The 144,179-nt window shown below is 41.1% G+C and overlaps 3 protein-coding genes across 4 annotated transcripts; all 3 read right to left on the bottom strand.

The window, feature by feature from the left end:
- Nucleotides 1–26,361: 26,361 nt before the first annotated feature.
- Nucleotides 26,362–61,040, bottom strand: MRPS6 (mitochondrial ribosomal protein S6; the record flags this gene model as incomplete). Its single annotated transcript, XM_079705293.1, has 3 exons — nt 26,362–26,925; nt 42,791–42,930; nt 60,981–61,040. The coding sequence occupies 3 exons, from the start codon at nt 61,038–61,040 to the stop codon at nt 26,736–26,738; spliced, it is 390 nt and encodes a 129-aa protein (XP_079561419.1). The 3' UTR covers nt 26,362–26,735.
- A 6,074-nt stretch (nt 61,041–67,114) lies between these two features.
- Nucleotides 67,115–69,702, bottom strand: SLC5A3 (solute carrier family 5 member 3; the record flags this gene model as incomplete). The annotated part of the gene is made up of 1 exon (XM_079704706.1): nt 67,115–69,702. One exon carries the CDS (start codon nt 69,700–69,702, stop codon nt 67,546–67,548), a length of 2,157 nt encoding a protein of 718 aa, XP_079560832.1. The 3' UTR covers nt 67,115–67,545.
- Nucleotides 69,703–69,748: 46 nt separating this feature from the next.
- LOC307053104 (uncharacterized protein) lies at nt 69,749–93,000 on the bottom strand. Of its 2 annotated transcripts, XR_013810898.1 has the most exons (3): nt 92,132–93,000; nt 71,139–71,221; nt 69,749–70,041 (listed from the first exon to the last, which is right to left on the bottom strand). XR_013810898.1 is itself a non-coding variant. In XM_079704408.1 (2 exons), exon 1 carries the CDS (start codon nt 92,629–92,631, stop codon nt 92,152–92,154), a length of 480 nt encoding a protein of 159 aa, XP_079560534.1. In that variant the 5' UTR covers nt 92,632–93,000; the 3' UTR covers nt 69,749–70,041; nt 92,132–92,151. The 2 variants fall into 2 exon arrangements, 1 of the variants encoding a protein (XP_079560534.1); XM_079704408.1 differs by lacking the exon at nt 71,139–71,221.
- Nucleotides 93,001–144,179: the final 51,179 nt, after the last annotated feature.

Here is a 144,179-nt window from a genome sequence, read left to right as displayed (position 1 = left end):
ACTGTGTAGGCACCATTACCTTCCCTCCTTTACGTTGCCATTGTCGTATTTGTTACCTTAACATACACTGAAATCCTACTAGACAATGTTATAATTTTGGTTTTTAACCATCAAACACATTTAAACAACTCAAGAGGAGAAGAATAGTCTGTCATACTTACCCAGGTATGTGCCACTTCTGTTGTTCTTCCTTCATTTTTGATGTTCCAGCTTCCATCTGGTGTCATTTCTCATCCTGAAGCAATAGAGCTGGTGACAATGAAATCTCTCTTGTTTGTCTTTCACCTAAGAATGTCTTTATTTCATCTTCATTTCTGAAGGATATTTTTACCTCATATAGAATTATTGGTTGACAGTTCTTTTAAAATATTCTTTAAAAATGTTCCATTTCCTTCTGGAGAAATCTATAGCTATTTGAATCATGTTATTCTATAAGTGAAGTGTTGTTTTTTTCTGGTTGCTTTACATGTTGTTTTTTCTTCTTTAGTTTTCAACAGTTTGATAATGATATATCTGGGCATGGATTTCTTTAGGTTTATCTTCTTTGGGGTTTCTTAGACTTCTTGAGTCTGTAGATTTATGCCTTTCTACAAGTTTGGCAAGTTTTTAGCCATTGTTTCTTCATACATTTTCTATGCACCATATCCTTTCTTCCTAGGACTCCTAGGATAAGATCATTAGAATATTTGATACTTTCCCACCAGTTGATGATACTCTGTTCTTTTTTACTTTTAATCTTTTTTCTCTGTATTGTTCAGATTTTATAATTTCTATTGATTTACATTAAAGTTCACTGACTCTTTCTTCTGTCATCTCCATTCTGCTATTGAGCCCTATCCAGTGAGGTTTTTATATTGGTTATAGTATTTTTCCATCCTAAAGTTTCCTTTTGGTTCTTCTTTATATCTTTTTTTCTTTTCTGAGACTTTTAATCTCCTCATTCGCTTTAAGAGTGTTTGCTCTTACATGATGTAGTGTTTTTACAATAGTTGCTTTAAATTCTGTGTCATCTAAGTATTGGCTTCTGTTGACTGTCTTTTCCCATACAAATTGAGATTTTCCCAATTCTTCGTATGTGCTGAGTAATTTTTAATTGTTTCCTGGACATTTGGATGATTATGTTACAAGACTCTAGATTTTATCTAAATCCTATGGAGAATGTTGATTTTTTTTTTTTTTTCATCAGAGTCTACCAGGTTGAGTTCCAATCAATCTTCCATGGGTTATAATTCTAATATAAGTCCTGTTTTACAAGATTTCAGATCTGGGCCTGTGTACACTATTCAGTAGCCAGTCTGAAACCTAGGCAGTGGTCTATTTTGTAGTTCAATTCTCAAAATTTATGGTGTGCTATTTGAGGTCAGGTCTATTCTTGTGCATCTCAGGGGTGAGCCCAGAAGTTCATAAAAAACTTTCTGGGGTTGCTTTCCCTAGCTCTTCCTTCCCTCTGGTACTTTCCAATTCCCAGGGGCTCAACTTTTTGGTCCCCTGGCCAAAAAGCTGGGGCTTTACTTAGCCTGCTCTTCTATGCATTTTCCACAACTGCATCTGTGTCCAGGGATAGTAGTCGTAGCAGAAAGGGGAAAAAAAAAAAGCATTGGGAGTTTGCCCTATGCTCTTGGGACCACAGCTCTTCTGATCAGAGGGATGATTCTCCTCCCTCAGTTTTAGGATCCTATGAGCTCTCATGCACCTGACACCACAGGATGGCTTGGAGTCTGGGGCACAAGAGAATGGAGAAAAGGAAAACAAAACAGGGGATTTCTCCACCACTTCTCAGTATTAGGAGACCTCCTTCCTGCTCCCTAGGGCAGGACCTGAGTGGGACTCTCTCTATAGGCACCAGTGTGCATTTCTGGGTTTAGAGCTGTACTGACTTTAGGCTGGGGGGTTCTGGAGGGGAAAAAAATCGTAACTCACCACAAGTTTGGGGATTCTTCAGATTCTGTCTTCTTCACCAGTTTGCAAACTACCATTTGCTTTTCAGACAGGTTGGAATGTGCTTACTCCATCTTGCCCTGAATCAGAACCCAATGTGTTTTATTTCATGCATTTAAAACATAATTTTGAGGTAAGATCCATAGGCCACATCAGCTTGCAAAGAGGTGCCTGGCATAGTAAGCATTTTTAGTCAAAATGGAGAGACAGACATGTCAGCAACGACTTTCAAATAAGCATTATATATGCTCAGGAGGAGCGGCTAGGAGAGCTGCTTGCAGGGCACGTAGGCTAGTTTGGGATCAGGAAAGGCTGCCCAGTGAGCAGGGGAGGAAGAGTGTTCTCAGCAAATGGAAAGTCATGCTCATGAGCCAGAAAAGAACCAGAGTGTGGAAAGTGTGGGTCATAGCGAGTAGTTTAGAATGGCCAGGACATGAACTCTTCTTGGCTTTTGAGACCATGGCAGAAGAAAACCATATTGTTTCATTAGACAGCATTGGTAGACTATTAAATTCAATGAAATTCTAAGCCCATTGGAAGCTGTCATCCTGATGATACCCATGGTAGAATCCAATTCCAAATCTCCATCTCAGTTCTATACATAGACTCTGCTGTGTAGGCATTTCACATTTCAATAAGGAATCCATTCATTTTGTATGCTTGGCAACAACCTCTGTTGTGGATACATATACCATTGGATGGCTATTTTAAATTGCTCTTTCAGAGATCAAAAATTCAGTGAGGAGACTGAAAGCAAAATACAAAAATTAAGAATGCAAAAGAATAAAATAGCCAAAGGAAAAAATTTAAATTCCATCTTTTCATTATTATAAACTTGAAGAACAACCACAAATAACTGACACAATCAGTATAATACATTTCTCTGTGCTTTTTGAAAAATTCAGATTTGTCAGAGCTGGGGGCAGAGAATGGAAATAAATATGATGAAACAGAGAAAGTGTGCCAAGAAATAAAAAAGGAACTAAATTCCCAAGGCAGGTAAATCCAGCATGCAATAACACAGATGCAAACCCCCAGAGACAAACACAGGCCTTGTTGTGAGAAATTTAGTGGCTTTGCCACAGAGACTATGGGCTGAATCTGACCTCAGGCATAGAGCTCATTTCATTACCATGCAACAGCAGGATATTTTGGGGAAAAGGAAAAAAAAAAAAAGGACTGTATGTTCACGCCACTATAGAGTTTTTTTTTACATAAAATATGACTGCCTAAGGATAAAATAGACAATAAAGAGGTAGTTCGTTTAATTTATCTTAAGAAAGCATTTGCCATCTCATGCATAACAACCTGCTTGAAAATCAAAATAGGGAAAGAGGGCACACTGGGAGACTTTCATTTAAGTAATAAACAAAACTTTACTGAGCATCTACTACAGACCGAGCCTGCACTAAGGTCCAGGGGTGTGTTAAGGACTGAATTGTGTCCCCCAAACTTATATGTTGTAGCCTTAATATTTAATACCTCAGAATGGGACTGTGTTTGGGCCTTTAAAGAGGTAAATAAGGTGAAATGAGGTCATTAGGGTGGGCCCTAATCCAATCTGACTGGTTCCTTAAAAGAAGAGGAAATTTGGAAACAAAAAGAGACACCAGGAACATGCACACATAGAGGAAAGACCATGTGAGGAGGAAAGACCCTGTGAGGACACAAGAAGAAGATAGCCATCTGCAAGCCAAGGAGAGAGGCCCACCAAACCCCAACCCTGCCAACACCTGACCTTGGACTTCCAGGCTCCAGAACTGTGAGATATAAATTTCTGTTGTTTAAGCCACCCAGTTTGTGGTACTTTGTCGTGGCAGCTTGAGCTGACTAATACAGGTGGGAGGTGAACAGAGGGCATAGGCTCAGGAGGAAGCTGACCCAGGAACAAAGGGTAACAATACTCAGAACCCAGGGTGGGGTGATAAGCAAGCTTGTGGGCCCATAAACAGAGCACAGAGGGAGAAATGACTTGATTCCAGGAAATAATTAAGAGGATCAAAGGATAAACTCAACTTCAAAACTGTCAACACTGATACTTCCTCTAGAAACTGGATTCATCCTGGGTTTGGTCCGACTGAAAACAACATCTGAATCTGAAGCTGCCCCCTTGCTGATGTAGTCTCCCCATCAAGGGGTTTTGGATCCTCCTGCCTTCCAGGTATAAACCATCCCCAAGCAATTAGTATAAAAAGTGCTAACAGGGCTTCCCTGGTGGCGCAGTGGTTGAGAGTCTGCCTGCCGATGCAGGGGATGCGGGTTCATGCCCTGGTCCGGGAAGATCCCACATGTCGCAGAGCAGCTGGGCCCGTGAGCCATGGCCGCTGAGCCTGCGCGTCCGGAGCCTGTGCTCCGCAATGGGAGAGGCCACAACAGTGAGAGGCCCACATACCGCAAAAAAAAAAAAAAAAAGGGCTAACAGTTTCTATCCATCCCTCAGCCTTCCACTTTCTCATGATGGTGCCAGTAAACAACTTGATCTGAATGATCAATGATATGATTGACCCCAGAACATAGAGTACAAATTCAATAAAATGAAAATCATGAATAAAATATGAGAGCTGGCGAGTACATCTTCAATAATATTGCACACTGGGAGAATATTGGCTATTGAATATTGGGAGTTTCAGAAAAGGAGAGAAAAACGATATGAAGAAGCAAACTTGAAAAGTAAATAGAAGAAAACACCCCTTAACTGAATAAAGACCAATTTTTTGACCGAATGTAAATACACTCTAAGCACCAAGCAAGATAAATAAGAATAATTTGAAAAGAAAAAAAAAAAAAATCACACCCGGACAAAATCTGGTGAATTCCCAAACTCCAGCTGCTAGAGAACAAAAGCAAATATTTACATAGGGAAGGAAATTTGAATGGCACCAGATCCTCACGGGAAGTAGCTAGAGCCCCCAAGCAGTGGAGCCAGACTTACAGCTTTTGAGAGATAAGGCTCTGGTCCAAGATCCCTCTGCCTGGCTAATATCATGCATACAGGAGGCCAGGGAAAGACACTTTGGCACTTTGCAAGGACTTAAAAAATTTCTACCCATGTTCCATTTTTAAGAAAAGACTAGGAGTACATGGGATTAGGAAAAATCAAATCATAAAAGAAGATACGCAGTTGAACTTCCAATTACCAATGAGGATGGGGACAAGATGGGTAGGAAGAATTAAAAAATAAAAACAAAACCTTGACTAATCCAGGAAAAATAAGGAAAGTAAAAATAAGACACAAGAAGAAACTTTAATAAATCGTTAAAAAAAGAGGTAAGAAGAAAAAATAAGACCAAAGATATTAGACATCTCAATAAATGTGACTAGATTAAATTCCTCCATTGAATGAAAAATATTCTGAAATAGAGTTTTAAAGCACTATTGGTTATATGCTATTTATGAGAAACAGCCAAACAAAATTCTAAAGAAAGCTTGAAAAGAAAGAGATGGGAAAATATACTGGGCAAGAGTAAACAAAAGAATGGAGGCAACAATGAAGATCAGATAAAGTGGAATTTAAGACCAACAGCTTTAAATAGAACAAAAAGCAATATTTTATCATGATAATAGGAACACCTCCAAATAGAAAGAGTCATGAACCATTATATATTCCTTATGACATTCTTTCTAAATACATAGGGCAAAACTTTTCCAAGATAAAAGAAACGGATGAATCCGGAGTCCGTGTAGGGTAACAGCTCTCTTTGAAATTACCAGATCAAGTTGTCAAACAAGAAGTGAAGACATGGAGACACTGAGTACCCAATAAGCCAAATGCCATCTGCGTAGAACTTCAGACTAAATTTAGAAAACAAATTCTCTTCAAACACTCATAAATGATTTCAGGCTGCTCTAACAGAATACCACAAACTGGGCAGCTTACACAACAAGCATTCATTTCTCACAGTCCTAGAGGCTGAAGTCCAAGACCAAGTGCCAGACAGTCAGGTTCTTGGTGAGGGCTGTCTTCTCATTGTAGGAGAGGAAGAAAGAGAGAAAGAGAGACAGAGGTCTTTTGTCTTTTCTTATAAGGGCACAAATTCCATTCAAGAAGGCTCTGTCCTTATGGTCTAATCACCTCCCAAAGGCCCCACCTCCTAAAACCATCACACTGGGGATTAGGGCTTCAACATATGAACTTTGGGGGGAAACAAACATTCAGTCCACAACAATTAGGCCACAAAGGAAAAGGTAAAAATAGATACAAACATTCTGTTCAATGTGGAAGCCTGAGATGATGAGAAAGAATGTCCTGCTCCAAATGGATGGAAATATAACAGAATTTTGTTACAGTGCTGAGCTCGAAACCAAACAGAGACAGACCAGAAAAAAAGGGGGTGACATAAGGCAGTGAGAGATAGCAAAAGTACTGAAAACAGTCCAAGGCCTCCCAGAGTCAAACATAGGCCTGGACATCTGGGCTGGGATTGGGGGACCATACTGGAAGAGGAGCCCAGGCTGCCGGGTCAGGAGAGGTGGGGAGCTGAATGAGCCGCCAGCATGAAGCCAGGAGTTACCAAGAGTGACTTGTCTCCAGAAACCAAACGAGAGAACTCTCTACCCATGGATCCAGGAAGCTTGCCTCAGAGCCAGACCTAGCCAGGGATGGGAAAACAGTGACCCATGGGTAATTGGAGTGATGAATGAATATGTTACAAAGTTTCCTCCTGCCCATGAATTCAGAACTGCTCCCACATTCATTATTGGGGTGCAGGTACAAAACTACTTCCTGGTGCCTGAGTCTTTTACCTAATTACCAACTGGAACTGTACCCATCAGAACTACAGAAACTGCATGTGTCTGTGTGTCTTGCTTCTTCACCCCAAGAAATATTTGTTGGAAAACATGAAACCACACCGTAACTGGTTCTTTTCATCATTACCTCCATACCTCTCTGCCAGCCCGAGGTCAAGTGCCTCCTGCAGGAGATGTCACATTTCTGAAAATGCCACCATTGGTGCCAGTTCTGTGGCAGGCGACAGACATTTCAGAAACTCTAAGAAGGGCAGGGCTTTGGAGATAAAAGTGCTGGGGGCTGCAGAAAGTATTCTTGGAACCTCAGTTTCCTCGTCTGAAAATGGGAGTGATAATATGTATTTTTGAAGGTTATCATGAGAATCAAATGAGATATGTAGAATAGTAACTATAGTAAACAAGTGAGTATTATTCTTATTATCATTATTATTGTCAGGTGTTTAGGTATAAATAGGTTCCTTGATTTGAAGTAAAAAAAAAATGCCCCAATGATTTTTTATTTTGGGTTTCCATAGCTTGCTAAAATTCATTTTTATTGCCAAATAATATTCCATTGTATGGATATATCACATGTCTTTTATTTATTCATCAGTTGAAGGACATTAGGGTTGTTTCTACTTTTCGGCTATTATGAATAATGGTGCTATAATATCTGTGTACAAGTGTTTGTGTGGATATGTTTCTCAGTTCTCTTGGGTAGATTCCTATGACTAGGATTGCTGAGTTATATGGTAACTGTATGTCTAACTTTTTGAGGAACTGTGACTGTTTTCCAAAGCGGCTGCACCAGTTTACATTCCCACCAGCAGTATATGAGGGTTCCAATTTCTCCATGTCAGTAGGATGCTTTTTAAAGTAACCAGAGAGCAAATGAACTACAGAAAAATGGGATAGTCAGCATCCCCACCTCTTTCCTGGAGAGCATCACAAGTTGGTAAAGATCTGCTTCCCTTTTATTTGTATAAATTGAAACAGAAATAGTAAAGTTCAATCAAAGTCTTTCTCCTAAATTGTGGGGATTCCAGGCAAGGCAAGCACCCTCCCCTGTGATTCCATTTTCTCTTCTAGAACTGAAGACAGAGGCAGAAGCATCTGATTAAGGTACCTATTTAGTCCAAAATAGGTAGAAAACATGGTAGGATTGAAACCTAAGATTTAGAACATGTAAGAAAGCTTCACGTGATATACAAACAGATCTTTTGCAAGCCTGCTTGAGCCATGAAGGAACCTCCTTGATTCCAAGGAGAGAGGTTTTTCTTATCCTCCTTCCAGGCCTAAGAAAGCAGAGACCAGGGTGATGGAGAAGTGACCTGGAGAGCCAAGGTGGCTATAAGCAAAGGGCAGTAGCAAAATGCTTAGTTAAGTAATGTCTTCAACAGGTTTGAATAGAAAAAAGAAAAAAGGAATAGCACGCCCAGACTTCTGTGCAGAAGCCTAAACCTTCATGCTCTACAGCACACTGCATCCTGGAAGAGCATCATCAGACACAGAAGAGGAACTTCCCTGGTGGTCCAGTGGTTAAAAATCTGCCTTCCAATGAAGGGGATGCGGGTTCGATCCCTAGTTGGGGAACTCAGATCCCACATGCCGCGGGCGACTAAGCCCGTGCACCATGAGTACTGAGCCTGTGCCCCTGGAGCCCAAGTGCCACAACTAGAGAGAAGCCTGTGCGCCACAACTAAGACCCAAGGCAGACAAATGAATTAATTAATTTAAAATTTTTTTTTGTTTTTAAACCATAGAAGAAATGGACTTTGGGTGTGATGCATGGGGTTGGCCACACTTTGAATCTTATCTCCTCCCATGTTGAATCGAAAGGGTTCCTACAGAGAATTCTTTTGAGTGTAAAATGTAATTCTGCTGGTCGGGGCAAAAAACCATCATGGTACAGGATGACTAATCGGATGCTACACTTTTTTCCCACCATCAACTACAGGAGGAAAAAAAAACACACACACACACACACACAATGGAGTATTCTTTGATGCGTTCTTTCCCCATGCAATTCAAAACATAAGGTGGTAGAGTAATAAAAGTACATATGCCATAATGGAAAAAATAATCCCACTATAAATAAGCTGTGTTATTCCATCCAAGAAAGAAAACAGGGAGCTGGAGAGTGTGTGCCTCTTCCCTTTCAAACCCGAATCGTAATCAAAAGCAAACAGGTTCAAAAACAGGACAGAGATAAACCTGGAATTTGCAGCTGTGAAGAGAGACGCCCATGGGGTGAAACAGGCCACACACAATGAATGCGCAGAAGTGTGGTGTTTTGTTTTATTCGGGAGATGCCTATGAGGGGCTCCGACCCCTGGAGCCAGGGCCCCAGACACTCCACAGTTGAGACCCGCTGTGTGATGTGGTATCTGAGCCTCAGGCAGGGACAAGATGAGCAGCCCCAGCATGGGGGGCGGGGCACAGAGTCTAGTAACTGCCAGCCCAGAGTGAAACCCAGCCCTGCAAGTCCAAAGCTCTCAGCTGCTGTGTGCTGCCTTCTAAGGCCTGAAAGGGTGGGCCAGCGCCTCCTCAGCTTTCCCCAGCCGTGGACCCTTGTGAGACGAAGGAGGCTGTTTTCTGAAAAAGGCCTAGAAGGAGATGTCAACACCGTACAAGGTGGTGTCTGAGGTTTACCTGCATCTGTGCCTTGGGGCAGGGCCGGCAGCGACCTCACTCGGACACTCTGCCCCGCTGTGTCACCCACACAGTTTTTACGATGCTTGGGCCGCTCATGGCGGACTTCCTCCCCTCCCGCCCTCACCCCGGGAGCTGCTGGTACGGCCCGAATTGTTATTCCTCGGGTCGCCAGTTCTCTACTGGCCCCTCGATCCCCCTACACAGCTCTGCAGCATCTCCGCCCCCATTCTGTTTAAAGGGGCCTTTCCTTGTCATCCTCGGGCCCCCTGAGTCCCTCCACCTTCTGGCCATGGCTGAGGCCTGACCCTCCTCCAGGTACCCCCACTCCCTTCCAGCATCCCAGGGCCAGTGCTCCTGTTGCCACTGCCAAGGTCTGTCACCATCAGAGAGGAGTGCAACATCCCCACAGGTGGCTCCTTTGGCTCCGGGCCACCTTCCGCCTGAAATCCTTGATTCCGGTGAATTTCAGCCCCCACTTCAGCCACCTTCTCCCACACTCACATCAAGACCTTGACCTCCCCTGAATCCCTCTGCCTTTGAAATCTTATTCTCCAGTTTGACGTCTGCATCCACCAGGGCTTTCATTTCAGAACCCTAACCGTTCTACTGCGCAACATTCCCCACACCCAATCCTGCAGACCTCATTCTCAGCTAGCTGTTAAGGCTGGAAAAAATCCAGTTACCTCTTGCTCACCAAGGGTTGTTTCATCATGGATTACACGGAACTGACGAATCCTTTTCCTTCCAAGAATGACCATAGAAACATCTAAACAGATGAGAATCAGTGTCGTGCTCTTAAAGCTGTTCTCCTAGTGTCACCTCTCCTCCTTCCTATCAAAGGATTGATTTTCAAAAAGTTAAGCCCATGAGTCCCATAAAGACATAGAATGAACATGTGTCCAAGAGTTATTTAACTCGTGAAAATGAGCCAACCAGTAGGATAGGAAAGATGGTTCAAAGAGCATTTGTGGAACTTACTGACCTTTAAAAACAGAATGTCAGAATGATGGCTGGATCATTTGTTAGATACAAAACTGCTTAATGCCCTATGTGAGAATAAAACCATAACCTTCATGGTTATCTTTTCTAAGGGACAGAAATTGACAAGTTAACATGCAACTTTACTGTGTCTGGGCTTGTCAACTAGTGAATAGTAAAGTCAAACACAGGTACATTCTCCTCAAGAATTAAGTAATCCTTGGGTGAGCCTGTTCAACAATGCCTCTGTGTGACATGGAGAGGACATGCCCTTTTGCCTTATTTCTAGACAAATAGTTTGGGATAATTTTTCTTAACAATCCCTAAAAGAAATTCTAAACTAGTTATCTCAAAATCTCCACATTTATTCCTTCTTGAACCTAAGAATAGAAAAAAAGAAAACCCTAAGTGCATCACTCACACGCCACCGGGCTCTTGATGACCAAAGAATGATGGTCACCTGGTAGAACTTTAGACAGCATGACTCAGTGGGAGGACTGGTATCCTGGCACACAGATATCTCATCACACAGATGAGATCGCCACCAGCTCTCCCAAGACCATTCCTAGCCAAGAACACAGACACGTCGAGTTGCAGGATAGAATGTTCAAGAATGGATTGCATGAGCTTATACCTTCATTGAGACATCATAGGATTGGAACTTTAAGGAACCTTCTGGAAAGTCTCCCTGGATTTTCTAGGACAGATGGTGTTTCCTATATTTAGTCCTCCCGGGACTGAGCAAGCCCACGGTCAGGTCAGCCCATGCCAGGCTCTCAACAGCCTCCTTAGCAAGGATCTCTTCTTCAAGCTCTCTCTTAATCAAGTTAAGGCCATTTCTTCGTCTGTCGTCTGTGAAAATGATTCATAATTGATCAGGGTCTTCATCTAAAACCTCTTTACTCACAATTTTTAAGCGCCAATTTCATTTATGCTAAATAATCCAAACTGTGATCATCTTCTTAATTCTATTATTAGTTGTGTTTGCTGAGCCCTCTTGGGTCTCTCCTAAGACCAGGAAGAGCTTAAAAAAGCCCCCAGAGACGATGACTTCACAAACCAGTTCTACTATCCTCCGTGCCATATGAGCTTTCTCTGAATCATATTTGCAGAGTAGGAAAGTTGCTGTGATGACCCTTCAGGTTGTTTCTCGTGCTGTTTTGCTTGCTCAGTATTTCTTCATTGTTCTTGCAAATATTTCTACTGCGTTCTTCAGCACATGGCCATCGTTTTTTAAAAATTAGCAATGATAGTTAACAAGAAAAAGAAAATCAAAAACACCATCATGACACTTCTCAGAGACAACTACTGTTGGTAGGGTGGTACTCAGCACTTCGGTCTTTTATCCTGAGTTTTTTCTTTTTTTAAGAAGAGATCAGACTGGACTGGACTGCTCTCAAGCTCCTTTTTTCATCCAATAACAGACGGGGTCCCACGCTGTCCCCCTGCTCAGAGCCATCTCACTCTTTCCCGGCTGTTGGGTCACCATCAGTACAACCCGCTTCAACACAAAAGCAGCTCCTAGTCTCAGAATCAGTCCTAGCAGCAGTTCAGATTGGCTTAGGAGGCAAAATAAAATGAATCTACCAACACTGATTTATTTAACCTGAAGAGGAACCAGCCCAGTACATGGAGGGAAACACCAGCAAGCACTCAAGAAGACTTGGGCTGAGATATTTATTCAAACCAAAACGTCTGCTTTGTTCCATCTTCTGAGTCACCCAGGTTTACACGAGGGACCTTCTCCGGGGCACTCTGGTCCCCACAGTGTGGGTTAACCGGGCTGCTACATAACAGCCCTCACATGAGCACCAGTGGATCCTTGCTGCTGAAGGGTTGGCTGTCGTCCTAGACTAGCTTGCTGAATGCCTATCCAGTCCTTCCTTGTGGATGACCCTCATGCTGGTTGCTTTTCTTCAAATTTGGTTGCCAACCTAATGCTGTTTCTGTGCTCAAAATTATACCAGACACCGATTTTCTACTATATCCGTGAGCTCTCATTGATATTATATTGACCCATCTATGTGTTTTTTCCTATCTTTGTAAATCTGGTTCTCTTTTTCGGGGCAAATCTGCTTTATTTTCATATTAAGTTTATGTATCTAAGATATCATTTCACTTTACTCCCATTGATATGTCATAAATATTTTCTCATGCTGTTATATGTTGATTTTTTAATGGTGGCATCGTATGTCCATACACAATTTATTTCAAAAGTCGCCTACTGCAGAACATTTAGGTGATTTTCAACTTTTTGATTTTATCAAAGAACAATGTGGTGACCATCCTCATACCTTAACTCTGTGCGCCAATCATGATTCAAGGCAAATGCCCACAAGTGGCATTGCTGGGCCAAAGGCCATGCATTTTTTGGTGGTTTTTGTTACCTACTGCCAACTTACTCTTGGTAGTTTGTGATTCTACATCCATAGGTATTTTGCTGTACTCATCCTTATTCATCTTTATCCAGTTTTTGACCAATCTATTCTGCCCCTGGGACATACGGAAGACAGGGCCACTGATGTTGGCTCTCTTAGGACGGGAGGTTTCAAAGTCTAGGACACTAACTTTAGATCTATCACGTTCTCTTGGAAGATTCCTCTTCGTTCATCCAACAGCAATGTGCCAGGCACCACTTCAGGCACTATTCATGCATCCATGAACCAGACAGATAAAATTCATACCCCAACAGAGCTTACATTCCACCTGGGAGGAGACAGACACTATAGATACAAGTAAATAACACACGTATCAGATGGCAAAACACGTGCAGTGGTGAAACATACAGCAGAGGAAGGAGGTGGGCTGCCTTTCAAAGCAGGGGTGTGGGCTGCCTTTCAAAGCAGGGTGGTCAGGAAAGGCCCCGCTGGGAAGGTGATACTTGGCCAACCCCTCAGAGAGAGGCGGTGCTGTGCCCCCATCAGGATCACGCATTCTGATCATTCACACAAGCTGCGTGGCCTTGAGAGAGCAGTTTAACTCCTCTGTACCTGGGTTTCCTCCACTGTAAAATGAGGGGTGTCAGCCCCCATGGCAGAGGGATGTTCAGAGAACAAGAAGAATTAACTAAGTTAATGTTCATAAAATACTTACAGCTGGGCCTGGCCTATAATAAATGTTACACGCGTGTCTGCTAAATAGGAAGATTCGAGGAAGGGCCAGGCAGGCAGAGGGCACTGCCGGAAGCAAAGGCCTGGGAGCTGGTGTAGCTAAAGCGGAGTCGGGGAGGGGAAGAGAAGGAGGTCGGGTTTTACACCATTAGAAGGACACTGGCCTTTACTCCGGTGAAACAGGAGCCTCTGGAGGGTTTAAGCCGAGGAGCCATGTGCCCAGGCTGTGGGCTGCAAGTCAGAGCAGGGGGTGCTGAGTAGGACGAGGGCACCTGAGACGAGGTGGAGTGAACAGTGTCTCCCCAAATTCATGGCCCCCGGAACCTCAGAATGTGGCCTTATTTGGAAATCGTCTTTGCAGATGTAGTTAAGGATCTTTAGGTGTGATCACCCTAGACTAGATGGTGGGCTCTAAATCAAACTCCGGTATCCTAAGAGGAGGGGAGGGGACACAGACACACACAGCGAAGGAGGCCCCGTGAAGACAGAGGCAGGGATGGGAGGAGAGATGCAGCTACAGACAAGGGACGTCAGGAGCCACTCGACGCTGGGAGCATGGAGGAAGGACCCTCCTCTAGAGCCTTTGGAGGGAGTCACATTTTAAGCAATCATATTTTCAATTTATATATTGAAACCAATATATAATTTCTTAACAATATTTCTTAATATTATTTCTTAATAACATGATGACCAAGAATTTTATCGCATTCATTTTCAGTGCAGTTTGTTTTTTTAAATAATGTAATCATCAAAATGCTACATATTGCTACATGGTTATTAATTAGGCTTCCATATATCGGTGTTTATTTCCTTGTGCTAAATGTATACTTGTCAATAAAATAGCTGCAAACCTTGATTTCATACTTCCAGCCTCCAGAACTGTGAGAGACTAAATTTCCATTGTTTTAAGTCTCCCAGATTGCGGTACTTTGTTACAGCAGCCCTAGGAAAAGAATAAAGGAATTGCTTGCTGTGGTCTAGTGGGGAGATGATGTGGTCTGGACCCTGGAGGCGGCTGTGGAGGACATGAGAACTGGTTGGACTCCAGATACGTTGTGAAGGTGAGAAAACAGGAAGGGGACTGGATAGGGGATGTGGAGGAAAGTGAGGAGTACAGGATGTTTCCAAGGTATAGAGATGAATATATATTTAAAACCAGAAGCGTGGGTGAGATCACCCTGGAAGTGTGGGCGTGAGAGCAGCTGGAGGAGAGGTCTGGGCTGAACCTGGAACAGCCTGATGCTGAGTCAGGGAAGTTGAGGAGGAACCAGCAAAGTGCCCTCGGAGGAGACCAGAGTCAGGAGAAGCGGAGTCTGTGATGCCTTAGAAACGAAGTGAGGAAGGCTTTTCAAGGGGGAGGGAGTGAGCAGCTGTGCCAGTGCCTCTGATGGGAGAGTGAAATGAGGGCTGAGGAGAGCAGTGATTGAGGCAGGGGGCAAAAGCGAGTTCAAGGGGTTGGGGGGGGATGCACTTGAATACAAAAGGCTGGGCTTCTTTTTGCTCCTTTCACCATTATCTTCATTGAGACTGAGAAGAAAGGACGAACGTGGATAACTCTTTTGAGAGGTTTTTTTCAGAGAGAATTAACAGCATGTTTTTGCTGATGGGAATGACCAGAAGAGTGAGAAATCTGATGATGCAGGCGGGAGGGGGGAAATGTGCTGGGTGATGCCTCGGCAGGTGCGAGGCGGCAGAACTCTGGGCACAGGGAAGGCGTGAGCCTTCTGTAGCATCACGGGCCGTCCACCCAGGACAGGGGTTGGAGGATGTGGTTACAGATGCTGGGAGGACAGTAGGTATGGTTTGAGCATTTGTGGAACTTTTCTTGTAACTGCCTTAATTTTTTCAGTAAAATAGGGAGTGAGGTCATCAGCTGAGAGTGAAATTGGGCCAAAAGGATACTGGAAGTTTGACAAGGGAAGGAAGGAAATATTTGCCTGGGGGTACAGAGTCAATGGACTAGGGGTGTGGCGCTGTGCCAGGCACCAAAGGCCCACGAGTGGTCTCTGAGACCGGTCAGCAGAGATGGGTTTTTCTCCAGCCACATTCAGCTGCACAGGTGCAGGCACAGAATGGGTGAAGCATTTGACTGTAATCAGCAAGAGAGGATCTAGAGAGTTGAGGGGTGACCACAGCGATGGAATTGAAGCTGGAGTAGGGAGGAAAGTGATGGCGTGAGGGAGACGAGACGCAAAGAAAAGATGGTAGGATCGGTAGGTCCCGGTGGGGTTGACAGAATGGATTGTGGGAGCTGGGGTTCAAGAGGGAGTGACCTAGAAAGGTAAGAAAGGGAAATTGAGATGTTGGGTGATGTAGCTCTTGGTAATGACAAGGTCTAAGGTATAACCAGGGAGCAGGTGACAAAGGGAAGATGGATGGTATGACCGCTGGCGCAGAGGAGGTGATCAGGTAATGGAAGGCCAGCGTATGAGAGAGGATCACCTAAGTGGATACTGAAATCACCCAGAATCATATGAAACTGGGTGGAAAGAGTAACAGTGAGCCAGGAGCTGAAGTCGTCACGGAACCAGAGGGTGTGGCCTGGGGCCCGCAGATGACAGAAGTCTAGGGAGTTTGGGACAGGAGGGGCAGTGGTTGGATGGGGCAGAGAGCCAAGGAGGATGGCTGCTCTGCCTCTAGGCCAAGTGGGAAAGGGGTGATGGGAGAGAAAACAGTCACAATTGAGAGGGCTCCAGGGGAAGCAGGGGCTCAGGGGCGATCCCAGCTTCAGCCGGGGCAACAAGAAAGAGATGTTTTAGAACAAGCTGAAGAAATAAGAGATCTGACTGATGACTGTGAGTCCCAGGGGCACAGAGAACAAGTTTTGAGAGTGGAGAGGGAGACGGGTGAAAGACAGTACGTCCTGAGCTAAATGTGGATTGGGTTGCCAAGAGTGAGGGACGATCTGGAAATCCTAGCCTGCTTGCGGTGACTCTCATAAACCAGAATAAACGGCATCATAATATTAGTCCCCAATTCTCAAGGCAGTAGCAGAGCCAGGCTGGGGGGAAGCACGTAGAATCTGGGATCTGGGACGCCTTCTTCATTCCTGCCAGTGGTGGGGTGAAGCCAGGGTGGCGTCTTAGGCCTTCTTTTGAACTGCACTTGTATAGAAAGCATTGCCTTTGGTTTCTTAGGTTAGAAAAATGACAAACAATCCAGGAAGGAAATTAACGAAGTATATAAAAAGGCAATTAACAAGGGAAAAAACAGAATGACCATCAGCGTGAAAATAAGCTCATGCTTATTAATAATAGGGAAAAATGTAAGTTTAAAAGAGAGACAGCTCTCGACACTCGATTGGTAAAGTTTTTTAGTGTTTGTGTTTTTTTTAAATAACATGATTAATACCATGTGTTGGGGGATGTTAGAAAACAGGGTCTCTCAAATCTGGCTGTTGGGTGTGTCAACTGGTACAATGACTTTGGAGAGAAATTTTTCAATAACTAGTAAGGATGAAAATGGAAATACCCAATGAGTCAGCAATTCAATGTCTAGTGAAATACTCACATGTATGCCCTAGGAGATATCTGCCAGCAAGTTCACTAGAGCTTTGCTTGAAACACTGTAAACTTAGACATGCCCATTAAGAGGCAAGTGGCTGGACTTCCCTGGCGGCGCAGTGGTTAAGAGTCCACCTGCCAATGCAGGGGATGCGAGTTCGATCCCTGGTCTGGGAAGATCCCACCGCAGAGCAAATAAGCCCGTGTACCACAACTACTGAGCCTGTGCTTTAAAGCCCGCAAGCCACAACTACTGAGTCTGTGTGCCACAACTACTGAAGCCCGCATGCCTACAGCCCACCCTCTGCAACAAGAGAAGCCACCACAATGAGAAGCCTGCGCACTGCAACAAAGAGTAGCCCCTGCTCGCCACAACTAGAGAAAGCCCACACGCAGCAATGAAGACCCAAAGTAGCCAAAAAACAAACAAACAAAAGAGGCAAGTGGCCAAAGTGTGTTGTAGTCACACATGGCACCTTATAGAACAGCAGAGATCAATGAACTAGATCTACGTGATAGATCTCAAGATGATAGTGTTGAATGAAAAAAAGCACGTTGCTGAAGCCTCCACATCCAGTTAGTTCATTAAAAATGCAGTTACTTCATTAAAAATCCACAAAGCAGAGCTTCCCTGGTGGCGCAGTGGTTGAGAGTCCGCCTGCCGATGCAGGGGACGTGGGTTCATTCCCCGGTCCGGGAGGATCCCACATGCCGTGGGGCAGCTGGGCCCGTGGGCCGTGGCCACTGGGCCTGCACGTCCGGAGCCTGTGCTCCACAGCGGGAGAGGCCACAACAGTGAGAGGCCTGCGTACCGCAAAAAAAAAGAAAGAAAAAAAAATCCACAAAGCAGTATCATGAATTATGACCAAATATGTACATAATAAAACATAAAAGATGCATATAAATGATGCACACTGACTTGAGAATGATGGCTACCTCTTGGGAAGGAAGGAATAGATGAGAAGAGATACAAAAAAAGGACTTCAACTATATCTAACATTTCATTTCTTTAAAATAAAATAACTGAAAGAAATACAGCAAAAATACAATATCTGTTCAATCTGAGTGATAAGGACCTCAAGTTTGTTATAGTATCTTCTGTTCTTTTAGGGATGTTTGAGTTTTTTTTAAAGTAGGATGTTTCTAGTGTATCAATCCATGTGAAAGTTTTAAGAAAGCGAGCAGAGTGTGAATAGTGCTGTGAGGTGAGGACCACAATTGTTAGAGCAATCACATTTCATCACAATAGAGATTTAACCGAGAACCATTTCAGGATTAGGAGGGATAAGGGAGTATTGAGCAAACAGAGGTTCCTTTAACATTTTGCTTAACCACACTAAGTAACTTATTCCATATTATTATATTCAGATCTGGTAAGAGATGAATGGAAGAGGAACAAGCTTTCAAAATACTGGCCATAACTGACTACTTCATAAAATCAGCATCTTTAAAATTCCTTGTGATTCCGCTTTGTGAACAGCTTTTTGCTGTTGTTTTAAAGGTAATTAAAACGTATTTGATTGGGACTTCCCTGGCGGTCCAGTGGTTAAGACTCTCTGCTTCCAATGCAGGGGGCACGGGTTCGATCCCTGGTCAGGGAACAAAGATCCTACATGCCGGGGACTTCCCTGGTGGTGCAGTAGTTAAGAATCCGCCTGCCAACGCAGAGGACACGGGTTCGGGCCCTGGTCCAGGAAGAGCCCACATGCCGCGGAGCAACTGAGCCCGTGCGCCACAACTACTGAGCCTGCACTCTAGAGCTTGTGAGCCACAACTACTGAGCCCGCGTGCCACAACTAATGAAGCCTGCATGCCTAGAGCCCATGCTCGGCAACAAGAGAAGCCACAGCAATGAGAAGCGCACGCACCGCAACGAAGAGTAGCCCCTGCTCGCCACAACTAGAGAAAGCCTGCGCGCAGCAATGAAGACCCAACGAAGCCAAAAATAAAGAAATAAATTTATAAAAACAAAAAAATATCCCACATGCCGCATAGCCAATAAGTAAATAATTTTTAAAATGCTATCTTAAAAAAAAAAGTCTTTGATTTGAAGAGAGTTATGAAAACCCTTGAGATATCACAGAGTCCTGGGAAGGGGTTGCTCCACTGCTAATCTAATTATCCCTTAGCTAAACCCACTGAATTGCCTGCTTCTAAGGCTGGGAGACAAGTGGACAGTGTCCAGCCTCTTTCTGGCCACATCACCAAACCTTTCTGTCAAGGTTCTTTGTGCTCCCCTCAAAGAGAAGGCCCCTGGCTCATGCAAACATGTGGCTCTCGAGTGGATGGGAGCTGGTGGAGGAGAATGAAAGTGATGACAGGGGGTAGGCAGGATGGTGAAAGACAAACCGGACAAGCAGAATAAGAACAGTGGTGGGATAAAAATCTCTGTTGCAAATAAAAGTTGGAGAATTATTGGAAGATGTCAAAGAGGTGCTCAGCAGAAAAACAAAGCACAAAACCCACGTCAAATACGGTCAGTTCTCATCATGCCTGATGCTTCTGTCATATACAGTTGCTGTGAATGCTGATTTAGAGAACAATAAAACCACTGCTCCTAGAGGAAATACAGGGTTAGGCTCCTGCGAGCCTCTGGGTACATCTGTGTCAACCTGTCAATACATAATCTTGCTTTATCTGTGTGTTTCCTTCTAATGACCCCTTACTTAATATATATTGTTGATCCATTAACATTGAACAAGGCCTACAGCACCATAACTTGGGCCAAAACAAAGCTAACCTAACACGTGTATTTTTTTACGTAAGACACATCCCAGCCTTTTTGTGCTTAGGGACAATAGACAGCATTTCAGCATTACACAGTGGGTGGGGGGGGCACACGGGTAGGGGCATTTTAAGCAGTAAAATCACCAACAAAAAGCACGCAAATGCAAAAAACACGACACTAAATTGACCGAAAAAAAGACACTTGTCTACAGTGTTAAGACTTGAAACGAGAAGTCACCTTGTTCATCCTTGGCTGCGAACAGATTCACCGGAGACTCAAAATTTTGCCACTGTATCTGTCAATGACCACAGAGACACCGTATTGATTTGGGGGTTACAGATAAATTTTTGCGAGTAGGCAAATTCATAGAAACAGAATCTTTGAATAATGAGAATTGGCTGTACCAGTTAACAGTATCAGTTAATCTCTGTCCAAAAAGCCAAATCTAATCCTCCACAAAGAGGTGCTCACATTTTGGGATCCACATGGACAAACAGTGCTACATCCAAGTCACATCATTTGGCTCAATACAAGTTTATGGAAAAAATGGAGTCACCCACTTATTTGGAATGGAGAGGTCAAGAGCCCATTTTGCACAATCCTGACTTCTGGCATTATCCACTGAACAATGTACCCTTGTCTTCACTCACAATGCAATCATCTCAGGGCAAATCTCTGGGAAATGAAGTGAGGTCACATTTCCTTCCCCAGAGGAGACACAGCTTAGCCCCAGGTGTTCTGGAGAAAAGGGTTCAGTTGCAGTACGCAGACAATTCTGCCCCTTTGCAGCAACCCAAAGGTCTTGAGCACTTTGGACACTCGGTCTGGCTTCAAGAGTTTGACTTTTGTTAATCTCCCTGTTGGGTTGCGGGTAGCTGAGAGTGTGCAAGGTTATCTAGGTATTACTGCTGTTACTATAAACTTAGGGGCTGATTTTTGGGGTCATGGCGCAGCTCTCCAAAAACCAGACCTCACCACCACCCAAGAACTTCCTGGTCACCACACTGTTTTCCTCCTGTGGACTCACAGGATGCCTTGTGCCTGTGTTTGGGTCTAAGTCCAGATGCCTTAAAACTCTGTTCTCAGAACAAAAAGAATGCTGGCAATTCAAGCCCAGCAAATGACCATGCTGGCCTCTGGAGCTCCCTTTGCTGTTTTCTTGTGATCAAGTACAGCGCCTATTCTGTTTAGAGTTAGAGTGATAGCCTCACAGAACCCCCTGGCAGGCTGTGGAAACAGCTATCCTTACCAGAAGATGAAGAGTGTGCAAAGCCTCTGAGAAATTCTCTTAACCCTTCCCCATCTCCGTATCCTGCCAACCAGCAGGATGACTGAATAACCCTCCACCCAAAACCGCAGCAAACTGGGCGGACAGTGGACCTGGTCCAGGGCCTGATAGACTTGGAAAGGCTCTTTGAGACCAGCTTGTGCACTGGAGGCTGAGAGAAGATAAGAAACTGTCCATGATCCTGTGGTCCATTGAGGAGGTCTCTGACCCAAAGTGCTACACTCATCCCACTACTACGTTTTTTTTCAAGGTGACTGAGAATCTCACAAATTGCCCTGGAAACTCCCCACTATCAGCACCACACTGGCCTGTTTCTGGGTGCAGAAAACAGGGCAGTGGGTGGCAGGTGGCCTTCCAGGTGGATGGCAGGTGCAGTCGTCTCTCGCTGAGCCCTCCAGACCACACGGAGAGGATGGTGCCTACTTTGCAAATGCTCCCTCACGCCATTTCAGAGCGCCCCCAGGTCAGGTAGGGGCCACGGGGCAAGCACTACACTGTCTAGTCCACTCTGTCTACTGCTGGGGGACATCTGAAAACCTTGCCTCAGCCCTCTTTGTACTTCTCCATGATGAGTCTGTATAATCATTTCTTTCTCACGAACATGTGGGCAGCATGGGGGGTTGGTCAATTAGGAGGCACCTTTCAGAACAAGTTAATATGCATAGCACTCATTCTTGGTTCTTCAAAATGGTCCCTTCACTTCAAGAAACCCTTAGCAGCCACAAAATATCTCTTCACCAACAGATGGCAACTTGGGCCCTCCCTGAATTTCCAGGCTCTCCCACACCCCAAGCCCTTTCCCGCCATCACACCATACCTGCCCGCTCCCAGGTGTTTCCAAAACACACCTTAGCCACCTCCCATCTCCCACCACCCATGCTCCACACTAGTTGCTCCCATGCCAGCTTAAACGCCATCTCTGCTGGAAAACTTCCCACCTCCCCCCACTCCAAGTACTAACGAATCCAGTTCACCGTTTCCACAGCACTTGGTGTGAACCTCAGTGATTATTTTTATTACGGCCTGTCTTCAGATGGCTGAATATTTCCACCTCCCCCATCTGTGAGAGCCTTGGGGTCAGGGACACAGCCCACTCGTCTTTGTATCCTGCCCAGGGCAGCACCTGCCATGTGTGTGCCCTATAAACACACCCCTGGGGAAATGTGGAGAGAAAAAAGCTCTGTGGGAAATTATGGAACACTTTGGAAAAACATGACAAAAGGAGGCCTGATCTCCAGGGTACACTAACTTTTCTTCCGGTGTTCTCAGGACTTCCCTTTGAAGACCTGAGATTAAAAACGCTCCCAGGGAGTCCCAAATCCACTGTCTCTCCTCCTATAGTGATGAAGCCCGGGGTCTTGGTCCAGGTGTGGGACAGGAAGGGCACAGGGTAACAGGTCAGTCAGCGGGGCCCGGGCTGCAGGGACTGGCAGGGGCTACCTCTAGAAGGGTGCAGTGTGCCCAAAGTGGACATTCAAATCCCCAATCCCAACTCCTCCCTTGGTAGCTTTCGAGGAGTCACTTATTTTCTCTTAGCACTTGGGTGCCCCATCTGTAAAATGGGTATAATACTGGCCTCAGGGAGTTGTGAGGAGGGGAAAGGCATAATGTCCACGTTGAGCTTTTGCTGAAGGTGTGTGTGGTATCCCTCAGGGGTGTCAGGGTGGATAACTACTCTTCTAGACTCAACCAGAAGCATGGACACGCAGCTCATGCTTTCAGTGCTCCTCTATCTTTTAACTGGTATTTCATCTCAATCAACACAAACCTGGTCTTTCAGCAAAAGGTTCACTTGGGCCTAGTGGTCCTTCCTTGTGGACATTCCACGGGACAGGACTTCATCCTCTCGGATTCAGATGCTTCCGTGACCTGACAACGTCTCCAGGAAGCAGCTTCCAAGGCACCCCTGGGACTAGCTTCTTGGGTCCACAGCCTCCATCTTTCTCCACCTTCCTGAGCCCATCTTATGTGGAAAAAAAAAAAAAAAAAAAAGTACTTCTGGAAGCTCAACCCTGTTCCAAGTGGACCACAAATAGGGTAACAAATCTGAGGAAGAGGCCCCCAAAGGGAGCGCCCTGGAGTTGCTGCTCCACCCCGAGACCTGGCCTCTTGTGCTTCTGCATCTCCTTTCACTTCAGCAGACTCCTATCCCTTCATGTTTATTCTCGGGAGTTTCCATCCAGTCTCCCAGACTTGGCCCCCCAATTCCTCATCCTGCCCGCTCCACCCTCTGGTCTCCAGCTCAGGACCTCGAGGCATCTGCACGTGCTGTGCCATCTGCCGACACCATCACATCACGGGACTGGCTCCGCATCCTGCAGGTCTCAGCTTCCCTGTCCCCTCCCGACCACGTCCTCTGCTCTTTCCCTTTGCAGCGCCCCCCATGTGGCAACACCCACTGCTCTGCCTTCCCAGCTATCAGCCCCCCAGGACTGTCTTTGTCCACTGCTCAACTCCCAGCACTTCACTGATAACCGCCCACTGAGGGGGAAAACTACCCCAACAGTGCCTCTGCCTGCTGCCCACCTGGGCAAGAGGACCCAGGGCAAAGCAGCAGCCTGGAGGTGACCTGCACATAGGCCCTGCTCAAACCCTGGCATCCCAACAGGCTGCAAGGGGGCAAGAGCCCCTTAGTGGCTGAAGGTCCAGCTATGAATCAGCGCCTCAGGGGGAAGGGACAGTGGCTTCATTTTGGAGCTTCATTTTGGAGGGGAACTGGCACAGAGCACAGCTGTCCTACTTAGCCAGCCTCCTTCCTAAGCCGCTCTAAACTGTGCCACAGGATTCCGAACACTCGATGACCTGGAATGCCCAACAGAGTCCGTCGATTTCCTAGGGGCTAGCAAGTGCAGGAAAAGAAAGTGCCAGCACCACACTCAGGACACGAGGACAATTGCTACCATCTGAGGGACACTAACTCACCCCTGACACCCAGATGCCTTGTTTAACCAGAGGACAATGACAACCTCAGTGCTACCGGATGGAAAAGACTCCATGGTGTCAGGGTCCCCAGCTCAAGATCCCAGCTGTCACTTGGTACTTGTGGGGTCAAGTTCAAATCTCTTGGGAGTCTGTTTTCTCATCCAAAAAACAGGGGTAACACCACTCCCTCACAGAGCTGCTGAAAGGGCTAAATGAGGTAACAGATTAAGTGTGTGCAGCACAGCATATGGCACGCAGCACGCACATAATACACTGTAAGGAAAATGCAAGACGCACCTCAGATAGCACCTGAGTGAAAGTACATCGAGACCCAAGCCGTTTGGTGGAAGAGTTTGTGCTCCCTCGAGCCCTGGCTGAGAGCCTGCGCTTTCAGGAAATTCCTAATGAACAGGAAGAAGCATATTTTCCCCGATAATCTCCACTTTATCCCTTTTATTTCCAGTGTACAGTTCTTAATGACCCTCTTCACTGAACTATTGCTCTTCAAAGAGACTTTTTAATAGCGTTTTGCTTCTGGAGGAAGTTGAAGCTGGATGCTGCCCGGGCTCTTAAGAATAAGCAAAGGGCGGAAGCTGATCGTCCAGGGCAGACAGGCAGCATCACGGAGGGAAGAAGCCCTGGACTAGTTTGGAGCTGGGCTCCTCCTGGCTCTTGGGGCACCTCTCTTGCACATCTCTCTGTGCTTCAGTCTCACCATTAAAAAGAGGCAGAGGCCAGGTCTCTGGGCTCCCTCCTGCTTCAACACGATCTGACTGTGTAATTAGTACAACCAGAGATTCGACTTAGTAACTGGCACTTCCCCCAACAACTTGTGTGCAGAAGCTTCGTTGTTCGGGCTGCCGATGGACACCCTGTGCAGGGTCCCGCTGTGGGAAGATGGAAAGGCCGGTCAATTTCTTCCAATTCACCAGCTCTGAGGAGACTGAGGAGGAGATGCCAGTGACTGTTCCAGCAAAAAGCCTCATCCTCACCCACCACGGAAGCCATCCCACTGCCAGGGACCCCAGGTCCTCAGCGTCCCAGGCCTGGGGCAGAGACCACATATGGAACTTTTTAAAGGAGAATTCTCAGACTGTGGTGTAAATTCAGGCTCACAGAACAGATTATCTGGCACTGACCAGAAATGAAATTTCAGTTGGTTTCTAGATCAGTTTTCTGGTAGGTTGAGGGCATAAGGGTTTGGGGCACATGAAAGCACACCCACCGTGTTCTCTTCTGTAACTTGCCTCGTTGCCAGTGTAGTCAGCTGAAGCCAGGATGCTGGATGTTGACTTTATTTTCTTCTCAGCTTTGCTGTCTCTGGCTTGGTATTGATTATTCCTTTATGTGAGTTATACCAAGGTTACCACATAAAATACAGGACACCCAGGTAAATGTGAATGTTAAATAGACAATGCATCATTTTTTGCTATAAGTGTACTCCACGCAATATTTGGAGCATACTTATGTGGAAGCTGACTCGGTATTTATCTGAAATTCAAATTTAATTGGCCATCCTGCATTTTTATTTGCTAAATATGATAACCCTAATTAAATCAATTTTAAGCAAAGACTAGCTGCTTCTTAGTCTCCAAGTATAACAACATTTCAAACCCAACTTCTCCCCTGCCAACACAAAAGTCTCTCAAAGCAAAACCTGTCTTTTTATTTCCAGGACATGTATTTAAAAATAGGTCTATGAGTATCAAATAAAAACAACAACAAAAAAGATGGATCTTCTTACAAGTCCCCCTAACTTAAGAGCTCAGCATGCCACCAGCCACAGGCATGGCGCCAGCTAGCTCTTTGGGCATCCCCAACTCAACAGCAATTGGCTTCCGACTCATCAGGGTAACGGGGAGAAGGGAGGAGGTACAGAGTTCAAAGGTGGCCACTTCCCCAAAGGGGTCTGCAGGCCTGAGGGACAGTGAGGAAGCAGTGCTACCGGCAGAGGAATGACAGGAAGCAGTGCCACCACCAACTGCCACAGAACACACACGCCCCGCTACCAAGAGCAGCACCCACCACAAGGACAAGTTAATTGTAAGATGAAAGGAAAAGTGACTGCCCAGGAGTCAAGGGACAGACACATCCCACCTGCCCTCACCCTGGCTTCTCCCAGTCTTGAACCTGCGCTGGTAACTGGGAGCCCCGCCCACACACTGCCAACATTCTGGGCAGACTGGAGCTGTGAGGCCTCGGATGGGGCACAGTGCTGGGGGAGGTGACGAGGCAAAAGTTCTTTAAAATCACAGACTCTCACTCTGATCAAAAGTTACTCATAGGGCTTCCCTGGTGGCGCAGTGGTTGAGAGTCCGCCTGCCAATGCAGGGGACACGGGTTCGTGCCCTGGTCCGGGAAGATCCCACATGCCGCGGAGCGGCTGGGCCCGTGAGCCATGGCCGCTGAGCCTGAGCGTCTGGAGCCTGTGCTCTGCAACGGGAGAGGCCACAACAGTGAGAGGCCCGCGTACCGCAAAAAAAAAAAAAAAAAAAAAAGTTACTCATATAATACGATGGTCTTAACATTTTATTTTGCATGGTGGTATACAGTCTGAATGACTAGCGTGCAATCCAAGGTGGTTTTTATAATCTTTGCTATTCTAAGCGGCGTTAGTGCTGCTGTAGGGCAAAGCCCTCACTGACAAATTACATTCGTGAAACGCAATCGAGCAGGGAGCGCTGATGCCATGTATTACAAAGTGGCTCTAAGGAGGCCATTCCCCGACTTCTCACAGCAAAGGGGATCAAGAACTAAAAGTACCTTAGAAAAATCAAAGGGCACTGAAAGCACCCTCTTACATAAAGATCAAGCTGGTCAGTTATTAATCCATGGTGCTCAAAAGTGAGAGAATTAAATAGGAGGCTAAAATCTGGTGAATCTTCTCACTTCCTCTTCTTGGTGGAATACAGCTTTTCTTCAAGTGGGACTGGGACGATCCCTTCACACTCTTTCACTTCCTGGGTCAGAGGGTGTTTTACAATATTTGGTCTAACCACATCAATGTCTCGAGACAAATGCTCCATTATGCCTTCAACAGTTGTTGTCGGTGCATAAAAATCCACCAAGAAATACCTGCAATAAAATAAAAATTTGTGAATGTGCTGCATTCTGAAATACAGCAATCTCACTATTTTGGTCAATGTTTTCGTGTTACTCCTCTCCACATACAGACATCAACTACCTACAAACACACATACACCTCTTTATCAAAATAGAAACTGCCAGCTGACCAGCTAAACCAAAGTGTAGTAAGTACTATGGCTGACCTCCCTTTTCCTACGGCCTTTCCCATTACACTCCACTGAATTTTTCAAACCATTAGTTGATGCTTTTTGTGAAAACATCTATGAGTCTTCTAATTTTCCAAAGGATTTGACAAGTGACTTAACGCACCTAAGAGATACGGTAAGTATCAGCCATACTTCACAAACTAGAAAAAGGTTAAGAAAGGCCTGGGACTCATCTAAGACTATCCAGCACATTCAAGAACTGACAAAGAACAAAAGAAAACTACTTGAATCTTGGGTGGCAAGAAGAATTTAACATTCATCTACTCAGACCAGACGAATACGGACAGACATCTCATACAGCTCACTGGTCTTCAGTGTTAATAACTTTATCGGTAGTTGGCTGTATGCCGATGCAAAGGAATAAGCGTCTCTATTCCCTGCCCACCCCACCCGTGCTCTGTTGCAAAAGTTGAAGCCTCACTTGTACTGTTTGGTTTGGATGACGGTGTTAAAGGACAGTTTTCAGCGCAGTATTTCAGAATTCTACAATGTTCCAGCTGGTTCAGACGACCTTTGACACCACTTATTTGGTTCCAGCCACACTCTTCTCCTAAGCATATTCCCATCCTAGGTCTTTGCACTCTTTGTGCCTCTGCCAGAAATATTCTTCACCCTGGTTCCACACAGCTCATCCCTCACTTCCATCACGTCTTGTCCAAAAGTCACCTTGTCGGAGAGCCCTTCTGCCTCACCCACCCAGCCTCATCCCTCTTACCTCCCTTTCTTCATGCTTTATTTTTTTCCCCATAGCACTTTATCACCACTAACACAGTGTATATTTGTTTACAGTCTGTCTCACTCCACTGAAACATAACTGCCCTAGGAAGAAGGACTTTATTGCTCCATCCCCAGCACCTTGAGCATAGGCTAACGTACATCAGGTCCACAGTAAATATTTCACAGTGGTGTGTTGGCATGAAAGGTGGGATTCTCACAGAAAGCAGGAAAGACCAGATTAAAAATGAACAAATTCAGCAAGGAAGAACGTTATTAGAAAAAGTATGGCATTTTGTGTAATTCTACACAAGGAGAGGGTTCAAAACTCGTAAGAAAAATTCCCAACTTCCCATGTGACCATTCACAAGCCTAGTGGGAAAGTTATTCAAGTAAAAATAATTAAAAGTTAAAGCACAGAAAAATATATATCATGCAAAAACACTAACCAAAAGAGAGTTGAAGTGGCTACAGTAATATCAGACAAAGGAGACTTCTGAGCAAAAAAAATTATCAGGGGAAAAAAGAGAAAATACTTAACGATGGGTTCACCAAGAAGACATAAATCTCCTAAATGTGTGCGTACAGATAACGGAGCTACAACATACAGAAAGTAAAAACTAACAGAACTGAAAAGAGAAAGAGACAAATCCACAATTATAGGTGGAAACTTTTAACATTCCTCTCAGTAATCAACAGACCTAGTATAGAGAAAACCAGCAAGGTTACAGAAGAAGCAAACACCACCCTCAACCAACTGGATCTGACATTTATAGACCCCTCCACCCAACAACAGCAAGATACATATTGGTTCTCAAGGGCATACAAAACATTTACCAAGGACGACCATATTCTGGGCCATAAAATGAGTTTCAATACATCTAAAGGGATTCGAGTCATACAGAAAAATCTTGAGAAAATCCCCAAATACTTGGAAACTAAACATACATCTAAATAACCTATGGGTCAAAGAAGAAATCGAAAGGGAAATTACAAAATACTTTGAATTGAATGAAAATGAAAACAACACATCAAATTTGGAGAATGCCACTAAAGCAGTACTTAGCAGTAAACTTACAGCACTAAACATCTACGTAAGACTACAAGAAGGGCCTCAAATCAATGACCTCAGCTTCCACCTTAAGAAACTAGGAAGAGAAGAGCAAATTAAATGCAAAGTAAGACCAAAAAAGAAAATAATAAAAATCAGAGCAGAAATCCCTGAAGCAGGAAAAACAATAGAGAACATCAGTGAAACCAAATACTAGTTCACTGAGATCAATAAAACTGATACAATTCCAATCGGATTGATCAGTAAAAAGAGATAAGATACAAATTACCGATATTTCGGAATGAGAAAGGTGAAACGACTACAAAGTTTACAGATATTAAAAGAATGGTAAGGGAATATCATTTTAAAAAAACTTTTGCAATAAATTGACAACCTAACTGAAATTCCTTGAAAAATACAAACTATCAAAACTCACTCAAGAAGGAATAGATGACCTGATATCTATCAAAGAAATTAAATTTGTAGTTAAAAACCTTCCCACAAGGATAACTATAGGCACAAATGGCTTCACTGGCAAACTCTACCAAATGTTTAAGAAAAAAATAGCAATTCTGATATAAATTGGTCTGGAAAGTAGGACAATACTTTTAAACTTGTCCTATGAAGTCAGCATTACCCTGGTACCAAGACCAGACAAAGACACTAAAAGAAAAGAAAAAAACAGACCAACATCCCTCATAAACATAAATGAAAAGACTCTAAACAAAATTTTAGCAAATTGACTACTAAACTATATAAAAAGGACAATATATCCTGACCAAGTAGGATTTAGTCCAAGAATGCAAGACTGGCTTAACATTTCAAAATCACCATATAAATAAACTAAAAAAGAAAAACCATGTGATCATTCCAATAGATGCAAAAAACAGCATTTAGCAAAATCCCATATCCATTCCTGATAAAAACTCTCAGCAAGCTAGGGAAAGAAGGAACCTTCTACAACCTTATAAGAAGCATCTTTGAAAAACCTACAGCTAACATCATACTAACTGGTCAAAGTCTGAATGCTTTCCCCCTAAGAGAGGGAACAAACAAGAACGCCGACTCTCACTACTTCTATCTGACATTTTACTGAAGTGCCTTGCCAGTGCAATAAGGCAAGAAAAAAAGAAGCAAAAAACATCCAGGTTGATAAGGAAAAAGTAAAACTGTCTTTATTTGCAGATGTCACGAACGTGTATACAGAAAAATCTGAAGAAGCTTATGGAAAAGATACCAGACTGTAAGTTTAACAAGGTAGCAAGATACAAGATCAATAAACAAATCAACTGTATTTTATATACTAGCAACAAATAATCAGACCTTGAAATTAAATATTAAATATTTAGTGATAAATCTGACAGAAGATGTGCAAGACTTGTAAATTAAAACTATAAAACATTGCTGAAAGAAGTTAAAGAAAACATACATAAATGGAGAGGTATACCTTGTTCATGGGTAGGAAGATTCAACTTGTTTAGTTGCCTGTTTTCCCAAACTGACGTAAAGGGTCAAAAGAATCCCAGTCAGGGGCTTCCCTCGTGGCGCAGTAGTTGAGAGTCCGCCTGCCGATGCAGGGGGCGTGGGTTCGTGCCCCGGTCCGGGAGGATCCCACATGTCACAGAGCGGCTAGGCCTGTGAGCCATGGCTGCTGAGCCTGCACGTCCGGAGCCTATGCTCCACAATGGGAGAGGCCACAACAGTGAGAGGCCTGCATACCGCAAAAAAAAAAAAAAGAATCCCAGTCAAAATCCTAAGGCTTTTTTGTTAGAAATTGACAACTGATTCTTTTTTTTTTTTTTTTAGATGTTGTTGGTAGGAGTTTATTAATTAATTAATTTATTTTTGCTGTGTTGGGTTTTCGTTTCTGTGCGAGGGCTTTCGCTAGTTGTGGCAAGCAGGGGCCATTCTTCACCGCGGTGTGCAGGCCTCTCTTGTTGCGGAGCACAGGCTCCAGACGCACAGGCTCAGTAGTTGTGGCTCACGAGCGTAGTTGCTCCTCGGCATGTGGGATCCTCCCAGACCAGGGCTCGAACCCGTGTCCCCTGCATTGGCAGGCAGATTCTCAACCACTGCGCCACCAGGGAAGCCCTGACAACTGATTCTTAAGTTCATATGGAAATTCAAAAGACCAAGAACAGCCAAAACAACTTTGATAAAGAATGAAGTTGAAGGACTAACACTACCTGATTTCAAGACTTACTATAAAGCTATGGTAATCAAGACAGTATGGTATTTATATAAAGATAAACAAATAGATCAATAGAATAGAGAGTTCAGAAATAGATCTAAATGCACAACTGATTTGTGACAAAGATGCAAAGGCAATTCAGTAAAGAAAGGATAGTCCTTTCAACAAAAGGTGCTGGAACAATTTGATATCCATACGCAAAAAAAATGAGCTCTTTGATCCATGCTTGTACAATGTACAAAACTTAACTCAAACTAGAACACGAATCTAAACATAAAACACAAAGCTAGAAAACTAGAAGAAAACACAGGAGAAAATCCTTGTGACCTTGGGTTAAGCAAAGATTCCTTAGACATGACACCAAAAGCACAATCCATAAAAGAAATATTTGATATTTTAGACTTCATCAAAATTAACAACTGTTCTTTGAAAGATACTCTTAAGATAATAAGAAGACAAGCCATGCACTGGGACTTGCAAACTCATATTTGATAAAGGACTTATTTCTAGAATATTAAAAAGTCTCAAAGTTTAATTAAAAAACCAATTTTTAAAATGGACATAAAATTTGAAAAGGCATTTCACTGAAGATATACAATGGCGAAGAAGCATATGAAAAGATGCTTAATACCACTAGTCATTAGAGAAATGCAAACTAAACCCACAAAGAGTTACCTACCAGAATGGCTAAAAAATGACCATACCAAGTGTGGTGAGCATGTAGAGGAACTGACACTCTCATACACTGCTAGTGGGAATGCAAAATGATACAACCAACTTTGGAAACCAGTGTGGCAGTCTCTCAGAAAGTTAAACATACACCTGCCATTATGATCAAGCCATTCCATTCCTAGATTTACCCAAGAAAATTAAAGCATATGCCCACAGATCAACTTCTACATCGATGTTCAGAGCAGCTTTACTTGTAACAACCTGAAACTGGAAATAACACAAATATCCATTAACGTGTAAACTGATAAGCAAACTGTAGTATATCCATAAAATGGCATACTACTCAGCAATAAAAAAGAAAAAACTATTAATACATACCATTGATGAATCTCATAATAATTTCGCTGAGTAAAAGAAACTAGAGTAAAAAAGAGTACATACTGTCTGATTCTATCTAAATAAGATTTTAGAAAATATAAGCTAATCTACAGTGAAAGGAAGGAGATGAGATGGCGGATAAGTGGAAGGAAGGATCACAACAGGCAGGAGGAAACTTTAGGGGTGACCAATTTATCATCCTGATTGTGGTAATTTCATGGGTTTACATATGTGTGCAGTTTATTGTGTGTCATTTATACCTCTACAAAGCTGTTGATTTTAAAATGGTATGTAGAGGTTGAATGAGCAGGACTTGGTGAATGACTCAATACAGAGTGGTGGTGATGAGGAGTAACTACAGCTGATGAAGACGCCGAGGGTTTTTCAAGAAATGAAATAAAGGGCTTCTCTGGTGGCGCAAGTGGTTGAGGGTCTGCCTGCCGATGCAGGGGACATGGGTTTGTGCCCCGGTCCGGGACGATCCCATACGCCGCGGAGCGGCTAGGCCCATGGGCCATAGCCGCTGAGCCTGCGCGTCCGGAGCCTGTGCTCCACAACGGGAGAGGCCACAGCAGCGAGAGCCCTGTGTACCGCAAAAAAAAAAAAAAAAAAAAAAGAAATGAAATAAAAACGCCAATTCCTCCACGACCTGGCAAACTTCTTGATCACTGACTTGCACGTGTGCTCCATGATGAGACCACCATTTGGGCTTACTCTGAAAATTACATACCAACCTGGCCAAATCTTCCAAGGTTTAACTCTACTTGTTTATTTCTACTCCACAAAGCAGGCACTACCGTTGCAATCACCCAACGTAAGAACTGCTTATTTGTTCAATGGTTAATTATTGATTACTTACCTTGAGTAAGGCTCTGAATTAGAGCCTAAAAAATAAGTGTATGAAGTACCTAGGGGTAAGATGAGAATAAAGACACAGACCTACCAGAGCATGGACTTGAGGATATGGGGAGGGGGAAGGGTAAGCTGTGACAAAGTGAGAGAGTGGTATGGACATATATACACTACCAAACGTAAAATAGACAGCTAGTGGGAAGCAGCCACATAGCACAGGGAGATCAGCTCAGTGCTTTGTGACCACCTAGAGGGGTGGGATAGGGAGGGTGGGTGGGAGGGAGGGAGACGCAAGAGGGAAGAGATATGGGGACATATGTATATGTATAACTGATTCACTTTGTTATAAAGCAGAAACTAACACACCATTGTAAAGCAATTATACTCCAATAAAGATGTTAAAAAAAAATAAGTGTAATCGACCTTAAATTACCCTCTCCTTGCCAACCCCCAGCACTTTTGCCACTCCTCCACTTCCAATAACTATGGCCGCCTGGTGGCCAGGGCTGGGAACGCTCTCATTCAACATGGCCTCCAGCATCTCTCTTCCCTTTTTTATCCGTTTGTTCTTTCATCCAGTATACATCAAAATGTCTTGCCTAGCCACCATGGACAAGTTATGACCTCACCCTCTGTCTGTTAACACCCCACAATACTTCGTTCTATAGCAGCAGTTTTTCTTTAAACACATATACATCCTCTCTGAGCTCCTTCCTCTTTCCTTGCTTTTTCGTCTAGTTTCCCTAGAAGTGTCTTCCTCTTTTGCTTTACTCCACTTAAAGCCCTGATAGCCGGAGGTGGTGCACTGTGAAATGCCACCTATTACACAGGGTAATATATGGAGGGAAATGCTTAGCGAGGGCCCGACAGGCTCTGGGCACACAGCCACCCCGGCAGTTACCACTGCCAGCCCTGTAAATGCTCCACATCCCCTCCCTCCAGAGAGCACACAGGTGTCTCTTGCTCTAGTGAGTTAATAAGCCTGCCCCTCTTTACGGTCAAGTATTCAAGTTCCTCAGATGCCATATCTGGGGTTCAGCAAGCATTGTCTTCTTCCATTTTCCATCCTACTACACCACAGAGGTATTTTTGTGGGCTAGCCTCTGAGTCTAAACATATTCCTAAGAGAGAGTGTGCTTACGATAGCCAACAAGCAACTCATCTGCCCACAAATCAATTCTCGTGCAGTCTTCCTGAGCAGTATCCTCCATACACTGGCATTCACCAAATAATGCTAAGAAATAACCCAAAGCTTTTTGGATACCATTTTGTGATAAGGGTAAAAAGAATACCCAAGGATGGAAACTAGAGGCCAGATATTATTTCAGAAATGAAAAGGCAAGCGTCTTAGATAGAACTTTCTTTTAAACAGTTCCTGAGGAAGAGGAGGAGGAAGTGGAAGCTCCACTCCATGTGGCAACTCAGGAAGTGCAAGAGGAAGTGGTGCTGGGTGCTGGTGTGGGCCCAGCAGCCTTCTCCCCAGCAACAACTAGCAGTTTTCAAAGTGGTTTCCTACACATCATCTCCTTTGAATTTTATAATGATTAAGTCATTAGTTCAAGGTCACTCAGCTACTAAGTGGCCTCAGCCAGGACTCTAAGAGTACATCTTTTGACTCCAGGACATAAGAAGCCACAGAGAACTTTGGGATCACTGGGTTACAGAACCCCAGTGAATGGGGAGAGGACCGTGAAGACGGCGCAGTCCAACCCCTTCCGCTGCTTTCAAGGGAACTGATCTGCACCAGGTCACAAAGGGAGAGGCAGGATCCAGACTCCAGACCCCTCAGCTCCCACTCTGTCAACTACATCTCTTGCTAGCCAGCAACTGGCATTCTGCAGGTTTCTCAAGGATAAAGAAAAGCACTAGAAAAAGGTCTGCGAACCCTAAGCTTGGCTTCAGGAGGCTCTGTTACTACCCAAACCCCTCCAGCCTTTACCTTCTTTTAGCTACTCTGTCTTCCCTCTACCAGTCAGGACGCTCATCCAGCAACCAAACCCAAACAAAAGCACTGGCCAAGATGCAAATGGGTTAGTGCCCACAACCACAGCTGTGACAGTCACTTCATGCTTATCACACTGTTGATCTACGCCTGGGGCGCATGTGGGCAAGACTGCTTCTACTCCCATGCTCCTTATTGCACTGTGGAAATTTCCACAAAAAGAAAACACCACCAAGACAGAGAAGGGGCTAGGAGTGGCTCAGAGATGGGCAGATCTTACTGTATTCAGAGCTGAAAGCTAACCTTACATTCACAGTTAAAAGCTAACCTCTTGGGCTTCCCTGGTGGCACAGTGGTTAAGAATCCACCTACCAATGCAGGGGACACGGGTTTGAGCCCTGGTGCAGGAAGATCCCACATGCCGCTGAGCAACTAAGCCCACAACTACTGAGCCTGCGCTCTAGAGCCCACAAGCCACAACTACTGAGCCCGCAAGCCACAACTACTGAGCCCGCACACCGCAACTACTGAAGCCCGCACGCCTAGAGCCTGTGCTCCACAACGAGAAGCCACCGCAATTTGAAGCCCGCGCACCACAACGCCGAGTAGCCCCTGCTCGCTGCACCTAGAGAAAAGCCCGGGCGCAGCAACAAAGATCCAACGCAGCCAAAAATTAAATAAATAAAATAAAATAAATCAATTTAAAAAAATAACTAACCTCTTACCTCCACATCTCCCTCCCAGGGAACCAAGCTATCCCTCCCTCCCCACTGTGAGGGAAACAAGCAGGAGTCCAGGACAATCTCTATCTGCCTTAGCAGCCCAAGCACACAGGTCAATAGTCCTTTATGGCTTTCCCGAAACACAGCGATGCACTGACCAATTCTCGGTTACTGCCAGGATATATTCTTCTTCTCACTGATTTATCTTGGACAAACTTAACCAGTCAATGAACATCTACTGTGGGCAAACCTCAGGAGACTAAAAAGATGAGGTACACATGGCCTTGACCCACTGGAACATTGAGTTCAGCTGGGGAGAGAAGTCACAAGAGCCACAGTGCTAGCAGAAACCCAGGCTTCCAAGACCTGCACACATCTCCCAGTCCCGCAGGAGACTGGAAACGACGCGGCGGTCATGGACACCTGACTCCTAGCTACTGGGTTTTTCTTTTTTTTTTTTTGAATTTTTGAATTTCATTTTATTTTATTTTTTATACAGCAGGTTCTTGTTAGTTATCTATTTTATACATATTAGTGGGTTTTTCTAACCACAGGTGACCTAAGGAATGACAATGAGAAGTGAAGCCCAGAAACAGCCTACTTGGAGCTGCAGGTCTGGGCAGCTTCTGATGCCTGCAAGGATCCCTTTCCCATGACAGCACAGGTCCATAACAGACCTGTAAAAATAGGAATTAAGTTGACAAAACGACCTCGGAACTCCCTACATCCCACTGAAATCTGCCATGAGGAAGCCATTCTGAAATTCAGACGAGCTGCTGTTCAAAGGAAGGGGGCCAAAAGAGGGGCTCGGTGTCTCCGGAGGAATCTGCTCCACCTTTATCCCACAATGAGATAACAATGTTTGTTTCTTCCCCTAACCTAGCTACGCAGCATCAAAACACGAGACCAAACGTCCTAACACGTCTAACACGTAGACTCGTATCTCCATTCTCGGGATAAGTTCCTCACTCAAGGTAGTTTACAATTATGACTATAATTACAACTGCCTAGACATGCCCAAAAGCTGACATTCCAATAAGGGGAAAAAAAAAAAAAATCAAGTTCTCCAAAGAGCCAGTTTTCCATTCTCCACATTTACCCTAATCAGTGATTAAATCAATATATGAACCAATCATTTTGGAAAACTCCAGTTTAGCAATCTCAAATCTAATTACAGTCTACATTCCCAGCACCTTCAACCACAGGTTCAGTAGCACCAGTGAAATGGTTCTGCACACCAGGTAGCCAGGGTACGCACTGCTCTCGCCTTCAACGCAAAACCCGGTGGTGTTGACATTTCAAGGTGTATTGCCCCACATGTGGTTCTCATTATAGAATCCCTTCATCCGCAAGGTAGACAACAGCTTCTCTCTTTTCTACAGAAAAGCACTTGGATTTTAGGTGGCACCAACGCTGCAGAAGTAGAAGCAAGGAAATGATGGATACCGGCAAGGAGAGAAAGGACAAAAAAAGGTTTAGCACACTAGTGCATTTCTCATCACAGAGTCCCATGCTCAGAAGTTGGAGGAACGGGGAACCATCTCGTAGGCAGAACTGCCCCCGTGGTCTTGAAGGTGACAGTTAACCCCTTCTATATTTCTTAAGACACGCACTACAAAGCTCTCCACGACATGACTGAAAACCCCCAGAGATGTGAGAAGACCCAGAGAAAGGGCTTGCCCGGAACAGACTGAGCCCAGTGCCACCAAGCATACTCCATCCCCAGCTCAGCTTCACGAGGGAGCCAGCAGCCCTCAGCGTCCTTTCCGCCCTCCTCTCTAGGCAACAAGACCAGCAAACCACTCAGTGGCCTCCTGACACAAGACTCTGCGGACTGCCAGCCCTCACCCACCCGAGCGGCTTCTTGCAACGCGTCTAAACGCTAAAGGTTGTATTTGGTTTTTATTTCACTTCCGTCTTCACCCTACAGTTACAAGTGGTCCATAGAAAGTGCCTGCTTGAATGTGAGTTTTCTTTGTCTCTCTCAGTCACACACTCACTCACAGCCTCGCCCTCCCCCTCGCAGATGAGTGGAAATTTCCACTGAAGCGCTCAGTGGCTCCCCGTGAGTGGGGGTGGGGGAGGGAGAGGAGAGGGATTTGCAGCCAGGAAGCCTCTTCAAGCCTTTTGGAACATAGGAAACAGATCCGTTTGAATGCCAGTTCCTAGACTGTATCGGTTAAACCTTGCTGGATTCAGGCTTCACCGAAGCAGTGAATTATTCTCCTTAAAACCAAGACAGCCTCTGCATGGAAAAGCCCCATTCCTTTTTTAAAATCCGTTGGGTCTCATACATTTTAAAAACCACCAGACCTGCTGCAGAACTCTTACAAATCTTGGGACGCTGCCACTAAAAAGAAACCTCCAAGGCCACAGCATCCCTGCCCTGAAACTCCATCGTGAAGCACCTACACACAAGAATGGGGTCAGGATGCTGGCCTGGACTTGATGCTGGCAGGAAAGCATAAGAACATAGAAACGTTAGCTAACGGGAAAACTACAGAGGAGAATCAATCTCCTCTAGAGAGGGTGCCAGCACTCTTGGAGTTAGCTGCAGACACATTTGGAGAGCAAGTCAGTAAAATTCCACTGATTCTCCATAGAGCCAGTTATTTTTATCATTCTGCTTACCCGTAAACAGAAGGGCATCTTACATGTAGGCCAGCAGATCTTTGCTATAAGCACCTATTCACGTTTTAAACACATGAGCACAGACAAAGGAGGGACAGAACAGGCAAGAAAAACCTCCTTCACTACTTAAGAGTTCTCATAAACACACATTCTGAAGTCAGCCCAATCGCACTGCAGTGAAAGCAGAGGTGGTAAAAACAGTCAAAGCAATCTGGGGCATCCTTTTACAAACAGGCACAAGCCCATCGCTGCAATATAGACTACGGTTTCTTCTAAGGTTCCCTCTCCTGCACCAGAAATCCCTCTTAGTCTCAGTCCAGCCCCATCTAGTGGAAAGAGAGCCTTAAACCAGTCTGTGCAGCCCTGGAGGAAGATGCTGAGGCAGTTCTGGCAAAGGGTGACTGATACTATGATTCAGTAAAAACCTGCCCCTTCTGAGCAAGGGACTAAATGAGCACTTACTCCCTTCTGCCTGTGTAACACTGTCCCCTTTTAGACACCAAGGAATACAGAAAGAATTTTCCACAACAACAACCTTGCCTTTCCCAGAGAGTTGATGAGGGTACGAAGGTGAGCGTGTGAAAGCACAAAGGAAAGATAATCTGGGGGGGCCCCCAGGAGACCAAAGCAAATCCAGAGCTGAGAATAAATCCCAGCCCCTCTAAGACCATCCCACCCCACACCCCCACTCTACCCCCAGCTCCTAATCATGCTCCAGTGGTTTCCAGACGCTGCCTCGTGAAACAGGTGGTGAGTGAGGCCAGAAGCCTCCATCGGGAAAAACGGTCCGAAGACCCAAACTTCCCAACCATCCCAACCTGGCCCAAACAGCAACAGGGCATCCGGTCAACTCTTCCCTGTCCCTAGGGGACATAAATGACTCGTCCAATTCTATTGACCCTCAGAGATTATGAGTTTAAGTAAGTTTCTGTGGATCAGCCTGGGAACTTAACCATCAAGTTGTTCCAATGGGAAAATAGGTTCCCAGTTACAAACAATAAACTTACAGACAAATTCCTGGAATGTAACCTGTTCCCAAAGTCAGGACTGACTACGTAATATTTGGAATATAATGATTATTTTTTTTGGCATAAACTGGTAATAGACTTGATATAATAATAAACACCAGGTACCACTTTCACGGTACCACCTCCTCCTTTTGGAAAGCTTCCCAAATAACCCTAAAGTAGCACTATCTCTCCTACCTAAGCACTCTCTCAGTCCACTCTTCTTTCGGGCAGGCCTACTTGGCATGTGTGTAGCAGGGGTATGGATTTGGGGGAAGGAGGTGAGATGGGAGGCAATCACTCAACATGATGGAAGTAACTGCAAGAGAGATGCCTGGTTGTCAGCCTCGGTCAGAGGGACAGTTCTGTGCTGGGCCCCTGCGCTTACAGCCCCTTGGCTGGTGCCTAGGTTAGCCATATGCAGGCATGTCTTTGATTCAAGTGAAAACTCCTTGAGATCAAGAACCACAACGATCATAAGAACCATCCTGAGACCTAGGAATACCACTAGGATATACCATTTCTTGCCACAAAATGTAAAAGCAACAAACACTTAAAACCAACGGGACCACAATGCAATGTGGATTCATGGAGGGCATCTAGGGCTCACTCGTTAGCCAGCTAAAAAACTGGCTCTCAACATATCAACCTCAGGAGTCAAACCAGTGCCCCACCAAAATTACAGATACGTTTCATGGCCTCCAGGGCTGCTTGAAAAGAGCCAAAAACTTCTGAATGCTAATAAATGCATAACGCACAAGCCCACCTTGTTTCTTCTCAACCACTTCATAAAAATGAACCTGCCCAGCACCTAACACACCCTGGCACATAGTCTCCTTCGTACATGCTTGTAATGCCTTCTGTGGCTATGTCAGGGCACAAAAAGAACTTGACAAGTGAACAAAATGCCTATTACAAACGTCACTGGGGTTAGTGACTACGGGAGGACTGGCTGCAGCTAAGGGAATATCAGACTAAACTTAAGCTCCACAATGCAGCCACCTGACACGCCACTCAATTTTAAATCTCCAAACCAGGGAACTCCCAACTACACTAGTCCCTCGTCTCATTTACCAAAAGCCACTGTGAAGAACATTAGAGAGTGTTACAAAAACAAAAGTAACATGGTCAAGTAAAATTGACAAACCAGGGCATCTTATGGAAGGGCTTCTCACCATTTATACGCTAAGGTGTGTTGTGAATTTCCAGGATTAGATCATGCAAGTCTTCCCACATCGTTTTGTTTTTTTTTTTGGCCGCGCTGCGCGGTATGCGCGGCATGTGGGACCTTAGTGCCCCGACCAGGGATCAAACCCGCGCCCTCTGCAGCGGAAGCTCGGAGTCCTAACACTGGACTTCCAGGAAAGTCCCTTCCTTTCACTTTTTTTTTTTTTTTTTTTTAAGGCTTCCCACATCTGACTGATCACACACACCCTCCATTTTTGGTGGAGCATATCTGTATCACTAGCATTTCAGAGACCACACTTTGGAAAACACTACCTCAAGCAAGTAAATACCAGATACTGATTTATCCTCAGAAAAGCAAACTTAAAACATGAACCTCCCACATTGGGGCTAGGCACCACCTTTTTATGTTGATGTATAATAGACACAGTATGATATATTTTAAGGATGCTGCTTCTCCTTCTCTGAGGAGTCTGAAAGTAAAAAAACAAACAAACAGAAAAACCACCCAGAAGTAAGATCCTTAACTATAAATGAACTAAGTGACGGCAACACAGCCCTTGGTGGGGCACCGGCACCTTGTCAGGAATCTGGAATGTAGGTCTGGTGTTGTCAGCAGCTCTGGCTTGATTCCAGGTGAGCTCTTCCCAGATCTGAGTTTATTCTATCCATAAAGGAGAAAGAGTATCACCCTACCTCAGCACTGCACACAGAGGCCTGAAAACTAGATGAGTTAATGCGGCAGTTCTCAAAGCAGAGAACTGTGCTGGTCCTCACAGTAGCAGCAGCAGCGCTACCCACGCACTGTGAAGAATGCAAGTTCCAGGATGCTGGTCACACTAGCCCTCAACAAGGTCAAATCCTCTACTTGGAAAGGGAGCAGAAGAAAGTATTCCTCCTGTTCATCCCTGAAAGCACATAATGAGGAAACTGACTTCTCTCCCTGTTCAGTGCCTTCCATCACAGAACCCGGCTAATAACTCTTGGCCAAATTTTATATGCTTCTCTTAAAAAAAAAAAAAAAAAAAAAAAAAGGCAAAAGGATTCATAGCCTTGCTATTAAAACCAAACCCCTTTGTTTGGTTTAAGTTTAAAAAAAAATGTTATACACACAGTCCCCATCGTTTACTGTTGTTATGATTGTGGAGAGGAATAAGCCACCGAGCATTTCAGGTTGCCTAGCAACACCTCGGGCACACTCTTCAGAGGTGCTCCCAAGAAGCTGAACACTAGCACAAAACAAGGTGAAGCGATCAAAAGAAACGTGCAGTCTGTGCCACATCTCGGCAGAAGGTTTACAAGCAGTAAGAAAGCCTGGCATGAGGTGTGACTTTACTCGGGCCCATCACATGTAGCAAACCTGCACGAGGCTGTGCGCCCCACGTGACTAAAAGCAGCAGCATACAACACCCGGTACTGTCCGCAGAGCACATCTTCAGAGGTTATTTCACTTGACCACTGTGACAAAGTGGATGGGAGAACGACCACCTGAGTTCAGTATCCAAGGAAGCTAAGTGACTTGGTCTAGGCCACACAGCTGGGAGCCCCAGAAGGAGAATCAAGTCTTCTAGTCCTGGACTTTCCCTGCTATGCTAAAAACTGATTCCCGTCTCTCTATCACCTACTTCTAGGAAACCCAACAAAATAAGATTCTTCCTCCAAACCAGAAACCTTGGGCATAAGTTTAGAGAAGCGGCAAACCAACCCAACAAACTGACCTCGAAGAATTTCTACAAAGATAGGTATCACTATAAAATCAAATCCTTGACATGTCTGAGGAACTTGCTATATATACTATGTGAGAAAAAAGTCCCATTACAGAAAATTGTGATTAAAATTGGCTGGAATAGGTAAAACCATTTTCCTATTGGGGATTTTAGGCTCTGGTTATACACATTAGTAATAAGAAGTACATTTTGCTTGTTATCTGCAACCTTCATATTTACAAAGGATGCGCTGAGTAGGTGGACAACACATTGCTCAATGAGGTGTTTTAAAGGCGAAAGTTAAAGAAATACCAGGGGAAAACAGTGCTTAAGTTGACGAGAAAAGTTTGCCACAATCAAAAGCTTATAAATGTGTTCCTGCTGGCATGACCTCTTTGGGGGCTCTGATTAGCTTATTGTGGGTCAGCATAAATGCATCCCATCTGCAACACAACATTGCTGGGGCACGTACCTGCACGCCACCTGGCGCAGTGGGGATCTGACTATGAGCGTCTGATAACTCCTGAGATGAATTACACAGCGCTCCTTACGGAGCCCACCAAAGGCACGTGTCCAGTGATTCACGAAGGACTTACCCTCCCCTGGCGTGCTGCTGACTGTGGGCGGAGATCCTATAAGGAAGTGCACGCTCACCCAGGTTCTCCAAGTTCCTCACCACAGCCCCTCTGTCCATCAGGGTTTCTAGCGTACGCTTCAAAGCAGCAGCGGTCTCTGGCTGTTTTTTGTTTTTGTTTTTAAAAAGAAGAAAAAAAAATCAGAATTAATGTAAGAACTAGAATGATTACGTGTGGTCAGTTCCAATCATAACAGCTCTATTGGTAGGGGTCTTTGGGTAAAAGCAACAGAAACTACTTTTGGCTAACTTAAAGTTTAAAAAAAAAAAGAGAGAGAGAGAAAGACACATTTATCATAAGGATATGAGATAGCTCACAGATACGAAGGAAAATCTGAAGCAGCAGGCCTCGGAGAGTTCAGGGACCAGAGCAGCTCCAGGGATCTGGGAGGCAGGAACTAATGAGTGTTGTCTTCAGAGCACCTTGGCCAGGATGAATCAGCGCCAATCACTGTCAGTCCTTGTAGCCCATGATTCAAAATTCAAATTCCAGGGAAAGAGCATCCTCTTGGCAGGACACTTTGACCATCTCACCAAAACCATAGACAGCCAGTGGGAAAAGGGGTTGTCTCCCAAAGAAAAACTGAGAGATTGTAACCAAAAGGGAGAAAGGATGAGTAAGACCCAATCTCTGCCCGCATGGAGCTTACAATCTAATAAAGACATGAACTCAAAAACCCATGTAAGAAGACCAGAAGGCAGAACACTGGAAGTGACATAGGGACCAGAGAGCTCATGAAAAGAGAAAGCACATTCAGTTGGAAGAAGGGTTCCATTAAAGAAAACGGTCTCGAGGGGAGCCCTGGAAAATGACAACGGGAGATGCAAAGAACAAACAAACCAGGCATTGAGTAAAAGAGCAGAGACAAGAAAGTATTGAGGAAACAGCTAGGAGTCCCATCCGATGAAGTTCAGGACAAGGAGGACTGAGAAGTTAAGATTGTAGGTTGGGGGCCTCCCTGGTGGCGCAGTGGTTGAGAGTCCGCCTGCCGATGCAGGGGATACGGGTTCGTGCCCCGGTCTGGGAGGATCCCATATGCCGCGGAGCGGCTGGGCCCGTGAGCCATGGCTGCTGAGCCTGCGCATCCGGAGCCTGTGCTCCGCAACGGGAGAGGCCACAACAGTGAGAGGCCCGCGTACCACAAAAAAAATAAATAAATAAATAAATAAAAGATTGTAGGTTGGGTCCACGTATGTAAACAATCAATACCTGTTACTAAAAAACAAAATTGAAACAATATAAAATCCCATCATCCAGAGATAAAAGACTTTAAATATTTGGGTGAATTTCCTTCCAGATAGCCCTCTATGCACATGTATACATCAAAAACTTTTGGAAGAAAAGACACTTTATAGGGGTAGACTTGAGAAGACACAACTAACGGAATGTGGAAAATGAGGGAGAGGCGTGGCAAAAGAGGGGCACCAACCATGGTGGCTGGGAGAATGGGGTTATTACTAACAGCTAAAGGGAAATCTGGACGAGCTGGTTGGGGACACAGAAGATGACTCTGGTTTAGGACATGCTGAGTCTGAGATGCCCACAGTTCCTCCAGGCTGAGCTCTCAAGATGTAAACCTTAAGCTCAAAACAACAGGGCAGGCTAGAATTACACATTTAACAGTCATCTGCAGAGAAGGGCTATCTGAAACCCTGGGAGGAGTGAGAGCCCTGAGGGAGGGGGTGGGGTGAGAAGAAAAGAGACCAACAACAGAAGGTGGGGGGGCATGCAAACATCTGGGGGCTGACAAGAGGACTCAAAGTCAGAGAAGCAAACAGCAAAAGGAAAACCAGACCTGCCTTGTCACAGAAACTAAGGAAAGAGGCAGCCTCCAGAATGACAGGATGGAGATGAAGAAAAAGCCACAGCACGGTGACTGCACGGTCACTTAGCAAGACGGGGCTAAAAGCTAGATTGCAAAGGTAGAGATGACAGAAAGAGAAAGCTCTAGAGCCTGAGGGGCAAACAAATTTGAGTAAACTGTTTGAGGAGAGAGAAAACACAAGGAAGTTAGCAGTTAAAGGGGAATGAACCAGTCGAAGGATAAAATGTAGGATGTTTTAAACATCATCATCGATGGCCAACATGATTTGCTGCATAACTGCTACGTGATCAACACAGACCTAGTGTTTTATTGGTACATATTTAATCTTCACCACACACAAAAAAAGGGAGCCAAGAAGGTTGATAGATTTGGAAACTGGGCCTCTGAGAGATGTCATGACTTTGAGATGACATGGCAGTTAACAAGTGGAAGAGCCTGATGCAAAGAAAAGGAACACTGACAAAAGTCAAATCGGGGGAGGAGGCCAGAGGACACCTTGGCAAGGAAAAGAGTACTTCTCCTCAGACATAAGTGAAGAAATGCAAGCAGAGAAATCTTCAATGCAGGAGTGAACTTAAGAAAAGGCTACCTTCCAGTGGCTCATTTTGGATCAAATGAAAAGAAAACTGCAGAACAATTTTAAGTGCGCACTCTAGTAACTGAAGAAAATCCACTATATACCTGTATATTTTCTTTCTGACAAATACTGCTAAAATGCTGTGAATGCACTAAGTATTAGTTTAAGGTTTAGAAATAAAATTTCTATTTTTATTTCATATTGTAGCCCACTAGGGATTTTTTAAATTCCTACTGAAAATTATGTATATTTATATATTTAACCAGCCTTATGATAAACAGAAACTTCCTGAAAACAAAAATAAGGGCCAAAATCTCTTTGCATTAACACTAACTAGGTAAAAAGTCTATGGCAATTTCTCCTTACGATGGTAAACAAATACTTTTACATAGTTCTAAATCAAACAGAGCCTAAATTCTTCTCACATTTCATTAGTTCACAGATGTTTCAGTATTTTGCAGAAACCTCATTACTAACAGCAGGGTAATATTTCATTTCATTAAAAATGCTATTTCTTGACTCGATATTGCATCAATTAACTTATGATAAGTAGATGAACAGTCTATCCAAATAAAGAATGGGTAAGGGAGAACACACACACACACAAACACACACACACTTTGATTATAGTCTTCTGATTAGCTACCCAAATCATAAATTTTAATTCAGTTTTGCCTGATTAAAAAGGAATATATCTCAATGCCTCTTGTTTAAATTCCAGCTGAAGAGTTTACAGAATGAAACTTGGAGCATCCTTTTCTGAAGTAAGGGCTTGTATAATAAAAGATTTGCTTCTCTCCAAAAAAGGGGAAAGGCTACCTAACAAGAATGTAACTTGGGAAAATATCAAAACACATTTTAACTTTGGCATGTCAAGGTCAAATTGCAGACTGTTTGAATGGCCACATTCATTTCACTGTAATTCAAATTACCCAAAAGTTTAAAAAGATGAAGGAGGGGTTAAAAGACTTCCTGTTTATTAAGGAAGCTGCTCAACTTGTCCCATATACCTACCTCATCACTCTTAAGTCAAGGGTCAGCAATCCAGGGCCTGTGGGCCAAATCTAGCTCACTACCTCCTTCTGCAAACAAAGTTTTACTGGAACACAGCCAGCTCATGCATTTACATAGTGTCCATGGCTGCTTTCATGCTAAAAGCAGACTTGAAATTACAGCAGAGACTATATGACCCTCAAAGTCTAAACTAGTTACTATCTGGCCAACCTCTGCTCTACAGTGTAATGGATTGAGGGAAGCTGGCAAGGCCTCAATCCACTCACCCTAAAATGTACCACAGATAATACCATGAGCCTGGGTCACTGAGCTACAGACAGTGAGTTCCCCATGGGATGGGTCCTCAGGTAGAAACACAGGGCGCCAACCTAATAAGGAACATCAGCCTGACTGTTCAAATCACCACAGGGTTCAGAAGGGATTCTACAAGATCACCATTCCACCCACCAAGCTCCTAATCTAATCAATCCAGCCTTTCAACTTCCCTCATTGGTGAAACTTCTAAGTCTATTAAAATAAAAATTTTAGGCTTCCAAAAGAAAAAAAAAAAAGCTCTGCTCAACACAGCACAATGTTCAATTTGTAAAAACATATGGTCTACAGGAAGCACACGATCTTGCTGGCGTAATTCTCATTTACAAGGTCTCTGAACCCTTTAATTCCAACTATTCTAAGAGAGGTTGTGCGCATGTGCTCCTTACGGGCTTCTCTCACCCCATCTGAAAGCAGCTCCTGAAGATTTTCCTCCAACCCACCATATGTCAATGAAACACAATTCTGTTACAGCACAGATTGGAGAGCCAAAAACGTTCACTTGGACAAAAAAAGTATGGAAGAGGAAGAGTGAATGAAATGTGAACGGGAACTAGGAAAACTGGACTCCAGTCGCAGCTCCTTCACTAATGCTATGCCACTCTTTAAATTATTAAATTTAATAATAAATTATTAAAATTTATCCATTTTAAAGTTGTGCCTCAGTTTCCTCATGTGCTAAATTAGTGGTCTTCAACAAATGTTCTGTCTCTATAAGCCTCTCACAAACAACATTTACGTCACAATTCTCAAAATATCCTGGGGGCACAAAGTTTTTAAAAAGTCTCTCTCTTTTCTTCTGATATCCTCATCACCCCAAAGTGCCCCACCCACCTCAGGGACTCTTTATGTCATTCTCATTTACTTCTACACAGCAATTTACGAATATCCCTTCCTCACGGGAATGTAAGCTTCAGGACAGCAAGCACTTTTGTCTATCTTGTACACAACTATACTCCCCAAATCTACAAGAGTCCATATCATGGAGCGGGCGCTAGAAATGGTCGTTGAATAAACTAGCGTATCAAATGTACCTCCCCGAGAGGGTCTCTTGCTTACTTACTCTCATTTTCCCCCCTGAGGGGCTGGAAGTTTCCTCGTTTGTCTAATACAATTTGAAGCCACTTTTCACATACAACATACCTCACTATCAGGGTAGTGACCGTAATACTGAAGCAACATTACAGTACTAGAGTTTTTCTGTTTATTTCATGTAGTGCCAAAACGCTGTTAATACCAATACTACAGTTTAAAAGAATCCAGAATTCATCTAATAGAAGTGAAACCAAATATTTCATGTATTTCAGAAATATAAAGTACAAACATACATAAACATAAATGTTAAACTTGGATTGTTCTAATTATCTGTGATAAGATATAATACTATCCAAAGAATTTACACGAAACAATACTTAAGAAAAGAAAGTTCATCCTAGACAAAATTAAAACCAAATTTTGATCTTATTATTATTAATTACTGGACCTACTGGTGTTCAGGCTACAAAAGAAGGCTTAGGGAAAACCCAACAGCTAGCTTCAAATATTTGCAGGGCTACTATGTCAAAGATAGGTATGTTTTATTTTGATTGGACACTGAGAAACTGTAATCAAAAGGTAAAAATTACAGAGACACAGAGCACTGATGTATAAACAAGAACACACTTCTGAAAATTACAGCTATATGAGTGAAACAGGCTGCCTTGTACAGAACTGACCTTCCCATCACTCGAAATGCAAAGATATGGGATGACCATCGTATCAATCTTTGCACCGGGTGGGAGGTTAGACTTTTTGGCTTCTAAAGCACCTGCTGAGACTAAATTCCAATACTATTCTGGCACCACTCATCATTCTGAAGGACATTCTGACGTGAAACCGCCTTTTTACAAACATTCCAATTGCATGGTGGTGAGGAATACACTACTAGTAAAGTTTGGTGGTGGTGCCTAGATGTATACGAAGGCACCAGCTGTTTTATCCACTATTGCTTTTGCAGTGATCCCCTGCAAAGGTCTCTGGGAAGTCCAAGGCTCCTCAGATCACATTTTGCAAACTGCAGTTCTAGGGATTCTAATGGGCAAAGTTTCTATAAAAAAGAATAAGGAGCAAGGAGATGAGGAAAATAAAAGGAAGGGCATCTCTACTTGCCCCTCAAATAAAATCCCCGTTCAGTAAGGTTATTTAAGCTAAGAATTCATGGGAATATCATAAACACCATCGGTCAATGACCAGTGTTTAATCTAATTAAACTTACTTTCATCCCAGAAGAGAAGCTTTTCAACAAAATTATCTTGTAAATTAGATTCTCTGGCAAAGACAATTTTGAACCAGTGGCCCTAGGGTGCACCCAGCTATCACTACAACACCCTCACGGCCCACCAGGAAATGAAAACCACATGGAATCCACAACATTTAAAGGAGTGAAGCATCCACCTACACCTCGCCCTTCTCACTCTACAAAGAGGAGTGCAACTCCCAGGAGCAAGCAGGATTTAGGGAAGGTAGAGCCAGGTCAGAAAACTGTCAAAACCTGTGAAAATGCAAATGTAAACGCCTTTCCCAACCCACGCTGCATCTTAATTCCAAGGTTAATCTCCTTAAGAAAATGTCCTTGAAATTTACATTTCCAAATAGAGAGAATGTATCTGGAAATTCTGCATTGAGAGTCTCACAGCAATTTGAAAAAGAAAATCTGTGAGCACAGCTTTCAACAGAATAACAAGCTTCCAGGGAAAGCTCTGCCACTAGCAGACCTCAGTTGGAAGCAGAGAATGGACACCACCTACCTCAAAATGTGTGAGGTGCCAGCCCTGCCTAACATCTACAGAGCCCAACTTTGGGAATGATTCCATGGGAATTGTTTTATCAGATATTTTTATGACTCAGTAGAATCTCTTTGCCCCACAATTTATGGAATCAAGAGCTGCAGTCCTCCCAGTAATTAAGGATAAAAATTAATAAGCACAGAAGCTATTTTAAAAATTAGAATAAAATTCAGTAAGGGCAAGTCTAGAACACTAAAAAAAGTAAAGATACATAAATACATGCTGGAACATGATTATACTTACCTATAATGAACTATTATACACTATATAACTTGTAGGTAAGTGACTAGAAAAGTAACTCTTAAAGATTTTTTAAAGGTCAAAGATAGAAAACACTTGAGATCTTTTAACTGCTCTACTACTTTGCCCATGAATCATTAAACCATTTATTTTAAAAAATATAAAATAACTATGAACAGAGACTTAACAGACTTTAAGAAGCGGGGGAGAGGACAGGAGAAGAGACGGGAACCAATACACATCAAGTGTACTGGGAAAGTAACAAATACTCTAATGAGGTGAAAAACGGTTTCTTTTTATAAGCCACTGTTGTGTACTCTGCAAACCGAAAATATCTCAAAATTTTAAAATAATGTTAAATACTGCAAATTCACAGTTCAGACATATCAAGTGGTCATTTAACCGTTAAAGCAACAGATCCCTAAGAGTTGCTGAAGCATGTACTAAGTGAAAAGCACTCATGAATGTGATATTCAATATACACACTCATCTTCATGAGAAACAATTATGGGGGGGGCATCTAGAACTCTCCATTGCAGAACAATTTTAAAATAATCTTAATGGCATAAATCAGCTGTAAAAGAGAAGGTGTATACATCCACATCTGGAAATGGAGTGAGAACAAACTGGATGATTTCTTATACATATACCAAACTCTGTGGGTATCAGAAATATAGGTTGAACCTTACGAAACTGCCATTTGAGAGGATCAAGAACAGTCCAAATATTGACCATTTCTTAAGGCTCAACCTAATAGCTATCCACAAACATTCCTCTCAAAGTGCCTCCCTCAAGACAAGTATTTCCAAGTTGCTCACTGTGAAATCCACCTCCAAAAGGATAGCCACAGGGATATGAAACACAAAGTCCCTGCCCTTTAGAAGTCTGTGATGTAGATATGCAGACACACATAAGTAACTAATAAAGGGAGGGTGAAACACTTCTGACTGGTGGAGATGGCGGACCTCAGCCATACTCTAAAGGCTGAAGAACACCTCTTCAAGAGGTGGAAGGAGCGTTCGTTAGGGTCCTCTCAGAGCAGGTCTGGATTAAGGAGGTTCTGATGGAATTTATATTTGGGGTGGAATCAATGTAGACACTGTACTCGGTACAGGTAGAAGCCATTGCTTTTTTCCACTCGTGGCAGTATTTTTTTTTTGCCTAGAACATTAAGATTTAGTTTCTTCAAACACACTTTTGGTAAAAATGTAAACTTTCTGGAGGGCAATTTGGCAATATATATTAGTTTAAAATATGTATGCCTTCAATGCTACAGCCACTTCTAGGAAATTGCTCTATGAAAACTGTCATACCCACGCACAAGGATTTAGCTATGAAAATACCACAAAATTATTAGGATAGTGAATAAATGGAAATGTAGTTCTTCATAAATAGGAGTCTGGTTCAATAAATTATTTTTACTGACTGAACAAGTACTATGCAGCCATTAAAACAACAGGAATGCTGATCCTTACATACTGACATGAAAATATTATAATAATAAAATAAAGAAAAAACGCAGCATATAGGGTCAGTCCAGTTTTTTCCAAAAGAAAAAAAGTACTAAGATACATATATTTTAAAAGTCTGGATGAATATACAGCTAAACGATACCAGTTTTCCTTAGGTAGTAAGATGAGACGAGTATTCTATTCTCTTCTTTCTGCACTTTATTATCTGATTTCTCTCACAATGAGCAATGAAAAGGTGATTTAAAAACTTTTGGGGTGGGGGTGGGAGCGAATTCAGTTTTGTTTTGTTTTAAGAAGAATTTCTTCCCCTGAGTCTATGCCAATTGCTATCTTACTAGATGCCACAGTTTGTGAATTCTGTGTCAAAGCCCTGAAACTATGCCTCAACATTTAGAACTCATGCCATATCCATACTGATTCCATATCCATATACGTTTTTAAAAATATAATGATCAGGGAGGTATAGATGGAGAGCTTTTCAGTGGTTACTGAAAGAGCCTTGTAAGCTATACGTCCAGCATCATGAGCTCTTACAGCTGGCTGCTCTGTCTCTTGGGAATCAGAGGAAAAGCTGGAATCTCGAAGTCAGGAGCCCAGAGATCTCTGATCTCTGATTCTAGAATCAGAGCAGACCAAAGAGATGTGATGGGAAAAGGCCAACTGTGGCCCTGAAAACACAACAGCCAATGAAAGCAAGATGATGCGAAAAATAAGAGGAGCCTGCCCATTCTATTGCCATGTAGCCAAGACTCAGATTCTTGAGATCTGGGAAATCTGACACAAAAATGTATTCTTTGGACGATATGATGAAAATAAAAAGAACCCAGGGAAGAATGGAAGACAAAAATCAGAGGAATAAGGGTCCAACGACTGCCAGATTCAGCATAGATTAATGCCATGCCAACAGCAAAGTGCAAATGAAGTAGAGTGACAGTTCATAGCATGGCTGAATTTGCAAATATAAAAATAATAGGGTGGGGCTTCCCTGGTGGCGCAGTGGTTGAGAGTCCGCCTGCCAATGCAGGGGACATGGGTTCGTGCCCCGGTCCGGGAAGATCCCACATGCCGTGCAGCGGCTGGGCCCGTGAGCCATGGCCGCTGAGCCTGCCCGTCCGGAGCCTGTGCTCCACAACGGGAGAGGCCACAACAGTGAGAGGTCCACGTACCGCAAAAAAAAAATAATAATAATAATAATAATAATGATAGGATGATCGGTAAAGTAACTTCAGCTGCAAGGTAGGCAGAATGACTTTAAATCATAAACTGGACTTACCTTAAATGCAATAGGCATCCAAGGGACCCCTGCAGCTAGTCCACACAGAGACATAAATACCGGCATTGGTATCAAAAGGCTATAAATGGATAAATGTAAAGAACTAACACAGAGAGCAAGAAGGAAGTCACGATTACATGAGATCCAACTTCACGTGAATTTACTAGTTGTCAATTACTTATGTGCCTAGGTTATCAGTAAACATGAGTAGTTCAACCATAATGCAGTTCTGTTCCTTAATAAACCCACTTCTTTCCAAGGTCTCAACTCCATGTCATTCAGAGGCCATTTAAGGCCAAAAGTGGGGGCTCATTTGCATATAACCAACCATTCCCTTTGTGATTCGCGTAGTCAAGGGAAAGGGCAGAATTACCAAGGCATTCCTCTAGAGCACATTAGAATCATCTGGGGAGCTTTTAAAATGAGATGCCTATGTCTCATCCTCAGATATTTTGATTCTATTGGGGATTCAAAAATCTTAAGCACTAGGATTTTTCAAAGCTTCCCAGGTGTGGACAAAGGTGAAAACCACATTCTAGTAGGAAGCTGGCTAGCTTCTCACCACTCCAACGATGAATGATTCTGGCTGAACTGTAGTTTATAAAGGATTTTCAGCAATGATCTCCTTCAACTCTAATTTAAGGAACATAAATGCTCCACTTTTCTCACAGTAATAATGGTCTCTTTTCTTCTTCTCCCTGAATATGAAAGGACAATCACAACAGGTGACTCCTTGTGGTTAATACTGCCTGAACAGCTGGGAAAATGCCAAAATTAAGGTACCCATGTTTGCTATTCTGAGAACATTCCAAAATCCACAATCCTTTTACTGGGAGATTTCCATTTCTTTCCTCCTCATTCCCCTCCAGATGCACTTACAGATGAATAAAAGATGGGAAACAAGAAGATTGGCAGGAGTCCTGGTTCCTATGGCAGCAAGTAAATGAAATGCCACAGCTCATGAAACTGATAGTGAGAGCAGGCATCAGGTAGACATCATGGAGCTGTACCTGTCTTGTTGATTGCTCGCCTTCATGCACAATTCAGTTCACTGCCTCCGCCTTATATTTCATCCTGTTCAGAGAGTAGAAGGGGGACAGCACTGGAGTGACAGGGAGACCAAGGAGGTAAGAATCAGCAAAGGATGTTGATAGTAGAGACAAAAGGGTTATGAGAAAAGCCGATTCAGATTCTGTGAATCTTCTAAGCATCAGTGTATGGGTTTAGCAAAAATATCAGTCTGACTGGGTTAAGAGAAATTTTTTAAAAATATGCCTCGAAAGAATCAGAAACTTGGGCTTTGGCAAGACAGTCAGATTTGCATACCTTGCTGAACAACACACCAAAAGTGTCATCACCAACTAAGCCACTGCAGTGGTGCGTATTAACTCAAGTGGTGGGAGGAAGGTGCTTACGGGACTACACGGCTCCAAAGAGCAGGGAGGAGAAAGGGCATAAAAGCACAGAGGATCTGAAGGGATCAAAACACCCTTCGAGATTCAGCTACTTCCTAGGAAAAGTGTGCCTTTCCTCCCCTAATCCTATCTTGCAAGTGTAATTATTTAGAAGTACATGTCCTTCCCTAACAAAGCCTCTTCAAGGTTGCTTCCTATTCATCTTTACTAGATGCTGGAGATGCAAAGAACCTGGCACACAGGATGCATTCAATGAAAGTTTGATGAATACGTACATCAAAGAATAAATGGAAAGATAGATGAGAGATGGAAGTTACTAACTGTACTTAATTCAACTAGAAAGGAAGAAAGGATTAAACCAAAAAATGAAATAAAATTCCAGGAGAAATAAGATCTTCATTGCAAAAAGGAAAACATCATATATATATAAAATGCGTATATATAGTGTGTGTGTGTGTGTGTGTGTGTGTGTATATATATATATATATATATATATATATAAAGGCAGAGATACATAATAAAGTTAAGCATATCCTGTTAGTCAAAAACAGAGATGTACATGGTCAAGGAACTAGGAACAAACAGGTGGAAGGTGGAAATAAAGACACAGTGGGAGGGACTTCCCTGGTGGCACAGTGGTTAAGAATCCGCCTGCCAATGCAGGGGACCCGGGTTCGAACCCTGGTCCGGGAAGATCCCACATGCCGCGGAGCAACTAAGCCCATGCGTCACAACTACTGAGCCTGCGCTCTAGAGCCCATGAGCCACAGCTGCTGAAGCCCACGCACCCAGAGCCCATGCTCTGCAACAAGAGAAGCCACCACGATGAGAAGCCCACGCACCGCAACGAAGAGTAGCCCCCGCTCGACGCAACTAGAGAAAAGCCCGCACGCAGTAACGAAGACCCAATGCAGCCAAAATTAAATAAATTAAAAAAACAAAACAAAACATAGTGGGAGACACGTAAAGGTGCCTCCAAACTTCTATGGACATTTGACTCCTAGAGCGTACCAGAGAATATTACAAAAAAACTCAGCCTCCAAAAACCTAAGAAAACTTCTGGTAACTGAGTCAGCAAGCCTCATGTAGAGACAATAATATTTTACAGAGAATCTGCCATAGGGCATGACAATAAAATTTCAAATTAGAATTGGAAGGAGAGTAAAACCCAAAGTAACGATAGCCGTCATTTTGTTGTGTTTATTTCTCCTTCCAGTCTAAAATCAGCAGCATCTACCCTGGAGTACTGCATTCAAACTTGGAGGTCACATATAAAAGTTGTCTAACTCCTAAGATAAGCAGAATTTTTAAACTCCCACTGTGCTTCTGGTTGACAACATGTTCTTTTAGGATAAGGCAGAAACTGGCAACAGGCTCTGAAATTTTAAGCTTCAAATGCTAAGTGAAGAGTGGATACCAGGGTTTCCCAGTAAGTTGGAGTATTCAACATAAGCATGTTATGCTCCCTCCTGAAAACCAACTAGAACTACTGTAAAGGAGTGGTTTTTGTGTGTGTGTGTGTTTTTTTAAACGTACAACTCTGCAAGAATGAGGGAGAAAGGAGGGGAAAACAGCAATTCAATTTTAGAAAAAAAGAAAGCAGGTGGAGAAAAGCAGCAATGGGGAAAACCAAGAGTCAACCATATTTACACTGTAGAGTTCCCCAAAAGATCTGGGAATTGGCAACACTGAGTACACCTCTGAAAATGGGGGTGAGTGGGGGACTAAAATAAAGTTGGTTGAAAGTTTATGAAAGTTGGTTGGACCCCTAGATGCATGTTTGGAGGTTGATTCTCTGGAGTCAGTAAAACAGAAGTACATGGACTGCAGAACACAGGCACAGCTGTAAGAGGAGATATTATACCAAAAAGGAATTAAGAAAAAAAGGCACACTGCATGCTGAAGACCCCTGTGCTCTTCCTCCCGACTGGCTTCGAGAATGATGGCCGAAGGCCTTTTATCCTTCAAAGAACCTTCTGTGGGGAATCTGACCTGTTCTAAAGAGACTGCAGGGGTCATCCAACCAACAGCCAGGCCCTGAAGGCCCAACAATGAGGCCGACAAACTCCACCCACACACTCAGAGCATTTTTTAGTCCACCCCATTGAACATAAGCAAACCACCAAAGATCAGAACACTTTTGTGAAAAGCCTTTAACATGTGAGACCTACACAAACAAAATAAAAACTGGAGGAAACAATGCAGAAGGAGAAAACTTTAGCATCTTCAAAGATGAGAAAATACAGCATACATGAAAAAAGAACAAGGCTATAAAAAAGAAAGATTTGGGGAACAAAGGATCTCTTAAAAATTAAAAACCTGACAGAAATTTAAAAGAAATTTTTTAACATAAGGGTTGGAAGATAAAGTTTAGATACGCCTCTAGAAAGACCAAAAAGACAAAGATGAAAATTAAAAGACTGTATGAAACCAAGTGGACCAGTCCAGAAGATCCAAGACATGAACAAAAGTTCCAAAAGAGGAGAAAAATTACCCCCAGACTGAAGGACACGGGGTTGACAAATTGAAAGAGGCCACTGAGGGCCAGTACAAGTGAAAGAAAAGCTTTCTTCAAGGCACATGATCATGAAATTTTAAAACACAGGGATTAGAAGCTAGAAAAGAATGGTCTTATGTTTACACATTTCTGAAGGAAACTACTTCCCAATCCAGAATTCTATATTCAGCCAAACTTTCAGACAAATGAGTAGAATAAAAACACTTTTAGACATGCAAAAACTTTAATTCTAAGGCACTGTAAAATTGAAAAAAAATAAGTAAATGTGTCAGTATTATCAGATTTCTTGCTGTTGGAGAAGGGAGATACAAACAGAAAGGGGAGGCTAGAAAGAAACCTCTGGTGCTGGTTTACAACTGGAGACATCAGGAGATGTGTACGCGAACTTCCTAGTTCTGTACACTGACCATGTTTACCTCTGTAAGAATGAGCACACCCAGATCTTAGTTTCTAAATACCATACCCTACTAAATGCCTGATCCTGAATGGGTCAGGGAAAGTACAAGATGAGCCTGGAACACTTTGTTGTGCTGGAAAATAAGGAAGAACTCAAAAAATGATGGAACGTGCCACAGGACGCAAACGAGCCTGAAGGGAGACCTGCTAGCTAAATCTGGAAACATCTGAGCAAAATAATGACAGTAATGAATTACAACCCACTAAATAATACATGAGTTCAAACTGATAAATAAATGGGGAAAAGGGGAAACTCTTGATTTCAGTATAGTAAAAAAAAAAAAAAGTTACAAAAATCACTGTTTCACACCACCACAGTAATAACTTATTCAGGCAAGAATTATCAGTGGGGCTTCCCTGGTGGCGCAGTGGTTAAGAATCCTCCTGCCAATGCAGGGGACACAGGTTCGAGCCCTGGTCTGGGAAGATCCCACATGCCACAGAGCAACTAAGCCCGTGCACCACAACTACTGAGCCTGCACTCTAGAGCCCGTGAGCCACAACTACTGAAGCCCACGTGCCTAGAGCCCGTGCTCCGCAACAAGAGAAGCCACCGCAATGAGAAGCCTGAGCACCTCAACGAAGAGTAGCCCCTGCTCACCACAACTAGAGAAAGCCCGCGCACAGCAACGAAGACCCAACATAGCCAAAAATAAACAAATAAATTTATTTTAAAAAAAAGAATTATCAATGGATGCTAAAACTAGGGATTCAAGTTTGATGAGGAATAAGTTATTTACATAAACTCTAATTATCTCCCCACAATTTACTTATTACCAAAGGGGAAAACATTAACTAGACAGTGGAGAGACCTGGTAGGTACCACCCCAATCAAGCATCGAAGTTAACAATAATGAGACAACACAACACATGCCTCTCAGTGTGAGGCTTTGAGGACATATTATTGCTTACGTTGTAGTCCTGCCAAAAATGCATAGTGTGAATCAAATCATGAGGAAACAACCCTAAATAGGGGTGGCATTCACAAAATGACTGGCCTCTACACTTCAAAAATATCAATACCACAAAAGACAAAAAGAACAGCTGAGGAACTATTTCAGACTAAAGGAGATAGACATAAGAGCTAAATGCAATTATCTGGTTTCCAAACTTAAAAAAAAAAAAAAGGTGCTATAAAAGAACATTATTGAAACAGCAACATTTGAATAAAGACTTTAGATTAAAATATCGTACCAGTTACTTTCCAGATTTTGATAATTATATTGTGATTATCCTTGTCTTAAGAAATATATCCCTAAGTACTTACAAGGTAAAGGGGAATGATGTCTGCGACTTATGTTTTCAAACCGTTCAGGAAAGTGTCTGATGAGAGAATGACAAAGCAACTGTGGCAAAATGTTAACTACTATGAATCTGGATGAAAATGATTCCTGGGTTCTTCAACCTATTCTTGCAACTTTCCTATAATTTGGAATTATCTCAAAATTAGAAATGAAAAAACTAAGAATATTTTTATTTATTCAATGTTTTATATATAAAACTCAATTCTCAGTCAGTATTTGCAAGTCCATGTTTACCAAGGTAAAGAATGGCAATAACTGGTGGGGGAAACCCACTGGAACTCTTCATGAGCCAAGAGAAAAGGAACTGAGATACAACCTTTTGAGGGTAGACGTGTTCATATTGAAAATACTTAGTCACAGAAGTGTAAATTTTTCATTTTATTCAAAGTTGGTACAGAAGTGCTAACATTTCCATAAAATAATTACTATACTTCAGTTACAGGACAAAATACCACAGAAAGGAATATACTTTGCAAGAAATGCAGTTCATCTTAAGTTTCCAAATACTTTTAAAGGCTAATGCAGCAGCTGGCAAAATAACACAGAGTACACAAAGAACAGTGTATTTTACAGAGTCAGTAATGAAAACTGACAGCTCTTTAGCAGATTTGCTTCATTTTTTTCATTTTTAAACAGTTAACACTTTTTAAAAACACATTAAACCAAGATCATACATGTCTACAATTTAAAAAATAAGATTGTATACAATAGGTTAGAATAAGTCAAGTTAGAATTGTCATGTATGGTTAACAATCCTAAATCTACAATTTTAATTGTATTCCTTTCAATATGGAAGTAACCTGGTTTATATCAAATTCTACTTTCTGCTTGCAACTAAAACATTGTACAGTGAGATGGACCTGATCAGTCAAGCCTTAAAAAAAAAAAATGCTGTGGACAATGAAGGTACCCTGGAAATCAGCTTACAATTCAAAAAACTCACCAATAACCCAACAACTTGATTTAAAATCACATTTGGTCTACAATGCATAACTGACAAAACAATCCATGTACACAATACACAACCCCAGTGCACAGACTGGTCTCTCACAGAACATTTGAACAAAGCTTAAGAGGCAGGACACTGGGAAAAACATTTTTCAATGCAGACATCTTTTAAAAATGCATTAATACTTACATATCAAAATTACTAGATAAAAGCAGCAGTACTCTGCTGACATTTGGCTTAAAAATAAAGGAATGAATGAAGCAACTTCACAGGATATTAGAAAAGGAATTGGTTTTCTTCTTGAAGAAGACTACTAACTTTTGCACAGCAACTATTTTTGATATCCACCTTATCAAAAAAAAAAAAGGAGAAGAAGAAGCACTGAGAAGCATAACATAGTTCATATGTGATTGCCAACATAGGTCCAGGCAACAGAAGATGGGATGTCCAAGCAAAGAATGGGTAAATCCTCGCTTTATTTTGGAACTCTGTTGGCAATCTATAAACTGAAGCAATATTGGTGGGGGAAAGCAGGGCAACAGATTCCATACCATCATCTGACACTAATGTAATATGTCATTATTTAAAAAATAAAGCTTTTGCATTTTAACAACCCCACAGAAAAGTCCATGAGCAAAAGACTTGTTGATCTGTTTGCCACTCAAAAGTTAGAGATCTCACAGTGAAATTAGAAAATTCTATTTATACATATTTACACCGCTAGGACTACTTTCACCTAGACTAATTAAAGCAATTTTCCATGGAATTACAGATGAAAGATATTCTGCCAAAGGAATCTTCAAAAGCATCCTTTAAGTTCTTAAAAACTATTTTAAATTTAAAAACAAAATTTAAAGGTACAGAACACATTCTACACAGGACTAACGGGTTATTACTGCTTTGCCTTATCACATATTGCTAAGCCAAAGATGTTCCTCAAACCTCTCCTTTATCCTGCATTTCTGGTACCCCTCTCCAGTAACCCCACCAAAGTCTGAGGTTTTACATTCTTAAAAAATGCTGTAGGTCCACAACCTGGCGACTTTTGGCTAGAGGGGGTAAGTCTCTCCCTCAAAGTGCTCAGGTTAATTCTTCTAAAACATGTTCCATTAGTCTATCCCAGCTTTAATCTTCATTCCATATAGTATTAAAGACGATTATCCCTAAGAAGATAAACATACAAAATAGAGGAGAGTGGGAACAAAGCTAGTCACTTCTCTCCATCCTGAGAGTCCTTCCATCTTTTGACATACAGGCAAAATCCAAGACACAAATGTATTTATTCATTGTTTACAAACAGGGACTATTCAGGTGTAGACAGTGAGGAGTAAAATAAGGATAATGTCGAGTTCAAGAAAACACATTACTTTCTTCTTTTGCATGCATATTCACAGATTTCATCTAATCTAGTCTTGAAGCGGGTAATGAGACAGGCAAAAGAATCCTTTAGACTCTTACAACCATTGTGAAAAGCAAAGCAGTTCATTTGGCAGATCTGTCTCAGTTAGTTTGATGCTCGTAACACTTGGATCAAATTCTGCTCTATTAAAATGAAGTGCAGTGAAGCATATGAAAAAATAACTTCATTAAGTTTAGATTAAATTTACGCAAAGATTAAAGATTAGTATTTGCCCTATTAAAATGTGAGAGTTCTCCATGTTTTCAGGGTACTAATGACGGGAGGTAAAATTTCCTAAAGATTTATGATTAAAAAAAAAAAAAATCCAATGGCTCTACAGCTTAAAGCAGAAGTTTGTCAAAATGTTCCACCCACCAAAAACCTAGAAGTCTGTCCCTGTTTCTCAAGTTCCAGATTGTAGGAAAGAGCCCACAGACCCCATTTTAGCTAGTAACCCCCAATACAATTGCAGCATTCTTGACATTGGTATTCTCTCCTCCACCAAAGCAGTACAAACGCACTCAGATTAGAACGCTGAATCCCTTATGATTTAGGACCCCTATCTTGGGTACCTCACTGTCTAGGGCTTTCAATACCACGGTCCTCATCCTGACAACTCGAGACAAACCCATGGTGGGCTTTTTATGCCTGGCACTTGTGGGATAATGAGAATACTGTTAGTCTTGTGCTTTCTACATGTGGAGTTACAAATATGAGGGAACATGGTTTTGTGCTTTCTATGGACACTTACTTTCAGCTTTTTCCTTATCATGGAATGTGAAACTGTTGTCACATATATGTTCTCAGATATGCCTATCCAACCTACACTGGAAAATGATAAAGTTAAAATATACTCACAGAATAAGTAACCTTAAATTTTTAATTAACGATATAAAAGAAACAAATACAGATGAATAAATAACATTTAAGCTGCAACACAAACCAGACTTACCTGGTTCCTTGAACTTAAACAGAGGCTGCATATAAAGTATGTAAATATAAATGTATTTCCTTCACTAGCTATAACAATATTTAAAAAGAGGAATTGTAACAAATAAGAGTTATCTATCAAGAAAGGGAAAGGTGTGAACTAGCAGATTCAATATTGGCAACCAGAAGGCACTAATCAAAACATAAATTTCAGAAGATGATTATATTACGGAACACCCTACAGAATGGCCTTTGCCAATTGGGGGTTTCAATAATATACATAGCAATGAGCTTAATTTCAGTTTCCAACTAGTGTAACAAAAAAGTGAGTTATTAAGGAACGTTCCACTTATAGAGGTATAGGCTACACTGATATATTGGAAAGTTATCCAGAGTAGTTTGTCCAGAGGCAATAAAAAAAGTAAACACTCCTTTATCCAGCAGCACTAGGGTACAAGGTGAATTTCCAATATAAGTCTCCAACAAAGGTGTGGTTATCTACTGTCAACTTGTGCTGTTGCCGAAATCACTGGAAAATGTATTTCCCTCAATGACAGAGTTCACTGACTGTAAACTGTCTTGAACTGGGGTGGGGGGCTCCATTATCCTGGGCAACAATTATAATACAGTGCTTCTCTGAGGAGAGCAAAGCACTGCTCCTACACTAACAAGAATCTGAGACCACTGTGCTTTGTCTTGACTTATTTATTCTAGCATCCCTCTCTTCAAACACGCTATACATCCAGGTAACCAAATCAAACTTTTAAAAGTCATTACATAAATTAAGGTTATTGGTTTAAGTCAAGTCTCAGATTATGGTCCTCCCCGAAAAAGTAAAGTGCACGAGATGAGTAATGATACAGATACATCAAACCTTTTTTGTTTACTTCTGAGTAAAAGACTATATGCCAATGGTTAATTAAGCCTGTTAGTTATCAGATAAATGGGGTGCTTAACCCAAAACAATAAGCTAAATCCTATCTTTTATAAAGGATTTGAGATGGAAACAAACATAAATTATATCAATTCTCTTAACATTCCTTTAAAGGTGAATCAGTAGTTTAAAGCCTTATTCCCAGCCCTGGAGAGAGAAGTTTAAATAAAAACATTTATATGACAACGTGAATAATGGTGTGGGACTCAGTGCTGGCAAAGCCCATCAATTATTTTGAACCTTAGCTAAATTCTGTTGTGGAGTCAAAGTAGTTGAGTATCTACTCTTCCAACAGAGGTGAGAGTTTGACAAAAAGCATACCAAATTAAGAGAAGTTAGCTTAATGGAGGAAAAGGGGTTTGCAGGCCTGAGTTAAGTCAACCAAGAAAACCAAATGTAGTGATCAAAAGATTACTTCTTATGTAATCCAGCTTCATACCTAACTAGTACAAAAGGGTTTCTCTATATGCCAACTGACTAGTTCCAACTTTTTACCTTTAATTACTGCAAGAACAAGGCTTTTCGGCATCAAAACAAACTCCATTCCTCTCTACATTGTGATACCATCATTTCAAAAGGACTGGTGTGAATTTAACTATTCTTGCCTCCTAATTTTTGAAAAATGAGTTTCGAGAATAAAATACTGATGAATTACTAAGGGCTTTTATTATTAGTGAACACGAAGTCTAAGAAAATAATTCTTGAGAACAGCTTAAGCTAATAGAAATTGAGTATATTTAAACACAACTATATTTAGTGAACCACTATTTGGATCCAGACCTTCAAATATCGGGCAAAGCAGCACTTCTGCACACCATGACAATAAGCCTGAAAGAAAGTGAATTAAGCTGACAAAAGATCAAAATAGGAATCTGTTAAGTGTTGAAAGAATAGGTGAATAATTAAAGCAATGTGAGGGAAGACAAAGGGGGAAACCAGTCTCTCTGAATGGTAGGTAGGCATACACACAAATAGGAATATATTCCATTTGTAAAAGTCTGCTCAGGCTAATGTCAACATTAAAATGACTTAAACAATTTAACACCTGGCTAATGATAAATCTTATGAATACTGAAACCTAAAAGCATTTTTTCTACCAGTATCATTAGGAAATATCAGTCATTTTAACCTCAAATATGTTAATAAACTCATACTTTACGATATTTAACATCAAACCAGGGTTTAACAAGCTTGATCTTAGTCACTGTACCCTAATCTATATGCGGAGGGGTTTAAACTAGCTGATAGCAAAGATACCTCAAGTTCTAGAGTTCAATGAATATGATTCTACATCTAACACATTTTAAGCTAATTTTTGTCAAGTCTGCATCACCCAGGTACTTCTCAGCATCTCACTTAATAGTGTTTCTGACTTCTTAAGAAAATTTTGTCCTGGCAAGTCTCTGTACTCGTGTAATTTAAAAACAATGGTCTTTATACATCTCTCAACCCAAACTCAAGAAATGCTGAGGTGTCACTACTAGATACCCATGTGGTCATATTCAGCCATCATACCTCAGATGAAAATGACACATGGGAGTAAAGTATAAGAAAAGCAAGTAAGCCGAATACTGCCAAGTGGGAACATTGATGGGTCTAACCTTTTAATAGCTAATAATATAGCAGCTCCATAGGGTGGTAAAGAATGAGAATAACCCATAGCTACATTAAATGATATCTAAAGAGAGGGGAAGATCCATACACCCAATATAGGGAAGACAGCAATGGACTGAGAAATGTAGAGACTTAAAGGTTCTAATCACCCTGGACAAGACTTTCAAGCCCCCACTTAGCCTCAGGTTAGAGAACTGAGTAACAACCTTCCCACTCAATTCTTAAAATGTGAAGTTTCAGGAAGTGATGGGCCCCCACTAATTACTTGACTTGCCATCCCCAAGAGCTAGGGCTTTGTGACCCAGGCCAGCCTCTTTGTGCAAACAGACAATGGATCCTTTGAGCCAAGTGAAAAAGAAGACTTGGGAGATCAGATCTGCTGGATTTAGGCCAAAGGACACAGCACCATTGCTACTGCTTGATGCTTCTCTAACCAAAAGATAAGAGTGACAACCTCACCAGGAAAGAAAGGCTGGGGAAAAAGACTGGCTCAGCTGTTTGAAAAGCCGCTTACTGTCTTGGGTGGGAGGACAAAATATTCTTAGATGAACAGGGAAATTAGAGGTACCACAAAGGAACCAATAATCATTCTGCATGTCAGGGTAATAAGCTCTTCTCATCAGATCTGGAGACTAAGATTGCCTGAGAGGACAAAAATCTAAGAACTGGGGATACCATTAACAGCAGATAAGACAACGTTTTTCTCCACCTTTGAACACCAGTGTCCTCGCTTCATTCTGACTCGTAGCTAACTACTGTAGTCAATCACTCTTAGCCAATTCTGAACCTCAGCTTGAGCCAATATGAAAACATATACATGTTAATGTCTAGGTATCAATGTCATCATTTAGGACCCATTTAGTTAGTGTAAAGTACGACTATGTTGCTAGCTTTAAGACAGACCATGTATCATTCCATGAACAATCATTCTAATGAAATACAGACTGAAGAATGGTCCCCTGAAATGAAGTTGCAATCAGGAATTCACATACTTACTCAAGCACATTATCTATTATTGGGAAGCAATAAGTAGGGCAAGCTTCAGGGACTTCAGTCTAAATAAAATGTTTATACTGGCAAGAATAAACAACCCTAATGGATATGCTAATAATAATTCCTTATTTACAAACATTAGTACTCTAAACTTGACCTACTGCTATATACACATGAATAGACACAAGACGATGTATTTTATGTATCATACTAAGACAACAGCAGAGAGAAGGTAGGGCGATGCTAATATCCCAAACTATTAGGAGTCAACATTAAATAAAGGGGGGAAGAATCCACTTAAATACCACCTATTCATTTATGCTTTTAATAGAAGGGGTAAGAAGGCTGCTCAGCCAATATGTCAATCCTCACTGCTGAGTTACACAGCAAGGTGTTCAGAGTCAAAGAAAAATTTTAGTTCCTACAACTTAATGTCAATTTGAAAAATCTAAGATCCTACTATTTCCCCAAATATCAAAAGGCTGTCTCAAAGGAAGAACAGTTCCTTTGAAAAAACAAGAGGACTAACCATGAATCCAGATTTGGACACCTGGTTTTCTGTTCTTCCCAGCAGACTTTGTAACCTTGGACATGTCACAGCCTCAGCCTCCACACAAGAAAAGGATGGTCCTTATTTTTATTTGGCCCCCAGCTCATAAACCTTAAGAATGAAATTGAGAACAAAATTCCACAAGGCACTCTAATAAGCTCACAGAAATCATACTATTCATACATGAATTATTTTTTCATCTACAGACTCAGTCCTTCAGAAAGCCCCCTGGAGATGGGAAGACATTATGCTACCTGACAATTTCTAAAATCAACTTTGAACTAATCAAATCCATCATAATGAAACTAGTTTATAAATACAAAAAAATTTAAAGTCATTAGGACAGAGTTTTGATTCAAAATCTACAAAAATATCTAAAAAAGTAATAATTTTCCCCTGAAGAATAAAGGTTAATAAAATCATGCAATTTAAAAAATATCAGAGATTACAGAAAAGTCAAAGTAGATACACAATTAGTTTCCTTCATCTGTCATGGAGGAAAAAGGACAGGACACACAAAGAACTACCTAATCTGTAGAGCTCTTCTCAAACGTCTTTTGTACCCTGTCCTCATGAAGGGAATCACCCTGTGAAAAATGGATTCTCTTCCAGGAAGGCTGTAACTGGGTACGAAGCCATGTCAAGATAGAGGGTCCTACAATTAACGGAAGTCCTGTAATCTCCTCTACAAGACACACTACGAAACCCGTAGAAGTTCTTGTTCATGGCACCTCTTGAACATGCTATCCATTCTACAGAAAAACTATACTGACAATCCACCGATGGCAAAGCACGCACTCTTGAGTTTTCTGTTACTGATGGTCAGTTTGCATCGAAATATCATCACACTCTAAGTCACTGTCAACTTTTTAAACAAAAATGTAGAGGCTGTGTACACATGGCAAGTCTTCTGAAAAAAAAGTAAATCGGGGAAAAAAGACTTATCAAGGATACAATATGATCTGAGAAGTAAATTTTCACTCTAAAAACTCAACTGCAGTATCTCATGATCTAATCAAGTAGGGCAACCCAGCACAAAGGCAGAGTTAATTCTTCTTCAAATTTCCAGACATATCTTCCAAATGGATCCACTTGGGAAGGTACCTGGCTAATAAAGAATGTTACCAAATGACAAGAACAAAGCTAGAGAATTAATGAAGTATGAGAACATGAAAATTCCAAGTGAACACACGGCAAAAAGTCCAATATTTAGTATTAGACTATCACCTGTTCAGCTTTGTCGATCAAATGCTGCTTAGGGGATGTTAATTTCCAAACTATATAAATGATCTTAATTTGGTCAGTAAATCTGGGGATCATCAGCAATGTTTACTTCATTTTCTCCCCCATAATCATTTACAATACAATCATGACGTACAACTTTATAAAGACAGACTTGGTGGTCATTTGAGTACGGTTCACTTAAACTTCAAAGTAGGAAAAAAAGAAAAAAACAACTGGAATAAACTTTTTTCCCAACATTCCATATACTGGTGGTACAAGAATAGCTATAGGAAAACATTCTTCTTCCTTTCTTTCAGCATTCAGAATCCATAGGCTCATGCTAACAAAACGAACCTGGCAAACGAACTTGCCCTGAAACAAGCACATGTTAGCGATTTTTAGTACATAATTGATTATACAATGTCTACAAATTCAGTTTTTTAAAATGGAAGTAGGGATTACAGAGAGAGAAAAAACTTTAAAATGAGCAAGGCTTCTACTTCAGGGTAAGAAGGCCTACCAAGATTTGGCAGTGCAGACAGTATATCTTACTCGTGATATCTTAGGATATATTCTGCTCTAAGTGCTCTATGAGAATAATTGGTCTCTCCTTACTTTGGTATGGAAAATTTTAAACCACATTTGCACAATTCAGTCTGTTAAACAAGTTTTACTTCATTTAGATTGAAATTTTACTTTCATCCATCTCTGGGAAAATAAAGTCTTGCAAATAGATGATTTTTCTGCTAAGTAAAATTTGGCTAAAACCTACAGCGTAAACAATGCCTGAGAGATGCAACAGTTACATAAGTGTTTTGTTTTTTGTTTTTTTGTTTTTTTTTTCAAAGACCAGTATTTTCTTAAGTTAGTGTCTCATCATATCCTTAAAAGTTCATAAGGAGAAATAAACAAACATGAAAATTCCAAGTGAACACACAGCAAAAAGTCCAATATTTAGTATTAGTTTTACTTGTGGAGTTTCTTCCAACATTTGTAAACAAACAGCCTCCTCCTCCATCAGGTCTCTGAGACTCCTCTTGCTGAGGCTCTTACTTTTAAAGCCACAGAACCAATCTATGAATTTCCAGTACCGGCCTCCATCCTCTGTTTCTTTCTTTCTCTCTTTCTCACCCATGAGAGCTGCTTGCCCATTGGAATAAGCATCTACAGGTGTTTCTGCCTCTGAATGACCTAAAGAAGCCACTGGGTTGCCCTCCTCTCTGCAGGTCACCAACAGATTAATATCTTCAGGCTGCAGGCCCTTAATGCTATCTTCAGATTTCCCATTGGGAATGACGTGGTTGATGGCCTCTCTATTCTCATTGCATCTCAGGATGCTCTTCTCTTGCATTTTGTACGGTTCTTCTTTTGGGGAGCAGCTCTCCTTTACCACCAGGCTCTTCTTAGACCAAAAGGTGGTGGTACGAATCTGTTCCTTCGTAGGAGGTGGCGTGAGAAGGCTAACAATTACAGTAATGAGTCCTGTGACCCAAAACAACGCTGTGGCCACGTACATGTAATGGATGTCTTTGATGAAGCCTGGCCTGTTATCAGGTTGGTCACATTCTGGGGCACGGTAGGCAAAGGCCAGTGTCAAACGGACTGCTCCAAGAACAAAGCCAGCCATTCCACCATAGAAAGCCCCTTGTTCATTGCAGCGCTTCCAGAAAATCGCCAGAAGGAACAGGGCTGCAACTGGGGGCGTCAGGTAATCTGCTACCTCCTGAATGTAAAGGTACATCTGGCCTCCTTGCATCTCCACGATGATGGGCACCCATGCAATGCTGATCACTACCATAAAGGCCACAAATATCCTCCCCACAATCATTAGCTCCCGGGAGCTTGCGCTCTTGCGGATGAGTTTGTACACATCGAGGGTGAATATGGTACTGGCACTGTTAAAGATAGAGTCCAAGTCACTCATCAGAGCTGCAATCATCACTGCCATCATTAAGCCCCGGAGGCCCACAGGAACCAGCTTCATCACCAGGCGTGGGTAAGCAATATTAGAGCACCCAGCTCTGCTTCCACACACTTGCATGCAGTGCTCTGGGTTGATGCAAGCTATATCATCAGCAAACAGTATCCTGGAAATCATTCCTGGAACAACTATGATAAACATTGGCAGAAGCTTCAAGAAGCCAGCCATCAGAGTAGAGCCTTTGGCATGAGCAATGTTTTTAGCCGCTAGGACCCTCTGCACGATGACTTGGTCAGCACACCAGTACCACACCGAAGCTGGGGTCTGCCCAAGAATGAATCCAGGCCAAGGAACATCTTCATCTGTTGGATTCCGCAACATTTTCAGTGCATCTTTCTTAGGGTGGACATTACAAGAATTTGTGTTGGAAAGGTTGTATGTCAACAAGATGGAAGTGACATTGGGTGAGGCCAACATGTACCTTCTCTTAACTTCCTCAAACCCGCCAATCTCCATCATGCTAATAATCATGAGTGTGAGCGCCCCAACGATCATGAGCAGAGCCTGCAGAGTGTCTGTGTAGATCACTGCAACAAGGCCTCCGGTGACAGTCAGCAAAGCAGTCATGCCAATGAGCAGGATGACAGACACATAAAGGTTCCAACCCAAAGACTCCTGGATAAAGAGGGCACCCGAATACAGATCCACTGAGAGCTTGGTGAAGATATAGAGAATCAGAGACAACGCTGCGAAATAGACCTGAATCCTATGGCCACCAAATCGCTTGGACAAGTATTCAGGCATGGTGTATACCCCTGACCGGATGTAAATCGGGATGAAAACCCATCCCAGAAGTTGCAAAAGCAGTAAGGCATTGAATTCCCATGCGCCCACTGCAAATCCACTTGCAGCTCCAGATCCTGCCAGCCCAATGAAGTGCTCACTCCCAATATTGCTCACAAACAGAGAGGCACCAATTGCTACCCAGGTCATAGAGCGCCCCGCCAGGAAGTATCCACTTACAGTGCTTCTATTAGATTTCCACATGGCAAAAAAACCAATGCCCATGACCAGGATAAAATACAGGGCCACTATGGCAATGTCTGCTGTCTCCAGTACAGCCCTCATTTTGGTAACTTTGTGAATAAAAGTGTCCAATGACAGAAGTGTCCAGCTTTTTATTTACTCATTAGTAACCCCGGCCAAGTCTGTAAACCATACGTGAACTGGACTACACAGAGCAACACAGCAGGTCAAAGTCTTTGTCCTTTGGTTTGCTGTCTTGATGGTGGCGGTTGTGATAAACTTTGAAGGAGACAGTTTAAATTTTCCTCCGCTTCTTAATTGGGATTGAGAACTTAGCTCGTACTCTTAATCCACTCTCCACAAGACCATCAGCATTTACTCAGGTGCTGGAGGAGAAATTCTGAGTTGCAGCTAAGTCTAGTGAAGCCTACTGTACCAACCCTGCAAGGCAGCAAAGACAAAAGACAAAGATTGAATTAGAGGGGGGGCTCACCAAGCGACGAGGAAACTTTCAGTCTAGCAAAACGGCGCAACAAGACATTATAAAAGGAAAAAAAAACTTTTAAAATATATGCACTTTAGTTCCCCAGGAAAGAGCGATCCATACTCTTACATCTGATACTTAAAGTCAGGGAGAATATTTATCATTTTGAACGAAGAACAAAAATTCATTGACCTCCTAACTACGTGGCTTAACTTCTCTGGCAACTAAGAACTGCCCACCATGACACTGCCCTTTCTTGTCTTAGTGTGGTCGTCTCAGATTGGAAAGGCACCAAGGTCTTAAAGCACCTTGGGGACGGGGGTGGGGTGGGGGGGGTGGATGACACTAATTATTCATAATAAATAAGGGCACCAAAATGAATCTTCAAATACTGTGAATCCTAAGAGTAATGTATTTTATAGCCAGTTAGGGTCCTGGACAGAACAGGTATTTACTAAGTATTATCATCTACCCCCAAACACAATACCAAGTACTGCTTAGTCTGTGCAGACTACTGTTACAAAATTTTCCTAATTCCTACTACAAATGTACATCTGTGCTAGTCATCATATATTAACCTAGAAATTGTGACATGACTCCTGCCCTAAGGGGAAACAAGATGTTCCACACAAAAAAAACTAGGAACATACAACTTATAAACAACCCTAAAATTTTACTCTGCTACCTAGAAGGGAGACATTGAAAAAAAAGATTTTTTTAATGTTAAAGAAATTTCCTTCCCTTCCATTTCATCAGGCATTATTTCCAAGAGAACCTCTGAGATGATAAAGGCACTGACTCAAGGTTTGATTTTGCTGAATAATTTTTCCTTTTAATGCTTTCTTGTTGAAGGGTATACAGAGCAAGGAGAGGAGGAAGAAAGAGAAAATTTTTCTGGAAGACTGAAAAATAACATCATTATTATTATATCTTCCAAACCTAAACAAAACAGACATCTATAAACCATTAGATAATAAATTATCTTCAATAAGTCAATCAGATTTTTTCAGTCCTGGATTAAGAAAATCATTGAAAAACAGACATTTAAATTTACCTAAAATTGAGTTTATGAATATGACGGGTTTTCTCCTGGAAAAAGAGACAAATTCTGAATCTTCAAAGTTATTATAATTGGAGCTGAAAGACCAATATGAAAAACATTTTGTTATTCAACCTAATGCCTTCCACATGTTAACTCCTAAAGTGATTTCTCCTCTTGAGATAAGGCAACCTCAGAGTGAAATGTTTTTTTATGCTTGACAAAGCAGATGCCTTTTGATGAATCTAGATATTTTCCTTTAAAAATCATTAAGTCCTATAAATGATACTAAAAGCCACCTCTTTTCCAAACGGATCACAGTACTAAACACTTAACAACACACCTCTTACTGGTAAGGAAAAGAGCTGGAAATAATGCTTAAAGATAAACACGCTGCCGAATTAGGTTATTAGGTCTAATTAATAATGCTGCCAAGTAGAAATGTCTTAAACCCATCTTTATGCCTTTTTAAGCATAAAGCACTACAACAATTACACCAAAAAAAAAACTGACTAAAATCCTTCCTCCTAAAAGCCAGTGTCAATAATGACTGGCATGAGTAAAACTGCCACACACAAAAACATAAAATACACTAAAAGTTGGTATTTGTATCACTTCATACTTGCTCGAACCTGAAGCTGCTTGTATTTCTATGACTACTTTCTCTGACCCCCAAAATGTTCAAGTTATTAAAAAAAAAATACTTGGACATTATTTAGGAAGAATTACCTAAATTTTTAATAAAATCTAATCAGGTGACTAATAAATATTAATTATTTAAAAGGGTACCTGTAACATTTCAGTATAAGGGTTAGCTCCTCAATTACAAAGAAAACTGTAGTTGGCAATTAGGAGATCCCTGCCTCCAACAGAGCTCCCACTGCCATCCAACATCCAAGCCGTACCCTTGCCATTTTGTTCCAACTTACACACAGATAAGCCTAGCTCACTGGTCAGAAGGGCCATTTCAAGTGTCTCTCTTCTCAACGGCAATACTTGACTATCTGTCTCCTCAAGAAGGGACAAACACCCACAGTGTTTTTATTTTCGTTTGGAGGGAAGGTGGAAGGGGGTATGTGTTGTAGTGGCTGCTGCAGCAACCTATTTGTTCAAAAAACAGAACGCTCAGAAACAAAACAGGCCCTTCCTTCTCCGAGCACTAGGAAGCACTGCTAAAATAAACAACGCTGTTTCCCATTGTCAAATATGATGCAAGTAAGATATCTAAGCCATATTCCGCTCCCTGATGAATGCTTAGACTGGTCTAACCCCTAACTTCCCTAGAACAGCTGGCAGGTAAGCTAGAGAGAAAAGATGTTGGGCCCACAGGAGAGGCAGCAGGATGACGCCAAACACTAGCTCAAGGCCGAGTTCTCAACTCTTCCTGCCCCCTCAGATCCTTCAAAAGCCACTGCCAACAGTCCCCATATCTCACTGGATACCATATCAGTCTGTGGACAGATTTAAGATTTTTCCAATTTAAACAAAAAAACATCCAGAGACCAGCACCTAGTAAAGACTGGAAAAGGAAACAAAAACAAAAACAGATCAAATTAGTTTACAGAAAGATATAAAATACTATAATACAATGCAGCCAAATTTCACATTCTAGTCATTAAGAGAGACTGTCACAGCCTTTTAGGAGATAAACTGTGCAATCCTTAAAAAATGGTTCCAAATAAAATATACAAGTTTTGCATATTTTTTCTCACTCTTTTAAAGAAGTAAACATTTCTACAACAAAAATATAACGAACACTATCCAGAGTTCCTTTATTGTTAGAAAGAATATGCATGGCAAAATTTTTTCTCCAGCTAAAACACAATTTTTTAATTTATGTTTTTATATTTCTAGGACTAAACTGGTTCACGGTTCAGATAAATCCTGTAAGTGAGAAATGTTGGACAAGTAATAAAGTAGGTATAGTAATGATAAGTATGTGGGTTGGCTCCTTGGTAGTGCATTTTTAAGAAAACGATTATTTCTATAATGAGAGTAATACACGTAGAATGTATAAAGAAATGGTCTCCTAGTTATGATGGCCAATGTAAGCAATTTGGCTGATGTCAATCAAACACAAGGGTGTTGTGAAACAGAGAGACTCTCCCCAACAGGAGGGGGCTTCTGTCTCAGAAAGCAGTGTTTTGTTGATAGTTCCACACAAAATTAAAATAAAATCTTAGTACACGAAAGTACTATTGCATTTACTTGGATGAATTAAATTACAGTTAAAGAATTAATCCAAATAAACAAGTGTACACAAATATTTGCTGTGTTTGAACTAGAAAGAGTAAAATAGGTAAGACCAAATTTAAATCAGCTATTAAACCCCTTCAGGTAATATAATCAAAACATAATTAGTTATGACCAAATCTAACATCTCTCTTCTATTATCTAGGGAGAACATATAGTTTATCTTCCAAACTAGGAAGCTATTCTGGGACATTCTGTAAAATCCAGGATGTATGGTCACTCTTAAAAGAAAGTCATCTGCCATAAAAACCAAACAGAGAACAAGAAAAACAAACCTTCAAGCCATCACGGCTGCAAGTCATAATAAACTCAATGAGGCTCGTGAACTACCAAAGAGTAGAACAAAGTGACCCTCAAAGTGACCCAACCACAACCTTTTTAGCTTTGGGGTCGACTTAAAAACCTAACATTCGAAAGGACAATCTGAGTCGGCAGAGCCCACTACTGTCAACAGTAGGCTTGCCAAGTCTTGCTCATTTTCTGATCCAATGGAAAATATTCCCTTTACTAACTAGTAATTTAAGGGGTACAGAATACACCGACACATCTGAAAACTTACATGTGTAGGTGGCATGGTCAAGCAAGCAGACGAGCTTTGAAGGGCTGGGGGTCCAAGCTCTGTCACTTCCTAACTGCAGGATCTTAGGCAAGTAACAATCTCTATGAGCCTCAACTGGCTCATCTGTAAAATGAAAGCACCACGCAGCTCCTAATGGTTTAATAAGGAATAAGTAACACCTAGAAAGTGTGTTGCCCAGTGCAACAGGCAGGTGCTCAGTAAACGTCACTTCACTGTCTACAACTTGCATAGACTGGAAGTGGTGATATCGGTGCCTTTCAAATTACTGTCAACGATACCCCAGGTGTTTTAGGAGCCTCATAAAAGTTTATAGATAAAAAGAACTAAATAATGTATTAAATATGCAGTTCTCTCACAAGTATTTTAAACAGGCTCCCAACCACCTCAACTATTAGCTCCTATCTACATCACTTCATTCAAGTTAAATACAAAAAAACTCACTAAATTTATATAAAATTCTACTTATGGACTTTTCAGACACATTTTCACTTTTGTTATCTTGATTCAAAGTCCAGCAAAGCAAACTCCTCTAGTAGAATAGGTTCCTGGCGCTTGGTATATACATACTCATAACAGGGCCTTCCTCAACCCTTGCTTAACTTTAAAAATGTAGAACTTGGCTATGATAGCAGTTTATCAGTGACACCAAAAGGAAAATGAGTGTTTCTAATACAACAGATATGAATTCCAGCCAATTTTAAATTACAAGTGGAGCTGAAGACATGTCATCATATAATAGTCCCTAAAACATTTAAGGAGCTTGCCCTTAAATTTCTTTGGCAAAACATTTCTACTATACCTACAATCTTGCTATTCAAGTTTTTGGAAGTATGTAAGAAATGTATGAAACCGTGAATGAACTCAAAATGGCATTCAAACTATATTCTGAGGGTTCCTAGATGGGACATGGGGGTGTCCCATCACAGGGGCGGGAGGTGAGGCAGAGTGAACAGGGATTTAAACCCCCTCCAGCAACCCTTTACCAACCAGAATGGCCCTACTTTTAGCAAATTATTGGGGGTGGGGGGTTAGGAGGGATGGTTTCCCATGTAAGTAATCCATTTCTTCAAATAAAATCTTATTCACCTAGAAAAGTTCATAAATCACCAGATTTATCATTTCATCCATAAACACACATCCCCCGAGATAGTCATTTTAATTTGCTTCTACAAATGTAGAAGTGTGGCTCACCAGGGGTCTTTTTGGTTTTATTTTTCCAAAGTCTCAGCAATGAAGACCTTTTGGATATGGGGGTAAATTCGAAACTACCACTGGTTTCAATCCCTATGTGGATGATACCAGAACATGTGTATGGAGCAAACTCCAATAACCTATATTTTTTGAGAGAAATGAAAGCGTAAAGTAACGGAGTAGAAGCGCCTATGATACCGTGTCATGTAATTCCAATCACTAAGCATTTTGTGTTAACTTTTAATGGGAAGAATTCAAGAGGCTCAGCACTAGCTGCTTGCAAACAACTAGTTATCATAAATGAGTTATAAATAACAGAGATAAAAAATAAATACCTGGCACTCAGTCCTAACACCTTGTAGGTACTGTGCCTACAGTGCTGTATGCACTACTTTAATGCTCACAACAATTATGGGATAAATACAATTATTATGATCATTTTACACACAAGAAAACTGAAACCAATGAGGTAGTATAACACCCCAGGATACAGCTGTTTGTGTTTACATCTGGATTTGCACTCCCATCTAGGTTTAAATTGCTTCTTCCCTTAATCACTATGCAATACTATCTTTAATGAAAAGGACATTTATTAATAGAAACAAACAAAATTAATAACAGATCATTCAATATCACCCATGTTTAAAAATTTTGAGTTTGCAGAGAAAACAACTGAGATGTATATACAACAAATGTTAACGAAAGAGACTGCAAAGAGTGTACAGGATAAAATCCAACTGAAGTATTCATGTATGGTCATTTGTGATGAATATATGTATGAAGAAAACGAAGAGATTCAAAACAAAAAGTAGTCCCAGGCACAAGCTTCTTAGGTAAGTAAAAACACACAGAGCAGGAAATTCGGCTAGAAGATCAAGGCTCAACCAGCCTCTCACTCTCCAAGTCCAAGGCTTTTGCCTCCATTCTCTTTTTCAGTGTTAGAGTTAAAAAATTAAGTCTCAAAGTCTATTCTACATCTGACCTTGTTAGCACAGGCTATATGAATCTCAGCCTTCCTTCATCTGCTAACTCTTACATCCTTAAGACATTAGGTTAAAAGAACGGGCTATATGATCTATAGATATGAGTTCTCATAGCAAAATCTATGGACCACCGTCCTTACTGAATGAAGTGTCTGTAACCACCTATCTTTTCCCTTGGGAGTATGAATAATTTGGCTCACTCCCTTAAAGCTGTTCCACCCTCAATCTTCCTCACCTCAGAAAATGGCGACTCCATCCTTACTATTGCTCAAGCCCAAAATTATCAGTCATCCCTGAAGGCTTGCTCACTTTCTCAACCCACTCATAATCAATCCATTAGCAAAATCTGTTAGCTTTCTCTCAAAAAATATATCCAGAATCAGACCACTCAGAATCTCAACCACTAGCACCCTGATCCAAATCACCATTCCATCTCATCCGGTTAACTGCCCTAGCCTCTTAACCTGTCTCCAAGCTCTGGTCCTTGGCCCACTACAGGGCATGAACACAGTAAGCAGTCACCTCTTCACTCACAACGCAAAATGTACCAGACATGCCTCGGGACCTTGACACTGCCTGTTCCTGTGTCCTGTGCAGGACACACTCTGCACCCCCAGATTTTCACAAGACTTGCTCTCCTCTCATTGTCTTTGCTCAAAAGTAACTTCCTAACCATCTCAATCTCTCCTTATCCTGCTTTATTTTTTTCCACAGGATTCAAAACCTTCTAACATACTATACAACTTCCTCATACTTACTGTCACCTCACTACTAAAATGTAAATTCCACGAGGGCAGAGACTCTAGTCTCTGATGCTCACTGATGTGGTCTGTGTCTAGAACACTATCTTGCACACGGCAGGTGCTCAAATGTTTAAATAAATGAATCAAATATTAATGACTGAACACCTGATCAAGAGTGTTAAACTGGGCTTCCCTGGTGGTGCAGTGGTTGAGAGTCCGCCTGCCGATGCAGGGGACACGGGTTCGTGCCCTGGTCCGGGAGGATCCCACATGCCGCGGAGCGGCTGGGCCTGTGAGCCATGGCCGCTGAGCCTGTGCATCCGGAGCCTGTGCTCCGCGACGGGAGAGGCCACAATAGTGAGAGGCCCGTGTACCGCAAAAAAAAAAAAAAAAAAAAAGAGTGTTAAACTTCCAACACTCTGCATAATTATCAACAGTGGGGTTTTTTAAAAGCAGAAAGAGAAGGCAGATTAAAAGGCCAAGAAGAAGTAAAGCATTTTCTCCCCTACCAAAGTGATTTGCGATCTCAAACAGCTCTAGTTGAGTGTAGAATGACAACAAGACAAATCAGACGAGGCAAGCATGCTGCCCTTTGTTCAGATAAAAATCCCAAAGGGCCATGACATAGTAAAAACCTGTACCTGGAGCCACCATCTCATCCTACCTACCTACCTACTTCCCTTCATTGTACTAACTCCATTTCAGAATGTGTTCCAGATTTTACCTCTTCAATTGTCAATATCCAGTTCACAGTGTGCAGTGACATATGCTTCGTGTATTATGGTTGTTTCCATGCAGTCAAAAAGGACAGCCTGGTGTGGGCAAGCAGCACTTCCCTCAGCTCGCTCTATACAAATTCAAGCATCCTGCTGATGTCAACGCATGAAGCACCTCTCCCATCTCTGCCTCTCCATTACACTTGAAGAATTAAATGAAAAAGTTACTTTAATAACTAGCGCTTACCCCAACGTGAGTGCCAGGCACCATTTTTAAGCTACATGTACCGGACCATTTAATCCTCACAAAATCCCCAAGAGGTAGGCATAATTACCCCCAAATTTACATATGAGAAAATTGAGGACATATTACAGAACTACTAAGGAAGTCCAGAACCATCCTCTGTAAAGTAAAGATGCAGAATGTATCCTTTTACAACTCTCCCCAGGAAGGTATACATAAAAAAGTAGAAATAAACACAGGTCAGAAAAAAATCTGCTCATCAATACAGAAGGAATGATGCAATCTGAGAATCACCTTTCGTAATCCCTAATGAAATAAGGTCCCTAGGCAATGATTACAATGGATGCTAGAACCCTTAGGTGAAAGAAAGTTTGATGGGAACTTCAGAATGGATGCATGAGGCTGTCAACATCTACACCCATCAAGAATTAATCTTATCTCTAAAGGCAGACATGAATGCTATACCCAGGAACACTTGCAAAAACATCAAGTAAATACAACCTGTGGATGCTTGGATTCAGATTCAAGCAAATCAACTGCAGAGAAACAACTGAGACAATTCAGGGCATCTGAATATGGATAGTACATGTTAAGGAATTGTAGTGAGGTGGCATAAAGGCACTGTGGGTTTTTTTGTTTTTGTTTTTTAAGCTCTTACCTTTTAGATACATGATAAATATTTACAGGAGAAATTTTATATCTGCATTTGCTTTAAAGTACTCCAGCAATAACTGATTCTGAATCATCAATAAATGCTAAATCCAGTGGAAGACTGCTGGAGAAAAGAATATTGAGTCTCAACCAAGTCTGTCGCTCCATAAATCACTTAATAATTACTAAAGGAAAAAAGGTACATTTATAATGGAGCAATCTGGTGGATATCACCTAAACCAAATAATTGTTTGACATCCCCAACAGTGGGACAAACTGACAACCCTTTGTAACATCCCTGCCGACAATGTTTAACCTCTCTCTAATCAAGAGAAAGCAGCCAGATAAATTCAAATTGAGGGATTCTCCAGACCAGAGGGCCTGGACTCTTCAAAGTGACACTGTCCTTAATGACAAAGGCTTGAGAACTGCTCTAGATCAAAAAGACTAAACAACAACCAAATACATGAGCCTTGACTGAATAACGGACTGAAGAACTAAAGGATAACACTGGAATAACAAGGTAAATTAGAACACAAATTGAACATTCTATAATTGTATTGTATTGATGTCAAATCTGAGTGTAATGGTCATGCTATGGTTAGGAAGAAAGTCCTTATTCCTAAGAAAGGCATGTCAACAATGCCTGCAACTCTTCTCAAATGATAAAAAAAAAAGAGCCAGTATGGCAAATTAGTGATCTAGGTGAAAAGCATACAGGTTTTAACTGAATGGTTCTTATACTGGTAACTCTTCTAAAGGTTTAAAATTTTAAGATAAAGTTAAGAAAATATAAAATACTCCAGCAAAAAAAATAAATAAATAACGGGAAGGGGTGGTGGAGCTAAAGCAAGAGTGGTAAATGGTGATAACTGCTGAAACTGGGTGATGGGTACAATATGGGGATTCGTTAAGCGAGTCACCTTTACGTATGCTCGAGTCCACATCTTAATTCTCACTTCTCTAAAATGGGAAAAACATGTACCTCAAGCCAACTTCATCAAGATAGATTACTAGATAAAAGTCCTGTGGAAAAAAAGCAAGCATTAAACTGTCACATGCTGTCAACTCTTTCAGGAAAGGCTTGAGGACTACCTATAAAATAAAAGCCTGCTGAATTGAATGCCATGTTAATATAACCACTCCAAGACCTCTGCACTCATCCCTGCTCTTCTGCCCCCAGTTAACGGCCATGGCTCGCTCCCTCACTGGTCTCAGCCTTGCCTGAGCACTAACGAAAATATAAGGCCACATTTGTCCCCTTATCCTGCTGTTTCTCTTCACAGCATCTGCTAGTTTGTCTCCCTCGTTAGAATGTAAGCCCCATGAAAGCTGGAACTTTGCCCTACAGTTTACCACTCTATTCCCCAAACACATGGTAGTGCTGGCACCTACTAGGCACTCAAAACAGGTATCCTTCAGTCTAAAGGGACTTTATAGCTCTAATACCAGTACAGTGTACACTGTTTTCTACAGATGCAGTGATCAAAAGTATAGCTTCTAGTTTGAGACTGCCTTTAGGATCCTGACTTGGCCCCTTACTGAGCTGTGTGGTCCCGGGTACCTTTCTGCTTCAGTTTTTTCATGTGTAAAAGGAGATCACACTATCTAACCCTTCAGACGGCTGAATATTCAAGGGGTGGAGGGAATACACACACACACACATATGTAACACACACACACACACACACACACACACACACACCCTGCTTAAACCAGCCACTAAGAATTAAGTATTACAAACCATAATATTTACAGATCTCGGACATCCAACCAGGTCAACTTGGTGGTTTACCGTCAGGTTTTCTGTTCTCATCCTACTTGGTTCCAATTTTATGTTCCTAGAAGAACAGAGGCCAAGAAGTTTCTCATTTTTCCATGAGACTGAGGCCAGAAAATGTAAACACAAGAGTCTTCCTAGTAGACCAGATTCTAATTCTCCCAGGAGGCCAAGTCATAAAATAGAAGATCCTGAAATTGGGATGTTTCCTCAGGCAGATACTTTTGGTTAGAAAGTTTTAAAACCTTCTAATCTTCTCCAAGGTTTGGGGAATACAGGATTTTCAAGAAGTAAACAGTAGGACCATAAACAGGATAACTTTAACAGAATTTGGAAGGACTGGAAGAAATTATGCCCTGAACTGAACCTAAGAAGTGAACGTAAAACTGAGGCATGGTTTTGTAGATTACAAATGCAGCTGGATTTCTCTCTTACATTTCAAAGATAGAACTAGTAGACTGGTATAAAAATCCAGAAAAATAAGATCAGAAGTGCTTTCCTTGGATGTCAGAAGGTAGGAGATCTTGAAATTATAAGTAGCTTCCAATTATTTCATCCTAATCAGATAAAATATTTAATAAAAGAAATGATATTAGAAGGAATTTCTTTTCTTCACTTTAATCTCCTTAAACTGAATTTGCACAAACTCCTGGCCCTCAGTCTATACGTAAGAATGGCATTCCTGAGACCAATCATGCTACTAGAGTCTGCTGGACTAAAGATCATCCCTGATGGAAACTCGGTGTCTAAGGTTTTCAAGGTAGTATACTTCACAAAACTGCTTTCTCATATAACTGCCAACAAAACAGAAGGCAAGCAATATACCAGCACAAAAGAATGACAAGCAAAACAACCTACTACTGGGTCATATATTTACTTAATAGTGGTTGAAGCAATTTTTTTAAAAGGACACTTAAGTACACCTTCCCTGCAACATACGCCTGGCAAAGATCTTACCCCAAAATTTCGCTTTTTATTCAGCAGCAGAAACTCACCTTGAATCCAAATCAAAACCAGTACTGAACAATGTCTTATATTCATAATTTGCACACAAGACACCTGAACAACTGAAAACAGGACAGGTATCTGGGACTTTGGTCCTCCATCCTTCTAATACAAGCAAAGACTACACATGGGTTCCCACACGAGGACCTTCCCAGCACCTGAAATCCAAGCTCAACTATGACCTGACCACCACACAGTCAATGTGTTCTCATACTGAAGTACATCCACAGCAATCTGGCTGTTATAGCTGCACTTGGGTTTCTACATCTGACAAAATTAAAGCATTATAATAGGCAAGGTAGGTGTCAAGGAGACACTGAAGTCTAAACAAAGACAAAACCAGGAATTTTTTTTTTTTTGGCCACGCCACATGGCTTGTGGGATCTTACTTAGTTCCCCGACCAGGGATCGAACCCTCGCCCTCAGCAGTGAAAGCACGGAGTCCTAACCACTGGACCGCCAGGGAATCCGAAACCGGGAATTCTTGATGCTAGGACAGAAGCAGGGAAATGCCACTTTATGAGCACTGAGAGCTCCAGGTCGAGGTTTTAAGTCCCTACCTTCACTTGCAATTCCATTTTTAAGCTCTCATCCACATCAGCCTCTACTGAAATGTCCCCAAAGTGGGTAAGGATTCCCTTAACTAGGGCACTGTAATCATAATAAAAATGATGGGGAGAGGGATGGGAACAAATCAAGTGTATCCTGGACTTGAGAGGTAGGGAGGGACAAACTGGACCTGAGTTTATTTGCAATTTGCTGTTATGTATCTGGAGTGGGAGTGGGGAAGTAACAAAGACAAAAAGGGCAAGTCAGTCAAGGTAATGACTTGGCTTCCATTCCATGGAAACATGAAACCTGGACAAAAATTACAATAGTGTATCATCCTCTTGTTCTATCCTCTGACTAGAAGGGCACCTAATTTTTTTCATAGTAATACTATATTCCAAGGATCATGTGTCATATAAGCTAATGTGAATTTCACAGATATACCCTGAGCAAAAAAATGTCATTTTCTAGATAAAGCAGTCTTTTCCAGGAAGCAGTATTTCAAACCTGTAAGACTTTAGTACAGTGGGTGTAAACCAAACTGTACTAAGGTATGCTTAAAATAAGCAATCACCCAGACACCTAAAGAAAAAGTGGACTATGAATACCAATTTCTGACAGTTCACACTAAGTCAATACCTCAGTCTTTGTGCAACTGTCTGAAGTCTGTATGTACACTTAGCCTAAATGGGCGTACGTAATCCATGAGTCCAGAACTAGAAACTGATACTACTTTTAAGACATGAACATGTTTGCCGTTTACTAAGTATTAGTCCTACTGTAAATCAATGATCAATTAATAAGAGGGGTTCTGTCAATGTGTGAGCAGCAATTTTTGTAACCTAAATGCTAAAAGAGTTCTAAAGGCAATTAAGGGTGTCTTTAAAGAACATCTAAAGCCCATCATCTAAAGCAGAAATTACAAGATGGTAGCCATACCTGACCAACAGATACATTTCCTTAGGTCCATGGTGCTTAAATATTTTTAGTTGCAACACCTTAAAAATCAGACTTCCTGTAAAATCTGGATTTCCGGCTAAGAATAGGATAGAAAAGGACAAGCTGGCAAAACCTGGCCCACACTCCCCATGGCAATAATAGACTGTAGTGGTAAGCACCAGCTCCACCAGCACATGTGCACACACACACACACACACGTACAAACACACACACACACACACACCCCTACCTTCCCCCCACCCCTAGCAGCTCTACCATTTTACCACGGGCCCACCTAACCCCTTTCAGTCTTGATTACAACACTCCAAACTATGACAAAATAAGGCTGATTCATACTTACCCAGTTTTTAAAACACCATAGTCAGAAGAATTCAACATATAACCTTTCTACTTCTTAGGCAATTTTGTTAAACAGCTTTCATTAACTCATGAATATATTTACACTTCACATTGCCATCTCCAAACACAATGAAAATGATTTCAAAGTTAGCAGCATTACTATTCGATCTTCTTGGTCACATTCTTGTTTCTTCATCCACTATTATACACTCACACACACACATATTTCTCAACCCCGCTTCATATGGCACCCAATACCCTACATCACCCAATATTTCATTATGCAGCTTCAGAGTAAAATAATCAGGTAGAAAAAAAGTCACAAATTAAGTCTGAAACAAAGTTGGACTTAAAAAACTGACAGTTAAGTATACATCATACAAAATGTGCATTCTCTTGCAAATGGTCTTGTTTTTGACTTGGATCAGAGGTACCCCTGGCTTACAAGACAATTATCTAAAAATCAATCAAGCGTGTTAATGAATGTTAACATGTTAATGTTAATGAAACATATACATTCCAGCAACATATGCTATGATGTTTAAAAAATAAAATAATACTGTTGTATTTTAATTCCTTTATAAGAAAAAAATCTGTACCAATAGGAGGGGGAAAAATCTCTCAAAATCAACAATTAAAAGGAAAGATGTAGTTTTATAATACATTGCTCCATCAAAAATGAAAAGTAAAATACTAACTGAAGACATCACGTAGCAGCAGAAATTAATTAGGCTATGATCTATCTGCTCCATGTGTTGATTTTACTGAAGGGTCATCGCTAAAGATTTAGCAACTGGCAATTAGCAATCAAACATTTACTGAAGATTAAAATACTAAGTTTTCCCTCCACCTGCCTCAAATCACCTTGACACTTAGCCTATCTAAAGTAATTCTTTTCTTCAGATTTTTCCCTGTTCTTCACTTTTCCCAACCTTCTCACTTAAAAAACACATTAAACCTAAGTACTAGTTATACAAGGTCAGATGAGAGAGATGAACATAAAGCCCAGTTGCAAACAATTTAGTTCTTGAGGAATCCCACTGCACTCAGCCTGGGAAAGGCCAGTAGCTGATGAATAAACGCTGCACATCTGTCTGACAGAGAGGCCGTTCCAAGCAGTGGAGTTCCTTCATGGGCTCCCTCACACACACATTCTACGTTTCACGGATGCAGAAACTAGACCTTGCTTAATTAGCATGCAAGCTATTATGCAGTATGGTTCATGTTCACTAATACAAAAATTTCTAAGCAAGTACTATATCCCAGGTTTGATTCAGTCTTGGATTCTGGTAGCTTACACATAAGAAAATTTATCTTTTGGAGTCTCTTCATTAAGAAAGTGGGAATAATGGAAAACTACACAATAAAGTTTGATAACTTGCCTGAGATCACAAAGCTACTTTAATGACATACTGAACACCTACTACCTCTAAGGTCGTGTTACCACTTTATCTTCAAAGACTCTCCAAATGAGGGATCACTCCCATCTTAGAGACAGAAATGAGGATCCAAGAGGGTTAAGACTCCTAGGACGTAGGTGCCAGGAACCAAAACCAGGTTCATTGTTTCTAAAGCTCTTTCTGCTGTCCCAGTGTCAGTTCTTTGTTTACTCCAACATAACACAACCAGGGTCTTCATTTCGGATCTTAATTTCTTCCATTCATTTAGAAAACAAAAATCGGAGCACTTATTGAAGCAAAAGCCTTTGTATCCAAAACAATCATATACAAAAGTAGTAAGTCAAAAAGGAATTAAAGCTAAAATAGGAAATCAAAAAATCATACATACATAACAAACATTTTATCTACATTTAACACATAAATGTATTTGCCAATCTTAATATGGGGTCAAGCACTTGGAGAATGGGATTGATGATGTGGAGCTTCTTGCTGACCGAAGTTCCTGCTGCTTGATCTAAACTGTATCTATAAATGCATCATCTACAATCTCCGTTCCAGTTTCATTAAAGTGGAAAGCTTTAAGAAATCTTGTAAAGCAGTCTACGTACAGAATCATCCTGGATTATTGTTATTCTTCCTCCAAAACTTTGTTATTACAGCCATATCTAGTTCTACAGCCGTTATTTTAGTGACTCACCTTTAGCAAGTTTTTCCAAAGAATCCAATTTGGTTTTCAGGAAAAAAAAAAAAAGTTTGCACTCATTTCATCAGTTTACATATTTAAATTATTATAAAAGCAAGATTACCTGCCATGAAATAGTCTTGGAAACCAACACAACTTCTGATGAGCATACAACTCCCTCAGTGCAAAGTGCACTGCCTTGAAAGCAACTTACTAGCACAAGAGGTCAGCATGCTATCTCACATTCAAGAACTGTTTTAGACAGATAGAAGAGGAATCCCCATAAGGCAGCTAAGTGAACATCAACCTTGTGTGCAAAGCAGAGGACAGGAATGAAACAGACCTGACCCTCAAGAACATGTAACCTACCAAAGGAGGTATGAAACATTCACCAATTAACTGTAATACTAAGTAGAAAGTGGTCCATGTGATAAGACATGGAAACACACCATGCAAGTCCAAAGGCAATATTATACTCATAACAGTGCAGGTCCTCAGTATTTGTTTCATTACCAAATGAGTTAAAATGAACTTGAAGCATGTTTTCATGGAGATGATGGGGTAATACAGGAGGGCATTCCAAGAAAAGCAGTGTGACACAGGCACCGAAGGAAATAAAAGGGCATGGTATTTACAGGGATCTACAGCAGTTCTCTTTACTCAGTACTATACGAAATGGAGAATGAAAGAAATTGAGAGATGAGGTTAAAAAAAAAGATTGGAGTCATATCACAGGTGGCCTTGGATGCCAGACTTCATTAGGAATATCTTTGAAAAAGAGCACATTTCTGAATATGCTGTAATTTGGCAATGGTGCTGACACAATCAACTGATATGGGATGGTAATGATGTAATCAAAAAGGCATCGTTATACAATGCTTTGTAACAATGGTTTGTGTTATTTCCTTAAAAATGCATCCCAATTTAACTCTTTCAAAGTATCTCAAGAACTTATATTCTTGCACTCCAAAAAACATATTTACAGGCATGGATTATCCTCCCCCCAGCAATATGTTAGAGAGACCACCTAAGAAACTGCAAGAATCCAAGCAAGAAACATAAGTAGTTCAGCTAGGGCAGAGAAGAGACTATATGTGATTGAGACTGAAGGAACAAAGAGTTGGATTGGTTCAGCCACATGTGACAGAAAACAGAAGCCACAAACCGAAATAAGTTAGACAAGTTTTGGGGTAGGTAACTCATTAAGTTTCAACCACACTGAGTTTGCAGAGCCAAGGTTACATCCAGGAGGCTATAACCAGCACAGAAGAGTACAAAATGCCAGAGCTCTTGACTTGTTACGAAAAAAAAGGCAAACCATATGAAGGTCAAACCACATGAAGGCAAAGGTACAGTATATAAAGAGGAGGGAAAGGAAGGAATCAAAGCAGAAATCTCAGAAAACAGCACCATAAGAAGCTAAGAGAAATGGTGAACCTAGGAAATTATGTGTCTGTAAATAAGGGGTCAGCAAACTTTTTTTTGTAAAGTACCAGATAATAAATATAAACAAATGAATAGGGTTATGTTCCAAAACACCTGCATTTATGGACTCTGATATCTGAACTTCATATAACTTTCATAAAATACTCCTAATTTTTCCCCAACTATTTAAAAATGTAAAATCCTTCCTTAAGCTCACAGGCCATACAAATGCAGGTGACAGGTTGGATTTGGCCTGTGAACCATATAGTTTGCCAGCTCCTGCTCTAAGTACAAGAAGGATAACAGGACTGGATTAACTGTCTTTTTCCGAACTTCTGAGGGTAGTTTTTCCTTTAGATAAGTTGAGAACTTACCAAACATTCATTAAATTTGAATGATTTCTTTAAATCTGACTAATTCCTTAAATTCGATTCCCCTAAGAGATTAACTACATGTGTTGGTAACCCTCCTTGTTGGTTTAGAACTGCCTTCCACTAAAAAGATGTATTCCTCATCTTGAACAGATAAATTCTACCTGAACTACAAATACAGTGAAGGTACTTGATGAAAAACATTACTTCAGAATTTCCTCAATGCTTTCACACTTAGTTTTCTTTAAAGTGATTTTATAATCTAAAGGTGAGAAGATTCAATAGCAGTCTGCATATGAAACATGTAGATTCTAAAAAGCAACAAACAGCTGTACTGAATGTGTGAGTCACAAATAACAAAAGAATTTAGTGCAGAATGTCAAACTTCTGAGAAGCAGTCTTCATATATACAAACCATGTCTGGTGAGGAAGGATTCCTTACCCCCAAGCCACTCCTTGTACCTTAGCTGTAAGCTCAGGGGCAGGAACAGGACTCCTTCTTCAATCACTTGCTGCGGCAATAAGCTGTAACCCAAGAAAACTTTAGTACCAAGTGAAAGTACAACATTGCCCAGAAGGCTCAAGTCTTTCATTACTGGATAACTATTTTAAGTTGTCTGATTTCAAGTAGACAAAACACAAAGGGTGATTATTAAAGATACAAGCTACAAGCTAAGCTGTTAAGGGAGGGCTCACAGAAGGAAAAAGAGTCTAATTTAGCCATCTGACAACCAGAACAAATATGTTTCCATTTGAACTTCTGTCTGCCACCAACTGACAACAAAAGTATCACTAGCTCCCAGTTATCAAATGTTGCCAAGCAAGCCAAGCTGCAATGACCTAAGGTTGGCCAGTTCTATACTTGGGTTCATTGTTAGACCCTATGCCTACAAGAAGTATCTAAAATGCAAACATTTTGGAGCAATTACTTTCACAAGATCCTAAACTTGGGATACAACTCTAGAGTACACAACTTTTGCCAGGTTTTCTAACCAAGAAGTCTTGACTGAGGAGAAACAGAAGGGACCCTTCACTGCATTATCAGAAAACCTACTGCTTTGCACAGTTTTAGGAATATCACTACACTCCTATTTCTAAACTTATAAAACCCAAGGCATAAATTAAACTCAGTACATCGTAAAACTCTTTACTTACATAGAACTATTTCAGTGTTATCGTAAAATTTAAAATATAATCTGATTTTCAATGAAATTAAAAATGAAGGATATTAAACATAAAATCACTTGTGAAATCTCTTTCAATGAAAAAGAATTTGATTTCCAAAGTAGCTATCTACTTTTATTCCTATTTGAAAAATTATGCAAGAGGACATATAAATGCTATTTTATTGGTACACACCTATATTCACTTAGAATTAAACTAATTATTATTTAAACCATTAACCTTTAATTCTTCATGTAAAAATTCCTTAGCAGCAATGAGAAGGCTTCAGGAAAAACTATTTTCCCAGGGCTTTCACAACTCTAAATATGCCAATTGTGATCATCCTCTGGGCAAACGTGCTGAGACATGATAAAGGGTTCCTAAACTAAGTAACCAAAATATATAAATGTCCTGCATAGATCTTTTTTGAACCTCAAAATTCCTCTTCCTGAGCCTATCCCAAACGTAAAAATTTTCTACAAAGTTCACACAGCTTTTCAACACAGTGTGTGGCTTTAAAATTCAAAAATTGTCTATTCAATCTATCTTTTACCTAGCTGAAATGAAATACCAATGTGTGAAATCAAATTTCAAAGTGAAATCAAAGGACAAGCCATTTCTCAAACTCTCAGGGGAGCTCAAAAGTCAGTGTCATACCTCACCTACCGAATGCATGCCCGCTCCTCCACTACCTACCTAAACATTCCCACTGCAAGAGGTCAGGGTAGAGGGGGAGAGAAAACTCACCATCTCACAGGCAATTCGTTACTTTTTCAGTTGTTAGAAAAGGTTTTCCATATGCTGAATTGAGACTGCCTGGAACCCTGCAGCTTGTGATCTTTCTTCTACAGCTATGTCCTTCCATACTGCAGCCTTGAAAACCGCGTTTGCCAGAAAGGAATAAAACTCTTACGATGCTGACCTATGACAAGACTTTTCAATACCTTTTTCTTCTGGAGACACTTCTACCTAATGATCTACAACTGGTCTAAGCAACCACCTTTTCAAATGGCTTTAGTCATCACCTTTAAAAGTCTGGTTTCACAACATCCATTACTCTACCGCATCAACTTTCAGAATTAACCACATTTATCTACTTTTCACGTTAAATTAAAAACAGGGAGAATACAGAAAGACAACTTTACATACACACGTTTTAATAAAATTGAAGCTAAAGGGTACCTGCAAATAAATTTCTTCTTGGGAGGGCTGGTATCTACATTCGTTAGTACACAAACTTGAAAGCGCAACACAAGCAGCGATTCATTATAATGGACTACCAATTGCAAACTGAGAGAAAGATAGCACTGAAACTTCTAAGTGACTAACACACAACTGTATATAGTTCAATAAAGATTCATTCTATATACTACACCCTGAAATCTTCCAATGGGGACTCCCGCAAGAGTCTGTGCTACAATGCAGTGGGTCTTTAACACAAGAAATGCTGTGAGAGCTTCAACACAGTACCTGCATCTAAAATTTTAAATCTCTTCTATGCTCAGTTTTCACCCTAAAGAGAGGAATGCTCTTCAGGCCTACAGAGTACCACAAAAAAGAAACAGGAAAACCTCTCTGGGAATCCAAGAAAAGACTGCAACTTCCACATCTCTTACAAGAGTTGCCTAACATAGAATATTTCCTCAATTCCAAGATACATAAATGATCTGAGGAAGGTGGGAAAGGAAAATAAGTCATCAAGGGGTACACCATAAGAGGTATACTTTTCAGAATCTAAAAATATAAAAGATATGCATCTTAAAGTTGAGGAGTTACATAGAATAGCCTACCTGCAAGCGGAACTGCAAACCACTGCATGTTAGAAGGAAGGCTTCCCCAAAGCCTGTCAGAGATATACAAGCTCATGGTGGCATTTTCCATTCATTTCCCCCGAAGTATGGATCTTATTTTAGGATCCTATTTCCCCAAATGGAAAGCAAGCAAAACTGTTCAAAACCAGTAAGTCTTTGTGTTTGTTACCCACTGACAACCTACTCAAAAACAGGTTTTATGAACAATATAAAAAGAGAAATTTTTTGTCGTTTAATCTTACTTTATTTAGGTCAAGGATCTCTTCAACACAACTTCATCATTGTTACAATGTCCTTATCTGTAGCCATGGAGGCCTCCGCCTCCAGGGAGGAGTTCACCTTGATTATTTGCAAAGGGCCCCTGCCCAACCTCACCAGGATTTCAAGGAAGGTTAATTCAATTATTATTTTAACCAAACTGTACTACGTGGCTTATCTGAACTGGAGTAAAAAATGTATGATCCACACCAAAGACTGTGAATCCTGGTTGTTACAGGATACCAAAAAAAAAAAAAAAAAAGGAACACAGAGGAAATACATTTAACTAACATACTTGAAGCTCTGTTAACAAATGTACAGTACTTGGCAGCTATGCTAAAGACAAAGAAGAGTTCTGAATTTTCATTCCAAAGGTTTATGGAATGAACAAATACTATGTCTATACGTTGACTCAAATACATTGACTGTTTAATGATACTTGTTTTCTCCCTAAAACAAGGTGAAACAAAAGAAATTTCAGTATCTCCATTTCCCAGGTTCTGATAGCTCCTAAAACGCGTAACTTAAAGGGAGGACTTAAACTGCCACATAATTTTAAATGTTTCCTTTTCAATACCGTACTTTTCTTTTCTTCATTGTTCCCATTCTTTTTAAGCAGTGTATTTCAGTATAGAGGGAAGAGGTCCAAGAAAGGGGCAATACTCAGGAGGCTAAACAATGCAATCTTACCCTCCCCCAAATTCAGGGAGAACAAGCTTGGGGACACAATGGCATGCCTGACCAGACTCTCCAGACCTGATCGAGAGACACTGGTGTCTTTTCCACTTTATAGTGTGCAAAGAACGGAACGATTTTCTAATGCTCTGTGATTGGCAGCGTTTCAACAGCGCTTGGACCAAGACCCCAGGCTTAACTTCCTAACAGCTCCGTTTCAAAACTGACCCAAAACATGGAATGTGCCCAAGCCTCTGGCGCTGTAGGAAGCTATCTTCCCAAAGTTCGAACATCGAATTATTATCATTTTTATTATTATACCTGGAAGGGAAGGGGGGGAAGAAAAAAAGCACACACCACACTCTACGTTACCGAATTCACGGAAGAATGGGGATTTCGGCGACGGCTTGAGGAGTACCTGACCCAGAACAGAGAACGAAGAGCTGCCTCCGGGCCGCGGGTCCCTGTCCTCGGCCACAGCGTTACCTGGAGTGAACGGACTGCAGGATCGCTTAACATCCCTCCAAACCTGAAATCCTCTACCTCAAGAGCAATCAAAAGCAGAGGGAGCCAAATTTCTTCCAGAAGGCGCAAAAAAGGCCACAACTTGGATGAATGAAACTGGGCTAAGGGCACCCGGAGCAGGATTGTCGCTGAAGTCAGAAAACGAGAAGTCAAAGATTTTTTTTTTTTTTTTTTTTTTTTGACGTGAGAGCCGGTTCTACGCGACCGTGGTCCAGACAATCGCACAAACACGCTTTGGAGAAGGTTTTATTGAGCGCGGACGGTTCCGGGGCGGCCGGCGGAGGCGAGGCGGAGGCGGGTGGGCGGCGGAGCTGGGCCGGAGCGGGCGGCAGCGGCGGGGCCGGCGACGAGGCAGCTTCGCGACGGCGGGCGCGGGACCCGGGCCGGGGCCGGGCGCTGGCGCGTGTCCTCCCGCGGACCTTCCACTGGACTCCCGCGGGCCGCCCCGCCCCCCGTCCCCCGCCCGCCCGCCAGACCGCCCGGCGGCCGCGTGCGAGGCACACCCTCCCGCGGCCGCGCGCACGCGGCCTCGCCGGGCCGGCCGGCCCCACGCGCCCCCTCAGCGCGGACGCCCGCCGCCCGCCGCCCGCGGCCCCGGCCCCCTCCGGCCGCGCGGGGAGGGCGGGGAGGGCGGGGGGCGGCGGCCTAGCGGCTGCGAGGGCGCCCGCGCGGGAAGGCGGGCTCTGAGGGGAAGGTCACTTACCCGCTGCATGGCTTTCAGGATCAAAGCCAGCTCGTAGCGGGGCATGCCCGAACGCACAGCTTTCGGCTCCGAACCGAGCCGGCTCCCGGATCGCAGGAGGGCGGGGACCGCGGGGACCGGACAGGCAGCTGGGCCGGAAAGCTCCCAGGCGGCGAAAGCACGCTCCGGCCGAGCGAGCCCGGGCTTAAAGGCTCTGGCAGCTGCGCAGACGGGCCGCCACGCCCCCTCAGAGAGCCACGCCCCCGTAGGCCAAGCCACGCCCCCTCTGTAAGGCGGCTGCGCCGCTCCCCCCTGCACAGCCGCTCTCCCCGCCACCCGCGGTCCCTGCCGGGACCCCCACCCTGGCCCCGCAGGTGCTGCGCGGGGGGAGGCACCGCGGGTTCGGCGGAAACCTCCAGCTGCAGCCGCACGCCCCCTCCGACCCTGCCGCCGCCGCTGCCGCCGCGCTTGCTACGTACAGTTCTCGAACCAGCTGGAACTTTCCATGCCTTCCGTCTCATCCTGGGCGGCGGGCGAGCCTGCGCCCCCGTGTGCGCGTGCGCTGCGGTGCGGTCTAGCCCGTGCGCGCGCCCCTACCCCGCGACTTCTCGGCGTGAGGGGCCTGCTCCGTGGCTACGCTGCTCCGTGCGGGATCTCGGCCGGACCAGGGCCTCTCTCCGCCCCCGGCCGCGCACCCGGGTTCCGGAACGTTCCCGCTTCGGTCTGCGTCCCCCACCCGCACTCCGCGGGGGATACCGGGGCGGGGGGGCCGGCTACCCCTCGCGCCCTTGCCCACAGCTCTCCGTTCCAGTGCGGCTGCTGGCGCGGCTTCCCGGGGCCCCTTCCTCGGCGAATTGGGCGCCAGGCGCAGGCAGTGGGCCGCCGGGTTCGGATCGTGCCCATCCCTCGCTGGCTGCCTGACCTTGGGCAGGCTCCTACAAAAAGGGATGTGAAGGGCACCTACTTCCCAGGGCTGTGATGCCTCTGAGTGAGTTGATGCTCTTAAACCGCTGAGAACGATGCCTGCACAGACCGGCCATTTGTTCTGTGAGCACGGCCTGACCCACGTGTTGTTGCTAAGGATAGGCTAAGACTTTGGCTCAAATGTTTACTGGGCGTTCATTTAGAGAACCCGCTGAATGCTTGGAAAGCCACTTAGTAACTGTCCGGGATCGTGCGTGCCCTGGAAGGAGTGGAGCCTCATCCTGCGTACCCCTTACCCGCGCAAGCACGAACGCAGAGCTCACCTCCCTCCAGCCTTTGGCTGTGCTGTACTCTATCTGGCAGGAGTTGGACTAAATGCATTTTTCTCCAGCTGCACTCTTTAGAGTTGGAGTCCCCTGCAACTGTAGCCTCTGCCCATGCTTGCCCCATTAAAATGGTCTGTAGGCGAAATGTTTGTCAACTTTTAAGTGCTTTAATAATAGGTAAAACTTACTGAGCACTAACTATGGATCAGGCACCACGCTACGATTTTTACATTGCAATGAGGCAAGAACTATTATTAACCCCACTTTAGGGATTTAGAATACAGGCACGCAAAGGTAATGATAGTAATAGAGACAAAGTTTGGATCCAGACTATGGAGACTGAGCTCATACTCTTATTCAGTAGACGTGCTCTGTGTGAACCAAGAATGAGTCCCTTTGTCACCTTATCCAGACACCTTTCTATTTCTCATCCCCAACCTCCCATCCATCACCAGAGATAAGGATGGTTTGAACACAAACTCTTCTGTGATACCTGGATTTTAACATTTTCCTTTCGTGGACGACTCCACCACACATATTCTTCCAAAGAGAAACCACAGAAGTATTAATACAAATTACCTGGTTAGTGCAATTTCGCCTTTGGATATAAAGAGAATATTGTAAATAAATAAGGAAGTAAGGAATTTTCTGGACCTTCAGAAGTGAGTTACAGGTTTCCCAGGATGGTCCCTACTTCAACTCTCCCTCCTGTTATCAATCATGTGTCCCCGTTTGAATGAGAAAATGTGGACCCCAAAGGAACATGCTGGGCCAAAGACCAGGGCAATACCAAGAGCTGACTTCAACTTTCACCATTCCACCTAGGAAGCGCCACAGTTTCCCCCAGTGCCCAGGGGTGAGTGAGAATCTGGCTGCTGCTTCTCCTCCTCCCTCTAACCTGAGAAGTAGCATAAGGAAATTAGCCTGATTGCCTAATGCTTCAACACAGCACCCCCAACTCTCCCAAGCTGGTGGCTGCCTGAGGGCTCATTCCATTTCTTCTGAAAAGGAGAAAAAGGAACATTGTACTCCTTTGATTATTTGAAATGCTGATTAAAACAGGCCTTCTGTAGCGAAACTTGTAAATAAGGAAGTATCCCATGTTCAGTAGCTGTTTACTGTTCTATCTTTTGTTGTTGTTAATAAACTTTACACCCCTTCAATTTTTTTTTTTTTTAAGCACAGCTGCAGAATGCTGGCGGGTTCATTTAAAAATAATAATAAAATCATAGAGAATGCTGCTGCAAATTTAGTGTCTTCCTACTGTAACTATAAATGTAAATTCACCAAAAAAGATTTTTGTGCAATGTATAGTCATCATTTAGAATTATAAAATATTTCTTCAGTATCCATGTATAAATTTTAAAAATTGCTCTGATGCTTAAGAATAAGCTTAACCAAAAAGGTGACATATCTGTATACTGAAAACTACAAAACACTGATGAAACAAATTAAAGCAGACACAAATAAATGGAAAGATAGCCATGTTCATGGGTTGGAAGTATTAATATTGTTAAAATGCCAATAGTTCCCAAAGCAATCTACAGATTCCGTGCAATCCCTGTCAAAATCTCAATGACAATTTTTAGAGAATTTCTTTAAAAGGATCCTAAAATTCATGTGGAATTTCAAAAAACCCTGAATAGCCAAAGCAATTTTGAGCAAGAAGAACAAAGCTGGAGGCATTATAATTCCTGATTTCAAACTGTATTACAAAGTTATAGTAATCAAAACAGTACTAGCATAAAAACACATACCAATGGAACAGAATAGAGAGCACAGAAATAAACACACACATATGAGGTCAATGGATGATCTTCAACAAGGGTCTAAAAATACACAATGGGAAAAGGATAGTCTCTTTAACGTATAGTGCTGGAAAAACAGGATATTCACTTGCAAAGGAATAAAATTGGACTTGTCTTACACCACGCACACACACACACACACACACCACACACACACACACACAACTCAAAATAGGTTAAAGATGTATATATAAGACTTGAAACCATAAAACTCCTAGAAGAAAACATAGGGAAGAAGCTCCTTGACGTTGGCCTTGGTAATAATTTCTTGGATATGACACCAAGAGCAAAGATAGACAAATGGGATTGCATTAAACTAAAGAGCCTCTGCACAGCAAAGGAAATAATCAACAAAATGAAAAAGAAACCTACAGAATGGGAGCAAATATTTGCAAACTATATATCTAATAAAGTGTTAATATCCAAATATATAAGAAACTCATAATATTCACAGCACTAGATAAATAAATAATAACCTGATTTTAAAATGGGCAAAGGAACTTAATAGACATTTCTCTGCAGAAGGCATGCAAATGACCAACAAGAATATGAAGAGGAGCTTGACATCACTAATCATCTAGGAAATGCAAATCAAAGCCGCAGTGAGATATCACCTCACACCTGTTAGAATAACTATTACCAAAAAGTCAAGAGACAACAGGTATCGCGAGGGTGTGGAGAAAAGGGAACCCTGTACACTACCGGTGAGAATGTAAATTGGTGCAGCCACTATAGAAAACGGTATGGAGGCTCCTCAAAAGATTAAAAATAAAACTCCCATATGATCCAGCAATCCTTCTTCTGACTATATATCTAAAGGAATTGAAATCAAGATGTTAGTGAGATATCTGCACTCCCATGTCCATTGTAGCATTATTCATAACAGCCAAGACAGGAAAGCAGTCTAAATGTCCATGAGTGGATAAAGAAGATGTGGTAAATGGGACATTATTCAGCCTTTAAAAAGAAGGAAATTTTGCCATTTGTGACAACATGGGTGAACCTGGAGGATGTTATGAAAGTGAAATAATCCAGACACAGAAAGACAAATACTATATGATACCACTTATATGAGGCATCTAAAATAGTCAAACGCATAGAAGCAGAGAGTAGAATGGTGATTGGGAGGACCTGGGAGAAGCAGGGGAAAGAGGAGGTATTAGTTAGTCAAAGAGCACAGTTTCAGTTCTACAAGAAAAAAAAAATTACTCTGTAATTTAGAGTCTCCTAAAGATTTGATATGGTATACGTTTAAGATTTGATTAGCCAGAAATTATAATACATTTTCAAGTAAGTTTTTATGAGAGGGAATAGAAAAGAAAAAATAAGAAGTCAAAATCTGATCCTATTACAAAAAATGTAACCTCAGCTTATGCCCTACATAAGTTTAATCACCTTTACCCTTTTATTTTATATTACTGTATAATGAGGCTTGACCTTGAGTCACATTAGATCATTAATTCTCAAAGATATCTCAAAAAGAGTCCTGTGTCTCTAAATACAACCCTCAGAAAGTGAAGAGATGTGAATGTTTTCAATCAACGGAGAAAATAATCCCACGGTGGAATCAAGTCATATTTAAGGCTGTCAATCATCACTCTCATCAGCTTATCATCTTCTCACTGATGAAAGGGAGCCACCATTCCTGGCAAATGTGAGCTCCCCGTCCTGTATCTCACTTCACTAAGACCTGAGATTGTTCCATCGCTAATTGCTCCCAGAACATGGACCTGTAAAATCCTGTTTCTCTGCCTGGCTGCTCAGTACGTACCTTTGTTCCTCATCCAATGGCCCACACCCAAGTGACAACATTTCACACTTATTTTGTTTTTAAATGATTTACCAGTGTACCGGTGGTATTTCCTAAACCCCCTACCCACAGCCTTGCCCAACCTTTTAGATCCTTTCAGCCTTGTTGACTTGCCTGTGATTCTTTCTGTCTTCTCAGCAAGCCTCTAGGAAATATCTAGACTAATCTTTACCTCTCTCACCCCGTCAGCTTGCATGTGCTATTGGTTGTGTCCCTTGCAGAATGAAATCCTGTGTGCTACATATATTGTTAGGTCAGGCATTTGGGGAGTTCCCTAAACATCTTCCTCTCTTTTTTTTTTTTTTTTTTTTTTGCGGTACGCAGGCTTCTCACTGTTGTGGCCTCTCCCATCCATCACGGAGCACAGGCTCCGGACACGCAGACTCAGCGTCCGTGGCTCACGGGCCCAGCCGCTCCGCGGCATGTGGGATCTTCCCGGACCGGGGCACGAACCCGTGTCCCCTGCATCGGCAGGCGGACTCTCAACCACTGCGCCACCAGGGAAGCCCTCTTCCTCTCTTTTAATTCCCCAATTTCGAAGTTATTTTTTTAATCTTGAAAAAATAAGGGGTTTTTTGGGGGGAGGGGCGGTGCAGCTCAAATTTGGGCTCCACTTATAAGAAAAAAAAGAAGATAAAGCAAAGTTTGCCTAAAATGGAATGTGCTCTCACTTGCACCCTTGTCTACCCTGCCTGCAAATAAATTATGGGATGTTTGTGGGAGATGTTCTCCTTACCACATTATCTTTTTTTTAGGAAAGAAATGCTTAATGTATTTTTTAACTTTATGACTTTAAAAAGACAAAATACTTCCTGCATCTCCACTTATTGAAGCAGTTAGTTTTTCTTCTAACATTACTGTGAAGTATCCCCAACTGCCTATTGCAGTCCCACAAGTGTTCTTTTTTTTTTTTTTAACATCTTTATTGGAATATAATTGCTTTACTTTCTGCTTTATAACAAAGTGAATCAGCTATACATATACATATATCCCCATATCTCCTCCCTCTTGCGTCTCCCTCCCACCCTCCCTATCCCACCCTTTAGGTGGTCACAAATTACTGAGCAGATCTCACTGTGCTATGCAGATGCTTCCCACTAGCTATCTATTTTACATTTCGTAGTATATATAAGCCCATGCCACTCCCTTACATCGTCCCAGCTTACTCTTTCCCCTCCCTGCATCATCAAGTCCATTCTCTACATCTGTGTCTTTATTCCTGTCCTGCCCCTAGGTTCTTCAGAACCATTTTTTTTCTTTTTCTTTTTTTAGATTCCATATATATGTGTTAGCATATGGTATTTGTTTTTCTCTTTCTGACTTACTTCACTTTGTATGACACACTCTAGATCCATTCACCTCACTACAAATAACTCAACTTCGTTTCTTTTTATGGCTAAGTAATATTCCATTGTATAAATGTGCCACATCTTCTTTATCCATTCATCTGTTGATGGACACTTAGGTTGCTTCCATGTCCTGGCTATGGTAAATAGAGTTGCAGTGAACATTGTTGTACATGATTCTTTTTGAATTATGGTTTTCTCAGGGTATATGCCGAGTAGTGGGATTGCTGGGTCATATGGTAGTTCTATTTTTAGCTCTTTAAGGAACCTCCGTACTGTTCTCCATAGTGGCTGTATCAATTTACAGTCCCAACAACAGTGTAAGAGGGTTGCTCTTTCTCCACACCCTCTCCAGCATTTATTGTTTGCAGATTTTTTGATGATGGCCATTCTGACCAGTGTGAGGTAATACCTCATTGTAGTTTTGATTTGCATTTCTCTAATGATTAGTAATGTTGAGCATTCTTTCATGTGTTTGTTGGCAATCTGTATGTCTTTTTGGAGAAACGTCTATTTAGGTCTTCTGCTCATTTTTGGATTGGGTTTTTTGCTTGTTGGATATTCAGCTACATGAGCTGCTTGTATATTTTGGAGATTAATCCTTTGTCTGTTGCTTCATTTGCAAATATTTTCTCCCATTCTGAGGGTTGTCTTTTCATCTTGTTTAAGTTTTCCTTTGCTGTGCAAAACATTTTAAGTTTCATTAGGTCCCATTTGTTTATTTTGTTTTTATTTCCAGTTCTCTAGGAGGTGGGTCCAAAAGGATCTTGCTGTGATTTATGTCACAGAGTGTTCTACCTATGTTTTCCTCTAAGAGTTCTATAGTGTCTGGCCTTACATTTAGGTCTTTAAAACATTTTGAGTTTGTTTTTCTGTATGGTGTTAGGAAGTGTCCTAATTTCATTCCTTTACATGTAGCTGTGCAGTTTTCCCAGCACCAGTTATTGAAGAGGCTGGCTTTTCCCCATTGTATATTCTTGCTTCCTTTATCAAAAATAAGGTGGCCATATGTGTGTGGGTTTATCTCTGAACTTTCAATCCTGTTCCATTGATCTATATTTCTGTTTTTGTGCCAGTACCATACTGTCTTGATTACTGTAGCTTTGTAGTATAGTCTGAAGTCCAGAAGCCTGATTCCTCCAGCTCCATTTTTCTTTCTCAAGATTGCTTTGGCTATTCGGGGTCTTTTGTGTTTTCATACAAATTGTGAGAGTTTTTGTTCTAGTTCTGTGAAAAATGCCAGTGGTAGTTTGATAGGGATTGCATTGAATCTGTAGATTGCTTTGGGTAGTACAGTCATTTCCACAATAAAGATTCTTCCAATCCAAGGATATGGTATATCTCTCCATCCGTTTGTATCATCTTTCATTTCTTTCATCAGTGTCTTATAGTTTTCTGCACACAGGTCTTTTGTCTCTTTAGGTAGGTTTATTCCTAGGAATTTTATTCTTTTTGGTGCAATAATAAATGGGGGTGTTTCCTTAATTTCTCTTTCAGATTTTTCATCATTAGTGTATAGAAATGCAAGAGATTTCTGTGCATTAATTGTGTATCCTGCTACTTTGCCAAATTCATTGATTAGCTCTAGTAGTTTTCTGGTGGCATCTTTAGAATTCTCTATGTATAGTACCATGTCATCTGCAAACAGTGACAGCTTTACTTCTTCTTTTCTGATTTTGATTCCTTTTCTTTCTTTTTCTTCTCTGATTGCTGTGTAAAACTTCCAAAACTATGTTGAATAATAGTGGTGAGTGTGGACATCCTTGTCTTGTTCCTGATCTTAGAGGAAATGGTTTCAGTTCTTCACCATTGAGAACGATGTTGGCTGTGGGTTTGTCATATATGGCCTTTATTATGTTGAGATAAGTTCCCTCTATGCCTACTTTCTGGAGGGTTTTATCATAAATGGGTGTTGAATTTTGTCAAAAGCTTTTTCTGCATCTATTGACATGATCATATGGTTTTTCTCCTTCAATTTGTTAATATGGTTTACCACATTGATTGATTTACGTATATTGAAGAATCCTTGCCTTCCTGGGATAAACCTCACTTGATCATGGTGTATGATCCTTTTAATGTGCTGTTGGATTCTGTTGGCTAGTATTTTGTTGAGGATTTTTACATCTATGGTCATCAGTGATATTGCCCTGTAGTTTTCTTTCTGTGAGACACCTTTGTCTGGTTTTGGTATCAGGGTGATGGTGCCTTCGTAGAATGAGTTGGGGAGTGCTCCTCCCTCTGATATATTTTGGAAGGGTTTAAGAAGGAAAGGTGTTAGCTCTTCTCTAAATGTTTGATAGAATTCACCTGTGAAGCCATCTGGTCCTGGGCTTTTCTTTGTTGGAAGATTTTTAATCACAGTCTCAATTTCAATGCTTGTGATTGCTCTTTTCATATTTTCTATTTTTTCCTGGTTCAGTCTCAGAAGGTTTTGCTTTTCTAAGAATTTGTCCATTTCTTCCAGGTTGTCCATTTATTGGCATGTAGTTGCTTGTAGTAATCTCTCATGATCCTTTGTTTTTCTGCAGTGTCAGTTGTTACTTCTCCTTTTTCATTTCTAATTCTATTGATATGAGTCTTCTCCTTTTTTTTCTTGATGAGTCTGGCTAATGGTTTATCAATTTTGTTTATCTTCTCAAACAACCAGCTTTTAGTTTTATTGATCTTTGCTATTGTTTCCTTCATTTCTTTTTCATTTATGCCTGATCTGATCTTCATGATTTCTTTCCTTCTGTTAACTTTGGGATAATTTTGTTCTACTTTCTCTAATTGCTTTAGGTGTAAGGTTAGGTTGTTTATTTGAGATGTTTCTTATTTTATGAGGTAGGATTGTATTGCTATAAACTTCCCTCTTAGAATTGCTTTTGCTGCATCCCATAGGTTTTGGGCTGTCATGTTTTCATTGTCATTTGTTTCTAGGAATTTTTAAATTTCCTCTTTGATTTCTTCAGTGATCTCTTGGTTATTTAGTAGTTTATTGTTTAGCCTCCATGTGCTTGTATTTTTTACAGATTTTTTTTCCTGTATTTGATATCTAGCCTCATAGCGTTTTGATCAGAAAAGATACTTGATATGATTTCAATTTCCTTAAATTTACCAAGGCTTGATTTGTGACCCAAGATATGATCTATCCTGGAGAATGTTCCATGAGCACTTGAGAAGAAACTGTATTCTGTTGTTTTTGGATGGAATGTCCTGTAAATATCAATTAAGTCCATCTTGTTTAATGTATCATTTAAAGCTTGCATTTCCTTATTATTTTCATTTTGGATGATCTGTCCATTGGTGAAAGTGGGGTCTTAAAGTCCCCTACTATGATTGTGTTACTGTCGATTTCCTGTTTTATGGCTGTTAGCATTTGCCTTATGTATTGAGGTGCTCCTATGTTGGGTGCATAAATATTTACAATTGTTATATCTTCTTCTTGGATTGATCCCTTGATCATTATGTAGTGTACTTCTTTGTCTCTTGTGATAGTCTTTATTTTAAAGTCTGTTTTGTCCAATATGAGAGTTGCTACTCCAGCTTTCTTTTGATTTCCATTTGCATGGAATATCGTTTTCCATCCCTTCATTTTCAGTCTGTGTGTGTCACTAGGTCTGAAGTTGGTCTATTGTAGACAGCATATATACAGGTCTTATTTTTGTATCCATTCACCCAGTCTCTGTCTTTTGGTTGGAGCATTTAATCCATTTACATTTAAGGTAATTATCAATATGTATGTTCCTATTACCATTTTCTTAGTTGTTTTGGGTTTGTTATTGTAGGTCTTTTCCTTCTCTTGTGTTTCCTTCCTAGAGAAGTTCCTGTAGCATTTGTTGTAAAGCTGGTCTGGTGGTGCTGAATTCTCTTAGCTTTTGCTTGTCTGTAAAGGTTTTAATTTCTCCATCAAATCTGAATGAGGTCCTTGCTGCGTAGAGTAATCTTGGTTATAGGTTTTTCCCCTTCATCACTTTAAGTATGTCCTTCCACTCCCTTCTGGCTTGCAGAGTTTCTGCTGAAAGATCAGCTGTTAACCTTACGGGGATACCCTTGTATATTATTTGTTGCTTTTCCCTTGCTGCTTTTAATATTTTTCTTGTACTTAATTTTTGATAGTGTGATTAATATGTGTCTTGGTGTATTTCTCCTTGGACTTATCCTGTAAGGACTCACTGTGCTTCCTGGACTTGATTGACTATTTCCTTTCCCATATTTGGGAAGTTTTCAACTATAATCTCTTCAAATATTTTCTTAGTCCCTTCCTTTTTCTCTTCTTCTTTTGGGACCCCTATAATTCAAATGTTGGTGTGTTTAATGTTGTCCCAGAGGTGTCTGAGACTGTCCTCAGTTCTTTACATTCTTTTGTCTTTATTCTGCTCTGCAGTAGTTATTTCCACTATTTTATCTTCCAGGTCACTTATCTGTTCTTCTGCTATTGATTCCTTCTAGAGAATTTTTAATTTCATTTATTGTGTTGTTCATCATTGTTTGTTTGCTCTTTAGTTCTTCTAGGTCCTTGTTAAATGTTTCTTGTATTTTTTCCATTCTGTTTCCAAGATTTTGGATCATCTTTACTGTCCTTACTCTGAATTCCCTTTCAGGTACACTGCCTATTTCCTCTTCATTTGTTAGGTCTGCTGGGTTTTTACCTTGCTCCTTCATCTGCTGTGTGTTTCTCTGTCCTCTCATTTTGCTTAACTTACTGTGTTTGTGGTGTCCTTTTCACAGGCTGCAGGTTCGTAGTTCCCATTGTTTTCGGTGTCTGCCCCCAGTAGCTAAGGTTGGTTCAGTGGGTTGTGTAGGCTTCCTGATGGAGGGGACTGGTGCCTGTGTTCTGGTGGATGAGGCTAGATCTTGTCTTTCTGGTCAGCAGGACCACGTCCAGTGGTGAGTTTTGGGGTGTCTGTGGACTTATTATGATTTTAGGCAGACTCTTTGCTAATGGGTGGGGTTGTGTTCCTGTCTTGCTAGTTGTTTGGCATAGGGTGTCCTGCACTGTAGCTTGCTGGTCGCTGAGTGGAGCTGGGTCTTAGCATTGAGATGGAGAGCTCTGGGAGAGCTTTTGCCATTTGATATTACGTGGAGCTGGGAGGTCTCTAGTAGATGTCCTGAACTCGGCTCTCCCACCTCAGAGGCACAGGCCTGACACCCAGCCAAGCACCAAGACCCTATCAGCCACACAGCTCAGAAGAAAAGGGAGAAAAAAAGAAAGAAACAAAAGGGCAACTAAACCAAAAAAAAACAATCCACAAATGATAACAAGCGCTAAAAACTCTATGGAAAAAAAAAAAAAAAGAAAGAAAACCGACAGACAGAATCCTCAGACAAATGGTAAAAGCAAAGCTATACAGACAAAATCACACAACGAAGCATACACATACACACAAAAAGAGTAAAAGGAAGAAAAAATATATACCGTTGCTCCCAAAGTCCACCTCCTCAATTTGGGATGATTCGTTGTCTATTCAGGTATTCCACAGATGCAGCGTACATCAAGTTGATTGTGGAGATTTAATCCGCTGCTCCCGAGGCTGCTAGGGGAGATTTCACTTTCTCTTCTTTGTTTGCACAGCTCCCAGGGTTCAGATTTGGATTTGGCCCCGCCTCTGCGTGTAGGTCGCCTGAGGGCGTCTGTTCTTCGCTCAGACAGGACGGGGTTAAAGGAGCCACTGATTCGGGGGCTCTGGCTCACTCAGGCCACGGGGAGGCAGGGGTACGGAGTGCCGGGCGAGCCTGCGGTGGCAGAGGCCAGCGTGACGTTGCACCAGCCCGAGGCGCGCCGTGCGCTCTCCCGGGGAAGTTGTCCCTGGATCACGGGACCCTGGCAGTGGTGGGCTGCACAGGCTCCCGGGAGGGGAGGTGTGGATAGTGACCTGCACTCGCACACAGGCCTCTTGGTGGTGGCGGCAGCGGCCTTAGCACCTCATGCCCGTCTCTGGGGTCCGCACTGTTAGCCGTGGCTCGCGCCCGTCTCTGGAGCTCCTTTAAGCAGCGTTCTTAATCCCCTCTCCTTACGCACCCCGAAACAATGGTCTCTTGCCTCTTCGGCAGGTCCAAACTTTTCCCCGGACTCGCTCCCGCCTAGCCGTGGCGCACTAGCCCCTTCAGGCTGTATTCACGCCGCCAAACCCAGTCCTCTCCCTGCGCTCCGACCGAAGCCCGAGCCTCAGCTCCCAGCCCGGCCTGCCCCGACGGGTGAGCGGACAAGCCTCTCGGGCTGGTGAGTGCCTGAGGGCACCGATCCTCTGTGCGGGAATCTCTCTGCTTTGCCCTCTGCACCCCTGTGGCTGTGCTCTTCTCTGTGGCCCCGAAGCTTCCCCCTCTGCCACCCGCAGTCTCCGCCCACAGAGGGGCTCCCAGTGTGTGGAAACCTTTCCTCCTTCACGGCTCCCTCCCACTGGTGCAGGTCCTGTCCCTATCCTTTTGTCTCTTGTTTTTTCTTTTTTCTTTTGTCCTACCCATGTACAAAAGAAAGAGGGTTATCTTTTGGAATGATCAGTTATTTACAAATCCTTTTGCTTGTTTTCTTTTCTCGTCTGCACCAAAATGTTCAGCATCTTAGTGAGATGGCCTTTGGGACCCCGAATGACAATTTCACCTCAATTAATAATATGACCAATGGACATTGGGGAGTTTCTTGCGTTTTGGGAGGTCTGAGGTCTTCTGCCAGCGTTCAGTAGGTGTTCTGTAGGAGTTGTTCCACGTGTAGTTGTATTTCTGATGTATTTGTGGGGAGGAAGGTGATCTCCACGTCTTACTCTTTTGCCATCTTGAAGGTCTCCTCCCACAGTGTTCTTAAGGTTAAATGTCAATAATGTTGTAGGTATTAAAAAGCTTTATGTTCTTTCTCCACAAGTGCAAAATACAGAAGAACACATGTGGAAGGATTTGAGATTTAGTCAAATAAACAAAGGCCAGGAGCTGGAGAAGGTTGTGGGTGGATGAAACACATCTACAGTGGTCTTGGAGGTGCGAAGCTTTCTGGGCGAGACGGGAGCACCTGGCAAAATAAGCTAAATGGGCAGTCATTCAGGGGAGGCCAGAGAGGGGCATGAGCCTGCCCTGCTCAGCACATAGGAGTGTCGAGGCTGGAGGTGATCAGGGATGAATGGATTCAAAGGGGGCATGTGTGCAAGTGTGCACGTGTGCAAGCAGGGACAAGCTCAGAGGGCATTGTGCAGGCCAAAAAAGGGGTGGAGTCTTGTGGAGGTTGAAGGCAGGAGTGTTAGGGATAGAATCTGTAGGATTTGAAGGCTGATCAGATATCTGAGGGGCAGCTAGCGAGGCAAGTGTCAACCACGGCAACGAACATTCTCGACTGAATTTCCTTTAGTTCTGGTCACACCTCCATGTGGTATTTCCTCAGCTCCTAGTTCATAAGGCTTATATGACAACTCAGTGTGTTGGTGTTTTTTCTCTGATTGTCTTACCTTCATAAATCTTCATAACAATGTTATAATCTTCTGGAGAACCTAGGTGTTACCTTTCATTGCTCAAAATTGTCTCCCTGTTCAGGATTTTAACCAAAAGAAGGAAAGTGACAGTCCTGAAGCCTGCAGGAGAAGCACCACCTAAATGATCTGGCCACCCAAGGAATGTTGAAAGGTGGGTGTCATGACACCACCGGTCAACACTTCCTGGTAAGAAGTTCATACATTCAAGTACCATCTCAGAGTCTAGCCCTCCATGAGGATCATCCCACCCTGTGTTTCTGGGGCTCCATTGAGGCACGTTTGCAAGAACGTCCACGTTGTCATCAGACAGGACTGAATAGAGCTTTAATAAAAGAAGCAAAGCCCATAGGCACTAGATTACGCTTAATAGCTGTGCAGCCCCCGTTGACTCTGGGTCAAGTTTGCCTTGGCAAAACAGAGTTGTGCCCTTGATCTGAACTTCGTTGACTTTCCCTTGACAAAGGAAGAAGATGACAGCTAGGCAAGAGGGTGTAGGAGGAAGAGGGAATTCCAACAGAGAACATATTCAGGAGGTAAATGATTATTGTCACTGGAGAATATATTTAGTAGGTAGCCAACTTCCTCCAAAGCTGCTATGAGGACGACTTGTTACTTTAGAATGTATCAAATCTAGATATATTATTTCAGTATTAGATAGTATCTACTTTCTCAGATTGCCCATATTTTAAAAAATAAACACAATGGTAATAATAGCAGCTATCCATGCTGCCAGTAAGAAAAAAATTGTCCTCACATGCAATTAAAATTACAAGGTAATTGGGGGCCATTAGGTGGTTCCTCCCACAATAAATCATCTTAAACTTTCAACCTAGGTTTACTGAGGCCTTAAGAGAACATGCAGGAAATATCTTGGGAATTTAGTTCCTCACTTGAATAAAGAAGTTCACAACTGACCTTAGTATTAAATACATAATCACTAAGAAAACTTCCCCATATTAACCAAATGCTCATCTATAATAGCACTGCAAATGGAACAAGTCATTCTAGTGATAAAGAATCATTACCTATAGTGCTATTATTAAATGATTCCTACAGAGGGTTATCTTTTGGAATGATCAGTTATTTACAAATCCTTTTGCTTTTTTTTCTTTTCTCGTCTGCACCAAAATGTTCAGCATCTTAATGAGATGGCCTTTGGGACCCAGAATGACACTTTCACCTCAATTAATAATATGACTGATGGGGCTTCCCTGGTGGCACAGTGGTTGAGAGTCTGCCTGCCGATGCAGGGGACACGGGTTCGTGCCCCAGTCCAGGAAGATCCCACATGCCGCGGAGCGGCTGGGCCCATGAGCCATGGCCGCTGAGCCTGCACGTCCGGAGCCTGTGCTCCGCAACAGGAGAGGCCACAACAGTGAGAGGCCCGCGTACCGCAAAAAATAAAATAAAATAATATGACCGATGGACATTGGAGAGCAACCAGATAGGAGACTCTTCTCCTGTTATTAATGATTCAGTGGTTAAGAAATTACAAGTCCCTGGATGCAGCAGCATAGCAGGGCAGTTAGTCTGATGGTGAGGAAGACCAGCCACCAGCAATACCTAGGATCAGGAATCCTCGTCCATTTCTCACCTCACTGCTACTCACCTGGATACTGTAGGGCACATCCTTACACTGGGCTGAAGGATCTTTCTGGAAATGTAAATCTGATTCAGTCTCTCCACAGCTTAAATACCTCAGTGGCTCCCAATTGCCCTCAGGGTAAAGTCCAAACTCCTCAGCAGGGGTTTATGAGGCCCCTCCTTCTGTAGGGGCCTCCTGCCTGCTTCCACCACTCTCGTCACTCCTCACCACGTCACCCCATTGTGTTTGCAAGTCCCTGAGCTCTGCATGCACTTCCCCCCCTGTCCTTTGCCCTCTGCCTGGAACACACCCCACTCCCCCCACCCAGCCTACTCATATTCACCCCCTTTTTTAAATTATGAAATATACAGACAGAGATTGCATGAAACACATATGGAGAATTTAAAGAAAAATTATTCAACAAGCATTCCAGAATAGCACATCCCAGAATCCTCTTCTGTGTGTCTCCACAAACACAACCCCAACTCTCCCCACTCTCCTTGCTTTTCTGTATGGCGTTACCATCAATGTATGCATTCCCTAAGCCGTAGCTTATTTCTGCCTGCTTTTTAAGTATTGTATGAGTATCTTTTCCCCCTCCACATTGTGTTTATGATCCAAGTTATTTAATGTAGCTGTAAATTTATTTATTTTCATTGCTGATACTACTCCATTGTACCACAATTCATCTGTTCTGCTGATGGACGTGGGTCGTTTCCTTTGTGGGTGGCTCTCACAAATAATACTGCTGGGAACACTCTTCTACATAGAGACCAGTGCATATATGTGCACGTGCAAAGAGTTCCTCTAACTGCCATCCCTAGGAGTGGAATGCTACCTCGCAGAGTATGCAAAACTTCAACTTTTCTATATAATGCCAATGGTTTTCCCAAGCGGTGGTACCAGTTTGCACCTGCATCAGCAGTATGTGTGAGTTTGCTAATTCCTCTTTTCTGCTCAGGTCTCAGTTTTGACCACTGCATTGCAGAAAGCCTGCCCTACGCCTGAAAGTCTGGATTAGGTGCACCTCTTTTGTACTTCTTTAGTACCTATGTTCACCTCATCATGACACTAGTCATACCTTGTGGCATGCACATGACAGATGTGAGAAGATGCTGCTCAGATCCCTAGCTGCTGTCCCTCTGGACCCACTGCTCCATTAGAGCTGAGGCCACATATCCCTCAGGTGCTCCCAGTCAAGGACAGAGCACAGTGATGATACAAATCCAGGCTCACTTCTGTTACACACAGGACTCCTCTGATGGGTGACTTGGGCACAAAGACTTCCCAGGGACCCGGCACATCCTTTCTTAGAATTGCACTGCAGTGCAGAATTCTCCCTACCCACCCCTCCTTCCTTCCCCCAGCCTTGCACAGATGTCAGACTGGTAATGTAGTCTGAAATCTCCCCCCACCTTCTCTGGTTCCCTCCCTTTGTCCTTCATAGGCATTTCCTCCAAGAAATCTCTTACATGTCTAATCCTATCTTGGTATCCACTTCTTAGAGAACCTAAACTAACACAATGTAATTTCCTCTTGATTTTGTGGCCTTAACAATCAACAGAACAATTATGAAAAAAGAAACTCTTGTGCCCCCAGTGCCTAAGAGAGGGACTAGCACATGGTAAGTGCTGAGTAAATCTTGGTGAATCAATAAGTTATTTATTTTATAAGTGAGATTCTCACTTCTGTGCTTTGTATGAACACGTTTCTAGTGTCATCTGAAAGGCAGAAGAAAACTGCTTGGCCAAACTTGATACCTCCTTTATTTCCACAAGCATAGTCTCAGACTGTACTTCCTAATTAAAAGGTGTGGCCAGTGTGCAACGGTGAAAGAAGCAGCTAAGATTCGCTTTCTTTCCATGAGGGGAAGACAAAGTCTCCTATTAGGTCATTGGCTCAGGAATACTCTCCCTGGCTTCTCATTCCATAGTTCAGAAGCCTCTGACCACAACACTTCCCACCAGACTTGTGAGAATCTTAGAAAAGTAAAGGGACCTGTCATAAGTAGCCTCTCAGATGGTCTCCTATGGTCCCCACCTACTGGCATTATACTTCATATAGTTCCCTGTCCTTGAGTGTGAGCCAGATTTAAAGACTAGCTTCTAAAGTACTGAATACAGCAGAAGTGATAGAAGATAACCTCGGAGATTAGGTTATAAAAAGACTGGGGTTTCCATTATAGTCTCAGAGATGGAGTGGAAAAGACACTGGGTTTAGAGCCAGAAGACCTAAGTGTAGTCTTTATCTGTGTGACACTAGCCAAGACATTTCAGGGAACAATAATACCTAACTAACTCCTCTGACTGTTTTGTTCAGGAAGTTATATAAGAGAAAACTTTTATTGAGTGTTGTTCTACAGACTTTTATTTGTATCAACACAACCATCACAGCAATCTGATGAGTGGATACTGTCATCATCCCCATTTTATAGATGAGTCAACTGAGGCACAGAGATATTAAAGAATTTGCCCAAAGTAATACAGCCAGTAAGTGCTAGAACCAGGATTTGCACAGAGTAATCTAGCTCCAGAGTCCACATGAACACAACTCTATGTCTGTGGGTGAAAGCACTTTATCTAAGACATTATAGGAATATAAATCATTCAGTGACATATTGGTGTAAAGACAGACACAACAATCATTAGAGCAGAATAGAGTCCATAAACAGATCCACACACATATGGTCAACTGATTTTCAACAAAGTTGCAAAGGCAATCCAGCAGAGAGAGGATAGTCTTTTCAACAGATGATTCTGGAACAACTTAATGTCTTTACACATACACAAAAATGAACCTTGATCAATACCTCATACCATATGCAAAAATTAACTCAAAATGTATCATAAACTTATTTAGGTAAAACATGAAGTTATAAAACTTCCAGAAAAAGAAAATCTTTATGACCCTGAGTTAAAGATTTATTAGTTGCAACACCAAAAGCACAATTCATAAAAGGAAATACTGATAAATTGGACTTCATCAAAATTTAAAACTTCTACTCTTGAAAAGATATAGTTAAGAAAGAAGCCAGAGACCATGAGAAAATATTTACAAATCACATGTATGATAAAGAATTTGTGTCCAAATATATAGAGAAATTGAAACTCAAAACTCAGCAGTAAGACAACTCAATTTTAAAAATGGATAACAGATCTGAACAAACACTTCATCAAAGAAGATGACAAATGAGCACATGAAAAGATGTTCATCATTAGTCATTAGGAAAATGCAAATTGAAACCACAGTGAGCTACCACTACATTGTAATGGCCAAAATTTAAAAAACAAGAGCAAATATTGGTGAGGAGATGGAGCAACTGCGACTCTCCTACACTGCTGGTGGGAATACAAATGGTGCAATCATTTTGGTAATTTCTTAAAATGTTATACAGAGACCTACCTTATGGCTCAGCCATTCTACTCCTAGGTATTTACCTAAGATAAATGAAATCATGTATCCACACAAGGACTTGTACAAATGTTCATAGCAGCTTAATTTGTAAAAGCCAAAAACTGGAAACAACTCATATGACTATCAACAGATAAACAAATTGTGATATGCTCATGCAATGGAATACTACTCAGCAATAAAAAGGAGTGAACTCTTCAACAACATGGGTGAATCTTAAAATAATTATGCTGAGTGAAAGAAGCCAGATAAAGAGAGTACATACTAAATGGTTCCATTTATATAAAATTCTAGAAGTTCAAACTAAAGTGACAGAAAACAAATCAGCAGTTGTCTGAGGTGGAAGTGAATGAGAGAGATTACAAAGGGACATAAGGAAACTTTTGGGAGGTGGTAGATATACTTATTATCTTGATTAGGGCAATAGTTTCATCAGTGTAAACATATGTCAAAACTTATCAAATATATGCAGTTTTCATACCAATTATAACTCAAAACGCTATAAAAAGATAAATCATTCACATCATTATTATAGTCTGAGCAAAGTTATTTTAAGTCATTGTCTGACTTATTTCTCCCCTCATCTTCCCCTGTTTCCCCTTCCCAAATTCCTGGATAAGGAGTCAAGACCATACCCACCTCTGGTATTCATATCAATTAAGGGGGAAAAAAAAGTCCACGTGGAAAGAATTTTGTTAAGTTCTACAGGAGATGCAAAGTTGGATAAGAAATAGTTCATGTCTTCAAGAAGTTATAATCCAGGTAGAGAGAGAAGATATAAGTATGTTTAAAATTAAATTATCTAATAAAGCATAAGTATCAATTCTAAAAAAATAGAAAACATTTTAAAAGAGAGTGATTAACCGCCTAATGAAGAGTACAGGCAAAATTTTCCAAAGAGCTACTTTGGACTGGGATGGTTCAAGAATGTTTCATGTAGGATGTGGGATTTGAGCTGGAATGTGAAGAATGGATAACATTTAGATAGACAGGAGGAGTAAAGAGAATAAACACAAGATGCTTTGATGGGTTCAGAGGATGGTGACACTGAGTGAATAAGTTGGAATCGAAGAAAGGTTTCTGTAGAAGAATCATAGGACTTACCCCTACAAAAGTGGGACCAGAGTTGGAGGGTCTTGAGCATCAGGTGGAGTCTAAGCCCCTAGCCTTTATTTCATCCTAACATGAAAAGGAACTTGTGACGTAGTGACCCTTTCATGGTTGGAATCATTCGGCAGAGAGTGTATGAGCATATGTGAGGAATATAGAAAGGAGATAACTTCCCTGAATGGACAAGTTCCTCCCAATCCCAAGACATGGGTCACAGATTCATGGGCTCTGAAAGAATCATTAGAAGTAGCACTGGATAGTTGTCTGATACTATCTTGGTTCCTCCTCCTGGAGGTAGTATCTGACTTCCTCGTCAGAGTCAACAGGGACCTTATTTTCCCCTCGTCCACCCCGTGTTCAGCCAGGGAATGGAAGATGATCTAGGTGCAACCATAAGACTCTCTCCCATGATTCTGACTCGTGAGTGAATGGCTCAGAGACGTGAGGACCAGTTAGAAGTCATTCATCATGCTGATTAGACCCTGTCTGCTCCATGGCTGTGGCTATGCTTCCTGTAAACCAGCCCTCCAGATACTCTTGATTCCTGGCCAGTACTCTAATATATGGTTAATTCTGTGATTCCCCCCCAAATATCATTCCAACAAATTTTGTTTTTGCCTAAGACATTAGAGTCTGCTTCTGTTGCTTAAAGCCAAGAACAAGAACTGACATGGAACTCTTTGGATCTTAGGGCTTCAGTTCCCTGCATACCCTGTTGGTCTTACTTCAGCCCCCTGGGGTCATACGGAGCAAGTTTATCCTCTCTTCCACATGACTTCTTCTTAAACCTGATGACAGCTCTCCAACCTATCCTGACCTTTTCCCTCCTTAGGCTAAATGCCCCATGTTCCTTTGGGCACTCGTCATTTCACATGAGCTGGATTGCTTCACCAGCCTGGACACTTTTTCCAAGGGTGATAGTCTGTTCACATTCAGACCTTTGTGACTCAATAAATATTTGTTGAATGAGTGAATTGCACCAATTTAAAGTTTTACTTTTGGCTATACTACCTTCTGTAGAAAACAGTCATTCATTTCTGTTTTTTTCATGCAAAGACTGTGTTATAGTTAAGGTGCTGGCTCAGCTACTGAAACAGAAGTCAAAATAACAGGGACTTAAATAAGATGGCTTATTTCTCTCACATGGACAAGTCTAAATGTAAGTAGGGCTGGAGACTCAGGCTCTTTCTAGACTTTTGCTTTCCATTTACAGCACATGACTTCTATCTTGTGGTCTAGCCTAGCCATTCCTGCTGCCAGCCTATGTTCACGTTCCAGAAGGAAGGGAAAAAGTAGACTTGGGATGTTCCTTTAAGGGAATGTTCTGGAAGTTGCCCCCATCATGTCCACTCCTTTTTTATGGGTCAGAACTTAGTCTTATGGCCTTCCTTTGCCTTCAAGGGGGGCTGGGAAATGTAGCTTTTCCTGGGAGAGAATGGTAAACTAATAGTTTCAACCATGGACCATATAATGCAATTTGGAGATCTTCCAATAGACTAAGTATAATGAGATGCTACACGAGTCACAGGTGGTTAATTGTCTGTAACTTTCTTATACTCAGTGTTGGGTATTTTGCAAGTGATTATCAGGCCAGAGTTACTCTGAGTTGAGTTTTAGGTAAATTGGATTTTGTTGACTTACCAAGGGACATACCTTGGACCAGTACTTATAACCCAGAAGTCAGAACTACACTGGTAATTTCCTCTAATTGAGACAACTAAGCAGCTATTTCTTTTTAAAATAAAACCCATGAGTTTGTTTCATATGAAGAGTTTAACATTTTTTCAGGCATATTAGATAGTATTCTTTTGGTTACAAATAATAGAAACTGACTCTGTTTTGTTCAGAAGGGAGAGATGAATTATTATTAGTGTACCAGATGTCTCCCAAGCCTCAAGGCAATGTGCAGCTGACCGGGCTCCTGGAACAGACTAGAACCCGATGCTCTCCATCTTTTGTTTCTGTTTCTCTGCCATCAGATTAATTCTTCTCTCTCTAAAAGGACCCTTTTTCTCTGCTCTCCAGTCTCCAAAAGTAGACGATAGCTATTCCCAGTTCCGTGGTCTACATATGATCCTTCTAGCCACCTAGATATAGTTTGAGGCTCTCTTTCAACTGGCACTCTTATTAGCCTTGCTTGGGTTAGTGGTTACCTTGGGCCAATAGTCAAGTCTAAATAGTGGGTCAAATCATATCATTACAGCAACAAGATACCTCTGAACCCTGTAGATTTGGAGGTTTATGGGTGCAGAGAAACAGTATGCAGCAAAGAGGACAGGCATCCCAATAGGCATCTTCTCCACCCATGTGTGTTTGGAGGGTTGTCATAAGCAGAACAAAATTTAGAAATATAGCTGTGTGATCTATGACACTGAGACAGGCTAGAAACATGATGTAATGGGGTTAGGGGAGAAACTGAGTCTTCCTCAAGACTTTTTTGGTTGTAAGTAACAAAACCCATCCAAAGGCTCATAAATATGGTACTTGAGATTTTTAATATCTGAAGAAGGCTTTTATGTGCAGAGGATCACCTATAGCTACTTGTTTTAATTAATATTCAAGTTGTAAAAATTGTAATTTTTTTTACATCCTTAGTACTTATTTATCTTACATTCATAGTACTTATTTATCTTATAACTGGAAGTTGGTACCTTTTGGCTACCTTCATCCAGTTCAACTCCCCGCAACACTCACCCCTGGTAACCACAAGTCTGATCTTTTTGTCTAGGAGTTTGTTTTTGAGGTATAATTGACCTACAAAACTATGTTATTTCCTGTTATACAACACAGTGATTTGATATTTCTACCTATTTCAAAATAATCACCATAAGTCTAGTTATGATCTGTCACCATACAAAGATATTACATAATTATTGACTTTATTCTCCACACTGTACATTTTACACCTGTGACTCATTTATTTCACAACTGGAAGTTTGTACCTCTCACCTATTTCTTTCCTCCCTCATCCCCTCCCTTCTGGCAACCACCTATTTGTTCTCCATAACTCTGTTTCTGTTTTATGTCTGTTCATTTGCTTTGTTTTTTTAGATTCCACATATAAGTGAAATCATGCCACATTTGTCTTTCTCTGCCTGATTTATTTCACTTAGCATAATACCCTCTAGGTCCATCCATGTGGTCACAAAAGGCAAGATTTCATTCTTTTTATGGCTCAATAATATTTCACTATATATATAGTGAAATATATATATATATATATATATATATATATATATATATACATACATACATACCCACACCATATCTTCTTTATCTATTCATCTATTGGTGGGCACTTGCTTGCTTCCATATCTTGGCTATAAACAACGCTATAATGAACATAGGGGTGCATATATCTTTTTTTAAAATTTATCTTTATTAGAATATAATTGCTTCACAATACTGTGTTAGTTTCTGTTCAACAACAAAGAGAATCAGCCATATGCATACACATGTCCCCATAACCCCTCCCTCTTGAGCCTCCCTCCCATTCTCCCATCTCACCCCTTTAGGTCATCGCAAAGCACCAAGCCAATCTCCCTGTGCTATGCTGCTTCTTCCCACCAGCCAACTATTTTACATTCCATAGTGTATATATGTCGATGCTACTCTCATTTCACCCCAGCTTCGCTCTCCCACCCAATATCCTCAAGTCTATTTTCTATGTCTACCTCTTTATTCCTGCTCTGCAACTGGGTTCATCAATAACATTATTTTTTTTAAAGATTCCATATATATGCGTTAGCATACAGTATTTGTTTTTCTCTTTCTGACTTACTTCACTCTATGTGACAGACTCTAGGTCCATCCACCTCACTACAAATAACTCAATTTCGTTTCTTTTTATGGCTGAGTAATATTCCATTGTATAAATGTGCCACATCTTCTTTATCTGTTCATCTGTCGATGGACATGTAGGTTGGTTCCATGTCCTGGCTATTGTAAATAGTGCTGCAATGACCACTGTGGTGCATGTCTCTTTTTGAATTATGGTTTTCTCAGGGTATATGCCCAGTTGTGGGATTGCTGGGTCATATGGTAGTTCTATTTTTAGTTTTTTAAGGAACATCCATACTGTTCTCCATAGTGGCTGTATCAATTTACATTCCCACCAACAGTGCAGGAGGGTTCCCTTTTCACCACACCCTTTCCAGCATTTATTGTTTCTAGATTTTTTGATAATGGTCATTCTGACTGGCATGAGGTGATACCTCATTGTAGTTTTGACTTGCATTTCTCTAATAATTAGTGATGTTGAGCACCTTTTCATATGCCTCTTGGCCATCTGTATGTCTTCCTTGGTGAAATGTCTTTTTACGTCTTCCACCCATTTTTTAACTGGATTGTTGGTTTTTTTGCTATTGAGCTCCATGAGTCGTTTGTATATTTTGGAGATTAATCCTTTGTCTGTTGTTTCATTTGAAAATATTTTCTCCCATTCTGAGGGCTGTCTTTTTGTCTTGTTTATGGTTTCTTTTGCTGTGCAAAGCTTTTAAGTTTATTGAGTCCCATTTGTTTATTTTTGTTTTTATTTTCGTTACTCTAGGAGGTGGCTCAAAAAAGATCTTGCTGTGGTTTATGTCAAAGAGTGTTTCTCCGATGTTTTCCTCCAAGAGTTTTATAGTGTCTGGTCTTATATTTAAGTCTTTAATCCATTTGGAGTTTATTTTTGTGTGTGGTGTTAGGGAGTGTTCTAATTTCATAGTTTTACATGTGGCTGTCCAGTTTTCCCAGCACCGCTTATTGAAGAGGCTGTCTTTTCTCCATTGTATGTTCTTGCCTCCTTTGTCATAAATTAGGTGCCCATATGTGCGTGGGTTTATCTCTGGGAATTCTATCTTGTACCATTGATCTATATTTCTGTTTTTGTGCCAGTACCATACTGTCTTGATTACTGTAGCTTTGTAGTATTGTCTGAAGTCAGAGAGCCTGATTCCTCCAGCTCCATTTTTCTTTCTCAAGTTTGCTTTGGTTATTCGGGATCTTTTGTGTTTCCATACGAATTGTAAAGTTTTTGTTCTAATTCTGTGAAGAATGCCATTGGTAGTTTGATAGATATTGCATTGAGTCTGTAGATTGTTTTAGGTAGTATAGTCATTTTCACAATATTGATTCTTCTAAACCGAGAATGTGGTATATTTCTCCATCTGTTGATGTCATCTTTGATTTCTTTCATCAGTGTTTTATAGTTTTCTGAGTACAAGTCTTTTGCCTCCTTAGGCACATTTATTCCTAGGTATTTTACTCCTTTTGTTGCAATGGTAAATGGGAGTGTTTCCTTAATTTCTCTTTCTGGTTTTTTGTTGTTGGTGTGTAGGAATGCCAGAGATTTCTGTGCATTGATTTTGTATCCTGCAACCTTACCAAATTCACTGATTAGTTCTAGTAGTTTTCTAGTGGCATCTTTATGATTTTCTATGTATAGTATCATGTCATTGGCAAACAGTGACAATTTTACTTCTTCTTTTCCAATTTGTATTTTTTTATTTCTTTTTCTTCTCTGATTGCTGTGGCTAGCACTTCCAAAACTATGTTGAATAATAGTGGTGAGAGTGGACATCCTTGTCTTGTTCCTGATCTCAGCGGAAATGCTTTCAGTTTTTCACCATTAAGTATGATGCTTGCTGTGAGTTTGTCATATATGGCCTTTATTATGTTGAGGTAGGTTCCCTCTATGCCCATTTTTTGGAGAGTTTTTATCATAAATGGGTGTTGAATTTTGTCAAAAGCTTTTTCTCTGTCTATTGAGATGATCATATGATTTTATTCTTCAATTTGTTAATGTAGTGTATCATGTTGATTGATTTGTGGGCATTGAACCATTCTTGCATCCCTAAGATAAATTCCACTTGATCATTGTGCATGATCCTTTTAATGTATTGTTGAATTCAGTTTGCTAATATTTCATTGAGAATTTTTGCATCTATTTTCATCACTAATAGTGGCTTGTAATTTTTTTTGTTGTTGTTGATGTCCTTGTCTGATTTTGGTATCAGGGTGATGGTGGCCTTGTAGAATGAGTTTGAAAGCACTCCTTCCTCTGCAATTTTTTGGAATAGTTTCGGAAGGATAGGTGTTAACACTTCTCCAAATGTTTGGTGGAATGCAGGGTTGTCAAAATGCATTAGAACTTAAGAGATCATATTATAGTCATATAATAATCATATATATGATTACTTAAAGTTTAATGTATATAAACCTTATGGTAACCACAAACCAAAACTCTATAATAGATACACACACAAAAAAAAGGAATCCAAACATAACACTAAAGATAATCATAAATCACAGGGAAGAGTGAAAAAGAAGAAGAAAGAAACAAAGAAGACCTACAAAAACAGCCCTAAAACATTTAACAAAATGGCAATAGGTACATGTCTATCAATAATTAATTTAAATGTCAAATGCTCCAATCAAAAGACATAGAGTGGCTGAATGGATAGAAAAATAAGATCCATATATGTGCTCCCTACTAGAAACTCACTTCAGATCGAAAGATAGACACAGACTGAAGGTGAGAAGTTGGAAAAGGTGTTCTATACAAATGGAAGTTAAAAGAAAGCTGGAGTAGCAATACTTGTATCGAACAAAATACACTTTAGGGACTTCCCTGGCAGTCCAGTGGTTAAGACCCTGAACTTCCACTGCAGGGGATGCAGGTTCAATCCCTGGTCAGGGAACTAAAGTCCTGCATGCCTCACAGTGCAGCCAAAAAAAAAATACATTTTAAAACAAAGACTGTAACAAGAGACAAAGAAAGACATTACATAATCATCAAGGGATCAATCCAAGAAAAAGATATAACAGTTGTAAATATATATGCACCCAACATAGGAACACTTAAAATCATAAAGCAAATATTAACAGACATAAAGCGAGGAAATGACAGTAACATAGTAATAGTACAGGACTTTAACACCCTACTTACATCAATGGCCAGATCATCCAGGCAGAAAAATCAATAAGGAAACACTGGCTTTAAACAACACATTAGATCAAATAGACTTAATAGAGATGTACAGAACATTCCATCCAAGGGCAGCAGAATACACATTCTCTTCACGTGCTCGTGGAATATTCTCCAGGATAGATCACATGCTAGGCCACAAAACAAGTCTCAGTAATTTTTAAGAAAATTGAAATCATATCAAGCATCTTTTCCAAGCACAACACTGTGAGACTAGAAATCAACTATAAGAAAAAACTGCAAAACACAAACAACTGGAGGCTAAACAATATGCTACTAAACAAGCAATGATTCACAGAAGAAATCAAAGAAAAAATTTGAAAATACCTGGAGAGAAGTTAAAATAAAAACACAATGATCCAAAATCTAGGGGACGCAGCAAAAGCAGTTCTAAGAGGGAAGTTTGTAGCAATACAAACCCCAGAGAACAATAAAAATCCCAAATAAATAACTTAACCTTACACCTAAAGAAACTAGAAAAAAAAAGAACAAACAAAAAACAAAGTTAGTAGAAGGAAAGAAATCATAAAGATCAGAGCAGAAATAAATAAAATAGAGACAAAAAACTATAGAAAAGATCAATGAAACTAAGAGCCAGTTCTTCAAAAAGTTAAACAAAATTGATAAACCTTTAGTCCGACTCTTCAAGAAAAAAAGAGAGGGCCCAAATCAATAAAATGAAAAAAGAGAAGTTACAACTGACACAAAGGATCAAGAGATTACTACAAACAATTATATGTCAATAAAAACGGATGTCCTAGAAGAAATGGACAAATTCCTAGAAATGTACAATCTCCCAGGACTGAACCAGGAAGAAATAGAAAATATGAACAGACTAATTACCAGTAATGAAATTAAATCAGTGATTTTTAAAACTCCAAACAACAAAAGTTCAGGGTCAGATGACTTCACTGGTAATATTTTTTAAAGATTATTTCTTTAGAGCTATTTTAGATTCACAGGAAAATTGAACAGAAGGTACAGAGATTTCTCATGCACTCCCTGCCCCCACACATACACAGCCTCCATGACAGCCAACATCCCCCAGCAGAGCAGTACATTTGTTACAATTGATGAACCCACAATGACACATCATCACCCAAAGTCCATAGTGTACATTAGAGTTCACTCCTGGTATTGTAAATTCTATGGGTTTGGACAAATGCATAATGACAAGTTTTCACTGTTGCAGTATCATACAGATTATTTTCACTTCTCTAAAAACCCTCTATGCTCCGCCTATTCATCCTTTCCTCCTCCCTAACCCTGGGCAATCATTGATCTTTTTACTGTCCCCATAATTTTACCTTTTCCAGAATGTCATGTAATTGAAATAATATAGTACATAGCCTCTTTAAATACAATACTAAAGGCACAATCTATGAAAGAAAGAACAACTCAATGGTAAAATAGGCCAAAAACCTTAACAGACACCCCACCAAAGAAGATATACACATGGCAAATAAGCATATGAAAACATGCTCCACATCATAGGTCATCAGGAAAATGCAAATTAAAACAATAGTAAGATATCACAACACACATATTAGAATGGTCAAAATCCAGAACACTGACAACACCAAATGTCAGTGAGGATATGGAGCAACAGGAACTATCATTACTGGTGGGAATGCAAAATGGTACAGCCAGTATGGAAGACAGTCCGGTGATTCCTTACAAAACTAAACATACTCTTGACATATGATCCAGTAGCCATACTCCTTGGTATTTACCCAAAGGAGTTAAAAACTTATGTTCACACAAAAACCTGCACATGGATTTTATAGCAGCTTTATTCATAATTGCCAAAACTTGGAGGAACCAAGGTATCCTTCAGCAGGTGAACGAATGAAAAACTATGAAATGTGAAATAAAATGGAGTCACTTATGTCAAAGGGTTTTAAAATGGGGCAGAGAGAACATTAAGAAGAACAAACATACACATCCTCCCCAGGTGGAGCCATGAACTTTCGAACTGGGCCGACACTAAATATTCAAAGCACTCTGCAAGAGCACCTGCAACTTGTCACCGTAATGAACTTTTCCTTCTCTCTATCGACAGACTTAGCAGTCAATCTTGTTTAGCCAAGACTAGTTTCTGCCTGCAACTCTAATTAAAATTCTTTGTAATGCAGACCTTTCTTCTTTGCCTTTAAAAGCCCCTGACTTTTATTCCATAGTGGGACAATGTTTGGGTTGCTACCTGAATTTGTGTGTCCCGAATTGCAATTGTTCAATCCCAAATAAACACCTTTTGCTTGATTATTGCCTCCTAAGTTTATTTAGTTGACAAAACTGTGGTACACCAAACAATTTGATATTATTCAGCAATAAAAAATAAATGGGCTATCAAGTCATGAAAAGACACGGAGGAAACTTAAATGCATGTTACTAAGTATAAGAAGTCAATCTGGAAAGTTTTAGCATTTTAAAACCTAGGGTTTTTGGAACCCTTTATGTTTAACTCACAATCTTATTCTTAATTATGTGCAGTAGTTTTTATATAAAAATAATATTAATTGCTTTCATTTTCTCTGATTAATGTTGAATTGACTCTTAAGTTTAACACAGTAAGTCTTCCTAAATAACTAACCCTATTTATAAACTTATTATTTAGTTTCTTGAAACATTTTAAGTGCATTTAAAATTAAAATATATCTGTTTCTCTAAAACACTTCACACACCTGCCATGGCAAACTTATAAAACTGACAAGTGAAATCTTTCTAAGCCTTTAAGCAATTACTGGAATTTAATAAATCTAGTGAGTGAAGTTTCTTAAGACTCAAGGTGGATGACTGCCAAATATTTTCTAGTGTTAATTCTCCCATTTTTTCCCTTTAGCTAAAACCCCTGAGTTTTAGCTGGACACATGTCCACCCAACAGTAGGCTACATTTTACAGCTAGATGTGGCCATGTGACTAAGCTGGGCCAATAGGATATAAGCAGATATGATGCGTGCTTCTTTAAGACACTTGCCCTGGACTCTCTTCTTTCCTGCTTCCCTTGGATGTGGTGGTGTGCCAACATCATCCAGGCTGATGAAGATAACAACTTAGGCCATGGCAGAGCCAAAGTAGAGAAGGAGCCAATTCCCTAGAAGACCTCACATAGCAAAGATGCTTGGCCCACAGCTCTGGACCACTCACCACTTGACTGTTACAGGAGCATGAAGTAAACTCCTATCATCTTTGAGCCATTGTAATTTTGGGTTAGATTGTACCCCAATAATACAATTTCCAAAGACTGTCCCTAAGCTTTATTAACTATATACTCTTAAACGTTTCAAATTAAAATCACAAGACTAGTATGTCAGGTTTTCTAATATGTTAGATTTTCTTCAATGTTTCAAGGTTCTTTAAATAACACAGAGATTATGATGATTAAAAACTTATTTCTAACCTTACTGCAAAAGGAATGCTATACAGTTGACCCTTGAACAATACAGGGGTGAGGGGCACTGATCCCTCTTGTAGTTGAAAAATCATGTATAACTTGACTCCCCCAAGACTTAACTACTAATCGCCTACCATTGACTAGAAGACTTACTGATAACATAGAAAATAGTTGATACACATATTTTGTATGTTATGTGTACTATATACCATATTATTACAATAAAGTAACCTAGAGAAAAGAAAATTTTATTAAGAAAATCATAAGGAAAAGAAAATACATTTACAGTACTGTATTGCATTTAGGATACCATAAATTTACGTCATCTGTTTACAAAATGAATTGTTTGTCATCAGTAGTGTCTTCAATGATACAAAACACTGTAGATGTTATATGTATTACTAAAACTAGACATCAAAAATGAAAAGATAATGTGAAACAAAAATTTATATTTATTGACAGGTATAACGATTCATGCATTGATAACAAAGACGCAGCAATATGATTGACTTATGATAGCCTAGTGTAATCGATATGAGATTGCCTCATGGTAGCCTATCTTATACACTAATGCACCAGTTGTTATAAAATATCTATGGCATACAGTATTATAACCATGTTCATAATACAATATTAGAAACATTGTTACATTTTAAGAAACACTTTCCTGTGATGATAGGCTGATATGCACTTTCTCCAATTACAAGGGAGAGAGGCATACTCTATGGTAATGTAATTCTTTGGAAGCAAAGTTATAAGGCAGTAAGAAAACTAACGTATTATTAATTTTACATTCACTATCACTCACCTTATGCTGATGTAAGGATACGCTATCCACTTCAATACAAGTCTTGCCCACGATGTTCTACATGATGAATACTTCCATGATGATGGCACAAAAACGTCTCACACAGCTCTTGGTGTACAGTTATCAGATTTTTACACAAAGACACTCAAACATACACAAAAGATATGTTTATGAACTGTATGGCATGATGATTATTTACTATTCATTAAGTGGAAGTGGATCGTCATAAAGGTCTTCATCCTCATCGTCTTCATGTTGAACAGGCAGAGGAGGAGGAGGAAGAGGAGAGTTGGTCTTGCTGTCTCAGGATGGCAGAGGTGGAAGAGGTGGAGGAGAGGAAAGGGGAGGCAGGAGCGGCAGGCGCACTTTGTGTAACTGTACAAAAATATATCATAACTTCTTTGCTTTTTCATTTCTCTAAAAGTATTTCTACATGGTACCAATCCTTCTTCCACTGTTTGCTTTAGTTTCAGTGTCCATATCATAAAAGGGCCCATGTTGTTAAAGAAGTCAAAAGCAGTCTTGAATAATCGGAACTCTTTTTTTTTTTTAATTTATTTATTTATGGCTGTGCTGGGTCTTCGTTTCTGTGAGAGGGCTTTCTCTAATTGTGGCAAGCGGGGGCCACTCTTCATCACGGTGGGCGGGCCTCTCACTATCGCGGCCTCTGTTGTTGCAGAGCACAGGCTCCAGACGAACAGGCTCAGTAGCTGTGGCTCACGGGCCCAGTTGCTCCGCAGCATGTGGGATCCTCCCAGACCAGGGCTCGAACCCTGCATTAGCAGGCAGATTCTCAACCACTGCACCACCAGGGAAGCCCGGAACTCTTCTGCCAGATTGTCTGATGTCAATTTGTTTTCTGGCACTGTCTTTTCCACGTCTTCTTCCTCATCATCTGGCACTGGTTTGGAAGTGCTCAGCTCGATCAAGTCATCTTCTGTTAATTCACAGAAGCTCAAGGTTTTCACACCTATTGGAGTAGCTGCAGCAATGCCTATATGAATTTCTTTTTTTTTACAGTGGTCCTTACATTGGATTCATTTATCTTGAAATGGTGGGCAACTGCCTCCTCTGTGGCACATGTCAAGCAATTCAACTTTTTCTTGTTAATGTCATAGATTTTTTCTGCTTATTGGGAGCAGTTCCAGTATCACTAGTGGCAGTTCGTATGGGTCCCAGGGTGTTATTGAATGTTTATGTTATTGCACTAAACACAATGAAAAGTAAGCAAGAACCATGAGAGGTCACTTTTTACTTTGAAACACAATTTACTGGAGAGAGGAACTGCTCACTCGGAAATGATGAGCATCACTCTGCGTTTTAAGTGGATATCACAACACTTGAAACACTGCCAAGCAACGGAAGGTGGCTACAAATTGTTACAGTAGTGCAGTATGTATTACAGTTAACTTTATGCAGTTATGATTTCATACATATTTAATGCATCTTTACATTTGTTTACATTTCTCTCAGCAGTAAATTGCACCATGTATGGTCTGTAAGTGTTTGTGTGCATATTTTGATAAATTTAACTTTTTGTAATAGACTTGTGTTTATTTTATAGTAATAAATGATAAAATGGACTAGCATCTATGTATATTTTGTGCATTCATGACTTACCTTTTTCTTTCTTTTTTTTTTATATTTCTAGGCTACACAATTTGTCTGTGAGGTTTTTCAAATTGTTGCAAATCTCAAAAAATTTTTCCAATATATTTATTGAAAAAAAAATCTACATATAAGTGGACCAGCACAGTTCAAACCTGTGTTGTTCAAGGTCAACAGTATTTCATGGGATCTAAGATATCTTCAATTATAAGATACATCATTATTTTATAATATCATTAAAGAAGAAGTACCACCATTTATAGTTGTATGACACCATTGATTGTAGAATGCACTACAATTTGCAAGATGTTAAAATCGATAAAACATAACAATACTCTGGTCTTGATTTAGCTCATTTTCTGTTCTGATCTCCACATTTTCCTGGGGTTTCAAAGTTACTTATCCAACAAACAAGAGGAGGATATTTGCTATCTTGGGCCAACTTGGTCTAGCTGTGAGAGATTCAGGATCCTGAAGTAGTTACAGATTCAAGTTCTTGATAGAGAAGTGAAGACTGGAAGTGGATATGGGTGCATGGTACTTCCAGAATGATCCTGCCTGAGCAGCTGTGAATACTGGGGTTGGGAAACTAGAGTTGAACTCTATCTCCTGTGTCAAGAGGAATCTCTGAGCCTACACTCTTCACCTGGAATTTCATTTCATAACACTGCATCATGTGTTTTCTGGGTGGCTTCCAAGTTTCTCCTTTCAACTATTTTAATTGAAGCCTCTTTCAACTTTCTATCACCTGATTTGAGTAGACACACCCTATAAATACATGCAGGCTCAAACCCACACACAGACAGCAGATTGCAGCTAATCTCTTATCTGTAAAATTAGGGTTAACTGAATGCTGTCTGCAACACTCTTTTTATGTCTTTGCCTATCTCAATGGCCATCATTTTGTAGTTATTACAATGAAAAAGCAAACAACAGGAACTTACTAAAGGACTCCAGGGTATATCCTGGAATATAATCTGGAATAGGAAGTGAGGCTGAGGCTCCTGAAGAAATAGATGTGACAATTTTGGTGTCTCCGGAACTACGTGTATCTGTCTCTGCTCTGCCCTAGAAGTATCTTGTCTCTCTGCTTCTCCACCCCCACTGTGGAAGATGGCTGGCCCATAGCCTGACTTCTCTGGGGACACGTGCTGAGTTCAAATGACTGCTGACATTGACCATCACCTTTGGTCTGAAGAAGGAATCTCACTTGAGATCCACCTTAGGAGGTGCATCCACCCTGAATCCAAGAGAGTGTGGCCATGAAGGACAAATGCTTGGTTCTCAGGGAAGAGTTGTCCTCAGAGGAGATCTCACCAAAGGTGGCTGTTTTGGGGCAGTAGAGCTTGTTGATAAACGGTACGGAGCCAAAGCCAGACTGCCTGGATCCAAACCCATGGTCCCATGGCTTAATGACTTTGTGACCTTGACTAAGTAACTGAATTCTCTGGGCCTCAATTTCTCCATCTGTAACATAATCATACCTAAGGCATAGGACTGTGGTGAGGGTTACACGGTAGTACGTGGAAAGCATGAGGAAACCTGCCTGCCATGTGGCAAGTGTTTAACAACTGTTTGCTGTGTATTCTGATTGAAAAAACAGACAAGTAAACAGATGGAGGTTGCATGAACTTGCTCCCCACCTCAGGTGCTAGAATTATTGCATTCATTAATTAATTTATCTCTATATATATCTATCTAAATCAGATCTTCCAGTTTGGCTCCCACCCACCAAACCTGACAAGAGATTCCATCTCAGTCATGATTTGCCCCCTGGGATGTTCGTTCTCCATCTAGAACAAAGTGATGCATCCAAAGATAGGGGACTCCGTCCCTCCAGGCCAAGCACGAGTGTGGGGTTCACTGATGGGCTCACCATGGAGTGGTCATTATACTTGCTGGGGACTGGACACAATGGCAACCAAAACCTTTCTGCACACACCTTTCTGCCTCTTGAAAAACTTAACAGGTAAAATCAGTGAGGCTTGTTGCTTGAGTGGATGTGGAGGAGGAGCAGAAGAAGGTGTCAGCAGTGCCTTCTGGGCTGTGGTTCTCTGTCACTGGGTAGGTACTGGTGACATTTAGGGAGACGATGTGAGAGGGAAATCACAATTTTTGTTTAGGGCAGGAAACAGGAAGTTTGGTAGTGTACAGAATCAGGCTGCCCGGGTTCCAGCCCAGCTCTCCGCTCAGCAGCTGCACATCAGGCAAGCCCCTGAACCTCTTTATCAGGTTTCCTCTCTGAAAATGAGGAAAGTACTGTTGTGAAGATGAAATTAGTTTATACACGTAAAGCATCTAAAAGGGTGCCTGGCTCTGTAAGTGTCAGCGTGTAGTACATAATGGGTTTGCGGTGCCTTTGAGACATCAGCGGGATGCAGGATCTCCAGAGCAGGGGCTTAGTCTAATTGCTGTTGATCCTGGTCCTTGATACAACGCCTGACACAAAGAGGGCACTCAACAAATATTTGTTGGCAGTACAAGGTAGGATTTCGTCGACAGGGTGGACTGTGGGTATCAACCTGTGAGTCCCTGTATAGGTGGTACCCAAGCCTTTAGCTCAGGGGAGCCCCCAGGGACAGAGACTAGAGAAAAAAGAAGATCCTCAAACTTGGGGCCTCGGGTTCCATTTGGGACACAGGTCTCTGCCATTTCTTCCCCCATGTACCCTCCCCCTAGGGAGTCCCTTCAGCATCATTCCCCTCAGGGGGCCTGAATCAAAAACATTCTAGGAGGAACTCAAAGGCAGTTCAAACCTTAGGATAAATGCTGGCCTCCCCATCCTAGTGTCGGGTGGAAAAGGGTGACATTCTCCTTTCTTGAGTCCACAGTTGTGCAAAACAACACTGCAACATCATTGGTGTTTTATCTCCCTAATAATTCATCCCGCAGGAGTCAGCTATAACACAGGCTGGCTGTCCTGTTCCTGTAGTCCAGCCCCTATTTTACTGTGCCATCCAGTACCCACTCCCTCACCTCCCTCTACTCCCATCTGCACCTCTCGGATACCAGAGACTGGTCTCTGCCACCACTGGTGTGCCTTCCTGGGCCAGCTGTCAGCCGGCTTGCCTCTCCGGAGTCTCCCAGAGGGGACCTGCCCCTACCCCATGACACCATCCCCCTGCCTTTGATGGAGTTATTTCCCTATGGCCTGGGAGTCTACTCTTGGTGCACCAGGATGGGACATTAACTAGAGTGGCCACAGGAGGCTGAGTGCCCCACCCTCATGAGCCTACCTACCGGGGGCTTCATGACTAGGGTCAGGGACAGGCTGTGAGAATGGCCCTCAAGAACTTTCCGGTAGCTTCCCCTGCTCACCGTGTGCTACTCTTTAAAACTTGTGTTTAATAGGTTTTGCACATTTTAAATGCCCACACCTCAGGACGGCGCCCTATCTACCCCACACCAAGAAGGGGGTCTAGTTTCCAGGAAAGGCCCTGCCTAGACAGATCAACAGATGAACCCCAGGCCACAGAGGACAGAGGGAGTCAGAGGGAGGACCAGGACAGCCTGGTTCTTGAAAAGCCTGAGAAGAGAAGGTAGCTGTCAAATGAGATTTCAGGGTTTTAAAAAGTTATTTTTGTTATATGTATTTTTCCATTGTAAGATCAATATAACCTCATTATGGAAAAGCTGGGAAACAGGAAAAAAATGCCCATAATCCCACAGTCACTGTTGAGACTTTAGAGGTCCTTTCTAGACTTCTTGTGTGTTTTTATTTACATAGTTTTAATCATACTATACACATCATTTTGTATTCTATTTCTTTCCTTGACATCTAATCAGCAGCATTTCCACGTTCTTAGCTCATCTTCGTAACTATTAATAAAACTGTTGTGTTATATTCCATCCAAGGAAATGCCATTGTCCTCTTAATCATTCCTCTGCTTTTGACCATTTCACTTCACAATTTTTCATTCTTCATTCTTAAAACCAATCCCAAGATGAATGTCTTTGTGCATTGGATTTTTCTGCATTTAGGAATGCCTCCTTCACTTGGCCTCTCAAAGAAGAATTTCCCAAATCGTTTATGGTCTACAGCCACATTGTTTTCCCAAAGAGGGCACAGCAGTGTGGAGCAGGTCTCAGATTAGAACCAGAACTTGGGGAAACTGACACCCTAATGGCAAGGATCCTATGTTCTCAGTCTCCGAGAAACTGCAACCAAACTTCCCCAGAACAAGGAAGCGTAAGAGATCAGAGGATCTAGGAAGAGGAACTGGGAATGGCTGGAAATGCCTGATTTATGTGAAAATCTGTGCCAGAGAATGTGAGTAATAAGTCTAGACATGTAATTGCCCACGTGCAGATGGTGCACCTGGACCCCCCTCTGGCTGCACCACCTCAAACAGCTGATGGCTCAAGTGCTGTACAGCAGAGCCTGGGTGGCAGAGAAGTACAGGAGAAGTACAGGTGAAAGCCACCATCCCAGGGGCATAATTTTTAGAGAAGCTCTAACCTCCTGGGAGGTGACATTGAAAGTTATGAAAAGACAGAAACTGTCCCATCCCTGCTTGTTCCAGGCTGCCTGCCTTGGTCCATTCCTCCCACCTCACTCCATCCTGGATTTTATCCTTTCAGCTTTCAGCGTTATTGGTCATTCTTTCATGCTTCAATTGTGTTCAATGGCAAAATCCTTTTGCCTCTGACACTGGTTCCTTCAAACCATGATTCTTGGTCCACCACCACCTCTGAGGCAGTTTTGGGTCTCCTCTCTGTTTTGTCCTTTCACCTGCCTCCAGGACCCCTGCAGCCCCCTCCCTGGAGAGCTCCCTCCCTGGGCTCACACTGTCAGGTTCCATGCACTACCTAGACCCTGCTGGTGTCCACGTTTTCTTTCAGCCCAGACCTCTCTTTTGGGCTCCAGGCCCAGATTTTGGCTGACTATTGACGTCTCTACCAGGATGTTCCAAATGCAACTCAGATTCAGGGGTCCAGCTGAATCCAGTACCTCCCCTTTGGGTCCCATGCCCTGAGAGTGGCACCAGCAAACACCCAGGTCTTATGCCAGAAATCTGCAACCCTCCTAGCCTTGATCTTACTTCTTACTTCCCATCCAACTAGTCACCAAGTAACTCTCAAATCCATCTTATCCTTCTGACCTACCTCACTCCAAGATCACTCCCGATCACCCCTCACTGACTTGAATCTTCCTTCTTCTGCTCCCAGAGTGGTCTATCTCAAAAGTCAATCTGATCAGGTCCCCTCCTTATTTAAAACTCTAATTGGCTCCTGGAGCAAGGGTTGCTCTGGGGTAGCATTCCAAATCCATTCACTCATTCAGCAAATATTTACGGAGGTCCTACCATCTGACAGGCACTGTGCCAGCAGTGGATATACAGTGGAAAATAGAGCAGACATGCTGATATAAAATTCAGTGAAATTCAAGGTCATCTGTGAATGACTCTCCCATACATATCCAGTTTAATCTCTCAATGCATCCCTGCCTTGTACCATACAGTTCCCCAAAAGTACCCACTTCCTTGCCTTTAATAAGTTGGTGCCTTGTATAGGCTTCCCCACTTAGTTGAGTAATTATTATGTTCTTCCTAACTCAGCTGCTTTCTCAGCTCCCCTTGAAAGGTTTCCCTAACACCCCACCGCAATCCCCCTTTGTATTCACCTCCCCTTCCTCTATGCCATCAGCATCTGTTTACCTCTATAATTGCATTTACTACACAGTGTGGTGACATTGTTTACTTGCCTGTATTCTCTTTCCCACCCACACCCTGCACACACACACACACACACACACACACACATACACACACACTTATAAGCTCCTTAAGTTAAGGGTAATTTTTATCACCCATACCCAACAATGCGTGGTACATAGTCAGCATTTGGTAAATGAACTATATACAGATAACATACATCATTCTTGTTGTTGAGCTAATATCATATTTAATGTACAGTTGAGCCTTGAATACCACAGGTTTGAACTGTGTGGGTCCACTTATACACAATTTTTTTTCACTAAATATATTAAATATTTGGGGGAGATTTGAGACAGTTTGAAAAAACTCACAAACTGTGTAGCCAGCCTAGAAATATCTTAAAAACTAAGGAAAAGTTAGGTCTGTCATGAATGCATAAAATATATGTGTACACACAATATACAAAATATATATTAACTGATTGTTTATGTTATCGGCAAGGCTTCTGATCAACAAGGGTATTAGTATTTAAGTTTTGGGGGAGTCAAAAGTTATACACAGATTTTCAACTGAGCAGGAGATCAGTGCCCCTAACCCCAGTGCTTTTAAAAGTTCAAACTGTACTTATTTACATGATTCATTATAAATGCAAGTAACTATCTTGGACACTTTGGATGTAACATTTCATAAACTCTGGAGGGACTAGCTTTAAGCTCACCTGTTCAGAGCCTAGTGAACAAAGTTTTCTTGAGTGTCTACCATGTGTCAGGCATCATTCTGGCACTTGGGATATGGCAAGGTTAGACAAACTCCCTCTCCTCCTGGAGCTTGTATTCTAGTGGGGAAAGATGGACTATAAACACATAGGCAAATAGAAATCTCAGAGAGTAATAAGTGCTGTGAAGAAAACCCAAGAAAAATGGGAGAGAGCATTTGGGTGGAGACGGCGGAGGGGCACTCCAAATTAACTAGAGGGATTTGGGAAGACCTCACTTTATCTCAACTTCCTCAACCGTGAGGTGGAAATCTTAAGAACAGCTGCAAGGATGCTTGAAGAATTGCATGAGAATATATGGAAGCAGCACTGACATTTCATTAAAAGTGTCATTATTGCAGGGTTTTAAATCAGTGAGAGAGGTGATCTAATTTTCTCTCTGAAAGGAATACTCAACTGCAGGTAGGGAATCAATTGCAAGGCCAGAAAAGGCAGCAGGGAGTCCACACAAGAGGCTATTGTGATAGCAAGATGAAGCTTCTGATGCCACCAAGTGTCCCTGTGATTTACTGACACTCCCCACTATACAGGAGAGTTAGAAAATTTTCTGCTGGGTATGAAGAGCAGGTCTGTGCCTGACGGGATGTTGAGAACATGTCCGTGTTTCCTTCATCTCAGAGGAATCACACAGCTGTCCTGTGTCAAGTTCTGTGGGGATCACACCTAGGCAGACGTTCACATCTGGTTCTCCGGTGTGATTGTGTCTCTAATTCCTTTCCTGTCTCCTTGGGGTTTCACACTCATCACTGTGTCTACGTATTTGAACACTTAAAGTTTCAACATCCCCCCTAGAGTTTCCCAGAGTTCCTACAAGCTCCTCTGCCACTGTTACACTTTTAAGACTTTTAAAGATTTGATGAACCATGTTTCTTATAAACCTGATCTACCTGCCACCTGTTGATGGGGAAGTTTTTGAATGTCCTCAAGGTGAGATTGTCTTGCTATTGTCAAATACTTGTCCATTCAATGGCTGGACTGAAACGTGAAAATTACAAACAGGTCTACTTCAGGGAACAGAATAATATGTATGTTTGTTGAGTGAATGAATGAACTAATTCTTGACTAATGGCACCCCCAAGCGTGGATGGAAGAAAGAAACATCTAGGGAATATTCTAAGTGAAGCTGCTCTAGACTACCTCCATTGTGATCTTGGGTGGCTTGGCTCAAAATTCTGGGCTTGGTTCTTCCTTCCTCCCTCCCTCCCTTCCTTCTTTGTTTGTTTATTTTTGGTTATGCAAGTCATACATACAGCCCTGCCCACCCCCGGCATGCACACAGGCCTCTCCCTAGAAGTAACCACTGTTTTTAGATTTGCATAGATGCTTCTGCAATTATTTCTATGTACTGAAGAAGTATATGTAGGTATATTTGTATGTATGTACTATAGAAGTGCATGTATGAAGGTATATACAAAAATATATAGTATTGTTTGTTTTGATATAAATGTATCACATTGTGTGCATCATTCTGCAATTTAATCATGGTAATAATATGTCTTCAAAAACTCTCCAATGTTGCTATGTATACATCTACCTCATTTTGTTAAACTGCTACTCAGCATCTCAGCACACCATAATTTACATGTATCTTAATGTATTTAATCATTCTTTTTTCTTTTTGTAATTGTGTGTGTGAGTGTGTGTGTGTGTGTGTGTGTGTAAGAGAGAGAGAGACAGAGAGAGAGGAGAGAGAGAGAACCCAAATACAGAAAAGGGAGAAAACAAACATGTATAGTTTAATCATTTGAGTGAACATCTATATAACAAGTTCAAAAAAATAGAATATTACCAGCAGGCTAGAAGTCTCCTCAATATCCCAATCATCATTCTTCTCTGATAAAAGTGGCCATTATCCTGATTTTTATGGAAGTCACTTCGAATTAAAAAAAAATTTTTTTTACCTCCTAATCTTATATCCCTAAACATTATAGTTTAGTTTTACTCAATTTTTGAATTTCATATAAATGGAATCTTGCAGTATACATTCTTTTGCATTTGGTTTCTTTCCTTCAAAGTTATGTTTACAAGATTAATCCATGTTGTTCCATACAGCTGAAGTTCATTCATTTTTATTGCTTACCTTATTTTATTTTATGAATATGTTACCATTAATTTATCCATCCTACTGTTATAGGACATTTTGACTGTTTAAAGTTTGAGGCTCCTGGGAACTTTCACTGGACATTCTTGTGCATACATATGTACATGCATTTCTATTGGGCATAGATATAGGAGTGGAATTGTAGGAGCATAATGTGTGTGTGTTTTCAAAGCTAATAGCTAATGCTAAACTGTTTTTCAGAATGGTTGCAACATTTATTCTCTAACTAGCTGTGTATGAGAGCTCTTTTTGCTTTATATCCTCATCAAACTTAGTATTATCAGTCTTTTTAACTGTAGCAATTCTGATGAATCTGTTGATTCTCACTGTGGTTTTGATTTGCACTTTTCTGATTTATAGGTATATCGGCCACTTGGATAACGTTTTTTGTGAGTTGCCCATTCAAGTTGCTTGCCTCTTTTTCTTCTAGTGTCTTTTTCTTGTTGGTTTGTAAGAGTTGTTTTTTAAAAAAATTCTGAATAGTTGTTGCCCTTTCACTATGTTAATGGTATCTTTTGTTGAACAAAAATTCTTAATTTTAATAAAGTACAATTTATCAATCTTTATTTTAATGGTTAATGCATTATGCATCCTGTTTAAGAAGGCTTTTTCTACCCCAAAGTAGGAAAAGAGTATACTTATTATCAAAGTAGGAAAAGAGTATACTATATTATCAAAGGTAGAAGGTTGGTTTTACCTTTCACATTTAGATCTAGAATCCATCTGAAATTGAATTTTATGTATGGTGTGAGATATAGGTTGATTTTCTTTCTTTTTTTTTTTCCATGTAGATATCCATTGTCCTGTATCATTTATTGAAGAGAGCTGTGTCAAATGCCCAGGGTCCAAATATGCATGAGTCTGTTTCTAGATTTCTCTATTTTATACCATTGAAACATCTGTCTATCCATCCACTAATACATATTATTTTAATTAGTGTGATTTTATAACTTGATATCCAGTAGAGCAAATCCTTCTGCCTTATTACTCTTCTTAAGAGTGCTTTGCAGTTCTTGGCCCTTTGCATTTCAATAACTGTAGTTTCTTTTTGACACATACTATGATACTGTTTATGAATAATGAGAGTTTTATATTTTCCTTTCTAATTCGTATATCTTTCATTTCCTTATCTTGTTTTTCTACATTGGCTAGGAGTTCCAGCACAACGTTGAATGGGAATAAGAGTGGACATTGTGTCTTATTCCCGTTTTCAAAGTGTAACCTTGCAACACTTCATCCAATAAGTATGATGTTTGCTATTGCTACAGTTTTTTTTTTCTAGATAACTTTTACCACATTAAGTTCTCTTCCATTCTCAATTTTCTAAAAAAAAAATGTATGGATGATAAATTTTATCAAAAGATTTTTCCAAATATCTGGGATAGTCATAGTTTATTGTTAATGTGGCAAATTACATTGATTATTTTCTAATGTTATTCTCAGAACAAATTTAATCATGATATTATCTTTTCATAATGCTGGATTTGGTTGGTCAGTGTTTGGGATTTTTGCTTGTGAGTTCTAGAGTATAATTGACTTGAATTTTCTTTTCTTGTAATGTCCTTGTCAAGTTTTGACATCAAAGTTATGCTTTCCTTATATAACAAGTTTTGGAAAATTCCTCCTTTTCTATTTTCTGGGACCATGGGTAGAAGACTGATGTTATTTCTTCTCTAAATGTTTGTTTAAATTCACCATTGAAGACTTCAGGGAACAGAGTTTGACTGTGGGAAAAAGTGTTAAACAACAGATTCAGTTTCTCTAACAGTTATTCAGGTAATGTTTTCTTGAATCTATTTTGATTTTTGGATTTTTTTTTGATGCCTATAGGATCTGTAGTGATGTCTCTCTTTTAATTTCTGACTCTGGTGTACTTTAAATATAATCAGGCCTGAATCTTTACTGTCTCACAAACACCATTTCCATTGTTGTTTCTCCCATCTGAAAAGCCAGACTTCACTTCTCTCCTTTTCAAATGACACTCATCCATTAAGCTTCCATACAAGTTTCTTGGTCTTGTTTGATGATTATCTCATTCTGCACTAATTTCTTTCTTCTCCAGATATCTATATATTTTTATCTTTATATCTCAATTCGTCCTTAATTATATGCTTTTTCTGTTTTATTATTTTCTGCCCTCTAATCAAACTATACATTCTGCAGGTAATGACAAAGACTTGTCAAACTTCCCATAGAACTCAGATGGTGATAATTATACAGAAGGGCTCATTTTAAAAACTACTGATTGAGAGATAATAGATTAATCCTATAGTCTATATAAACTCACAACTATAGAAATGCCACAAAAATAATTTAAGAAGATATTTTGTTAATAAAACAGTAAAATAACATCCTAAGATAGGAAAAATTAAAGCACAACAGAAACTGTTCATATGTCAACTCTTGTATAATAAAGGAGCATCACCCTTTTACACTAGCCTCCATTGTAGTCTCTATTGACATAAAAATTAAGGTATGAATTGAATAAGCTTACGTAGTAAAAGGTTAACTTTACAGTTCATTAAAAAAAACTGTAGAGGAGGAAATAAGCAAAATGAAACTAAAATAGAGAAGAATAATTCTAACTGGAACTAAGAAAAACCCCAACGTTTTATTAGGAACTCTGAAGAATATTATCCAGATATGATGCAATGTGGATTAAATTGAAAGAGTACTCCAGGAGTCACTACACAGTTCCACAGTGTACGGGCCTAGTGCACTGGGACAGGTAAACCCATTTGGAGAGCCATTGGAGAAGGAAAAACATGAAGTCATTGGAAATACTACAGAAAATTTAAGAAACTTCCAAAAAACATGTTGGTTTCATCCTTGTCTTAGTCTGTTCGGGCTGCTATAACAAAAATACCATTGCCTAGGTGGCTTATAACAAAAGGAATTTATTTCTCATAACACTGGAGGTTAAGAAATTCAAAATCGGGCTTCCCTGGTGGCGCAGTGGTTGAGAGTCCGCCTGCCGATGCAGGGGACACGGGTTCGTGCCCCAGTCCAGGAAGGTCCCACATGCCGCAGAGCGGCTGGGCCCATGAGCCATGGCCGCTGAGCCTGCGTGTCCGGAGCCTGCGCTCCACAACAGGAGAGGCCACAACAGTGAGAGGCCCGCGTACCGCAAAAAAAAAAAAAAAAAAAAAAATGAAATTCAAAATCAAGGTACCAGGAAAGTCAGTATCTGAAGAGGGCACTCTTTCTGGATCATAAAGCTGTCTTCTTGCTGAATCATCATGCAAGTTCTCTAGGGTCTTTTTTTATAAAACACTAACCATATTCATAAGGGTTCCACCATCATGACCTAATCCTCTCCCAAAGGCCCCATCTCCCAGTATATCACATTGAGGATTAGGTTTCAACATATGAATTTTGGGGGACACAAATATTCAGTCTATGGAAAATTTTACATTCACAAATCAAGCTGCCACAAAAATAGAAAAGATATCTTGGAAGTTTAAAAAAAAATACATCAAAAAAACTTTAATGGGGATGCTGAATAGTAAAAATTGTGAAATTCAATGCATGAATAACTAAAAAATTTTTCAAAAAACAAAGACCAAAGAAAGGGACATTTTAAGACTAAAATATGAAATATGAGGAAAGATCTAAGAGAGTCAGCGACTTAAATCAATTCCAATAGACAATAATTCACTTGGAAGAGAACCCATAATCCAATTAGAAATAAAAGAAAATTCCCCTATGCTAAAGAAAGACTTGGAGCTTCACATCAAAAGAAACCAACAAACACTAGGCAGGAATACTAAATAGAAGACAGTCAACTAAAACTGCCATGGTGAAATGTCTTTTATTTTCCCCAGTTTTATTGAGGTATAATTAACAAATAAAAATTATACATATGTAAGGTATATAAAGTAATGATTTGATAGATGTGTACATTGTGAAATGATTACCACAATCAACCTAATTAACACATCCATCATCTCACATAATTACCTTTTCTTGCTTGTTTTTGGTGAGAACACAAGATCTATTCCCTTAGCAAATTACACGTATACAATACAGTACTGTTAACTGTATTAACTGTTATTAACAGTACAGTCAACATGCTGTGTATTAGATCCCTAGAACTTAGTCATCTTATAACTGAAAGTTTGTACCCTTTAACCAACATCCCCCATTTCCCCCACCTCTCAGCCCATCAACCACCACTCTACTCTCTGTTTCTATGAGTTCAACTTTTTAAAATTCCACATATATGTGAGATCACACAGTACTTGTCTTTATGTATCTGGCTCATTTCACTTAGCATAATGTCCTCCAGGTTCATCCACATTGTCACAAAATAGACATGAAGAGAAATGTCATGTGAAGGGAGAATCCTACACATTTCCAAACAAAAAATAGAAGACTGTGTTTTGAGGACTGACATTGAAATTCTCATCTGCAGTTTTCAAATGCTAGGAGAGTGAAACAACATTGACAGAATTCTGAGGGAATTCTAGAGCCAAACTATGATTCGTGTGTGAAAATAAAAGGAAGACGGGCTTGGACATACAAAGATTCAAATTACATAGCACCCCATGTACTTTCTGAAGGTTTTACTTGAAGGAGTCCTCCAAACCAATGAAAACAGATCAGAATAAAGATGACAAGAAAGGGAAGATTTTCTATATACTAAATATAATAGGTAACATTTATTGAACACTGACTATAGATCAAACATGATAATCAAAGGGAGAGACTTTTGGAATGCAGGAAAATAGAATATTCACATGCCCTTATCCTTTCTGAGAAAATCACATAAGAATATACTGTACCCAAATAATAAAAAAGAATCTGAATCAAGAAAAATGTCTAGTATGTAATAGTAATAATAATGATAGTCGGGGCTTCCCTGGTGGCGCAGTGGTTGAGAATCTGCCTGCCAATGCAAGGGACAGGGGTTCGAGCCCTGGTCTGGGAAGATCCCACATGCCGCGGAGCAACTAGCCCCGTGAGCCACAAATACTGAGCCTGCGCGTCTGGAGCCTGTGCTCTGCAACGAGAGGCCGCGATAGTGAGAGGCCCGTGCACCGCGATGAGGAGTGGCCCCCGCTTGCCGCAACTAGAGAAAGCCCTCGCACAGAAACGAAGACGCAACACAGCCATAAATAAATGAATGAATGAATAAATAAATAAATAAAAATTAAAAAAAAATAATAATAATAATGATAGTCAACATTTATTGAAGGCTTACACTGATGAAAGTACCACTATTCTAAACAACTTTACATTTAATATCTCATTTAATTTTCCCAATATCACCATGGGTATGAACTATTATTTTCCCCATTACACAGATCAAGGAATAAGAATAATTTGTCCAAGGTTAAACAGCCAGAAGGGTGGTAGAGCTGGTTCTTTGGAGCCAAGAAGTTGGCTACACAACCAATGTTCTTACCCGTCTCTTTACTCATGATAAACATGGATGGAAACCATTTGCTCGATTTTTCTATGTGATAGAGTTACAGGAGGAAATAAAACAAAATATGTATGATATCTGCATGCTTCTGGACATAAAGTCAACGAACATACATGTTCTATAAAGAAAAATAATGTAGGGTAAAGAGAGTGAGTGGAAGGAGCTGCTGTTATAGACAGGGGGTTGGTCAGAGAGCGCTTCTCTGAGTTGACACTGAAGCAAAGACCCAAGTGAGGTGAGGGAGGCTACAATGAGGCTATGGGGAGCAGGTGTTCCAAGCATCATAAGGCACAGATGGACTCAGAAAACTGAAGAAGCAATAAGGAGGTGAGTGTGGCTGGGGTCACGTGAAGTCAAGGAGAACGGTGGGAGGGAAAGGAGAGAAGTATTAAGAAAGCAGATCACCTAAGGTCTTCAGACCATAAGAAGGACTTTGAATTATACTTTAGTGTGATGGGAAACAATAGAAAGGATCACTCTGTCTTGGGTTTGGGGACAAAAGTGTAGGGAGGCAAGAGGAAACGAATCAAGATAGATAAGAGTCTATTGTGATAATCCAGAAGATATGTGACATTGTTTTGGACCAGGATGATATTAGTAGAGGAAGTGGAGATTTACATTGAAGATAGAAAAAACAGAATTTACTATTGGATTGAATTTGTAGAGTATGAGAGAAAGAGAGAATTCAAGTTTGATTCTTAAGTTTTTGACCTGAGTAACTGGATTAATATGGTGCCATTCACAGAGATGGAGAATATCAGAGGAAGACCAAGTCTGGGTATGGTTTTGGACATGCTAAGTTTGAGATGCTTTTTGAACATCCAAGTGGAGATGTCAAATTGGCAGGTGGAGTTTAGGAAAAAGGTCAGGATTGGAGATACAAACTTGAGAATTATCTGTGAAAGATGGTGTTTAAAGCCATGGGACTGGGTGAGATCACCTAAAGTGTGAGGTAAATGAAGACAAGAGAGGTCTCAAGACTCAGTCTTGGGGCACTGCAATATTTAGAAGTTAGGAAGAAGAGGAGAATCAAGCAAAAGAGAGTGAGAGGAAGTCTCCTAGGAGTGAGAGAACACTGGGATTCTGTGGTGTCAAAGAAGCCACAGAAGGAAAGTGGCTTTAAGAAATCAATAGAAAAAATCATCAATAGTGTTGTTACATGACTTAATTTTAAATTGTTTGATGGAGGCTTAAAATAGAAGACAGTGTTTCTCAAAAATCCCTAAACAGTCTGAGGAGTAGTTTGAGATGGTAGTTAAGAGCTAGGGAAAAATGAGACAATGTGTATAAAACAAACAAGGTACTTGGCAGTTAGCAGTCAACAAGTAATAAGTGTATTATTATTTCCACTATCATTATTAACAAAAAAATTTAGGTTGTAGAGAGGTGAGTAGGGAGAGTAAGAATATGTTTAATTCTCAGATTGTGGAGATAATAGAAAGGAAGGTGATTTGTAAAGGCTATTTCATTCTTGATGTTGACAGATAAAGGTAGGTTAAAATAGGTTTGTTAAAAATTTAAGAGTATCTAGTAGTAAAAAATTTTCTCCAATCTCTTTTTTAAAATTCCTTTTAAAGTTTTAAATTGAGCTATCATTTACGTACCATAAAATTCATCTTTTTAAAGTGTAAACTTTGGTATATTTTAGTATATTCACAAAGTTGTGCAACCATTACCATTATTGTATTTTCATCACCACTAAAATGAAGCTCCATACCCATTAGCAATCATGCCCCATTTTCCCTCCCCCCACTGCCCCTGGCAACCACAAATCTACTTGTTGTCTCTATGGATTTGCTTATTCTGGATGTTTTATATTAATGGAATCATACAACCTGTGTTCTTTGGTGTCTGATTTCTTTCATTTAGCGTGATGTTTTTAAGATTCATCCATGTTGTATCATGAATCAGTACTCCATTCTTTTTAATAGATGAATAATATTCCATTATATGGATATAACACATTTTGTTTGTTCATCTGTTGATGGGCATTTGGGTTGTTTTCACTTTCTGGATACTGTGAATAATGCTGCTATGAATTCACGTACAAGGTTGTGTGTGAACATGTGCTGTCATTTCTCTTGATTATGTATCTGAGAGAGGAATTTCTGGGTCGTATGGAAACTATGTTTAACTCTTTGGGGAAATGTTAAACTCTTCCAGAGCAGCTGCCAGATTTTATATTCCTATCAGTAATGTATAAGGAGTTCAGTTTCTCCACATCCCTGTCAACACTTGTTATTGTCTGTCTTTGATTATAGCCATCCTAATGGGTATGCAGTAGTATCTCATTGTGGTTTTTATTTGCATTTCCCTGATTATTAAAGATATTGAGCATATTTCCATGTGCTTATTAGCCATTTGTACATCTTCACTGGAGAAATGTCTACTCAATTCCTTTCCCATTTTTAAATTGGGTTATTTGCCTTTTTTATTGTTGAATTGTAATAGTCATTTTATATTCTGGGTGTTAGAACTTTATCAGGTACATGATTTGCAAATATTTTCTTCCATATTGTGGCTTGTCTTTTCACTTTCTTGATAGTGTACTTTGAAGCACAGATTTTGAAATTTTTGATGAAATCCAACTTATCTATTTTTCCTTTAATTGCTTGTGGTTTTCGTGTCATATCTAAGAAAAAGTTGCCTATTCCAAGTCATGAAGATTTACACCTATTTTTTTTCTAAGAGTTCTAGTTTTAGCTCTCACACTTAAGTCTTTGATCCATCTTGAGTTAAATTTTGAAGATGGTGTGATGTAAGAGGTACAATTTCATTCTTTTACACATGCGGATACCCAGTTGTCCCAGCACCATTTGTTGAAAAGATTCTTTTCCCCCAGTGAATTGTCTCTGCAGTGTTGTTGAAAATCAATCGACCACAAATGTATGGGTTTATTTCTGGACTCTCAATTCTATTCCATTGTCTATGTGTCTATCCTTAATGCCAGTACCACACAATCTTGACCACTGCAGCTTAAGTTTTGAAATTGGAAAATGTGAGTTCTCCTACTTTTTTCTTCTTTCTCAAGATTGTTTTGGCTATTATGGATCCCTTGCATTTTCATATGAATTTTACGATCATCTTGTCAATTTCTTCAAAAAGCAGCATCTGGAATTGTGGTAGAGATTGTATTGAACATGAAAATCTATTTGGGAAGTAGTACCATCTTCCAATCCATAAACATACGTGTCTATTTATATGGATCTTCCTCAGTTTCTTTCACCAATGTTTTGTAGTTTTCAGTGTACAAGGTTGGTACTTCTTTTGTTAAATCTATTTTTAAGTATTTTATGGATGTTATTGTAATTGAAATTGTTTTCTTAATTTAATTTTTGGAATGTTCATTGCTATTGTATAGAAATACAATTGACTTTTGTATACTGATCTTGTATTTTTTGTGGATTCTTTAGGATTTTCTATATACAGGACTTTTTTCCCTTTAGTTCTTTAGCCATGGTTTCCTTCAGTTTTTAAAAACATATTTAACATAGCTGATTTACTTTGCATAGTAAATCCAATGTCTGTGCTTCCTCAGAGACTGTTTCTATTGACTGCTTTTCTTTCCTGCGTGTGGGACATACTTCCTTGCTTCTTTGTGTGTCTCGTGATTTTTTGTTGAAGACCAGATATTTAAAATAATATAATGTAGCAACTCTGGAAATCAGATTCCATCCCAGGTTTTGTTGTTGTTGTTTGTTGTATGTTTGTTTGTTTGTTGAATTTTCTGAAGTAATTCTGTAAAGTGTATATTGTTTGTTGTATGAGAACACTGAAGTCTCTGATTAGTGAGCAGTTAATGATTCAACAGACAATTCCTTAGATGATTGGAACCAACAAAGCTCCCAGTTTTTGCCAAGAAGTTCTGTGGGTGTCTTGGGGGACACCATCAACATTCAGTCAAGCACTTTACAACTCCATCTTAAGCAGGGGTGAGAACTAGGACCTCCTCAGCTCTTTCCTAAACACACACACACACACACACACACACACAGCCCCGGGCATGCACACAACCCTACATTTCTGCATGACCTTCTAGACTCCCAGGAATATGGTGGAGATTTCCAAAGTCCCCTGTGGTTATCCATTCCCCAGATTTTCCTTTTAAGCTTTTTGGTTAGCCTATTGTTTGTCCCAACTCTTATTCCTCTATCTCAGGCTGCCATGATGTTCAATAATTGCCTCTGATATTTTCAACACACACCCCTGGGGAAAATGTTGCTTGCACCAGATGAGCTCTGAGTGGGATAAAATAAAGACAGCATTGCAAGGGGGGTCTTCCAAAGAACCATCAGCCAGGTCAAACTATGACAGTTCTCTAAGGATGGGGCTTTGAAGGAGCTCCAACCCCATTCTACCTCCTCCAGAGGCTGCTGGGCTGCTGTGGTGCTGGGGAGGGAGTAATGGAATACAGCAAGAGAAAATGACACAAAGCTCATTGTTCTTACCAGGATTCAGCTATTTTTCTTGAATAAATGCTCCCAGATTGCTGCAAGCTTTTGGTTAATTTCCAGAGTTCCAAAAATGTTGATTCTAACATTTTTGCCAGTGTTCTTGTTGCTTTTATGGAGGAGATAATTTTTAGAGGTCCTTACTTCATCATTTTTGCTGACATCCTAGAATATAACTTTGATGGAGACTTTCAAACCTCTAGAAGTGTGCTGTCTAGGTAGCCATTAGCCACATGAGGCTAGTGAACGCTTGAATGTGGCTAGTGCAAATTGAGATGTGTTGTAAAGATAAAATACATACTGGATTTCAAAGCCAACACAATAAAGAAAGAATTTTAAATTCTTGTTAATAATTTTTACTTTGAATATATGTTGAAATGATAATATTTGATTATCTTGGATTAAATAACACATATTATTAAAATTAATTTCATTTTTTGAAAACCTTTTATAATGTGTGTGGTAGTCAGAATTCTAAGATGATCCCCAATGAGTCATGCCTTTGTGACTGCAAGAAAATTTTAAATTGCATATGTGACTCTAACTATATTTCTATTAGTGTTTGTCCAGAATGAAGAAAGTACAAAGGAAACTACTAATCTGGTAAAATAAAACAAAATAAAATCTATTAAAAATTAGAAGGAAACAGCAAGAAAGAATACTAAACAGAAAATGTAAAACATGATTATAGGAATGAGACTAAACATATTTGTTAGATTCTGTATGATGGAATACTCTGCAGATATTGAAAAAAACGGGCATTGTCGTGACTGGCTCCTGGGACATAGACTCTGAGATGGAAGTTTGCAGGCCAGACTTTTACTGGGAAATGCCCTCAGGGACAACACCTGTGCAGGAGTGAAAGCAGTAGGAGGGCACAAAAGGAGGAGTTAAACTGAGATGCAATTGGAACAGGGGTCTCAGCTGATCCCACAGGAGACTCTGGAGCTGGCTGGGAAGGCTTTTCAGAGTGAAGGCTGAGCCTTTATACCCTGCACTGACCAGCCCCTGGATATGAGCTGTCCCCTAAGAGAAGGTGTTATTTTGGCCAAGGGCAATTCCAGGGGAAGGACTTAGCTGTGATCTGTCACCAATCAACTTCCAGACAGCTGGGGAAATG

Source organism: Hyperoodon ampullatus (genome assembly GCF_949752795.1).
Source record: "Hyperoodon ampullatus genome assembly, chromosome: 5".
NCBI lineage: Eukaryota > Metazoa > Chordata > Mammalia > Artiodactyla > Ziphiidae > Hyperoodon > Hyperoodon ampullatus.
This window is presented reverse-complemented; position numbering and strand designations above follow the sequence as displayed.

What these genes read in the sequence shown, in the direction of transcription:
- LOC307053104 (XM_079704408.1), bottom strand. Translation starts at nt 92,631, where the DNA reads ATGAGACGGAAGGCATGGAAAGTTCCAGCTGGTTCGAGAACTGTACGT.